Source organism: Pseudonaja textilis, chromosome Z, assembly GCF_049901715.1.
Source record: "Pseudonaja textilis isolate UNSWEBS1 chromosome Z, rPseTex1.2, whole genome shotgun sequence".
Taxonomy (NCBI): domain Eukaryota; kingdom Metazoa; phylum Chordata; class Lepidosauria; order Squamata; family Elapidae; genus Pseudonaja; species Pseudonaja textilis.
In genome coordinates this window covers 78,305,213-78,432,757 of record NC_142008.1, presented here as the reverse complement: position 1 = coordinate 78,432,757, position 127,545 = coordinate 78,305,213, and the positions used below count along the sequence as shown (strand labels likewise).

The 127,545-nt window shown below is 38.4% G+C and overlaps 1 protein-coding gene across 4 annotated transcripts; it reads left to right on the top strand.

Moving 5' to 3' along the window:
* Positions 1-9,735: 9,735 nt before the first annotated feature.
* Positions 9,736-113,876, top strand: DDC (dopa decarboxylase). Of its 4 annotated transcripts, none has more exons than XM_026702337.2 (14): positions 9,736-9,852; positions 58,426-58,644; positions 65,301-65,414; positions 66,950-67,069; positions 69,188-69,322; positions 75,149-75,292; positions 79,000-79,066; positions 82,981-83,075; positions 90,389-90,456; positions 91,355-91,431; positions 97,159-97,178; positions 97,494-97,592; positions 106,906-107,007; positions 112,176-113,876. In XM_026702337.2, exons 2-14 carry the CDS (start codon positions 58,444-58,446, stop codon positions 112,383-112,385), a joined length of 1,452 nt encoding a protein of 483 aa, XP_026558122.1. In that variant the 5' UTR covers positions 9,736-9,852; positions 58,426-58,443; the 3' UTR covers positions 112,386-113,876. The 4 variants fall into 4 exon arrangements, with proteins under 4 accessions (XP_026558122.1, XP_087772209.1, XP_087772206.1 ...); XM_087916083.1 differs by lacking the exon at positions 9,736-9,852 and adding an exon at positions 19,394-19,412; XM_087916080.1 differs by lacking the exon at positions 9,736-9,852 and adding an exon at positions 20,235-20,329.
* The last annotated feature ends 13,669 nt before the right edge of the window (positions 113,877-127,545 follow it).

Genomic DNA, 127,545 nt, shown 5'->3' with positions numbered 1-127,545 from the left:
TTTGCTTGTTGTGACAAGGCTCATCAAAATGTGACACTGCTTTCTCCAGCATGCCCTTAAAAAAAATCTGAAGAGAGTCCTGCTGAATCAGAGACACTGCATAATAGCCTCATCTGACTTTTGACCAAAAACTGGAAGACCAGGAGAAGCTTCAAGGCAACGTAAAAGGTTTTCTTCAAATATATTGTAGGTCCTATTTGGTTTTTATAAATTGCCATGCAAATTATATTCCCATCTTTCCCTAATATTACCAAATTATATGTTCAGGATAGCACACACAAGAATGCTACTCCAAAACTCAAAAAAGTACTTTCTTCAGTGGGTCTCTCAAATTTTTCCATTTGTTAAAGGGAACATCTTGGCTACTCATGCTTTCCAGTATCTATGTATTGAACTGTGTGTTTATATGCACATTGAAGAAAATTTAGTTTCATGCCAATGTAATTGCACTGAGCAACTCTTGAGCTGTGCCCAGAATTTCTCTATTTGCATTGAGGAGCTCATGTATGTATATTGATATGTGTAATATGAATAAATTTTCTTCAATATTCCTATAATCTATATTGGACTTTCTGTTTTAGCTGAAGTATTGTAAAATAAGTGAAACAATTTATTGGCATTATTCTTAACATGTTTTGAAATGGAAGAAATATAACTGGTTTCTCAATATCTATTTTAGGGCAGGAGGTTACATATGAAACATCCAAACTCTGAATTCATTATAGTGTTCCCAAGGGAAGAGTCTATGTGAAATGATGTAGTAATCTTTCAATTTTATTGCTATCAGTGCCATAATTTAGCAGTGGAGATTACATTGTTCTACATGTGCATGTTGGAAAAAATCTGACATGAATAGCATGCACATACATGGGGGTGCGTGCGCGCGCGCACACACACACACACACTCACACACACACACACACACACACACCTCTGCCTAGCATTGCTGAGGAATGAGTAAAGAATGTTAGGAGTGTATGCCAAGAATATAGGATCATTCAAGGATAAAATCATCATAGTTGTCCAGTTAAAAACAAACAGATACCTAAGAAATATATATTTTGAGGAAAGACAAAACTATTTGCATGCCTGGAAAAGGCAGAGGAAAATGATCTTAGAATAGCGCCCTCTTAATGAGCAGACAGAATGACAAATAGAAGCAGCCAGGGAATTCTTAATTTTACCTGTACCATTTTTTTTTGCAGTCTATAGATTATGAGGTGATGAAGGCTGTGTTTGGCCCATTTCCAATCATTCTGGAATTTAGCATCTTTCCCCCTCTCAATAATTGGATAGATGCTGACTTCTGTGCAAATGCTTAATCCTAAATAACACACTCTTTTTATTGACATTTGTTATAACATAAAATACAATAAAATGAAATAAACATTAAGAAGGGGGATTGGAGTGCAGGATTGAAAAAGGAGCAAAAGCTGTTTATTTCCAAATCATTTCTGTAAGTACACATTATTCAATATTTAACTAAATTCTACATTTCATTTCTTTATTTCTAGCATAAAAACGAGAAGCAATTTCCCAATAGAAACAAGACCAAATAAAATCTTTGTTTAAAACAAAGAAATATAAATAAAAAAGAAATAATAGGTTAAACAGGCTAAGAGAGCTCTTTCAGTTTAGCACAGATAACAAATATGGGATTTTAAGAAATGGAAGACCTGATTTAGTGTCTGTTTGGAGGTGGAGGAGAAAACAAAATGGCTGCTTTTTCAACTTGAAAGTGGCTGTATCCCTGCCTCTCAATTGGATGCTTGAGGTTAATTTAGAGTTGCCTACCATTGCAGGTAGGCATTACCTGCCCTGTAAAGGGGTTGAAAGTGTTATGTCTTGGGAACCGGTTGGGGCTCCAACCGGGTCCACTCGTTAAGCAAGTTCAACAGCCGTTCCTATTGGCTGGCGTCGTTTGACAGCTGGCTATAAAAAGCCGGCTGTCAAACCAAGCCATCCGTTGTTCGCAAGCCAGTCTGCCCGTTTGGCTGGCAGACGCGACAACCACTGTTCCTTCAATAAACGTGTTAATTGCATGCCCTGGTCCAAGCCTCTCTTTCCCTTGAAATACAACACTGGCGACGAGGATGGGATTTGAAGGCTAGCCAGGAGCATTTTCTAAAGGAACAGGAGCCTGTCAGCGGAAGCCGCAGCCGCTTGCCGTTTTGCTGCCGAGCCTCGGACTCAGAAGCCTGTCATCGGAAGCCGCAGCCGCTTGCCGTTTGCTTACCGAGCCATCGGACTCAGCAGCCTGTCAGCGCAAAAGTGAAAGCTCAGGTTAGATCAACCGGTTAGAGCACCACAGATAGGGAAAGTCGGGCGCTGAAGCCGCAGCGCTCGCGCGCCGAAAAAAAAAGGCGCGAAAATTCTAACGGCTGTCACTGAGCTGCAGCCCCGAGCAAGCTACGGCGCTGAGAGCCTCAGCCGCCTCGATCACAATTGGGCACTAATTACAGAAGCCGTCTCTAAGTGAAGACTCCCCAGTGAAATTGCGAGCGCCTCAGCCGCCTTGCCAAAAAAAAATAATAATAATAATAAGAAGAAAAAAGGCTCGAATTTTAAAGCGCTGTCAGTACAGCACCACAGCCACAGCCGCCTAACGCTCGCAAAAGAGCACTAAAATCCAAACACCTCAGAAAAGCCGAAGTCCTTGAGTGAGAATAGGGCACTGTAGCCACAGCCGCCCACGCCCCCAAGCAGCATCAATCCAAGACAACGAGCTCCCTGTGAGGCAGACCAGTCTACCAAGAGACTGAGGGACCCAAAATGAATGTCAATTCAGTATTTCCCCCTTTTAAACCCGATGAGGAAAAGTGGGACTCATATAAAAATCGCTTCAACCACTTTATTGATGCTATTGGACTGGCTGAAGCTTCAGAGCAGAGGAAGAAATCCTACTTCCTCAGCTACTGTGGGGCTGTAGTATATGACACTGCCACAGCACTCCTGGCCCCACGAGAAATAGGGAATGTCCCATGGGCAGAGCTGGTGGAAACACTATCCAACCACTACTCCCCAAAACCGTCTCAGATTGCTAGGGCGCTTCGCTTTTAGGATGAGGAAGCAAGCTGAGGGGGAATCCATAAACCAATATATGGCAGCCCTGAGGACAGCAGCTCTACAATGTGAGTTCAAGAACTATTTGGACGACATGCTACTAGACCAACTCGTCTGTGGGGTGAGGGATCTAAAACTCCAGAGGCGTTTGCTGGCTAGAAGAGACCTAAACCTCCCCAGGCAGTTGAGGAAGCCTTAGCTGCAGAACTTGCAGCACAGTCCGCAGCTGAGATCCAGGGCACCACTCCCAGACCTAGCACTTCCTCTGTACACTCTGAAGAAGCGGTAAGTGAGGATGACCCGCAGAATACTCCGATGTGCATCGCCTCAAACCAACGAGACAGCCGCAGGTAGGAGCGAGGCCAAGAAACAACAGTGGTCCAAAACAAACTCTGTTATGCCTGACCTGTGGAGGTTCCCATTCCCGGACATCTTGCAGGTTCCGAAACGCCACCTGCCACAACTGCCACAAGAAAGGTCACCTCGCAAGAGTCTGCCAGGCAGCGCGCACATCTCCACAAAGATATCCTTCCTCTCCTGTTCCCCCGAAGGCAAGTAGAAAAATGCCATACTTGCTACCAAGCCAACCACACACTCTATACCCCCAATAAAATTACACTTTCTGTTTTACTAGAAGGTAATCCCTGCCGCATGGAAGTAGACACGGGGTCAGCGCTCTCAATCATATCTTGGGACACGCTTAAGAAGATCCAGCCCAGACTGACAAAGAAACAGCTTCAAAAGTGCCATCTCACCTTGAGAGACTACCAAGGAAAGAACATCCCCATCCTCGGAAAGGCAAGTTTCTCGTGAAATTCCAAACCTTTAAAGGCCATTTGCCTTTAGTGGTTGTTAATGGTGCCCTCCTAGTCTTTTGGGGTTGGATTGGTTCCCCTCTCTCGGCCTTAGTATAAAAGGAGTCCATGCTGTCTCAACTTCTGATGTTGACTCCTTATTTACAGACTACTCTGACGTTTTCAGTAGTGAGTTAGGCTGCTATAAGGGCACTCCCATCTCCTTCTCAGTAGACCCACAGGCAGTCCCCGTTCGTTTAAAACCACGTAGAGTACCCTTCGCCATCCGCCCCAAATTGGACGCGGAACTAGACAAACTACTAAAACAAGGGGTGATAGAACCCACAGATTTCGCCAAGTGGGAGACCCCATAGTCACCCCGCTAAAAAAAGATGGTAATCTAAGAATTTGTGCTGACTACAAGACGTCAATCAACCGTTATCTACAGGTTAGCGCATATCCAGTCCCAGTCATCCAGCACCTGTTACACACATTCGAACCTGGCACCATTTTCGCCAAACTGGACATGTCACAGGCATACCAACAGTTCCCCGTGGATACCAAACAGCTGACTTACAGACCATAGTTACACACAGAGGGGCATTCAGATGTAAGCGCCTCCAGTTTGGCGAAGTGTAGCCCCAGGTATTTTCCAATCACTGATGGAGCGAATCCTCAAGGTCTCCCGCGTAGTGCCTTATTCGATGACATCTTAGTCACAGCCAGGGACAGACCCCAACTCATCCAGAGAGTCAGGGCAGTATTAGAGAAGTTCAGGCAGCATGGCCTCAAACTAAAACGGGAGAAGTGCACCATCGCCACTAGACAGGTGGACTTTCTAGGCTACAGGCTGGACGCCTCAGGCATCCACCCGGTGGAATCGAAAGTCAAGGCCATCCACGAGGCGCCCACGCCTACCAACAAAACCGAGTTACAAGCCTTCCTGGGGTTATTGAACTTCTACGCTTCATTTCTCCCACACAAGGCGTCAGTTGCTGAACCATTGCACAGACTCTTAGACAGAAACACACCATGGCACTGGGGACCCAAAGAAAACCAAGCATTTGTGGCAGTCAAATCTCTACTCACCTCTGAGGCTGTCTTAATACAATTTGACCAACGCCTTCCTTGGTCCTAGCCGCAGACGCATCCCCTTTTGGGATAGGAGCTGTCTTAAGTCACAGGCTTCCCAATGGCTCCGAGGCACCAATTGCCTTCTTTTCAAGAACCCTTTCAACGACTGAGCGTAATTACAGCCAGGTTGATAAGGAGGCCTTGGCTGCAGTAGCAGCAGTAAAAAAATTCCACGAATTTCTATTCGGACACCAATTTGAACTTATTACTGATCACAAGCCGCTTTTAGGATTATTATCAGGGGAAAAGCAAACCCCACAGATATTGTCACCTAGAATGACCAGATGGACCTTATTCCTGGCGGCGTACTCATACAAACTGGTCTATCGTCCCGGAAAAAATCTAAACAACGCTGATGCCCTCAGCCGCTGCCCCTTGCCAGCCCCAGTCGAGGACCCAGCTCCTGTGCATACTATTTTTGATGTAAACGAACTAAACCTACCGGTGACTGCAGACGACATAGCATCACATTCCAAGAAGGACAGAACAATCGCCCAGGTTCTGGACTGGGTAAGGAGGGGGTGGCCGGAAACTAACTATTCAGTTGATTTCGCCCCATTTAAAACTCGCCAGCTAGAGCTCTCCAAGTTGCAGGGATGCCTATTGTGGGGTACCAGAGTGGTCATACCAACCACCCTTCGCATACCCGTCCTGAAGATGCTGCACGAGGGCCATCCAGGAATCGTGCGGATGAAGGCGTTAGCTCGAAGCTACGTCTGGTGGCCCGGGATGGACGATCAGATCGCCAAGTGGGTAAGCTCGTGTCGACCCTGTCAAGAATCTAGGGCAGCCCCGCCAACCGCCACACCCACAAAGTGGGAAAGTGCCAATGCCCCGTGGTCACGGCTTCACATCGACCTGGCCGGGCCAATGCACGGCAAGACCTTCTTGGTGGTCGTGGACGCCTATTCAAAATGGATAGATGTGGCCTTACTTCACACGACCACCACACAGGCAGTTGTTAAAGCCTTGACTCACCTTTTTGTAACTCACGGACTCCCTGACACACTGGTATCCGATAATGGCCCCCAGTTCACCTCGAACGAATTTAGTAGGTATGTCACAAATCTAGGCATCAGACACGTCCTCACGGCCCCCTTTCACCCCGCCAGCAACGGTTTGGCTGAACGGGCCGTCAGATCAGCCAAGGAGGCGTTAGCCAGATTCGGCCCAGTGGGTTGGCATTCTAAACTGTCTCAATTCCTCCTAAGCCAGCATACCACACCGTGCACAGTTACGAACAAATCCCCGGCTGAGCTGCTGATGGGGAGACGCCTGAGGACTGCCTTAGACAGGCTGCACCCCCACTACTGCCCAGACACCCCTTTGGGGTCTGACAGTCTGGCCAGGAATTTCGCAGTTCAGGACCTAGTGTTTGCTAGGAACTACGCGGGGGACCCACTGTGGGTGGCCGGAAAAGTCGTGGCTGTCACGGGTCCGAGATCTTATCGGGTCCAACTTGAAGATGGTCGTATGTGGAGAAGACACCTGGACCAGCTGCGGAGGCGACGGAGCAGCCTGACCAGCCCAGACCCGTCTCCACCAGAAGAGCCGCGGGCGCCACTCCAAGGTCCAGCTAGGGGTTCCCAGAGTGACCAACCTTCACCAACGGAGCAGACAGAGCAGGCAGTAGACCGGGACTGCCAGCCGGGAGCACCACCGTTTAACCCCAGTGAAGGCAGAGACTTTTCACTGGCTCCAGTTCCTGCACCGAGCCCTGGTTGCCACACTACGTACCCTGACCTGGAGTCCGCGAACTCATCTTCGCCAAATGAATCTCCTGAGTTACGTCGCTCAGGTCGCCAACACAGACCACCGGCGTATCTCAAAGATTATGTGTGTTCTCATCTGGGGGGAAGGGGTGTTATGTCTTGGGAACCGGTTGGGGCTCCAACCGGGTCCACTCGTTAAGCAAGTTCAACAGCCGTTCCTATTGGCTGGCGTCGTTTGACAGCCGGCTATAAAAAGCCGGCTGTCAAACCAAGCCATCCGTTGTTCGCAAGCCAGTCTGCCCGTTTGGCTGGCAGACGCGACAACCACTGTTCCTTCAATAAACGTGTTAATTGCATGCCCTGGTCTAAGCCTCTCTTTCCCTTGAAATACAACAGAAAGGTAAATGTAGTTTACAGACTGATGAGCATACCTCCCAAATTCCAACAGCAGATTGAAGGGAGGTATGTGTCGTGCATGGTGATTGGTTGATCTGATTTCCTGCTCTGCGTGTTGCTGTTCGAATGCCCCCTATGTTAACATTTGCAGAAATATAAATGGAACATCTATCTGTCCTTGAATAACAAGGTGCTTATGTTCCCTGACATGTGAGGCCAGAAAAGTCTGCTTAACCCATCACCCAGCAATATCAGGGAACTATTCCAGAGTCACCTTGTGAACTGCCACTGTCTGGAGGATCTTGTGGGGTGATTTCTATGATTCTAATCTAGGAGAGTCATACACACTTAGGTAATCTGTTTCCTGTTCACAAATTGGAAATGCTTCTAGCTGGAAGAAACATCTTGGACTGATCAGTTGGTCATATTCTGTCGGAAGCCCCCTAAATAACACTAAAAGTCATAATTTAGCATACTACATCCACCAACATTGGATTAAATAGCAATAGACTTACATAGTGCTTTACAGCCCTCTCCATTTTAGTTTAGTTTAGTTACTTTATTGTCATTGCACCTCGTACAACGGAATTAAATGCCATATTCAGTGTGCATTATAAAAATAAAATACACATCCTTCACATTCTATACAATTGAATTGAAAACTTAAATGATTTGATATGGGACAAGTGTAAACCTCTTAAGTCAGCATATTGCCCCCAACAATTTGGGTCCTCATTTTACCCACTTTGGAAGGATGGAAGGCTCAGACAATCTTGAGCTTGGTGAGATTTGAACTGCCAAATTACAGGCAGTCAGCAGTACTGCATTCCAATCACTGCACCATTGTGGCTCAATAAATTTTCCTTATATGTTTTAAATATATTTTATTTGTAATTGTACTCATTTGTAAATGTAAACTTAAGAGTAGATCAGCTTCTTAAGCGCAGACCAGCAACAGATTCATAAAAATATTTTACATTGGGGCAAAATACCTTTAAGAGCAAGTTAAACATTTTAAGATTAACAAAGAGTGCAAGATAAGAGTTCAGTGAGCTTTCACTTTTAGCAGGATGGTTGTGATCAATATTAGAAACTATTGTTGAAAGAGGATGCAAATCTGCATAGACTAGACTGAGAAAGGTCTGGATATGCTGCCTATAGGATGGAGAATTGGAAGTTATTAAGAAAGGAGGGAAATCCTGAAATGTTCCCGAGAATCAATACTAGCCCTAAATTTTGTAGGCTGTTCCATGGGTGGGGAGAAGGGAATGGATGTTCTTATATTATTTTCTAGCCTTACAAGCAAATCACACTGATAAGTAGAGTAAAATAAATTTTGGAAATTTTTCACACAATTGACAACATTGAATGCAGCTTTTTTGCTTTTTCTGTTCCTGTTGAGTAAATAAATCTGCTTTCAATAGGTTTCCCAGATTAGTTCTAAGATAGACTCCTTATGCTTTCAAGCATGCCATTAATTTCCATCTCTAGACCCAGCAATGACATAAGCAGCTTCAATACCTCTTTGTTTGTTGCCCTTCCCTTAGAGCAGGGGTGTCAAACTTGATTCCAATGAGGGCCGCATCAGGTTTGAGTTTGATTTCAGGGGGCAGGGTTGGGCAGGGTGGGCATGGACAGCTTGACATCACTCACGTGGCCTGAGCGCTCTGCCAGTGAAAATGGGCTCCTGAACTCCATTTTCAGCTGTGACAGCTTCCTGCAACCCTCTGCCAATGAAAACAGAGCTTGAGAGGGCCACCCGCAGTCCTCCCGAGCTCTGCTTTTGGTTGTGACGGTGTCCTGCAACTCTCTGTTGGCAAAAATGGAGCTTGGGAGCTCAATTTTTGCTGGCAGAGGCACTATGGGCTGGTCCTTTGCTGTTTCCAGGGTGATCCCATAGGCCAGATCTAAGCACCCCATGGGCCAGATCTGGCCCCTGGGCCATGAGTTTGACACCCCTGCCTTAGAGCATAAATACACTTCTGTTTGACTTGCTTAATTTTCATCTCTAGACTCAGCAATGACATAAGCAGCTTCAGTACCTTTTAATTTGCTTAAAAGTTGCTTAATTATACAACTTTTAACATCTATATAATGTTCTCTAGCAAAGGAGGACACTATAAATTAAGCTGAGTTGAATAACAACACGAATATTTACAAATTGAGAATAACATCCCATGTCCCATATCAAATCATTTTGCATATTGTGATTGAAAGGCAGGATAAAAAAGAGAAATTGGTTGGTAGGATAGCAAAACTGAAGTAGGGTTCAAGTTAACCGGATGATTAAGAATTTTGAAGATGACATTTATGGACAGTAATTCTGCATCTTCATCATCTTATTAATTGTAAATTACTATAACTATTTTTCTAATATTTTATTGCCTTTCAATGTTAGCTGACCTCCAGGCAGGATGGTCGGCAAACAAGTCTAAAAAATAAATAAAATCAATCAATCATGCAATGGAATCTTATTTTCAAACCTATTTTTATTTAATTCCATTGTAGTTTGCACAAGAGAACTGATATTCAGTTATCCAAAGCTGACAATTCCGGATAATTTTAAAAAATGCATACAAAGAAAAACTGTTACAGAAAGTTAATGATTATTACGTTCAAATATGATTAGATGTTATAAAACAGAGTGGCCTTCCTCCTGATTGGTCCTCTTGGAGTCTTCAAGTTTGTTACTGAAAAAAAATTATTTAGTTCCATCCACTTGAGCAAGAACACTTGAACATTATAGGAAAACAGTAAGTAAAAATTAAGTTTATTGCTGTACTGAGATCTGAGTGTTATCAATTAACCTTTGTAGTATTTTTTTCTGAAAGTGTTAATACTATATTGAAACAGATATTGAATGTTGTACTCTGTTTTCAAAACTCATGGATGAAGTTTTATTATTTTTTCTTCACCATATGTTGTTTTTAAAATTGTGACTTTGCTTTATAATAATTATGAGTACCCATATTAATCGGTATTGCAGCTGCAACTATTATATAAAAACAGATTGTGTTTTACACAAGAGGGAGACATTCCAAATACCTTTGTTTCTGGAAGAGCATTTTACATTACTTTCATACATTTTTTATGTATTTTATTTATTTATTAGATTTTTGCACTGCCTATTTCACCTAAGAAGTTTATAATAAAAATATAAAAAGAGGTATAAAAGCATAAATACAACAAAGATAATACAGTTAAGAACAAAATTAAAATTGAGAAATTGTAAGTTAAAACAGGCAAAGGGAGCACCCTTGTATCAGCACTCACCTAATACACTTCTACCTATGCCAATTGGTAAAGTGAGGTTTTAACACTCTTTCAGAAAGCTAGAAAAGTGTGGTTTCACCTCCTCTCTAGGAATAAGGTGTTCTGAAGAGCAAGAGAGGTGGCAGAAAAGTATATATATGGCATTCAGCTTTGTTTGGGTATTTTCCCATGTCATTGTAGTTGTGCTTTTAAAGTTGTAACATGAAGCCTGATGATGGCAGATGAGATTCTGCCAAAATGTTGCTACAACTTTAAAAGCATAACTACAATGATGTGGGAAAATACCCGAAGAAAGCTGAATGCCATACATGTAAGTACCCGCGAAAACGTAAGAATATATATATATATATATATATATATATAATATAATATAATATAATAAAAATAAAAATATATAGTACATATTGTAATTATATATAAAGATATATATAGAGAAGTAGAATATAGGTTGTCTTTCTTTTTTGATTATTATTCAGAACTCTGCATATTAGCCAAGGGAGCAAAATACTAGATTCATGTTTGAAATCTTCCAGGGCAATGTACGATGTTTGCTTATCTGCAAATGAATAACCAAGAATTAACATGGACAGCGGAGAGAAGCAGCCACCTCAGGAAATGTGCAGAAACACATTTTTTAAAAAGTTTTGATAAACGGTAGGGGGGAGAAAATGCGGAAAAAGGTTGACCAACCTGTTATCTGAGAAAGATACTGCACTGTCAGATTGCAGATGGTGAAAATTGAAGATACTAGGACCTGCTTCAGTATTTGACTTTCTAAATGAGAATTTTTATTTTTCCAATCTAATGGAATGTTGGGAAGAAATTATGCAAGGGACTTGGAACTCTGTCCCTCTGTTCATCAGCAGGACAACACTACAAAAGCAGCACAGCACAGTACGAAATGTGATATGGCAGGAAAGCTTGTAATATAAAGTTTGAGTTCTAAAAGGAACTGGGAGTGGTATATGATTCACATCCACTCACATCCACCCACAGAGAGACAAACACAAGGAGGGGGAGCAATTGCCCACATATCCCTACGTGTGAAGCAGTTAGCAGTTGGAATGCTGGCAACTCTTGAATTCTTAAGTCTCTCTTCTGTCACAGGACCCACCAGAGCTGAACTGCTATTATGAAGTTGGAATGAATTCCAGAACTGCATGCTTCTCTATATTCTTGTGGCACCAGAACCAATACTCTAAGTTGCCAAGGCATTATAAAGTGTTACTAAAATGTCATGTGATCTGATCCTATGTTAATGCAGTCTAGGATTGCATTGGCCTTTTTGATGGCTGCTGGCTCATATTTAACTGATTGTCCTCTAGGAGTCCCAAAATCCCTCTTTACTTAATTTGTTCTCAGGTTTTCATCCTATCTTTCCCTAGCTCTCCTTTAAGTTAGTTGAAATCCACTTTTTTAAAGTTTAGGCTGTCAACCACCTCCATGTATTTTTCTTGTAGTCCTATAGCCAAATCATCATTGTATCCAATTTTGCATTCTTTTGTTGCTGGCTGATATCTAATATGTATAAGTTGAATATTGTAGGTGCCATTACAGAGCCTTGTGAGAAGCCATTGTTTAATTGCCTAACCTTACTTACGTTGTTCCTTCATTATTATCTGAAAGGACCTATCACTCAGCACATTATTAATTTTAGCCGATAAGACATTTTTTGCAGGGGATAATATGGCACAATTTGTATAACAACTCTTCTTTCCAAACTTTGTCATATGCCAAAGTTAGGTCTACCAACATGGCTGTGATTTTGAGGCATTGTTGGAAACGTACTTGGCCTACACCACAGATATCAAACTTGCAGTGTAACATTGCCATCAAGTGATGTATCACAATGTTTTTTCTTTTTGCCAAGCTGGGGTGGGTGTAGTCTCTATGTGATGCATTTGGCCTACTGGCCACCAGTTTAATATAGTTCTGGTCTTGCAGGAAGCCTGCTTGTTCTACAGGCAGATGTTCATCTATTGTCCTGTTCTTAATCTTTCCAACAATTCATAGCAGAAGCTCAAAATTGGGTAATAGCTTTCATCTCTGTCTTATGGTTTGCAAGATTTTAGAAGTGATATTATATTTTAGGTTTTTTTGAATTCTGGCAGGAGGCAGCTGTTGGAAACTACATCTAAGAGGTATTTACCAATCCAATTCCATGTCACCTCCCAGAACTTATCAGGAATTCTGAATGAATGCCAGTGCTTACATTTCAGACAATGTGAATTTCCTTTATAGAGAAGCATTTGGCCTGATAGCCAAAAAGCTGAAAAGGCTTTCTTGAAGAGAGTTGAGTGTCTTTTTGTACTTGGAGCTTCGGAGACAGATACAACTTGAGAGGTTATTTGGTCAAGATAACCTAGTTATTTGTCGGGCGGGTTGTCTAGGTCCACCCAGTTTCCTTCAGGGGTTCCAAACTTTCCTGCTGGATTGCTGAAATTTAGTGATTCTGTATATTGTTCCCACTTTTTCCATCAAGCTGAGTAAGAGATTGATTGAATGTGATTTCTGGATCACCACTCTGTGGGAAAGTTTGGTAGAGTCCCCCAATCTCTTCATTCCATTCTGGTATGTATTCTCTGCTAAATCCTTGAGGTATATGTTTTTTATCTGCAGAAATTATTGCTTTATGAATTTATGATAATGCTGGCTACTTGGTGGAACCACTCCATAGTTTTATGAATATAGTCAGAAAAGTTGGGTTTTTGAAAGTTCCATGAGGGTAGAGCAAATTTGGATTCCAATTTCTAGCAAAATAGAACAGTATTGGCTATGCAGGTATTTATCATGATGTATTTGTGATGGCTATTGAAGTCACCTTTGTGGATTGTTGGGTGCAGTTTGCTGTTTGGGATATGCTGTGGGGCCATGCTGTCAGAGATAGTTCACTCTGTTAGATTGCCTAGTATGGAAACTACTTCATGTATATTGTTTGTAGATGCAGACAATAAGGATACATTCTCTACATTCTTTCTAATCTATGTAGCTTAGACATGTCAAACTCAAGGCCCATGGAGATGGTGAGGGACCAGCCCAGAGGTGGTATTCGGCAGATTCTCACCAGTTCTGGAGAACTGGTAGCGGATATTTTGAGTAGTTTGGAGAACTAGCAAATACCACCTCTGCCTGGAGATTTTACAGTATCCTTCCTCTGCGACACCCACCAACCCACGCCCACAGAACTGGTAGTAAAAATATTTGAATCCCACCACTGGACCAGCCCTTGTCACTTGGCCTGGGCCTTCCCCACCCCAGATTGGCACTCCCTTTGGGTGTGCGCAAAGGAAGTGATGAGTGTGTGGGGGCTGGCAGTGCCCAGCAGTAGCTGCAGTTCTTTGGCTCCTCAGCCCAGTGTGCAGTTGTCCTCCTCCAAAGGTGGCTGTCATGGTGCCTGGCACCTTACTATTCCAGGCCACAGCTCTGCATCTGGCATGAGTGCCACATTTCCCTCTCTGACTCTGTCACACAATGGAGAGGGTGACCAGGAGCCAGACCCCACTGATGCTTGGCTTGTGGGGTTGAAAATGCTTTGTTGGAAAAGCCTAGTTCAGGGGTCTGCAACCTTAGACACCCAAAGAGCCATTTGGACCCATTTCCCATGAAAAAGAAAACACCAGGAGCCACAAAATCTGGGTGGATGTGGCCAACTTGACATCACTCACTCCCACCCAATCACATGACCCCTTAGCTAGATTGGTCATTAAGTCAGAGAACCAGTTGTTAAAAAAACACCAGGAACCACAAAACCCTTTTGACATCTCTCTCTCTCCCCCCTCTCTCTCCCCCTGTTATGTATTTCTCTTTCTGTGTCTCTTTATGCCCCCCCACCCCCTTCTCTATCTCTCCCCCTTCTCTCTGTCTCTCTCTGCCTCTCTCTCCTCCTCCCTCCCTCTCTATCTCCCCCTTTCTGTGTATCTCTGTCCATCGGTGTCTCTCTATCTCTCTCTCTATTTCCCCTAACTCTGGGAACTTTTGGGAAATCTGGGCTGGTTGAGGAATGAGCGCAAGCTGTGGTGCAGGCTTCCCCAAAGACAACCCTACTCCTCCCCCTCCTTCCCCTCTCTTGATCCCTTGATTGGCTCTAATGGGGCTGGGAGGGTGCACATGAGTCCAGATACCCTCAAATAAAATGGCTTGGCTTGGCCAAAGTGCAGCAAAGGTGCACGAGGCAGATAGGCAGGTTGACCAGCTGATGAGTGAGCATCTTTGGTGAGGGCACTCAAGCTTTCTCTGAGCCTGACTCTCAAGGTGGCCAGGTGAGGTTTGGCATAGCCAGTCCCCTTTTCCCATGCTGTGAGCTTCTTACTCCTCCAGCAGAGCAGAGCAGTGCTGCTGCTGGCTTTGATTGAAAAGCATCTTCCAGGTGGCAAAAGTCCTACATGCAAGATTTAAAACTGCAGCTGGGCACTGCAGGCCATCCCGCTTTCTGTCATCCCATCCTCCCGGATCCCATTCCCAACCCGCCAGCCCTCGTGTTAGCGAGATCGCAGCTAGGTGGGCCAGAATAAATTACCTTAAACAATATAAACAATATTTTGCACTAGATATTATAAGCACCATCAAATCTTATACATTGGTAGTGCTTATTCGATCACCAAAAGCAGCATAGACAATAAGAAATTACATTCATTGCCTGATTTGTCCTACAAAGAAGTCTGTGCAGAGCTTAAAGAACATTTGGGCAAAAGTGAAACATATCTATACATTGACTACTGTGCTGACTATATTAAATGTAAGAACCTTGGCTCATGTCCTAATATTCATGCTTCTGTTCACCAATGTTAGGTATGCACGCCCCCCATTTCCCTAAGGTCCACTTCTACAGATTTAATGTGTAAATTATGTAATGCAAGAAGCCTTGCAAACAAAACGCCTGAATTCCTCTTGCTTTTGAATATGCCGCCTTTTGACCTTATTTGGTTGAATGTATCTTTCCTAGACACTTCTGTTACCACAAGTGATTATCATTTTTCGGCCTGGCCATGAAAATTGCAGAGGTGGTGGTGTTGCAGTTTTTTAGAAAAAGTCCCTAGGATTGAAAAAGATTACCGTAACTTCTGAGCTCACTTTCTCAGTCCATTGTTTGTGATCTGACTTTAAATACTATAGTAATTTTTTGTTATGCTACAGAGCCCCCGATTGTGATTTTGGCCACATAAGTTAATTGAACTATTAACTTGGATCAGAACACCATTACAAAACCTTATGTTGTCAAATTAAAGATGAATGCACTAATTAATTTTGCAAATAGGAGGAAAAGCTGTTAAATTCTAACTCAGCATGAGCCTTTTACTATTTTATTAACTCAAAACTCAAAGACTCACATGGGATTCCACTCTTAAAAGGGCAAAACAGGGTTGACTATAATGATAACATTGGACAGGCCAATCTTTTCAATACATTTTAATTCAGTTTTTGTTGACAGCAATGATTGCAGTCCTTCATTTGCAAGTTGTACCACAAATAATTGTAGCAAATTGCTAATATTACATTTACAGTAGATAATGTTGAACTAGCATATAATCTAAAGCCATCATTATCCACAGGCCCAGATGGTTTATGTGGTTTTTTTTCCTTTAAAATCCTATCTGAATCTTTGTGTACAATTTTTGAAGTATCAATTTGAATTAGTTCTCTGGCTGATTTGTGATTATTAGCTAGTTATACCAATTTTTAAAAAGGATGATACTAGTTCAGTTAAAAATTATAGACCAATTTCTTTGTGTTATGTTACATGCAAAGTAATGGAATCAATCATAAACCAACCCATCATTTATTACTTAGAGACAAATAGCTTGTTATACGATAAACAGTTTGGTTTAGGAAAAACTCATCCTGTAACTTACAGCTTTTGCACTATAAAAATATTTGTACTACATGTCTCAATCAAGGTAAAGCTGTAAGTGCAATTTACATAGAATTCTTGTAAGGCTTTTGACACAGTAGTACATGATAAACTGCTGTTAAAATTAAATTTTTATAGCATTTCTGGTCTTTTGCAAAGTGGATTGCTGCTTTCTTGTCTAATAGACTGCATACAGTTAAAATAGGGAATTTGCTGTCTAATTCTGCATCAGTTAACAGTGGAGTTCCACAAGGCATCGTTTTAGGACCCACACCATTCTTGCTCTATATCAATGATCTATGTGATCAGCTTAAAAGTAATTGTGTCCTTTTTCCCGATGATGTAAAATTATTTAATACTACATGTAATTCTATTGTTTTGCAAAGGAATCTCGACTATGTGTCTAAATCATCATCCACTTGGCAACTTCAAATTTTATTTAATAAATGCTCTGTCTTACATATTGGTAAATGTAATCAAAATATCAAGTATGTTAGGTGGTATTGATCTAGCAGACGATCTTCACTTTGTTAAGGACCTAGGTGTATTTATCGCTGACAATCTATGCTCCAAAGCTTCAGTGTAACAGCATTGCTAAAAAAGCACCAAGTTTTTTTTTCCTGGAAATATTGTATTGCTAACTAGAGCTTATAAAACTTATGTCAGACCAATTTTAGAGTATGGTTCAACTGTTTGGAATCCCGACCATATGTAACTGATATTAGTACAATCGAGCGGGTTCAGAAGTACTTTGTAAGAAAAGTTTTTCACTCTTCTGTACATAATAGAATTCCCTATGCTACTAGACTAGAAATCCTTGGTTTGGATAATTTGGAACTGTGTCGCTTGAGGTCAGACCTAGGTATTGTATACAAAATTGTACATAGAAATGTTTTACATGTAGGTAACTTTTTTGTTTTAATCGCAATAATGTGTGTACGAACAGTCATTTTAAACTCAGTGTGAATCCTTCTAAACTTGATTGCAAAAAGTATGATTTTTATAATAGAGTTGTCAAAGTTTGAAATTCTCAACTCAATTGTTTCAGCTCTAAATTTTCAGTTTTAGCCACAAATTGCATTCCATGGACCTCACTTCTTATTTGAGAAGTCATAAGTGCACTGAAAACCTGCCTAGTGTCCCTGTCATCGTTTTTTAAAAATATTATTTCTGTTTTCGTTTCTGCTTGACAAATTATAATAACATAAAATAATTAAAAATAACGTGTTTTTTTAAAAAAAATTTGAGGCTCCCCATTTAGTTATAGAATTAGGTTGTCTTGATGGCTCCAAAAATCAATTCCCTGTTGCTGTACCTTGGAATATGGTAAAGAATCTCATTTTGTTTAGCTCCCGCCTCCCAGTACCTCATTAAAATGAAGCAAGAAAATTTCACTAGCAGACTGAGCAACACTTCTAGTACAGTTGTTTGTTTTACCTTGAGCTGAACCAACTGTATCAAATCTCTCCAGTTTTTATAACCCCTTTGCCTTTGCTTTTCTACTTTACTACCCCATACTAACACTAACATATTAATATTTGTTAGGCTATCCTTATTTTGACAAATCTAAAAGTATTAAAATGAACAAAGTACACTGTTTCTCGTGAAATTATTTCTAATATAGGAAATGAAGTACCAAATAAAGCAGATTAGAGAAAGATGCAGAAATAGAGCAGATATTGTATACAGTAGCTGTATGAACTACATTGACATTTACAATTTTTGATGGACTCTGCAGGTATCTCAATCACGCATGTCCCCACATATTTTAATGGATAGAATTTACTGCAGCAGTTTTATCAATGAAAACATGAGGATTTGCCATTCGTAGCTTGAAGCCAAGGGAGGTGGGGATAAAGTGTTTCAAAACAGAAATAATAGTGAAGTGCATTTGTGAAAAGGTACATGAAATTTTCCATTATGTTTTGAACAATCTCTCATCTCTTCTTTTTTATTAATAATTGTATTAATTTTATCAAGAGATAAAATACAAACAAAAATGCAAACAGACAATAAGAGTGGTAAAAGCAAAAAAAAAAAAAAAAAGAAGAAGCGTAAAGGAGGGAAGCATTGACATTCTACTTTTTTCATAACAGTGGAATAAAATACTACAGCCTTAACTTTTTTACTTTTACATATTTAATATACACTAGCCATTTCTATAACAAAAAGCGTATATAATTAACAAATCCCAAAGTCAAAGTTTCATTTTTTTACTATCTCAAGCACAAAATCCAGAAGAGATTTTCAAATAGAAACAAAGTTAGATGTATTCTTTTCTTTGATTAAAGCAGTTAATTTACCCATGTCTGCTGGTTCTATCTGTTTTTCCAGCAATTTTTCCATTGTGGGAATCAAAGTACCTTTCCAGTTTTATGCATAAAGCATTTTTGCTGCCACCAACATATATAACAACAGGATTTTATTTCAAGTTCTTTCTCCATTAAGCCTAAAAGAAAAGTCTCTGCCTGCTTTGATTTTTAGATTCACTTTGAGAATCTTGCACCAGCAATTTCTTTATCACAAGTGCACCAAAGGTGGTAAAAAGTTCCTTCTTTATATTTACATTTCCAACATAAATCTGAAATCCCTCTGCATAATTTTGACAATTATCAGGTGTTAAATACCAAAGGTACATCATTTTGTAAAAAATGTCTTTTAAATTACAATTTAATGTAAATTTTAAGCCCCTTCTAATATAAAAATACCATTTCCCATCTGTCATCTTTTTGATACATTAGAATTGACCAAGATCATTATGATAGAATTATTTTAACACTGAACAAACTAACAAAAAGTTCATTATCCTTTAATATGAAGAATATTATGATTATTGAACTATGAACACACAGTAGCTATAGAAACTATTCTTAAACCACAAAAACTGTTACAATGTTTGGAATTTTGTTTAGCACTCCAGTCATAAAACAGAATAGTAGGATTGGAAGGAACCTTGGAGGTCTTCTAGTCAAAACTCTCGGCCCATGTCCTATACCAGGAGTGTCAAACTCATGACAACACATCATCACATGATGTATCACAACTTTTTCTACTTCACTAAATGGAGGGTGGGTGGGCTTCTCCAATGCATCACGCACCTGGGCTGCAAGTTTGACACCCTGTCCTTTACCATTCCAGACAAATGGGTCTTCTTGAAAATCTCCAGTATTAGAGCACCTAAAACTTCTAGAGGTAAGCTGTTCCACTGATTAGTTTTCTCACTGCCAGAAAATTTCTCCATAGTTCTAGGCTGAATTTCTGTTTAATGAGATTTACCCATTATTTTTAAGTCCTGCCCTCAGGTGCTTTAGAGAATAAGTTGACTTCCTCTTTTATTTGACAGCCCTTCAAGTACTGGAATAGAACTATCACCAGTAGTGGGATTCAGTCAGTTTGCATAGGTTCGGCAGATCCAATACCTGATTTTTTGTTGAGTTTGGTGAACCAGTTATGATAAATCTGTGTGAAGAATGTGGATCAAAGAAATATTATTTTGAATTCTTTTAAATAATTTATATTATGTATAACAAGGGCGGGGGGTTGGATTGGATGACCAGGAGAGTTCCTTCTTTGCTAAAATGCTTGCTCATAACAGTTATGTTTAAATACTTGTTTAAGCTGAAAAATATGTAACCACAAATATTTCCTACCCGGCTGCTGGCTGTAAGGTTTCCTGTTTCGATAGAATACTTGAGTTCAAAAGTTCAAAAGGACATTCACTATAAATTGTATTGAAAAAGGAAGTGCCTTGCTCTTCTGACTCCAGCTCACCAAAGAGGGATTCAGAATTGCCTGCTTTTGCAAAAGTATAATAAAATTCTTGTTTGTTGACTTTATCTCGTTGTCCTGAAAATTTGTTAAGAATTTGGGGTCACCTAAATCTGACAAACTTGGCGCCCAATGTGGGGCTCGAGAGTTCCCTTTTCCAGCTTTTCCTGGAATGGGAAGCATGCCAGCCACCTCATTGTTGACTGCCTGTTCTGTTAAGTTGTGATTAGGCGGACTCCGAGCCTTAAGGGACATGAGTGAACTCACAAACAGGAAGATAATTTTTTTGTAGTATATGTGTGTGTCAAGAACTGCCAATCAAAGAGGAAGGTGCCAGCCACGTAAGTCAATGCATTGACCCAGGTGAGTAAGTCGGGGACTTACAGAATCACTTGGATGGTCAGGGATTTGGTCAACCAGGTAGGGCCCTTTAGTCTGAGAAATGGTGTGTGAATGTGAGAGACTGTGGTCAGGGACCACTAGTCCACGAGTGTGGACTTGATGACTGCGGTTCCTCTTTCTCAAGAGAGGTGAGGCCAGTCTGAAAGGAAGTGCAAAGAGATATAAGTGACCTTTAAACAGACAAAGAGGAGGGACAGTTACACAGGTTGGAGGATCTTGACAAGAATGGGTAATTCTTATAGTTGTTGCAGCCAACTTTCTTGCTGCAGGAGGTAGAGCAAACCCTTAGGGGTGACTCTAACATGTAAGGGCATGAAAATACCCTTTAGAGCAGTTATTGAGCCAGTGGAGTGAGGAAAACCTACTCCCCTGGACTAAAAGTTTAAGTAAGAACAGAATGATAAATTTGTGCATTGAAAAATGGCAAAATACATAATTGAGGAACTACAATACAGGTGGGAATCATCTGGGGGAAACAAGCAAATGTTGGTTGGGTAAACAATACTTAATCAAGAGACCTACCTTAAAAATTGAAATACTGTATCTTAAACCCTGGTATTTCGTAAATTGGGAAAAACCTGAGCCCCCAGCAGATAATAAAATGCTTTTGGCTAAAGAAGAAGAAACATGAAACTCCTTAAGGACTGGGAAATAGATAAAGTTGGTGTTATATTTGCAAACAGGCATAGGAGTGTCGATCTGGAACTGGTAAGATTAGGGCCATGTTCTTCATGGAGCCCACGGAAACACGTTAAAGAGTAAAAGTTGTCTTTAAAAAGAAAAGTGGAGTTCAAACTTGCTCATGAGGGCCCTGGCCAGGTGCAAACGAGGTTTGAAAGAAAGGTCTTTATAGATCTTTAAAAATAAGCCAGCGCTGGTTGCGAGATCCAAACTAGAAAGATAAGGGACAGAACACCCAGGGCAGAGACAGGTAGTAAAAATCTAGTGCTTAACAATGAGTGTAACTTCAAGTAAAAGTGACAAGTTCACTAAAGCAATAAGAAAAAGCCGAATTAGTGAAACCCCAAGTTAAATACTTAGGTTATACTATAAGTCAAGGTCACAGAGCTATAGGACATGAGAAAAAGGACATGAGAAAAGTTGCAGAACCAACTGAGAGGAGTATTTTTAAGCAGCAGGCTATTGTAGAAATTTTGCCCTGCTAGCCAAACCACTCTTATGAGTCCACAAAGGGGGAAGAAAGGTAACCGTTTGTTTGAACATGTAAACAAAAACAGGCTTGATATTTTTTTTTAAAAAATATAGCATCTCAAGCTGCTGTTATGGGACCTCCCAATCTTGAGAAATCTTTCAATTTGTATGTGGACTCAAAGAATAATATGGCTCTTGGAGTCCTGACTCAAGAAAAAGGAAAGTGGCAACAACCCATTGCTAAAGAAAGAAAAAGTGGAGATTTAAAGGGACAAAACCTCCCCTGGTCTGGAAATGTTGTGTGTGTGAATGTGTCTGTGTATAATCATTTCCAAACCTGGAGGATGAGACCCTCTTAACAGTAAAAAAAAAAAATGGAGTTCATTGGCTTGTGAGAAAAAGCTCTCAGAAAAGAATTGTAAGTAATGATTGATTTGCTTGGAGAAAGAATGAAAGAATGAAATGAAATTTTTGTGTGAGAAATTGGTTATGCAAGCAGTCTGTGTAGTGTTCGCAATGGACTAACCTGCAGTCTTCACTCCAGTCTGTGTTTCTAGCGGGAACATGGACCATTCCTATTGGTTGTTGCCGTTTGACAGCCGGCTATAAAAGAAGCTGTCAAATGGCATCAGCTGTTGCTGCTGGCTGACTGCCTTGTTAGCAGGGCAGCCGCGGCAACCCTTTATTGTGGCAATAAAGTTACAGTTGAAGTTCGCTCTGAGTTTTGCCTCAGGTTATTACCGCCACTCTACAACACTGGCAACGAGGGTGGGATACCAATAAGAGGCAGCCAGGCAAAGAATCGCTGAGCGAAGTCACTACAAAAAAGAGCCTAAGTCACTACAAGCTGATTGTCATTTAAAGAGCTACTATCACTATTCGCGATTGTGAAATTCAACTTTCCTGCAGAAAAGATGGCACTGCCAAAGCAAGATGACTTCGAACCCTGCATTCCCACCTTTCAGACTGACAGCTGAGACCTGGGAGTCCTACAGAAACCGATTTGACTGTTTTCTAGATGCCATAGACCTTGCTGACGCTACCGACCATAGGAAAAAGTTCTACTTTTTAAGTTTTTGCGGAGCCACAGTGTTTGACACTGCTACGGCATTATTGGCTCCATGTTCAGTCAAGACTGTTCCTTGGGAAGAATTGCAGGAAATTCTTTCCAACCACTATTCCCCTAAGCCATCCCAAATTGCCAGAAGGCATGCTTTTAGGAGACGGATTCAAGCTGAGGGAGAAACTATTAGTGAATACATGGCTGCCCTAAGGACAGCTGCTTTGCATTGTGGGTTTAGAGACTATCTAGAGGACATGCTATTACACCAAATAGTTTGTGGAGTCAGGGATTTAAGGCTACAAAGGTGTCTATTGGCTAAACGAGATTTAACCCTAAAAATAGCTATTGAAGAGTCTCAAGCTGCTGAACTATCTGCACTTTCAGCAGCGGAAATTCAGGGAAATCCAATTAGCCAGAGTAGCTCAGCCATCCATTACGATGAGGCATCCTTAGAAGAAGGCTCTGATGGGGCTAACGATGTAAATTACCTCAGGCAGCAAAAAACCAGTCAAGGGGAAATCAGGCCAAACCCCATTCTACCCCCCGACATCAGCCCATTTGTCTAAGCTGTGGGTGAAACCACCCCAGGGCATCTTGCAAGTTCAGGAATGCCATTTGTCTTAAATGCCAAAGGAAGGGTCACTTAGCCAGGGTCTGTCAAGCAGGAAAGACTTTTGCCCAAAAGCCTCAGACAACCCAATATTTCCAAAGACAAATTGAAGACTTTTTTACCTGCTATCATGCCAAGCAGACGAACAAAGGCTCTAACAAAATTAGTGTTTTTGTTTCCATAGAAGGTAAACCTTGCAGGATGGAAGTTGACACAGGCTCAGCACTGTCCATCATCTCCTGGGGCACCCTAAAAAAGCTACTTCCCAGAATGACCAAGAAGAAGCTTCTCGACTGCCAGTTGACCCCACACGACTACCAAGGAAGAACCATCCCAGTTCTCAGAAAAGGCAAGTTTTTTATACAATTCAAACATTTTAAAGGTCACTTGCCTTTAGTGGTAGTGGATGGTGCCCTCCCTAGCCTGTTGGGATTAGACTAGTTCCCTGCCCTTGGCCTCCACGTAACTGGAATCCACTCTATTTCAAATGCTGAAATGGATACCTTGTTTAAGGACTATGCTGATGTGTTCAGCGAGGGGCTGGGTTGTTATTCAGGAACCCCAATTTCATTCAACTTGGACCCTCAGGCAGTACCAATCCATTTAAAGCCTCGAAGGGTACCTTTTGCAATCTTCCCCAAATTAGACATTGAGCTGGACAAATTAATCAAACAAAGTGTATTGGAGCCTGTGGACTTCGCAAAATGGGAGACCCCAATAGTTACACCCCTAAAGAAAGACGGTAGTGTGAGAATCTGCGCTAATTACAAGACATCATTGAACAGGTATTTACAAATCAGAGCCTATCCAGTCCCTGTTATCCAGCACCTCCTACATTCTTTTGAGCCAGGAACCATTTTTGCTAAATTAGACATGTCACAGGCCTATCAACAGTTCCCTGTTGATGACACAGCCACTGAACTGCAGACTATAATAATGCACAGGGGTGCTTTCAAATGCAGGCGCCTCCAATTTGGCGTAAGTGTAGCCCCTGGGATTTTCCAATCCTTAATGGAAAGACTTTTCCAAGGACTACCAGGCGTAGTTCCCTACTTTGATGACATTTTAATATCTGCAATTGACAAGCCTCAGTTACTGCAAAGAGTCAGAGCAGTCCTCGATCATTTCAGACACCATGGCTTTAAGTTAAAAAAAGACAAGTGCACTATTGCCACCACACAAGTAGAATTTTTGGGATACAGAATTGACGCCTCTGGTATACACCCAATTGAGTCCAAAGTGAGGGCTATCCACGAGGCACCCACGCCTACTAACAAGACTGAGCTCCAGGCCTCCTTAGGACTTCTTAACTTTTATGCTTCATTCTTGCCTCACAAAGCTTCCGTTGCAGAGCCTCTTCACAGAGTTTTGGACAAGCAATCCCCCTGGCACTGGGGACCTAGGGAAGCCCATGCCTTCCACGCTGTCAAATCATTACTTACATCCAATGCTGTCCTGATACAATTTAATGAACAATTGCCTTTAGTTCTAGCTGCAGACGCTTCTCCTTTTGGCATAGGGGCTGTTTTAAGTCATAGACTGCCGAACGGTTCTGAGGCACCCATTGCCTTTTTCTCCAGGACCTTTTCCTCAGCTGAGCGCAATTACAGCCAAATTGACAAGGAGGCTTTGGCTGCAGTTGCTTCTGTCAAAAAATTCCATGAGTTTCTATATGGACACCATTTTGAATTGATCACGATCACAAGCCTCAGTTAGGCCTCTTGTCTGGTGAAAAACAAACCCCCCAGATTTTGTCTCCAAGAATGACCAGGTGGACTTTATTTCTGGCTGCCTATTCCTATACGCTGGTTCATCGTCCTGGCAAAACCCTATGCCACGGTGATGCTCTTAGTCGCTGCCCTCTGCCTGTTCCTGTAGAAGATCCTGCACCAACTAATGCTGTTTTCCAGATCAACGATCTCAAACTCCCCATCACTGCCCTTGACATCGCTGCCCACTCTTCTAGGGGCAAGGTAATCGCCCAAGCTCTGGACTGGGTGGGAAGGGGGTGGCTAGCAATTTCTTATGCCCCCAAATTCCTGCCTTTCAAAATCCGCCAGCAAGAACTATCTTCTTTGCAAGGCTGTTTACTTTGGGGAACTAGGATAGTTATCCCTTCCAAGTTGCAAGACTCAGTTTTAGAGGTCCTGCATGAAGGCCATCCTGGCACTGTCAGAATGAAAGGCCTAGCTCACAGTTATGTATGGTGGCCGGGCATGGATGCTCAAATTACAAGTTGGGTAAACGCTTGTTAGCCATGCCAGGCTACCAGACCTGTTCCACCCACAACCACTCCAGGCAAGTAGGAAGATTCTGGAGCTCCTTGGTCCCGGTTGCATATTGATCTGGCTCGCCCCGTTCATGGGCGTACATTCCTGGTAATGGTGGATTCCTTTTCAAAATGGATAGACCGGGCCTTAATGACCACCACAACTTTACAACTGTCACTAAGGCTCTAACAAGGATATTCGCTACCCATGGCCTCCCTGATACCATTGTGTCTGATAACGGCCCCCAGTTTATTTCCTGTGAGTTTGAGGTTTTCCTAGCCAACCTAGGGATAAGGCACGCCCTTACAGCTCCTTTTCATCCTGCCAGTAATGGCCTGGCTGAAAGGGTAGTCAGGTCAGTTATGGAGGTCCTGGAAAGGTTTGGCCCTATAGAGTGGCACTCTAAGCTTGCTAGGTACCTCTTGACCCAACACACAACCCCCTGTGCCACCACTAATAAGTCTCCAGCTGAGCTCCTCATGGGCAGACGTCTGAGAACCACCCTAGACAGGCTCCATCCTCATTATGCCCCAGTCACCCCCCTAGGGTCAGAAAACCAGACAAGGGAGTTCGCTCAACATGACCGGGTCTATTCCAGGAACTATGCGGGTCACCCCTTGTGGATGCCAGGGCGAATTGTGGCAGTAATTGGTCCTAAGTCTTACAGGGTCCTGCTGCAAGATGGATGCATCTGGCACCAGCACATCGACCAACTTAGAAGACGTTAGAAGAGTGCAGTTACAGATGGCCCTCATTATGTCCTGATAGAAAAAGAACTGCCAGCGCACACAGAAACTTCCCTGAGACCCGACAAGCATGCAAGCCTACTGGAATTGCCATCGGCCTCTCGCCCAGAGTCGCCTGGATCCAAGATACCAGTATCTTCGGCTCCAGAAGTTGCCCAGCAAGTGGAGGACTTCCTTCCCGCAGCAGCTTTACCAGAATTGAGATGATCCGGCTTGCTGCGCAAGCGCCTGACCTACCTTAAAGACTACACATGCTCCGTTCTGGGGGAAAGGAGTGTAGTGTTCGCAATGGAGTAACCCGCAGTCTTCACTCTGGTCCATGTTTCTAGTGGGATCACGGACCGTTCCTATTGGCTGTTGCCGTTTGACAGCCGGCTATAAAAGGAGCTGTCAAACGGCATCAGCTGTTGCCGCCAGCTGACTGCCTTGTTAGCACAGCAGCCGCGGCAACCCTTTATTGTGGCAATAAAGTTACAGTTGAAGTTCACTCCGAATTTTGCCTCAGGTTATTACCGCCGCTCTACAACAGTCTGATTACAGTATAAATGTGTGAGTATGTTGATGATGAAGGAAAAAAAACATTGGTGTAAATGTCTGTGTGTTGACCCCCATCCCAGATTAAAAGGAGAGTACTTTCATATAAAGAAATTGCATGTACGAGGAAATGAGAAAGCTCTCATGGAGAAATGTGTGTGATTTACTAAAGCTAGAGAGAGGGAAAAACAAAAAAATTAGATGATAGAAGAATAGGGATGTCAGGAGTCATTGCATCTGACGTTCCACCAAGAACACTGGATGAAATTACAGGTGAGACCAAGAAATTGCGAAATTAAATTTTTAGTGGCTACCGGGGCATCCTGGACATCTTGAAGCATAATCCCTCTGGGATGCCACATTAGCCAGAATTCGAATTTCAAAATCAAGAAATAAAAATCAACCCATGCCACATCAAATTTAAAATTATAGTATGTAGAGAGAGAGATCAGATATCTTGGACACTTGATTAGTGAAGGGAGTAGAAAAAAAACTCCTGCTAGAATTGAGGAACTAAGAGAGACTTGAGAAAGTTTTAGGGACTGTTAGGCAATTGTCGAAAAATTGAAAACAGCACTTAAAACAGCTCCAGTTCTCTCACTACCTGATAGGGGAAAAAAACACCTTTCCACTTATTTGTAACAGTCTATGATGGAATTACAAAAAGGGTTCTTAGCTCAAAAAATATGGGGAAGTCTCTTAAAACCAGTAGCCTTCCTATCCAAATTAATGGACCCTGTAATACTGGGGTGGCCAGTAGGTACTCAAACTATTGCCACCACAGCTCTCTTAGTACCAGAAAAAAAAAAGAAACCTCACATTTAGGGAGGGGGCTTTGGTGATTACAACCCAACATCAGATCAGGAACATCCTGCCTCAATGAGCTCAGAGATAGTTAACCAATTCTCGTATCCTAAAGTATGAGGGAAGACCTTAATTTGGTACTCACCATAAGCAATCATGTGAACCTTGCTCAATTCTTGATGAGAGACGGTCTAAGTGAAGGAGACCAACATGATTGTGTAGCACTACTGTACAGGCGGAAGTGCCAAAGTAGTGGAAGGAGAGATGAGATGTTGGGGATCCCATACTATGGGAAGGAGGGTTTGACTAGAACTGAGTTAACAGACAAAATTGTGAGAAAATATATTCTTGAATTGTCCCAATCTCTCTTTAAAGACAGAAAGGGGTCCTTGCACAAACACCACCTTGGACTTTGTTGTACATAAATTTAAGGCAGGACAGCGGGTTTTGATAAAATCCTGGAAGGAAGAAACTGCACATTCCTTTTCTATTTAGGACTGAGTGGTTGCCGATGTTATTTCCCCAACATAAAATAACAACCACAGAACAAATCCCACTGCTAAATTTACCTGATGTGCTGATCTTATAATTGTCTTGAGACTGGTGTAAATACTGAATGTTTGGATGGTGGGAGTTGGGAAATTACATTTATTGAGGACTTTCAATAGAAAGGAAGGAGAGAAACTTTGTATCGAACTTTTATGGGACCAAAGTGGCCTAAGAACATGTGAACAATTTAGGAACCTTAAAAAAGCAACACGACCAAAACCAAGACCAACTGTGTGATTGCAACTAGCCCCTAATAAACTCCAGCATCAGTAGCCAGAGTTGGGAGATGAATATTAATTTGTAAAGCAAAATATATATATATATATATGTTGTGATTGGAAGGATCGGCCTGGCTCGGAACTTTGAATCTAATGATTGTTAGAGCGTGGATTGACGTCAGAACCAGGAAACGTAATCTGATTGGCAAGCCAGCTAATTAGCACGTTGCCTTGATGAGTATAAAAGGACACAGCTGAGCTTGCGCCTCTCGCCAGGAACAAAATGATTAATGATTACTTGGGATGAAGACGTTTCAGTTTGAGAGCCTTCGGTTTCTTTGAGTTTAAAAAAGAAAAAAGAGCTCTGTCTGTTTGACTTTTGAAGAGGAGCCCTAACAGTTCCTGTCAGCAGTTATAGTTTGATTTGATTGTGAAATGGCTGCTTTCCGTTTGTTCGTTTGAATTTCCAAGAGGGGACATAACATTATTGTTCCTGGCCCCAAACAAACCATCTTTCAGGTAAGATGAACTTATAAATCATCTTCTGCGTGTGACCAGTGGAGAGGAATACGTTGGCAGCGTCTTTGTGAGACCAGAAAAATTTGTTGCCTGACAGAGTCCGGAAGTCTGCCAAAAAATTGATTAATTTCCATTTAGCCTGATAAGAGTCCGGGAAGTCTGCCAAAAGACGGGACAACTGTGTTAATTTATTCCTTTGAATTCGCTGTTGTTGTTGGTTTGAATATTTTGAGTTTTGAAACTTCGTCTGCTCATCTGAGCTTATAAGTGAGACATTACATTTTTTGTTTTCAAGCCTAAAAACAAACTCATCAAACCAAGATGGATACAAAACAATTGCAGAACCTGGTGAGTCAGCAGCAGCAACAGATAAAGCAGCTGTTAGAAAGTAACCAGACTCTTCAAAACCAGGTTACCCAGTTGCTGAGTCATATTACAAGCTTGCAAACTGCTGCTGCTCCTTCAGCCCCTCCCTTGAGGAAAAGCCCGGTATCCATGCCAGAGAAGTTTTCAGGACAAATGGACATGTTTCCGGCATTTCTGGGGCAGTGTCAATTATTTATGTCCTTGAGGCCTGAAGACTTTCCAAATGACCGGGCCAGGACGGGATTCATTCTCAGCCTTTTATCTGGGCAGGCTGCTAAATGGGCTACTCCCTTGTTAATTCAAGATAGCCCATTACTAGATAACTTTCAAGGTTTTCTGCAACAAATAAGGGTTATGTTTGAAAACCCAATTAAAAGTCAAACTGTGACCAGACGTTTATGGGATATTAGTCAGGGGAAACGTTCCCTTCAGGAATATGTTGCAGAATTTCGGTTGCTGTGTTTGGACTCTAATTGGAACGAACCGGCTCATATGGCTGCATTCCAGGAAGGTTTGTCTGATGCCATCAAAGATGAGCTGGTCCATGCAGAGCGGGCTTTAACCCTGGATGCATTAGTAATTCAGTGCCTACGTATTGAAGCTCGTTTACAACAGCGCGGAAGCAGACGGCCCGTTGTGGAACCACCTTCTCTCTTTCGTTCACAAGCTACAGTTAAGATGGAGGAGCCGATGGAGTTGGGAGCACTCTGCCCTCGCTTAACGGCGCGAGAACGTTCGAGAAGGTTTCAGGAAGGCTTGTGTCTTTATTGCGGGGGTCTGGGACATTTTGTTAATTCCTGCAAACGGAGAGGGACCCGCAGACCCGTACCCGAAACCACTCTCGGCTCGTCAGGGAAACGGGGTAGGCCCAACCCCAGGGAAACCCTAGGTCGGGCACATCTTCCGTCCCCACCTCAAGTTGCCGAAGCAGATCCTGGCCCTCCTCGGCATTTACTTTTGGACACTCGAATCTTTCTACAGTCTCAGAAGGAGGGAATTTCCGCTGTTGCGTTGGTGGACTCGGGGGCTACAACCAGCTTTATGGACCAAGCTTTTGCTACGCACTATGAGATCCCATTGGTGGCTGTGGATCCACCCATTGAGGTGGAAACTGTGGATGGGCGTGAGCTCAAGTCTGGGCCCATTCGTTTCGCCACCCAGCCAGTGCGTATGATCATTGGGGATCATGAGGAGGCAATAAGTTTTTATATCACCTCGAACCTCCATCTTCCTTTGGTGCTCGGAATATCCTGGTTGCGGTTGCACAATCCATTGGTGGCTTGGTCACAGAACGGTATTTCCTTTCCAAGTCTCCAATGTGTAGACCACCTGAGACAATTGGAACGAGAGACGCCTCCATTGGCTGTGGGAGACAGAGTGGGGTTGTCAACGAAACATCGTCAAGTTAAGCATCAGACTCGGGGGAAGGGCCCTGAGGTGGGGGATAGTGTTGTGATTGGAAGGATCGGCCTGGCTCGGAACTTTGAATCTAATGACTGTTAGAGCGTGGATTGACGTCAGAACCAGGAAACGTAATCTGATTGGCAAGCCAGCTAATTAGCACGTTGCCTTGATGAGTATAAAAGGACACAGCTGAGCTTGTGCCTCTCGCCAGGAACAAAATGATTAATGATTACTTGGGATGAAGACGTTTCAGTTTGAGAGCCTTCGGTTTCTTTGAGTTTAAAAAAGAGCTCTGTCTGTTTGACTTTTGAAGAGGAGCCCTAACAGTTCCTGTCAGCAGTTATAGTTTGATTTGATTGTGAAATGGCTGCTTTCCGTTTGTTCGTTTGAATTTCCAAGAGGGGACATAACACACACACACACACATATATATATATATATATATGTTTTCTGAGGTTCTCGCGGGTATTTGTATGTGGATCTTTGGTTGTTCGGGTTTTCTCCCGCGTAAGATTCGAAGTATCTAGGCAACGTTTCGATGAAGTCTCATTCATCATCTTCAGGCTTCTGTCTCCGGCTCTGTGCTTCTCAGAGTAATGTGAGATTGCAGCTGCTTCCTCCTTTTAACTGCCAGTGGGGGTGGGACTTGATTGGATGGGGGCTTGGCTGTGTTCTGATTGGGTGTGGGTGTGTTCTCATTGGTAGGGGGTTTGGCTGTGTTCTGATTGGTTGGGGGGTTAGCCGTGTTCTGATTGGTTGGAGGCGTGTTCTGTTCAGGTGGGGGCTTGGTTGTGCTCAGGTTAGTCTTAGTTGCTGGGGGATTTGAGCTGGTGAGTATTGATCTTGCTGTTTGGCTTCGAGTTCTTGGTCGTGCTGCATTTTCATAGTGGGTGTCGGTTTGCTTCATGTATGGCTCGGAGGGGTTTGAAGTGGGTAGTGATGCAGCTGCAGTGCAGCTTCTGGTCCATGGTCATGTCTCATCTTCTGAGTGGGTGGGAGTCTGTTTTCTACATGGAAGTGTGGTGGTGGCATCTTGTGTGGCTCTCATGGGTGTGGGTCTGGTGTCCTTCTTCATGTTAGGTACTCGTCTGTTCATGAGGGCGGGTTTCCAAATGGCTGGAAGGCGGGAGGTGTCATCTCGTTTGTTCATGCTGTGTGGGCGTTTTTCTATCTCTATGGCTTCTCTGATTATTCTGCTGTTGAAGTGTTCGGTTTTGGCGATAGTTCTGGTATTTTTAAAATCAATTTCATGTCCTGTGGCTTTGAGGTGTTGGACCAGGGAAGAGGTCATTTCTTTTTTGATTGAGTTCTTATGTTCTTCAATGCGTGCACTTATTCTTCTGTTAGTTTGTCCAATGTATGTGGTAGGGCAGGCAGTGCAGGGGATTTCGTATACTCCTTGGTTTTCTAATTCGATTTTGTCTTTGGGGTTTCTTAGGATGGTGGATATTTTTCTGTTTGTGCAGAATGCTGTTTTGATGTTGTGTTTTTGGAGGATCTTGCTAATTTTGTCTGTAGTGCCTTTTATATATGGGAGGAGGGCTTTGCCGTTTTCTTGTTCTCTGTCTTGGATTTTGGTTGGGGTTTCTTTTTGGATTAGGTGGGTAATCTTCTTTCTTTGGAATCCATTGGCTGTAAGTACGTTGGTGAGAGTGTGTAGTTCGTTTTTTTGGTGTTGTTCATCGGCTAAGCATTTTGTTCTGGAGATGAGTGTCTTGGCTACGGAATTGATCTGTGCTGGGTGGTGGTGTGAGAGTGTATGTAGATAGCGGTTAGTATGTGTTTTCTTCTGGTAGATGGTGTGTCCTAGGGAGCCATTGGATCTTTTGTATACCAAGACATCTAGGAAGGAAGTTGATTGTTGGCTTCTGTTTCCATGGTGAATTGTATTTTGGGGTGTAGGCTGTTGAGGTGTGTGAGGAAGTTGTTCAGTTTTTCTTTCCCGTGTGGCCAGATTATGAAGGTGTCATCTACGTATCTGAGCCAGAGTTTGGGTTTGTGGTCGTATTTTTCTAGAGCTTGTGTTTCAAAGTGTTCCATGTAGAGGTTTGCGATGACAGGTGAGAGGGGTGATCCCATGGGTGCTCCTTCTATTTGTTTGTATTTTTGTCCATTGTAGATGAAGTATGTATTGGATAGGCAGTGGTTGGTCAGATCTAGGATGTGCTTGGGGGTTGTATTTGTTTTGGATGGCTGTCAAGGCTTCTTTTATTGGCACTTGGGTGAAGAGGGATATGACATCGAAGCTTACTAGTAGGTCGCTAGGTTGTAAGTTTTGTTTCTTTATGATCTCGATGAACTGGAATGAGTTTCTTACATGTGAGTTGATGGATTCTGCATAGGGTTGTAGTTGTTTGGCGAGAAATTTGGCCAGGTTTTGTAGAGGTGAGCCTATGGAGCTGACTATTGGTCTGAGTGGGGTTCCTTCTTTGTGTATTTTGGGGAGACCATAAAGCTTGGGGCATCTGGATGATTTCTCTCTGGGTATGATTCCTTGCTGGATTTCTTCACTGATGGGGAGGCTTTTATTTTGGATTTGGTAGTTTTTCTAGGTAGGTGGTGGGGTCTGTCTTTAGGGGTTTGTATGTGGGGTCTTGGAGTAGGTTGGTTAACTTGGTTTGGTAGTCAGATGTGTTCATTACCACTGTCGCATTGCCCTTGTCTGCTGGTAAGATTATTATGCTGGTGTCTTCTTTCAGGTTAAGTAGTGCGGTTTGTTCTTCTTTGGATAAGTTGCTTTTGGGTGGTTTGCTAGTGCAGAGGATGTTTATATGTTTTCTGAGGTTCTCGCGGGTATTTGTATGTGGATCTTTGGTTGTTCGGGTTTTCTCCGCGTAAGATTCAAAGTATCTAGGCAACGTTTCGATGAAGTCTCATTCATCATCTTCAGGCTTCTGTCTTCGGCTCTTGCTTCTCAGAGTGATGTGAGATTGCAGCTGCTTCTTCCTTTTAACTGCTAGTGGGGGTGGGACTTGATTGGGTGGGGTCTTGGCTGTGTTCTGATTGGGTGTGGGTGTGTTCTCATTGGTAGGGGGTTTGGCTGTGTTCTGATTGGTTGGGGGGTTGGCCATGTTCTGATTGGTTGGAGGCGTGTTCTGTTCAGGTGGAGGCTTGATTGTGCTCAGGTTAGTCTTAGTTGCTGGGGGATTTGAGTTGGTGAGCTGTGATCTTGCTGTTTGGCTTCGAGTTCGTGGTCGTGCTGCATCTTCATAGTGGGTGTCAGTTTGCTTCATGTATGGCTCGGAGGGGTTTGAAGTGGGTAGTGATGCAGCTGCAGTGCAGCTTCTGGTCCATGGTCGTGTCTCATCTTCTGAGTGGGTGTGAGTCTGTTTTCTACATGGAAGTGTGGTAGTGGCATCTTGTGTGGCTCTCATGTGTGTGGGTCTGGTGTCATTCTTCATGTTAGGTACTCGTCTGTTCATGAGGGCAGGTTTCCAAATGGCTGGAAGGCGGGAGGTGTCATCTCGTTTGTTCACGAAATGTTGCCTAGATACTTCGAATCTTACGTGGGAGAAAACCCGAACAACCAAAGATCCACATATATATATATATATGTGTGTGTGTGTGTGTGTGTGTGTGTGTGCGCGCGCTTAAGTTTTCACGAGTATTTATATGTATGGTAGTCAGCTTTGTTCGGGTATTTTCCCACGTCATTATAGTTGTGCTTTTAAAGTTGTAGTGACGTTTCAGCAGAATCTCATCTGCCGTCATCCACAAGCCACTCGCCATCTTCAGGGTGGTAGTTTCGGCTTCGTGCTTGTGCAAGCAAAGTGTGATCTGAGCTGCCATCTCTCTTAAATACTAGTGGGGAGGTTGGCTGTGTTGTCATTTCTTGATTGGTTAATGGAGTTGATGTTTGCAGATTGGCTGGCTTTTTCGTAAGAACATGTGTGGGTCTATCAGCCTGCTGTGTTGTAACGACCTGGGTCATGGGCTGTGTGATGACCTTCTGAGTTCTATTATATCCTGGGTCTTGGGCTGTAATCTCCTGGGTTGTTGGCTGTGTTGTAACAACCTGAGGTTTTGTAGTGTAACCTTCTGAGTTCCATGATGTGATATACTGAGCAGGTGGCTGTGATGTGACTTCCGGGTTTTGGTTTGGCTCCGAGTTTGAGGCCTGGCTATGTGTTCATGGCATGTGACCGTTTGCTTGGTTTGGGGGTTGGGGTGTGTGGCAGCTGGTGATGCAGCCGTGGTCTGATTTCTGGACGGTTGTTGCCTTTCATGTATGGGGTGGGTTTGGATTTCATCTTTGGGGTGAAAACTGACATGTGTTTTTCTGGAACATGTCAATTTTTGTTCAACTTCCTTCCAGGTGGAGGAAAAAAACCCTTCCTGGTCAGAACTGGAATGCCACCATGTTTAAGTGCCAGTAGATACTGCCTTTCTCTCCAGCTATCCTGAACAGCTGCTGGAGAGAGACAAGCCCATTTCAGCACCTGGTGGCCAGATGACTTTGCTTCATCCAAGCATTTTTTTCCCTCAGATTTCCAACTCCATCGTGTTTCTCCATCACATTTCTTGCCATCATGTGCAGGGAAACAAAATTTTGTGGGACAAAAAAAAGTTCAATCAACCAATTCTTTTCTTTCCCCAAGAAGTTGGAATTGATTGATTGAACTTTTTGTTTTTGTTGGGCCCACAAACTCACAAACTTCTGTTTCCTGTGAGAAACATACGGAGAGAAACACAATGGGAAAATGCAACAGAGCTGAAAATCAGGCTAGCAAAGAAATGCTTGGGGGAAGCAAGGACATCTGGGTGGTGGTGGGTGGAGCAAGCTCCACAAAGTGGCACCGCGGTGCAATGGAGGAACAGGAAATTGAGTGGCTGGCATGAGGGAAAGAGGAGGAGCGGGGAGAAGAAAGAGGGAAAGCGGCCTTCTTCCTTCACACAGTCCATTCCGTTTCCCATTTCTCCATTGCAGTGCAGCACTCGAGCTGAAAGTCGAGGTTTTCTCTTTGAATGAGAGGAATCCTTTTTAACCAGAGCTTCCTGAATACATTGTAATAAAATGATCTTCCTGTCTCAGCCTATTTAATTGGAAAATATGTATGGGGAGGCATGAGCCTAGGAAGCCATATTTTGGGCCTCAGCTACAACCTATTCTATATCTGCATTTGTGTTTTCTTGCCTATGTATAAGACCTTTCTTTTCTCACCACTGAATTGCAATTTGTTGGAGAGGGCCCAGTGTCAAAAGTTCATTAGAATGGTGAAAACACATCATCTAAATATTTAGATCTGATGAACTGCATCACGTTTTTCTCTCTGTAATATTGCACTGGAAGGGTGAGTGCCCTGGGGAAGAGCAGGCCAAGCCTCTCCAATAAGGAAGAGGAGGGCGTCTTCAGAGGGGCCCCTGAAGACTCCTGGGAGGAAGTCAGGGAGGTCAAGGCTACAGGAAAGGCCTTGGGAGAACCCCTCTAATAGGCCTGGCTGAGCTGGAGGAATGGAACTGAGGCCGACCGGGTTCAGATTGCCTCCCAGAACCTATGGTCCGGCTAAATGTAGGAGGTAAACCTGTTACCTTCCTGGTGGACACTGGAGCCACACAGTTGGTCTTAACCCAGCCCCTAGCCCAGGCCTCCCCCCACACCATTAGTATCCAAGGAGCAACAGGAAGTGTATTACAGCGCCCCTTTTCAGAGCCTCTCCTATGCACGGCAAAAGGACACACTATAACACATCAATTTGTATACATGCCAGACTGCCCTATCCCACTATTGGGGAGAGATCTACTGTGCAAACTTCGAGCACACATCTCATTTGAGGAGGATGGTAAGATGACATTAGGGTATGGAAAAGTAAATTTGACAGTACCCGAGAAGAGGAATGGAGGCTTATGGTGGCCAGGGATATGGAACAGGGGAATGAGGATAAGTGGAAATAGTTCAATGTTCCCCAGTTGTGGGCCGAAGATAACCCCCCAGGTTTTGCTAGCCACCACCCTCTTATCATATGGAAGAATTACCAATGAAGGTGCCTGTGAGAATTCGACAACGTGCTTACCCCAGACACATTATACAGGTGATCCAGGAAATCATTGATATATATTTGAAACACCATATTTTGGTGCCCACCGAGTCACAATGGAATACCCCAATATTACCCATCCCAAAGGGGGAAGGCCAGTTTAGGCCAGTGCAAGACCTGAGGGTCGTCAATTTGGCCACTGTGACTATCCATCCGGTGGTCCCAAATCTGTATGTCATTCTAGGCCTAATCCCCCAAGCTGCCAAATGGTTCTCGGTTATAGACTTAAAGGATGCCTTCTTTACAATACCGATACATGAGAATAGTCAATACCTGTTTGCTTTCAAGTGGGAGAGCCCTCTCACTGGCTGAAAGCAACAATATACCTGGACCGGACTGCCCCAAGGGTTCAAGAATTCACCCATTCTCTTTGGGGCTGCCCTAGCTAAGAACTTAGAAGCATTGACTATACCACCCCCTGATGTGGTATTACAGTATGTGGATGACCTCTTGGTCACAGGACACACAGAGGACTCTTGTTGGAACAACACACATGAGTTGTTTCTCTTACAGGATTTGGGATATAAGGCTTCTAGGAAAAAGGCACAGTTAGTCAAGGAAAAGGTCTGATACCTGGGTTATGATATAGAGCAAGGAAAACGTACCCTGGGCTATGAGCGCAAAGAAGCCATATGTCAGCTTCCAACGCCTAACAACAGGAGAGATTTGAGAGGGTTTTTGAGAGCTGCTGGTTTTTGTCGAATATGGATCCCTAACTTTAGCCTTATAGCAAAACCCCTTTATGAAGCTACTAAAGGACAGGATAAGGAGCCATTACAGTGGGGAAAACAGGAAGCATCTAGTTTCCGATTGCTCAAGCAGGCATTGTTGCAAGCCCCCAGTTTAGGCCTCCCGGATTTGGATAATTAATTTCAATTATTTGTAGATACTAAACAGAATGTGGCAATAGGTGTCCTCACCCAGACAATGGGGAAGTGGCATCACCCAGTAGCATATCTAAACAGCTTGATAATGCTGCAAAGGGATGGCCTGCTTGCTTCAAGGTGGTGGCAGGGACAGCCATCTTAACACAGGAGGCAAGTAAGCTGACTTTTGGACAACAGTTGGACATTTATACACCTCATGCCCTTAAAACAGTTTTGGAGACAAAAGGTCACCTATGGTTAACTAATCCCCGAATGTTGAAGTATCAAGGCCTGATCACTCATAACCCTATGATTAATATTATACAATCGACTGCACTGAACCCTGCTATGCTATTACCCGAACCCAACTCAGAAGCCATTCATGATTGTATCCAAACAATAGAAGAAACATATTCTAGCCTCCCTGACATGACTGATGTACCCCTCCCTTCCCCAGATTACACCCTATTTACAGATGGCACAAGCTTTATACAGGAAGGCATTAGAAGGGCAGGTTATGCAGTAGTAACTTTGGAGGATGTTTGGGAAGCAAAGTGTCAGCCTTCAAGATCTTCTACTATTGCTTTGCATCTTTTGGCTGCCATAAGTAACAGTGGGAGGAGGGGGTAAAGTCTGGGAAGCAAGCTGGAGGTGTTACATTCTAGTGTTGTATAAAATGAGGAGGGGGGAGTATAAATTCTTGCTTAGGTTTCTATTTCTCGCTTAGCTTTCTTTCTTCTGCGCAGCTGCAAACCTTTATCAAAATATGCCAAGGTCAATGGACAGAGGCCTCATCACCACCTGAAGATGTCCACATGATCCACACAAGATGTCCACACAACTTTCAAATGGAAGAATCATTTGAACTATTGGGGGTGGGAACAATTCCATCACTTTGTATATGTGATTTGCGCGCCTAATTCCTCAGATTCAGAATTCTATGGTTGCTACCACTTCATTTTCAATAAAAGATATCTTTTCTCTAATCCAAGGAGTCTAAGTATTTCTTTCTTGAATTTTGAATGGAGCACCACTTGATACAAAGCCTGGCATGACAAATTCTGAAGCCCCAGTTCTTCCTGAGGCATCACTTTTATACCTTGCATGACCTCAGCCTTATATTAAGTTATACCATAAAAGGAGAATAACATGTATAAAAATAAAAGAAGTATATTTTGATTACTCAGTTAACTTACACCATCTGGTACTTTTCCATACCCACCCTTGTTCACAGTAACATAGCTAGTTCCTTAGTTCAGCAACTTTGTGGTTTTGCACAATATTATGTTAAGCAAAGCTTAGGGGAATTGGGGTCTTTTACTAAATATAAAAGTACTTTATGTTTATATTTTCAACTGCTTCAATATAAAAAATATGTTGAGACTTTGGAAAGAGTCAGAAAAGAGCAAAAAGGATGATTAGAGGGCTGGAGATTAGGACATATGAAGAACGGTTGCAGAAATTGGGTATGACTAGTATTAGGAGAGATATGATAGTGGTGTTCCAATGTTTGAGAAGCTGTCACAAAGATGAGGGGGCAAAGTATTTTCCAAAGCACCAGAAGGCAAGACAAGAATCAATGGATGGAAACTAATCAAGGAGAGAAGCAATCTAGAATTAAGGAGAAATTTCTTATCAGTGAGAACAATCAACCAGCTTTGCCTTCAGAAGTTGTGGGTGCCCCATCACTGGAGGAGTTTGCCTGAAATGGTATAAACTCTCCTGCTTGTGCAGGGAATTGGACTAGATGACTGCTAAGGTCCCTTCCAATTGTGTTCTAGAAGAGCATTAACGAGAGCATGGTAAGCATATGGGATGATATATGTTACACGGGAAACCAGTGGGCAGGTATAAAAATGTCGGCGATGTGTTAAACTATTGTAATGAATGAATAAATTTATTTTCTCAAGTAAAAACATAAAAATCCTGATGCCTGAAAGCAGAAAATTGCTCCTTTGTGCTGCAATTTCTTTTTACTTGTAGAATATAAATAAAGAACCATTTTTAATGTCACCTTTCTGACTCAGTCTATTTGGGTGAATGCACACTGAGTGCAACAAACCACCAGCTCTTCTGGTTAACAAAATGTAATGCTTGATTTCAAAATAGTTCATTATTTTGACTTTGAAGGCTTATCATTTGAAAAGGTCACATTAATTAACTTACAAAGTAGATTTTATTGTTGCTTAAAGAATTTAAGCCCTCCTAATCTGATTTCTAAAGAAATGTTAAAATGTTATTTCTGGTTTTAAAAAAGAAAGGGGAAAAAATCTTGATCAAATGTATGTTTTTATAATGCAAAATACTTCCCATATGCTGTGCTCAGAAATGTAGTTTATGCAATGTTTGCAGTTAACAGAATGGCCTACAGGAGGAGCAGCTGTTCTGCCATATCAAGGTAGTATAAGTCATAAATATTTTCAAGGGCTTGAGTGTTTATCAACTCTCTGATTTCTTCTCATAGCCATGTAAATAGTGCTATATTGCTTGTTTATTTTATTTTTAAAACAAAACTGTTTATATAATGGCAGAAAGCACAGTAGCCACATAGATAATGATTATGAGATTGTTTTAATCCAAATATAATGGCTCAATGAATATTGGGACATAATTAGATAGTAGAATGACTAGCTAGCCTTTCAAGTTTTTAGTCCTTTAAAACCTATGATGTTTAATTGTAAATCATAAAGCAAATGCCAATAGGTTGCAGATCAACAAAAGTTTAGTAGAAGTTTATTCTAGGTCTCTTTTTTTCCCTAAAGGAAGTAACAGAAAGAAAGCAGAACTACTTAACTCATTCTTTGTACTGGTCTTTGTGCAAAAAGAAACTATAGTTCAACCTACCAAAAACATAACTGTAAAAGACAGACTAAAAATAAAATTTAAAATAAACAAGAAAATGGTAAGAGAACAACTGATCTTTAAGAATATAAATCACTGGGAGCTGACAGATTACATCCCAGAGTTCTGAAGGAGCTGGCAGATATTATCCCAGAACCATTGTACTATATCTTTAATAAATCCCAGAGTATTGGGGAACTACCAGAGGATTGGAAATGAGCTGATTTTGTTCCCATCTTTTTATTAAAAAAAGGTGGTGATGGTGGAACAGACCTTGGAAACTACAGAACAATCAGCCTAACATCAATACCTGTAAAGATACTGAAAAACAATCACATCTGTGAACAGCTGAAAATGAATGAAGTTATGACTGGAAATCAGCATATTATTTAACAGGTCATATTACAATTATACAAAACAATTTCTTTTGGCCAAATTCTTAAAATTGGGTTCAGTTCTGCTGTAAAGTATTCTGAGAGAGAACTAGCTGGAAAATAATCAGGTTGTTTAAAAGAGCATATCTGAAACATATTTAATCATCAGTTAAAATGAGACATGGTCACTCTCAACCAAGGTTTCTGTAATTTCAACTCCCTCTATTGTTTCTTCTCTGTTAGTAAGAATTAAGTCCAGTATGACCATCCCACTAGTTCCCTCTTCTACCTTTTGGATAACAAAGTTGTCAGCTAAGTTGGTTAGAAACCTGTTCAAACTCTGACTTGATGTGGAATTAGTCTGTTAGAGTAATAAATAAAGGAAAGAAATAAAAAATATTATACAAAGAGAGTAGAGAGTTACTCTACAGGCATGTCTTATCTTGATATTAGGCAGTTGTTTTCCTATGTATATAGAAGTATTTATCTCTGTAGGCATTTCTTATCTTGCTGTTGTGGAAAATATTTCTTTAACCTTTGTGTTGTAAAACTAGCCTGCAATTAGTTACTTCTCTTTCATATGAAGACACATGATTATCCCATTTAAATCAATCTGAATGGAATGTACTCCCTGGGAACGTAACTCCCTACACCAGGAGAAATATACACCTTTTGAAGTATGCTGTTAATAGCCCTCTTAAATGGTCAATTGTGATCGATTAACAGACATTAGGAGAAAGGATACTGAAAGATAAACAAGTGCCAGGAGGACATTTGTCTTTTTGCAGGAAAGATGTAAATCTAACTTAGAGTGTTTTACAATGCAATTACTCTACTTCTAAAAGAATCTTAAGGTATAAGAAGAGTTACTTTCGCCTATTTGTAACTTTCCTCACATATCTATGTGTATGCAAGGAGGGTTTTACCCTTTTATTGATCAATAAAAGTTAGATTTTGTTCTTCTAAGCCTCTGCTTAAGTTTATTTTTGGCACAGCATGATCTTAAGTAATAGCTGAACTTTACAGTCTTAATTATTAAGAATTAGCTAATGTTCCCATATTCAAAAAAAGGGTGGTGGAGGGGAACAGGCTCAGGAAACTACAGATCAATCAGCCCAACATGTTCACAGATTTGTATAACTATAAACAAATAAAGTTATAACTAGAAGCCAGCACAGGTTTGTTAAAAACAGACCATGCCAAACCAATCTTATTTCATTCTTTGATAAAGTGACTAAATTAGTATACCAGCAAAATACTGTGGACACAGTATATTTAGATTTCAGCAAGGCATTTGACAAAGTAGAACAGAATCTACTTCTTGGCAAGCTAGAAAAATGTGGGATAGAGGAGCTTCCAGTTTGGGCTTCTTCAGCAATGGACCGAAATTGCGATCGTTCACAGTTTTGATCCATGCTTGCTGCTGGAGTGCCTCGAGCCACCTGGATTCAGGGCTGAAGCTACCCCATAGAGGTGGTGAAGAAGGGGAGCCATCGGGAGATGGGAGGAGCTTGCGCCGTGGCGATACGGTCTGCAATCGAGCTCCTCGATCGCAGCCGATATCTCCGCCACTGGCCGGTCCAACGGACCTACGCTGTCCCGTAGGGACAGCCATCGTGAAGAGCATATCCTGAGGATTCCGGGATACCGTAAAATCCCTGGAGAGCCCGGGTGAAGCTCTTCTTGCCAGCGGCGGAGAGGCAGCCCCCATGCTGCTGAGGCCGGGCGACTCCAGACGGAAAGAGTTTGAGAAAGAGTTTGTCGGTTGGGTGAGAACTTCTTTTTTTTATTTAATTTTTGAATTTGGAAAGTTTACTCTAATTATCTGAAGAAACCTGTGTGATTTTTGTTTTGTTTTTTGACAAAATTGATTTAGCGGCGTTTTTAGGAAACGTCAAAGAGAGAATCCATTTTTTTTTCTTTTCTTTGCTTCCGGACTCTATTGTTACTTATTGGATAACTGGACTGTTTTCTTTTTCTATATATTCATATGTTTTATTCTTCTTCTGGACTTTTTATTTTTATTTTTCTGGGCTAGAGGCTTCTCTTGATTTTGTTTGATTTTTCGGTTTTTGTTTTGTGTATTGCAAGTCGGCTTTCCCTTAAGAGAGGAGGGGGAAAGTGAGAACTATGATACTTTGTAACACTGCCACCTAGAGGCTCGGAAATATTTTAAAAAGAAAAATAGACTCTTCTTCTCAAGGACATCCCCTGATAAGATAGAGGAAAGCACTTTGTGGAATATTATTACAGGTGTCTTTCTGGATATACATGGCTCAGCTTTGAAGCTTGTGGGAAAGAGAAGGAGTTATAATTAGAGCCTTGGATAATTAAATAGAGTGCAGTGTTGTTGTTTTTTTGAGTTCTGCCAACCCCTTCACTAACATCAAGGTCCTGACTTTTAAGCTTGATTTATTTGCAAAGGAAGCCTCTGAATTTCTTTTTTCTACTTATATTTTATTTTGATTTAACTGATTTTATTTTTTTCTTTTGCCTATTTGGATCCTGTTTTCTCTTTTTTTTTTTTTTTTTTTTTTTAATGTACATTAGCGGACTATTTCTTTTTCTTTTTTTTTAATTGAGGTTTTTTCTTTTCTTTTTTTTTTTTTTCTGGCTGGACTAAGGTGTGGAATCTGAAGAAACTTATTTTTCTTGGTTTTTGTCTTGTTTTTTGTTTTTCTCTTTTTCTTCTCCCCTTCTTCCTTTTTTGGCTTTGTCTTGTTTATTATTATTATTGGGTTTCTATTTTTACTGTTACTTTTTTTTATATTTTTTTTTTCTTTTTTATTGGACTAAGGTCAGGAAGAATTTGAAGAATTTTTTTTCTTTTTTTTTCTTTTTCTCTCACTTTTGGCTTTTTTATTGTTGGCCTTTTTACCTTGGATTAAAATTTCATATTTTTTTCTCTCTTTTTTTTTGTGGATTAAAATTTGAAAAAACTTGAAGAGTTGGAACCACTTAAAATGAGTAAGAAATTTATATCTTCGGGTGCCTCTATGTCTGCTTCTGCCTCCCCACCATCTGGACAGCGTTCAATTCAGACATTGTTAAAGCAAGATAAAGAGAAAGAAAAAGAACAAGAAAGAGTATCCTTCCAGATGATTATGCAAGGAATTCAAGATCTTAAGGTAAAAATGGATACTATTGAACAAAGAACAGGTAGGATGGAACAGATGATGGAAAAATATGAAGAGAGACTCCAAAATGTTGAAGAGGGAGGCAAACAAAGAGAGGAGAAAATTGGAAATATCGACAATAGATTAACAGCGATTGAACAAGAAAAAAAATGAGATGTTGAAGTGGGAGTTGGATAGATCAGAATTTTATCTTAGATTCCAAAATATAGAAGAAGAAAAAGGACAAGATTTGGTTGCGATAATGGTAGGAATCTTGGCGGAGGCGCTCGAGATAACAGAAGAGAAGATGATGGATGGAATTGATGAGATATATCGAGTTTTTACAAGATATGCGATGAGAAATAACCTACCCAGAGAAGTTCATATTAGATTTATTAAAAATCTTTGAAGACACAAATATTGCAAGTAGCAAGAGAGAAGCCACTGAAATACAAAAGTAAAGAAATTTTGGTTTTAAAACAAATACCTAGAAGAGTGAGAGAGATGAGAAGAGAATACCGATTCCTGACTAAAAGGTTATTGGAAAAGAGGTGTCTTACAGGTGGTTGATTCCAGAAGGATTGATGTTTACGTGGCAGGAACAGAGACATAGAATTGATTCAATTGAGAAAGCAGAACTGTTTTGCGCAGAGGTTTTTGGAGGCAGAGAAGGAGGAGCAGGAAAGGAGGTCCCATCAATTGAATCTCAAGAGGAACAAATGGAGGTTGGAAAAGAAGAAGGTGCAGTAGGTGGACAAGTGGATATTAAAGATCAACGTGAGGCAAGACCCACGAGAGTGGTTAAATCTAAATATAAAACATAATTATGGAAGAAAAAAATTGATTACAATGAATATAAATGGACTGAACTCAGCTGCTAAGAGAAGGAAGATTTTCCATAAATTAATGAAATTAAGGTTCGACATAATTTGTTTACAAGAAGTTCATATTAAAAAGCAACATGAACAATTGTTATTACAACCAAAATTAGGGAAATTGTTTACCTCTTTGACACAATCCAAGAAAAGAGGGGTGGTTTTATATATTAAAGAGGCCATTCCAGCAAAAATGATTTATACAGATGATGATGGGAGAATATTAATGGTAGAAATAATGGACAATAATAGAAAGATACTTTTGATTGCAATTTATGCAACGAATGATAAACAGGAAGAATTCTATAGAAAATTACATACTAAGACTGCCGAACTTGACTATGCTAATGTAATTATGATGGGAGACTTTAATGGAATTGTGGATAATAGACTTGACTATATTGCAACAACAGTAAAGCATAACAGGAAAACTCTTCCTAAATCCTTTTTAAAATGATAGATGAATTAACTTTAAAAGACATATGGAGAGAAAGAAATGATAAATCTAAGCAATTTACGTTCTATTCAAATAGGCATCTATCATGGTCCAGACTGGATATGATTTGGATCTCAACAGATTTAATGTCTAGTATTCAAGAAGTAAATATTGAAACAAGTACTTGGGCTGACCATAACCCATTGACAATTGAATGGAAGGACAAAGGAAAAGATCGAGATGGACATTAAATAATTCTATTTTAAAGGATAAGGAATTTATACAATGGATGGAGAAAGAATTGGCCTTCTTCTTTAAAGAGAACAGAAAAGAAGACACCTCAATACAGAATGTTTGGGACACAATGAAGGCCTATGTTAGAGGCTTGATAATAGACTATACAAGAAAAAAAGAACAACAGGAAAAGGCGAACTCTTAAAGCCTTGGATGATGAATATAAGGGACTTGAAAAAGAATTACAGAAAATGCCACACAGAAAAGATGTTAAAATGAAACTGGATATAACTAAACATAAAATGGATTTAATAGAGAAAGAAGAACTGGCACAGAAAATTAGGAATGCTAAACAGAATTATTTTGAGGATGCAAATAAGCCAGGTAGATGGCTAGCATATAAATTGAGAAAGGAGAAAGAGTCGAGGAAAATACCGCAGTTAATAGACGACCAAGGTAAAATTTGTTATGGCAGCAAAAAAAAAAAAGAGATTATTTATGATTTTTATAAGCATTTGTATAAGAAAGAAGACATTGATGAGGAGAAAGTTAAACAATACCTACAGAATGCAAATCTACCTAAGATACCTAAAGAGATTGAAGAAATGCTAGAAAGTAATATAACAATGATGGAGTTAAGTCAAGCACTTAAGAAACAAAATAATGGAAAGGCACCAGGTCCAGACGGGTTTCCTGTAGAATTTTATAAAATCTTTCAAGAATCACTGTGTATTCCACTGTTAGAAGTTATGAATGAAGTTATGTTAAAAAAGATGATACCTAAAACATGGTCAGAGGCTTACATTACACTTATTCCAAAAGAGGAGGCGGACCTACTGCAAATCAAGAATTATAGACCGATTTCTTTACTAAATGCAGATTATAAAATTTTTGCTTCAATATTAGCAGAAAGACTTAAAAAGTACTTGAATAACTTTATCCACCCAGACCAAAATGGGTTTTTGCCAAAGCGACAAATCAGAGACAATATGAGAGTAATTCTGGACACCCTGGAATACTATGAGGCACATCCTGAAAAGCAAATGGCTTTGATATTTTTAGATGCTCAAAAGGCATTTGATAACGTGAATTGGAGATTTATGTTACTTTTAATGGAACAGATGGGCTTTGCTAGAAGATTTATTCAGGCAATAGAAGCAATTTATAATGAACAAACAGCTAAGGTAATGATGGAGGGAGAATTTACAGATCCTATTAATATAAGAAAAGGCACAAGACAAGGTTGTCCTCTTTCTCCTTGATATTTGTATTGACTTTGGAAGTGTTGAATAGAAATATCAGAGAAGATAAAACTATAAAAGGAATGAAAATTAAAAAGGAAGAATTTAAACTACAAGCCTTTGCAGATGACCTAGTCTTTATCTTGGAAGATCCTATAGAAACAGCCTCAAACTGTTGGAAAAGATAGAGGTCTATGGGGAGGTGGCTGGTTTGAAAATAAATAGAGATAAAACAAAGATTTTGTCAAAGAATATGTTGTTGAAACAAAGGGAAGAGTTGGCAGAACTGTTAAAAATTCAAGTTACAAACAAGGTTAAGTATCTGGGGATATATTTGACATCAAGATGTAGTACATTGAAGGAGAATAATTATATTAAACTTAAACAACAGATAGCTCAAGACTTGAAAAATGGGAGAACTTACAATTGTCATTAATAGGAAGGATTTCAACAATTAAGATGAACATTTTACCCAGAGTCTTATTTTTGTTTCAAACAATACCAATTAGGCTTGGAAAAGAATATTTTGAGGATTTAAATAAAATTGTTTTGAAGTATATATGGCAAGGTAAGAAAGCAAGAATAAAGTTAAAGCTTTTACAGGATGCTAGATTTAGAGGAGGGTTTGGACTGCCTAATTGGGAGTTGTACTACCAAGCTGCAAACTTGACGTGGTTAAAGAATGGATAACATTAAGGAAAACCAGATTGTTGACATTAGAAGGTCATGATTTGTTGTTGGGCTGGCATGCTTTTTATGGTACAAGGAACTAAAACACAGGGGTATTTTAGAAGGCATTATATACGGAGTCTCTGTGGTTGAATTGGGAGAAGATAAAAACAGTGTTATTTGAAAATTCCAGTTTGGTTATCGACGATTATAGAAGCGTTTTCTTATCCTATAATCTATAAAAAGGAACAAACAGTTAACTATGGGGAATTATTAGATGAAAAGGGTGAACTTAAATCGATGCAAAAATTGGAAGAACAAGGTATACGGATGAATTGGTTTTCATATTTGCAAATATATTCAAAGTACTATGAGGATTCCAAAGCAGAGGGATTTTATGATAAGCAAACTGACTTGGATAAGATTTTGATGGGTACTGATGAAAGGTGATTTAAAATTGTATGGTTATTTATTGCAAATTAAGCTTGGAGGAAGAACAAGTTAAAGAAACTATGATTGCGTGGGGGAGGAATTTTGGATATGGGATTGATTTAGAGAAATGGCAGAAATTATGGTCGCAAAATTATAAAATGACAATGTCTACAGCCTATAAAGAAAACTTGTATAAGATGTTTTACAGGTGGCATTTTCCCCCGACAAGGATAGCAAGAATGTTTAAGAACAAATCCGAAAAATGCTGGAAATGTCATCAGAAACCTGGTTCATACTATCACATGTGGTGGACTTGTGAGGATGCTAGAAAATATTGGACTAAAATCCACATGTGGCTGGAAAAATGACAAAGAAGCATATAGACTTGAAACCGGAGTTTTTCTATTGGGAATACTACCAGATACTTATAGTAAAGAGTTGAAATATTTGATTGTAAATGTATTGACTGCTGCTAGGATTGTATTTGCAAAAAATTGGAAAAATGAGAAAATTCCATTGCAAGAAGAAGTTGTAAAGAAAATTTTGGAATGTGCTGAGATGAGTAGATTGACTTTTGAAATTAGAGAGCAAGAAGATAAACAATTTTATTTAGTTTGGGATCTTTTCTATCAATGGTTGAATGATGTAATATTAAAATATAAAAGTTAGATAATAAGGAATAATAATGACTTTATTTTCCTTTCCTTTATTGGTTTTTGATACTATATTTATATAATAGTTTTCTTTGTTTCTTTCTTTTTCATATTTGGGATAGAATTGGTATGATTATAAGATTTGTTTTAGAATAAAATATTTAAAATATAGTTATCTCATAAAGGCATGACCGAATAAAAGTTTAGTCAAATTTTTTTTTTTTTTTTAATAGAGATACTAGGATTTATAAATTTGTATTGATAAGAGTATTATATAAAGTAACTGTAATTGTGACTATGAGGTGAATGCACAAAACCGATGGACCAACCGACTTACGGTGTGTACAAAAATATGGGGGAGCTGATACTTTTATGTTTTGTTGTTGTGTTTTTTATGTTAAAAAAATAATAAAAATTTATATAAAAAAAAAAAAAAGAAGGGGGAGCCATCAGTGGGGTTGAGGAGAGACGCATTTCTCTTCCTCGGCTGGCCATTGCTCCCTTTCCCAAAGGCGGTTGCAGCGGTGGTCAGAAATGACCACCTCAAAGAAAAACCCGACCAGACAAGATTGTGCAGGAGGAAGTTTAAAGGAGAAAGTTTGACTGACTGGGTTGAATGGAGAACATCTATTTAAGATACCTGGAATCTGAATTTTAAAGACTAATACTATTCCTAAAAAAGATTTTAAGCTGAGAAAGAAAAAGGGAAAGGAAATGGAATTGGGATTTTTTTTCCTCTAACATTGGCAGTTTTAACTGACTTGGAACTTTAAGAAGAGATTCAAATAAAAAATTGATACTAATCCACTTTGACATTAATAGGCTATTTCTAGCTGAAAATAAAGTGTCAAAGGGATAAAGATTCTTGGATAATTTAAAAACTTTACTAGATATAGAGATACAGGAAAAACGTACAAGAATTAAAGGTATAAACCTATTTAAAAGACACAGAGATAATGGTTAAAATTTAACTTAAGGAGAGGATTCTGCAAGGGTGCATGGGATAGCATTGTTATATTAGAAATAGTTAGAAAATATATTAGATGATTAAAGTGATAGAAAAAATTTCTATTGATGCGTAGTGGAATATTTGTTTGTAAAGAGAAAAAGGCTCTCAATGATTTGAAAAGAACGTTTAAAAAAACTGAAAAGAAACATGGAAGATTTTTATCAGTTGACAAGATGAACTTGAATAAGAATAATAACTTTATTGACTACTGTTAATAACTATTGTTTGGTTTTTTATTTAAAGACAGTAATAAGTAAAATATGAAATATGGATGATTAAAGTGAAAGATAACTGATTACTAGGTAATGTTTATTAAAAGAAATAGAAATATAAAAGATTGTTATTAATATTAATGGCAGAACTGTACTTGAATAGAATAATTATTCCATTTACTATTGTTATATACACAGATATATATACATATATACTTTTTTCTTTTAAGAATTTAGTGTGTATTTTAAGGGAATGTACCAAGCAGAATTCGATTGAAAATAGGTATGTGTTATAAAATAGAGGTTAGAAAATGAATGTTATAACTGTAAAGATGTAGCTTAAATTTTTAAATAAGATTTGAAAAAAGATACAAAGGTGTTACACTCCAGTCTAGTAATTACAGGGGAAAATTTGTTTTATGTGAAAAGATAATATGAATTTGTAAACAGGACAGACGAAAGTATAAAAATTGATTAGAAAGATTTTTAAAATTAGAAAAAGATATGTAATTGAATTAAGAAAGGAATGAGATAATTTAAAATAAGGCTATAGGAAATAAAGAAAGGGAAAAGCTATTGAAAAAATTGCGAAAATAGTTATAAGATATGGATTAGAATGTATAAGATAAATATGTATTAAGTTTACGTTTGCATGGAGAAGTGATAACCCGGGGCCACGCTGTTCTCAAAAAAAGATATTTTATTTGTATTTGTATGTTTTGTGAAAACTTAAATAAAACTTTTATTTAAAAAAAAGTGGGATAGACAGCATCACTACCAGGAGGATTTGTAACTGGCTGACAAACTGTATTGAAGGAATAGTTCTTAACAGTAGTACATCTACATGGAGGGAAGTAAGAAGTGCAGTACCACAAGTTTCTGTCTTAGGCACAGTAGTCTTCAAAATTTTCATAAATGACTGAAGGAATAGAAGGGAAACTCATCAAATTTGCAGATGACACTAAGCTGGCAGAAATAGGCAACACTGAAGAAGACAAGCTCAGGATCCAAAAAGATCTTGACAGACTTGAACAATAAGCCCTGTCCAACAAAATTAAATTTAATGTGGAGAAAAGCAAGGTTGGCCTCTCCTCTCCTCTGAGTTTAGTGTTTGGTGTGTTATTGGAAGCCAGCCAGTATGTGATTTTTTTTTTTTTTAGGATTGCCCTAAGATCAGAAAGGAAGCATTTGGTTCAGCAAACACATACAGTATATAGAGTAAAGTAGAGCAAAGAAGACAACAGATAAAATTGAGCTTTCTACAGTAAAATAAGAAGCACAGTATATTTTAAAGAAATACCTACATATTGGATGAAGCTCCTGGTCTTTTTAATAATAATACAGTGTGGGAAGAAAAAATAGGCTATTAATCTATCAGATTCAACAAGGCCTTTGGATGATAGCAGACCCCAGAATAAAAGAGACATGAACCAAAGTTTTAGATAGGATGATTTCAAAATGTACCAGAACTACTTGTAATCCTGCTGAGCTGTTTTTGTGGAATATGATTTTGCAAAGTACATAATTTTGAAAACCATGAGAAACAGGGAACAGAAAGTAGCCAATGGATAGAAGTTTGAGATGTACACAGGTATATGTGGAGACTGTCTATCAGTAAAAATGAACAGAGAAGTAAGTTGTGAAATTCATGCAGAAAAGTATAAAAAGAATGTCTTGGGATGTGTTCAGGGCTACTGGTCATGGCTACTCCTTGCCAGACTTCGCCATGTCGGTGGACCTCATTGCAATGAGTTATTGATATAAAATTGTGTTATGATGGCTGTTCATGTTCCAAATTGCTCATGAAATAAACCTCTGATCTCAAAGTAGGATTTATTGCTTGTGGTTTTTCTGTGTTCCTCTTTTAGTGAATTATTTTTACAACAGTAAACTACATAGTCTGGCTAATGGCTTATCTCCAAATTAGTTTGCTTAATGTCATGATTATTTTCACTGGAATAATGATCTAAGTGAAAATACGTCAGTAGTGATGAATGAAAACTCATAAGCCTCCTTAAACATAAGATTTTTCTTCTAAGACTGTTTCTCAGAGATAACTGGAATGCAAAATCGCATAATAAGAAAAAATAATAATCTTGCAATGCACATCTGCAATGTTTAAAGAAAAATTGCATGATCTAACATCTGTTTTGGGGTTTGCTTCTGTTTTGCTTCCTTTTCATTTACAGTTTTTCCATGTGTGTTTGATAGATTTATAAATGAAAAACAGTTTTCGGAAAAGCTTTCAATAGAGTCTATATTAATCCTGTGTCTACAGATAGGCCTTTGATTGATGTGTGCCCAGCATGATGCTTAGAAAGCTATTCTCCACACGCTCAAATATAACAGTGTGGGACACTAATTGTGCTCATATATTTTCTCAAATGAATGTCTGTGTGCCCATTTAAAACATTACATTTAGAACCTTCTGCAATAATGAAAGACAATTGATCAACCATAAATGAATACTGTGTTGAATTTCCCAGCAAATATGAAGGTATATTTGTTTGCTTTGGGTTTGGCATAGTGTTTGTGTTGAGTACAAATGAATGGATGAAGAACAGGAGAGAAAGTGTGATGCTCAGAATATTAAACTGCAAAGCACTCTCTGATTGGTTCGTGGAAACTACTTACTCTCAATATAAATGGACAAGAGCATCTTCTTTTTATAACTCACAAAGAAAGCAGCTGAGGAAACAGAGAAAACAAAATCTCTCAAACAGTAAGTAAAAGTCGTTACCATTTAAACTTAGTTATTGATATCATCTTAATGTAATCATCCCTGGGTTGGATCTTGATAAAAAAAAAAATCTCCCTGCTAGTAGTATTCCAGTGAGGATTTAGTTAGTCAGTATATGAATGTTAGCATTTATTGTTTTGCTTGGGCTTTGTGATATCTTGTAAGATATTTGTATTTGAGGAAGAAATATGTTAGTATTTCAAAATATACTGCTTTTCTGTATATTACAAAAAAAATGGTATAGTAACTGTATAGTATAGAAAAAATAAGCTTTGCTATAGTAAAATACATATAGTGCACCAACTTTACACATAATAATAACAAATATACTTTTAATCATGCGTTAGCTATACTGGAAATTTATATAAAGGTAAAATAACTACTTAATTATTTGCTTTATGCTCACAATAATTAAAGCAGATCTTAAGCTTAACCTAAATATTTCAACCTAAAGGAACATAAGCAGAAAACATTCTCAGATAAATTAAAAACTTTAAAATGAAAGAAAAAAAATTAAAATTTACTAGTATTAGTAGCACTACTAGCATTATTTAAGGCACACACAAGCGTGTAAACTGTTTTCTTAAATGAATGTAAATATTTTAATTACAAAAATGGGAGTAATATTCATTATTTTGACATTTCTATTAAAATCAATTTTAATATGTTCTTTCTCTTGTTCTATCCTAATATAACAGTTGAATCTGTTTTATTCCTGTTGAGGCTGGTTTAATTACTGAATTATTAAATGTGATTATGCTGTAGATTTCCAATTTTTTAAAAAACCTTTCTTCCCCTCCCTTCTTCTGCAAGTAAGGAGGTTATTAATGTTTTAAGTACTACAGTAATAGTAATAATAGTAATATTGGAAAGCCATATTATCTCACTCTTTTAATTATTTTTATAAGACATTTTTCAAAATATCTTATTAAAATAATTAAAAGAATGAGATAATATGGCTTTCCAATATTACTATTGTTGTAAATATCCAATGCATATTTAGATGCATATGAAAAATGTGTTAGATATTTATAAGATTGGAAACATATCAGAAAGTGGTTGATGAGATCCCCCAACAGGGGCTGTACTGTTGTATTCACTGTAGAATAATGAAACAATGAAATTGAAATTTGTTTAATATGAACATCAATCAGTTTACTAGTCATAATTTCATTAGCATCTGCTCTTTCAAAACATTTAATTTATAAGAGTTGATTGCTTTAATCAATTAGAATGCTAGTCTATTTACTTCAGTTATGCCTATGGATAATCCTCTGTCTATCTAATTTCAGTAGAAATGCTATTTTTCTAAGAAGAACTTTCAGTCTGTAAGTCAAGTTAGTTACTTTAAATTGTTTTGATGGAAGTATTTAGATATCTCTCCTATTAACTAATTAATTCAGTGATTTGTATAATTCTTAAAATAATGAAAATAATTCAGCAAATAATGCTACACAGAAAAAACTATTTTAGACATCTTCACAAAAAGTGAGGAAGATATCAGTAATTATAATATTTTTTGGATAGTTAGCCTATCCATATCTATGAAACCTGCATATCTTGGGTATGTCGGGTGGTGGTGGTGGTGGTGAGATGGAACAAAACTTCTGGCCATTTCAGTGCACCATTGACTTCGTTACTTGTTGACTGAGTCTTATGTCCATAATCAAAATAAATTATTTTACATATTATATAATAAGAAAAAGTCTTGGCTTGAGTTTTAGCCTAAATAACAATTGTCCATGTAATTTTCTTGGTAACAGTGTAGAAGTAGTTTATCTGTTTCTAAGATGGCTTTTTTTTGTACCCTATTTTAATCTACAGCAGGGACTTTTTGTGTTATAGTCCTTTCATCCATGATAATCCATTACAGAATAGAGAAATTTTTAATTTCAGAGTTCTGCATTGTTATTACACGTGCCGAGGACCATGGTGGCTCACGTGATAAGACACCAGGCATGTGCACCTTTGAAGCACCTTTGACAAAATCATACATTGCAATGTCCTATCTGTCAATAAATACTTCAGTTTCAACCATCTCCAATACAAGAGCACACAATAGATACAAACTCATGGTTAACCACACCAAACTTGATTGCAAGAAATACGACTTCAGCAACAGAGTGGTTAATGTCTGGAATACTCTACCTGACTCTGTGGTTTCTTCCCCAAACCCCAAAAACTTTAACCTTAGACTGTCTACTATTGACCTTACCCCTTTCCTAAGTGGTCTGTAGGGGGTGTGCATAAGCGCACCAACATGCCTACCATCCCTGTCCTATTGTTTCTTTTTATTTTTCTCATATGTATCCATTTCATATATTCATAACCAGGGCTAGGATTCTACCAGTTTGGACCAGTTCTATAGAACCGGTTGTTATGATTCTGGACAGTTTGGAGAACCGGCAAATCGCACCACTGAGCTGAGCAGAGCTGAACCTTCCTTAGGACTGAAGCTTCTATTTTTCAATGCAGAGTCAGGTAGCAGATGGCAGAAAGATAGATCTTTAAGTGAATCTGTGATTCTGTGAGCAACTCAATCTGCCTGCCTGCTTTGCCTCATTTGGGGTAAAAGTTGCTCTTTCTTTAAATAAAAAATTCAATACTTACATACAAACCATGCCCACCCAGTCACATGACCACCAAGCCACACCCACAAATTAGGGCATGCCCACAGAACTGGTTGTCAAGAAATTTGAATCCCACCCAAGTTCATAATTATGTTTATACTTGTACCTATTATCTTGTAAGCGATTGACAAATCAAATAAATAAATAAAATAAAATAAAAGTTGGCAGCTTAGTGGCTCAATTCCCGTGAGTGAATAAGCCACAAAGGGACAAGAAAGGAGCCTCCCCTGATTGCCTTCCAACATTCAAGAGTCCTGCAGGTAAAAATAACACTGCCTGAAAAAATTCCTTTCACAGAACCACCTTGGTGACTCCTGGTTAGCACGTGTCATACACTAAGTAAATACATAATTACACGTGCCTTATGAGTGTATTTATATACATATACATTAGAAGCTCTTATCACGAATGCTTCTGACCATGATCAAATCAGGTTCCAACCAAAAAATTCACACTTTTTTTCTGCAGACAGTTTCCCATTCTGTGCCATTCTTTTTGCCACACACAGACACGAATAGCATCACATAATGGAGTGAGCTCCCATTACTTGTCCCAGCCAACCTAACAGTTTGAAAGCATGTAAAAATGCAAGTAGAAAAATAGGGAGGTATCTGTGCACCTTCGGCATTTAATCATACCAGTGCATGACCACAGAGACGTCTTCAGACAGTGCTGGCTCTTTGGCTTTGTAATGGAGATGAGCACCACCCGTTAGAAACGGAAACAACTAGCATGTATGTGTGAGGGGAACCTTTACTTTCTATAAATATAGATATTCATATAGCTCTGAATACAGATCATTTGTTAATTGCAGTTATTTTGGTTTTTTTTTTTAAAGCCTGGTTCACTATGTTTGTGAGGAATTAATTCACTGGAAAAAACTAAGGTTCATAAGCCTTTGTGTGTCTTAAGGAACTGAAGGAACCCAACTATACCCCAGGCCTATATTGTGTCACACTTTACAGTAAATACATTGTTTCTAGAGGTGCTTATCTTGTAGGAAAATAAGAACGGCAAGAAATAGATATATAGCAACACCAGAATTCTTTAAAGGCAAATATCTATCTTTTTCATTTACGCAACATCAATATTACACTACTTGAACTGCCACAATGTCTCCCCGAAATATCTGAGAATTTGTAGAATGCTGTGGTGCTGATGATTTTTATCCTTATTTTAAGAGAACTATCTGTATCAGGAACAATTATACACTAAATGACGATTATGATAGTATTCTAAATAATACCTCCAGCTCTTATTAACACTGCTGTTCTCTGTAGTCATTACGTATTTAGTGCAGTGAACATGCAGTGCTTGAAGAGAGAAAAATAAATGCAATTTGCATTATCATGATCTTAACTTATATGGAAGCCTAATAATGTACACTTTATTGTGTGCATTTAAGTTTCCACCATGCAAATTTGCTAAATGCCCCCAGGAGGGCATTGTCACCTGAGTGACATTAAGAGTCAAAATGTAATCTGCATTTTTGCTATACTGTAATTACTTTTAATTTTTTCAATTATTGCATTTTATTTTAAGGAACTTTTCATCCATCATAGTTAAAAAGTATAGATAAATAAAGCTTATATGGCTATTGTAGGAGATGACCAGGCTGAGTTCAAAGATAGGGTCAAATCAGAGGTGGTATTCAGCAGGTTCTGACTAGTTCTGGAGAACCAGTATTGGAAATTTTGAGTAGTTTGGAGAACTGGCAAATACCACCACTGACTGGCCCTGCCCGCATCTATTCTCTGCCTCCCGAGTCCCAGCTGATTGGCTGGGTCTTTTTTTGTTGCCTTCACAGGAGAACAGAGTTGGGGTGGGAAAATAATGGGGATTTTGCATTAACCTTTCCCCAGGAATTGAGTGGGAATGGAAATTTTACAGTATCCTTCTCCTGAAATGCCCACCAAGCCATGCTCACCAAGCCATGCCCACAGAACCAGTAGTAAAAATTTTTGAATTCCACCATGGGGTCAAATGCATCTTCAGTTTGCAGTCATTTACTCCCACAAGAGACCTAAGCCCAGATCCCCTATGAATTCCATCGACTCTTATCTAGCACCAATTTCCCTTGACCATTAAGCAAACCAGATTTTGTGTATAGGTAGCATGTAATAAAACTTTTGGTGCTTTGAACTGAACTCCAGTTCCTGGCTGGTTGTGTCTAATATTTATATTGCATTAAATTTCCTTAATTTCCTTTTCTTTCTTTCCCATTGTTTTCCTATGATGTAGTGGTGGGATTTCTATATTGGCGAGAAAGAGATTTGTATTGCTATGGCTCTTTCCATAGATTAATAAAATTCTATATTTTCATATAATATTTGGAAAATGAAATATATTTGACTGTTTAGCAGGCTCAGTCAATTGACTTGTCTAGCCCTCAATATGAATCACTTAGGTAGGTAAGTATGTCCCTTCCATCTTTGGCTAGAGCCACCTGGGATAAACTCTTTGTTCTTTGCCTGGCCTTGTCTTAGAGTAGATAAGCAAAGCCTATTAAGGTTAAGATATTATGAACTTCTTGCTCTTTGTAAGAGCAAGCAGATATATAGAGGTCAGAGGCGGTATTCAGCAGGTTCTGACCACTTCTGGAGAACTGGTAGCAGAAATGTTGAGTAGTTTGGAGAACTAGCAAATATCACCTCTAATTGGCCCAGCCTCCATCTATTCTTTGCCTCCCAAGTCCCAGCTGATTAGCTGGCTCTTCTTTTGTTGCCCTGCACAGGAGAACGGAGCTGGAAAGCAGGTTGGTGGGATGGGGAGGGAATGGGATTTTGCAGTAATCTTCCCCCAAGAATCGGGAGGGAATGGAGATTTTACATATCTTTCCTCTGCCATACCCACCAAGCCATGCCCAGGCCATGCCCACCAAGCCCCACCCACAGAACTGGTGGTAAATTTTTTGAATCCTACCACTGATACATGTGTGCATATTGTACATGATCAGGATGAGTCAGCAACTCTGGTAGAATAAACCTCAACGCAGCCCTAACCTGGGAAGTGCTATATGTTGCTGGCTTAGAAAAAAGATCTGCTTGTTAACATTTTCAGATTTCCTGAGCAAAAAGTTTATTTGATATTATAAGAGTTGCAAAGGCACAGTGATTAGAATGTAGTACTGCAGGCTACTTCTGCTGATCACTGGCTGCCAGCAGTTGGGATCTCACCTGCTCAAGGTTGACTCAGCCTTCCATCTTCTAAGGTTGGTAAAATGAGGGCCCAGATTATTGGGGGGCAATATGCTGACTCTATCTGACTCTATGCTTAGAGAGGGCTGTAAAGCACCATGAAGCAGTATATAACTCTAAGTGCTATTTCTATTTCTATACTTTCTATTTCTATAAACTGTATTGTGCAGTTTTCCTTGCTTCTCATGCCTAGAGATTTTTGGAGTTCAATGTCTATAACAAATCATGTGCTTCTTTTAGGTTGCTTGAAATACTGAAATGGATGCCACAGAATTTCGGAAAAGAGGAAAAGAGATGGTGGATTACATTGCAGATTACATCGAGAAGATAGAGGAGCGACAGGTCTATCCTGATGTAGAGCCAGGTTATTTAAGAGCCCTTATTCCAGAGTTTCCTCCTGAAACACCTGAGAGATTTGAAGACATCCTTAAAGATGTTGAAAGGATAATTATGCCTGGGGTAAAATTAATTAAGCAGTTTTTTTTAAATATAAAATTCCATCTTCAATTGAACAATATGTTGTCTGGGTACAAATATGTTAAACAATAATCAAAATTGCAACATCATTCATTATATTAATATTAATTCTATGATATTTAAAATAGTAATATTGCACATATTAATTCTACAATATTAAAATAATAATATTCAAAATACTAGTCATAATATTTACTTATCCCTTTAACACATCTTCTTTATTTTGTTTCCCTGTTTCTAATTTCCATTTTTATTATTTAACCATTGATAAAATAAATCCCAAACCATATAGTATTCAGTTCCCCTTTTCTCCTTAATTGCTAACATTAACCTATTCATTTCTGCACATTCTAATATTTTCATAATCACATTCTCACCTATAAGTATCTCTTTACTCTTCCAATTTTGTGCAAATATGATTCTAGCAGCAGTTAATATATGAATAATTAAATATGTATTTTCCTTACTGTATTTATCCAATAGAATCCCCAATAGAAATATTTATGGTTTTAAATCAATATGCTGTTTTATCATTTTTTCCAACCACGTATGTATTTTTGTCCAGTAATTTTTTGCTTTTGGGCAAGTCCACCACATATGATAATATGACTGGGTATTTGGTGGCACTTCCAGCATTTAGCCGATTTGTCTTTAAACATCCTTGCCAACCACACTGGTGTAAAATGGCATCTGTAAAACATCTTATACAAGTTTTCGTTATATGCAGTTGACATTGTTAATTTATAGTTCCTGTCCCCAATTTTTGCCATTTATCTAATTCAATTGTATAATCAATATTTTTCCCATGCTATCATTGTTTCCTTTACTTGTTTATCCTCCAATTTAATGTATAGTAAGTAACTATATTTTTAAATCAATTTTTCTTCTGCCCTTGTTAATATCTTGTCTAATTCTGTTGGTTCCTTATAAAAACCATATAGTTTTGCATTTTTCTGGTATCTGCACTTGTGAATACTGTGTCATATCAATCCCTTGATCACTCAGTACTTGTTTAGTTTTGAGTTCCCCTTTCTCATTCAAAATATATTTATATCTAACAATATTTTCTATATTAGACATATTTGGATGAACAAGTGCTTCCATTGTCGAAAGCCAAACTGGTATCCTCAAATAGGTTGTTCTCTGACTTCCTCCCATACTAGCAATAATGCATTCCTAATATAATGCCTTTGAAAGTAACTATGTATTTTATTTTTTCTATACCACACGAAGGTGTGCCAGCCCAATTGCAAATTATGTCCCTCCAAAGTCAATAACCTTTTGTTCCTCAATACAACCCATTCTTTCACCCAAGTGAGTACCGCAGTCTGGTAATATAATTCCCAATTTGGTAACTGAAAGCCTTCTCTATTTCTCAAATCTTGTAATATTTTTAGACTTATTCTTGCTTTTTTCCCTTGCCAAATAAATCTTAACATTACTCTATTGAGTTCCCCAAAGTATTTTTTTCCAGTTTTATTGGAATTGTTTGAAATAGATATAATAATCTTGGCAATATATTCATTTTTATAGTAGCTATCCTACCTATCAGTGATAATTGCAGGTTTTTCCATTTCTCTAGATCTGTTTTAATTTGTTGCATCAATTTATAGTAATTATCTTCCTTAATAGTTACACATCTTGCAGTTAAATTAATCCCTAAGTATTTTACTTTCTTTGTAATCTGAATACCTATTTTCTTCATTAACTTTTTTTTCTGCATTTCTATGAGATTTTTAACTATCTTAGTTTTCTCTTTATTTTCAATCCTGCCATTTCACCATATTCCTCTTTTTTTAAATTAATTTAGGCCCTGTTTTTTGTGGCTCTTCCAAAATAAAAACTAAATCATCCGCAAATGGCTGTAATTGATACTTTTCTTTTTTATTTCCATACATTTTATCTCTATATTTTGTCTAATATTTAATACTTCCAATGTCAATATGAATAATATGGGGGACAAGGAACATCCTTGTCTTGTACTTATTTTAATAACAACCTTCTCTGTCATATCTTCATTTACCATCACTTTTACTGTTCGCTTATAATATATTACCTTAATCATATTAATAAATCTCTCCCCCAAATCTGCACCTTTCAACTGTGCTAACATAATTTGCCAGTTCAAATTATCAGATACTTTCTATGCGTCTAGGAAGATCAATGCCATTTGCTTCCCTGGATGTGCTTTGTAGTACTCCAATGTATTTAAAATTATTCTCATATTATTTTTAATTTGTCTATTAGGTAGGAATCCATTTTGGTCTGGATGTACAAATTGATTTTAAAATCTTTTCTGCTCACTTTCCTGTTTTTTTTTAAAAAAAAATTTTTTATTAACTTTACAGAACATACAGACAATCAAGGCACAATAACATAAAAGATCTTTCTGGAAGAACCAGTAGAACATGCCAAATGTAATATGTATATTTACATTATCTGCTCAACTTCATATCTTATCCCAATTTCTCCTTTTCATTCTATTGTCCAGATTATATTTCTTACTAATCAATTTTTTTGCCTTTTAAGAAACAATACACAAACATACATGACATGGAACATAAAAAACATCATTTCTGAAAGCTGCTTAATCCCGGGTTAAAACTCTTCGCACAGACACAAATTCAAAAATCATATTTACTTTATATATCATTCCATATCTTATTACCATTTTCAATTTTCTATATAGCTTCTTCCCTCTTTTATCTTTCTTAGTTTTATTTTGTTTATCTTATCTCAATACAATTCATAATACTTATCATTCTTTGTCTGTTCTTTTCCAGTTATCCATTCATCTTTTCTCTTTAAGTATACTTCTCCTGTACACTAATTGGAATAACGCCTTTGACTCTTTTCCCTAACTTAATAATGCTTAATATAACACTTAAATTATATTGAGATTCTGGTTAGTACATTCTAAAATTACACAATAGACTTTATAAGAAAAGCAAGTAGACTACGATTACAAAATGAAAGCATATAACCCACCATAGATACCATAAAAAAGCTGATCATATATACTAATAGACATTTTACTCTAAATACACATATAGAAACACACTTTTATGTACCTTCCAGGATCCCTTTTTCAATTAAATTTACCCATTGTCTCTAAATAGATTTTGTTTCTTTAAGTCTTGCTTCCCACCATTAAGGTTTTTCATCCTCTCCTTTCTCTCTTGTTTATTTTCTCCTTGCCTTTTTACCCCATTGTCTCTCCTCCTCCCTTTTCTTCTTCTTGCTTTACCCCCCTTTCTGTTGTTTTCTAACCTTGTATCCACCTTTCATCTCATTTTTCTCTTTTTGGATTGTTTTCTCAGACCTTAAAATCCCCTTTTTCTTTTCCTCTTCCTCCTCCCCCCCAAAGAAAACCCATTGCTCATCCAAGATGGCTTTTTCTTGTTGTTTATTCCAGTCATCCTGCTGCGTAGTCAATTTTTCATAAGTGCATACCGCCATTTCTAAAAATTGAAAAAGGGTGCCCAAAGTATCTTTTCCATCTTGCTCTTCTTTCTTATATTTTTGATATTGAGTTTTTAGTTCATCCAAAAGCAATGCCATCATGAAGAGAAAAACTTCTTCAAAAACAACCACCCAAGTATTTTTAATCAAGAGTAATTCCAAGAGTTCCAAAGTCACTAAATGATCCAAATAAACTATTTCTTTCAATACTTTTTTTTTCCTTCTTCAATTTCTCTTTCTGGGGTTACTGATTAATCAAAAAGTTCCCATTAAAATGTATCTTTCTTTAAAGTTCTAGGGAGTCTCCTCCTTTTTCAAGCTCTGCTCCAAAAATTTTTTTTTTCCTCTCCCCCCACTTACAACAGCAGTTTCCCTTTAAATGCTCAGAAATCCATACCTCAAATACGGGTTTTCCAATTTCTGAAGCTGTTAAGTCCAAAGTCCAAAGTCCTTTCTCTCGGAATTTTCAAGTTAAAATACCTTCAGTGCCCAAATATATTTTCCAGTTCTGCATTTACTATTTCTATGGGGTGGGAGAGTAAATAGAAAAAAAGCTTTCCTTTGACAGCTTTCTCCGCTGCTTTTCTCTTCTTAGGGATACAATGTATCTTTCAGGCAATAAACAATTCCATTCCAGGGTTTTAGAGGTTGTTATTTTCCCAGCTCAGCCAGCACTTTCACTTCTGAATCTTCTTTCTCCTTCTTCCTCCAGCACAATCTTTTCCAGCTGCCGGCTTCTTTGTGGCGGCCATCGCTGACCGCTGCTCCACCGCCTTGAGAAAAGGAGGCTAAGCTGGGTGAGGAGGGGGTCTGAGACACCCCCAAGCCCCTTCCCAGATCCTCCCTATCTTCGGCTGCCTCTACAGGGCAGCCTTATCCTCCAGATCCGTCAGGATTGGAGGCACCAAGACCGCGAGCACAGCAGGGATCGTGGAGAGATGCGAATCCCTGCTGTCGCCGAAGCCTGGCAACCCGGAAGTTCCTCACTTTCCTGGTTTTATAGTCTAGTTCCTCATCTACAATTGCATTGAAATCTCCCACTAGACAAATATTTTTGTGCTCCAATTCTACAATTTTCTTACAAAGTTTACTACGTATAAAAGTCCTTATTTATTATTTGGTGCATAAATTGCTACCAGGAGTATCTGTTTCCAATTCATTGTTATCTCCACCATCAAAATCCTCCCTTCTTCATCCATAAATATTTGCTTAGCATTTATTGTTTCTTTTATATAAAGCAGTGGTCCCCAACCTTTTTTGTGCCACGGCCCGGTACCAGCATCACAAAATCATCCGTTGCCCAGTACTGGCATCAGCATGCATGGCAAGGTGAGCCAAGTGACCGGCCAGCCAGCTGTCCCCCACTTCTCCCCACCACCTTCAATTCCTCCTTTGTACCTGTGTCGATGGGCTTCGGGACGGCTTCGGGACGGTCGCTCAGCTCTCCTTGCCACGCCTGCTGAAAGAATCCTCGCACCTTAGTTTTGTTCGAAGCCACCACCCCCCTTGATGAAACTAAGGTGCGAGGATTCTTTCAGCACCCAAACGCCACTTTCTACCTGGAAAAGCTCACCGGAAGCACTTTTTCATCAAAACAAGATGGCGGCACCCAGCAAACCAGCGGCCCTGTAGAAATTGTTCCACGGACCGGTACCGGTCTGGGGACCGGTGGTTGGGGACCCCTGATATAAAGAACTACTACTTTCTTCTTATGTTGTGATAAGAAGATATATAGTTTCCAATTTGGGGGTATTCCAATAATTTATTGTGTTGGTTTTTTTTACTGTAATATGAATCTCTTGTAAACAAATTATGTCCAACTTTAAGTTTTCTAAGTTTAATATAAAACCTTTTCCTTTTTATATCCGAATTCAGTCTAGTTATATTAATTGACAACAATTTTATTTCTTCTTCCATAATTTTACTTATAAATAGTTTTTGTTGTTCCAGTCACTCTTATCTCTCTCTGTTCTTTTGCTCTTGCCCATTCTCTCTTTGCTATTTCCTCTGATTCTCTTTTATCTCCCCCCTCCCGGTATATCTCTCTCTCCTGTAGCTTCCTCTTGTTGTCTATTCTCTTTTCCCCCACTTATTACCATTCCCTCTTGTGGTCCAAAACAGTGATTGTAAAATTGTTCTGCTTTTTCTATGGAGTCTAATCTATGTCTTTGCTCCATCAAGTCACCAATATTCCCTCCGGTATCAGCCATCTGAAGTTTACTCCATTCTGAATAAGCTGTTTAGTAAAACAAAAAACTGATATTCCCTTCTTATCTCTCTTACTCTTCTAGGAATCTTTTTTATAACTACTATTTTTTTCTCTTTATATTTTATAGGTTCATCCCTTGCTCTTTGTAATATCTCTGTTTTTATTGCTTTTTTGGTGAACCTTACATGTACCTATCTGGGAAGTCTATTTCTTGTCACAACTCTAAATATTTCATCCATTTTGGCAAATACCTTTTCTTTGGCTATCACTAAAGCATTTGCTAGCAGCTCTGCTATTATTCCTGCCAAATTTTCTCCCTTTTCTTCTTCAGTGTTCTGAAAATGTAAGTAATAATTGGCCCGCTCTATCTCTAATAATATTATTGTTCTCTCTTGATTTTTATCTGCCAATATAAGATTGTGATCGACCTCTTCCACTCTTTTCTCTGTTCAGCTTTCTCTTCCATTTTCTGGATGAGTTGTTCATTTTTAGCCATTGTTGTTGAAAGTCTTCTGTTTTGTCCTATACTTTCCCTATCCTTTCCTTGAGGTCTTCATGCATAACTTGGAGAACTTTCATCTCTGTCTTCATTGTGTTCATCTTTACTTGCTGCAACATCACATCCAACTATCTTTGACTTGCTGAACTAGATGTTGCTGCTGCTGAGGATGGCACAGAAGTTCTTCATTTTGTGGTCCATTAATTGTAATTGTGGTTTAGTTGTAATCCCAGAGACATGTGATTATAATCCACAAAGACAAGGTGATGAAACTATTATTTATTATCCAAGGGGAAGATGAAAGTGAAAGTAAAATTGTAATTCAAGAGTTATTAAGTTGGGCAATATCAGCACTTTTGTTTTACATGCTTGTTAAAGCAAGGCCTTGTCTAACACATGACCTTTTGATGCTATCATAATCAAAAGGCTTTCATTTTGATAAATCTTTGTTTGTATTCTTTTTCACAGGTGACTCATTGGCACAGTCCTTACTTCTTTGCCTATTTTCCTACTGCCAACTCTTTCCCAGCTCTTTTGGGTGATATGTTATCTGGGGGCATAGGATGCATTGGATTTTCATGGGTAAGTTACATGTAGGCATGAAAGAACTAATTCCTAGCAGGTACAATTACTACATGTGCCTTTATATTTCAAAAGTATTAGATATTATGGATTTTTGAAGATATTTTCTTCACTCAGAAGCCACAACTTCTACATAGTAGCTACATGGCTTTCAACGGTTTAGTTTTCACTGAAATTATTAGATTATGAGAAAGCTCTACAAGTTCAATACAGCACTTCAACTTATGAACACAACTAAGTTCAACATTTATACTGCTAAGTGAAATATTTGTTAGCTGAGTTTTGCTCCATTTTATGACTTTTCTTTCCCATTTGTCACTGTAATTCTAAAATTAGTAGTACAGTTGATAGATGAAGCTAGTTTCTCCAATGACTTTGCTTGTCAGAAGGTTGCAAAAAATGATTACATGATCTTGGGACACTGCAACCTTTATAAATGTGAGTCAGTTATCAAACATACAAATGTAAATCATGTGACCATGGGGATGCAGCAATCATCATAAGTGTGAAAAATGGTCATAAGTCACTTTTTTCAGTGCCATTGTAACTCCGAACAATCACTAAATGAACTGTTGCAAATTGATGATTACTTGTATAAAGATAGGGTTTAACATAAAGATAGGGTTTAACATAAAGATATAAAGATTACCAGTAGAGAAGTTGTGGCATACTCAGAAGCAGGGGTGGGATTCTACCAGTTCACACCTATTCGCTAGAACCGGTTGTTAACATTCTAAGCAGTTCAGAGAACTGGTTGTTAGAAGAAATTACTGGCCTAATCCTATAAGGAAGGCAGGAAGGAAACATTCTGGTGTTGCTTATAGAAACTGCCTCTCCGCTAACCCTTATTACATTCTTGGCAGGACTAGACTTCCTGACTCAGGACTTCCTGACTCAGGCTGGTACTTTGCTTGTGTGAAGTGAACATTCAAAGTTACAATGGCACTGAAAAAAGTGAATTATGACCATTTTTCATACTTAGGCCTGTTGCAGCATCCCCACAGTCATGAGAGACCAGGCAAGGAGATTTGTGCCTTGATGTGAGTGATATTGAGTTGGCCACACCCAACCAATAATATGACCACCAAGCTATGTCCACCCAGTCACATGACCACCAAGCCACGCTCACCACCTAAGCCACAGCCACAGAACCGGTTGTTAAAAATTTGAATCCTACCCCTGCTCAGAAGGACATATTTCCCTCTCTCCACTCACTCGCCCTTTCTCTCTCTGTGTGTGTTTGTGTGAACATATACATAGGTACTAAGGGATGATTCAAATTTTGGCCCGCTTTTATCTACAGTTTAAAATTTTATGAGGAGAATGAGTTAATATACCTGTCATACATAGTAGTTACTCAAATGGATCATTAATTATCTCTTTTTTCACTCACAAATTATGCAACATTCTGAATTACACTTGCAGCTCCCATGCTATATTGCTTTTCTATTCTGTGCACTCTTCTGAAATGTGTAAATATCTAAAGAAACCACTAGAGACTTTTCTTTCCTTTTTACCATGTTTTCCCATTCTAGGCATCAAGCCCAGCTTGCACCGAATTGGAAACAGTCATGCTGGATTGGCTAGGAAAGATGATCAATTTGCCTCCACAATTTCTGGCTGAGAAGGATGGAGAAGGAGGAGGGGTAATCCAGGTAATTTAGAATATTTGCTACTGAATTTGATCTATATTGTATCTAAAGTGGATAAAATACTACGGTACTGTCATATTATTTCTTTTTGAAGATAATAGTGTCATTTTTTTTTCTATTTCTAATTCAATTCCCCGAATATTTCAGAAAACAAAATGATTACACAAAGTGAAAAAAAAAGATCTAAAGATATTTGGGGTAAATCCAAATTTTGCAGTGATGGAGAAAAAATTATCCAGAAAAAATATATTAAAGGGAATGTCAGAAGTCCAGTGGCTATTTGGGAGGAAATGAAATCCAAGTCAGATAGAAAATGGAATAAAGAATGTAGAAAAGGAAAATAAAAGACATATCTGGGACCACAAATAGGAATATTTTAAGGATAAGTCTACATCAACATTATTTCAGATATCAACTTTATTTCATATAGTTCTCTGGATTGCAGGTATACCTGAGTATGTGTAAATTAGGAATGGGGAAACAATGGCTGAGCCATGGTTTTTAAGTTCCTTCATCAGTTGTTATTCTGGATTGATTGACAAGAGGTGTAATTTGTCAACATATGGAGGGTCTTAAGTTCCATACTACTAATTCAGTGTTAAATGCACTTCGGTTTATTGAAATCTGTGGGATAAAATTCTGTGTTAGATTATGACTTAAATTCTTAAATCCTTCTAAATTTAGCAATTCAGTTCAACAGTCTGCTAAATTATCATGAAGGAAGTAGTTTGGTATCCACTGTTTAAAATGAATTTGTGGAAGTTTGCATTATGATTTTTTTCTTCTGTTTAATCCTGTCTGGTTATTGGAGTTTGCCTGGAGGAGTTGTAATCTTGGCAATATTTTTCAAAAACGGTTTGTCATTGCTTCCTTCCTAGTGCCCAATAGAAAAATAGCAACCCCACACTGGAGCCACTTATAGATTCCTACACTGTGAATTTGATAAATAAGTGTGTGCATCTTTATATTTTTTTCATGCCAGCTGAAGTTTTAGAATGTTGTATTTTAAAAAAGTTATAAATGAGCCTTACCAGACCTTGTATCTTCTATCGAAATATTCAGAAATATTTCCTTTAGCTTTACATTATAGTGCCATGTATTCATACGTTATATTTATAAAATCTTGCAAAAGTGTGTTTTGTGCTGATGACATGGGACATTTATATCTGTTTATTAACTCATTTTTAGTGACAACACATGATTGCCAGTGATTGTGGATGCTGTTTTCATTGATTATCTTTAGGACAGAAGGAAAATTGTTTAAGGCCTCTCCTGCTATTACCAGGGAGGAAGCAATTTGTGCAGATGGTTTTCTTTTTGCACAGTGATAATAACAGTGATAGAAACAGGAAAGGACATGTGAAACATAGGTTTTATATTAAAACTGCCAATCTTTCCTATATTTAAAACCAAATGATTATTTGCAGTATCTGCTTATGAAAATTGGTGCTTAATTACAGCTGAAAGGACAAATCAATATGAAATCATTGTGTGCTACTTCAAATGCGCCGCTCGAAACAATTAAAGATGAAAGAAACTGTCTTATTCGGCAATATATATATGTCGGCTTTTGAGTCTGTTCACCATAGTAACCTCTATTTGTACAGAAAAATGAAATCAACTGTGCTGTTAGCATTTATGTCATTTTAAAAAGCAGTTTCTCATCAGAGCCTTCCACTGATTATTTTTGTTCTGTCATTTTATTAGGGGTACATCCATCCATATTTAGAATGCAAACCCTGTTCATTTTAGTTAGAATGATTTAGAAAGGTGAAATCAGATGGATTCTGCCATTAATTTAAACAAGATTACTCTAAACTATTGCTTCTGCCTCTTTGCTGTTGTTTTTTTCTGGACTGTCTAGGAGCACTTTCACATAAATGCATTTACAGCCTGTTGAAATCTAAAGCAAGCATGGATGACACACTGTATTGTATACATTTGTGTAAGAAAAAGGGAATTCTTACCCTGATTAGACCAGCAAGATTGTCTGGCATTGTGTCATTCTCAGTACCATCAATTATATTGTATAAGCAATATCAATGCAGTGGATGCTCCTTATTAATTTAGGATAATTGTTACTGGATTCTCTTGTCCAACATGTCCAATTTTCCATCACAGGGAACTGCCAGTGAAGCTACCTTGGTTGCCATGCTGGCAGCTCGAACCAAAGCGATTCATCGTATTCAGTTAGACAATGAAAATTTGACTCAAGGAGAAATCATTAGTCGACTGGTAGCTTATACTTCTGATCAAGTGAGTACATTATTCCCTGCATTACTGTAGGTATGGAAATAAAATTATATGTAGTACTCATGCAGCATAGATTAAAATTTCATAAAGATGTTATGTCTTTTATTTTCAGGTTGATTTTTGATCCTTCTCAATAATGCAGGTAGCTGACAGACTAGCAATAAATTTTGACAAGCAATAAATTTTGACAAGCAATAAATTTTGATAAAAATACATTTTGATAAAAATACATTTTGATAAATATACATTTTGATAAAAGAAAGAAGCAGCAGCAGCACAAACTGAATCATGTCCTGAATCAATACTGGAGAACTGTGGCATTTACAGTTGATCCTTGGTGAGCTTTGGAGGCCAAAAGCAGCAAGAAACAAACATCTTTCTGCTTTGAAAACACTTTTTTTGGTCTGATTTGGATTCTGGAGCTGTTTCTGTCTTTTCCGTCCCACAAATACTACTTTTCTTTAATGTCACAGACTATCTGTGTCATACCATCTACGACATTTTTATAAGACGACTAACTTGCTTAAATAATCCTCCTGCTCCTGCTCTTCCTCCTCCTGAACTTGAACTTGAGAGTGTAGATATATATTTTACATTTAACTGTAATTTTGGATTTGACATAATAAATTGACATTGCAGAAGTAGTATTCATGCAATTTTTTTCTTCGCGACAGTTCTAACACCTGGTGAGTACAACCATAAATCCACACTAGATCTAATTCTGTTAACCAAATATAGCTTTCTTCCACCCGAGACACTGCAATTATCAGAATACCTCAGCTATCAGGTCTCAGTTAAGCAATCTTATTTCTCTTCTGACATTTTATTGGGACTGATTCATCTATATAGGTGCTAGGACTTGTGAACTCCAATAAGAATAGTTTCAGTAAGTGAAATCAGTGTAAATGATGTGAACTAAAGTTCACTTTAGCTGGATTGTGTCTTCAATTCTTTAAAAGATTTATGGACTGAAATGGCATCAATTCCTCTGGGGATGACCACTGAGACCTGAATTAAGGAAATGCAGCTGTCTTGGGCATTATCAACCATGATATGCTGAGTAGCTTGCAATGGTGGACAGAGAAAGCACCATTTTACTTTCCATTACTTCCTGATAGGGAACTTTCAATAACTAGTTATGGATAGCAATCAAACTTATGTCCAGAATTACATGGGGTACTTTAAAGTTCACTTTTCTGCCCCATATTATTTAATATCTTCATAAAAGATTATGTTTGAGTTCATGGAAAAGTAGCATATGTTTATGTTAACCATCTGTGCATACAATAAAGATGCATTGAATATCTTCACTCAGGGTCTCAGAGCTGTTAAAGAGTTGATGGGATGGAACAAGTTCAGACTGAATCTCAGCAGGACAAACGTACCCACTCATTCAGAAATTATTTGGTTCATTGCTTGCTCTAATATGTGCTCTAGACAAGGTCACCTTCTCTTTGAGGAACAGATTCACTTATGATCTGGGGCTTCATTTGCTTATTCAACATATGGATTCAGTGACTATGGCAATCTTTCCCCATCTTTGGCTAATGCAGCCACAATGAATAGACAGCGCTGACCATGATTATTCTGCTTAATTCTAGATTGGATTATCATGATGTGCTGTACTTGGATGTGCCTTTGAAGATAATCTAATTCAGCATGACTATTGATGGGGAAAACTACAACTGCCATCAATTATACCTGTGCTTTGAATGCTGGATTGGCTTGCCTTCAGAAGCTGTGGGTGCTTCATCACTGGAGGGTTTTAAAAAGAGACTGGACAGCCATTTGTCTGAAATGGTGTAGGATCTCCTGTTGGAGCAGGGAGTTGGGCTAGAAGGCCCCTTCCAACTCTGTTATTATACTAAAATGCAAACAGATTATGTAAAATAAAATCTGAAATTTCAGAGGGAGAAAACATTTTGCACACGCTTATTAAAATCCAATAGTCACTAATAATAAAATATCTGTTGGAAGGGACCTTGATGGTCTTCTAGTCCAACTAGAGCAGGAGGCCCTCTATCATATGCCCATATTCAGGATAGGTTGAAGATTCAACTTCAGATGAAAAGCATTTGAGTCTAGCTAATACTGTGGTATTGCTGGCACAATAATGGGATTTCAAATCTATAGAGTTGCTCTTTATCGAGAATACATGGCCGACCATGTTTTAAATGAAGAAGGAATGCTTTACCCTCCTGCCCCTTGGAAGTTCGAGGAGAAAGCATGAGAAAGGCCTTTTCTAGGGCTGCCCTGTTCTAAAGAACAATGTGCCAGACAAGATTTTGGATTGCTTTTTTCTACTTTGCTTATGGGAGTGGAACCATTTTCATCATTTTGCTTACTCTTTTCTTCCCTCTTTCCAGAGTTGCAACATCTTTTTTATATTGTGATGAGCAAAACTGGAGGCAGTATTCTATTTGTGGTCTTACCAAGGCCTTATAAACAGAGGTGGTATTCAACCGGTTCGCACCTATTCGGGTGAACCGGAAGTGGTTATTTGGTGTGGGTCACCAAAGCGGTGGCAATCCCTGGCTGGCTAGGCACCCAACCCAGTCGCCCGGTCAATCACTTGCCCCAATTGCTCTCTTAGCTTTCCCCATGTCCTCTTTCTCCCTGGGGGAGGGGAAGGAAGAAAGGCATGGACACTGCAAGTATCGCTTTCCCCTTGTGAGTTAAAGTGCCTGGAGTGAGAAGGAGTGCGGTCTGACAAAGGGGGTGGGGGAATCCACTCCAGCCTTGGAGAAATTTAAAGGAGCTGCTTCAAAATGCATGTCTATTAAGCTACAAAAGTGCTCCATGTGTCTCTGTGTGTGTATGAGAGAGAGAGAGAGAGAGAGAGAGAGAGAAGAGAGGAAGGGAGAGAGAGAGAGAGAAAACTCTGTGCTATTATTTTTAATTGTTCCATTATTTATCATGTGTTAATATTTTACACTGTCCCTACACCTAGAGTGATTTTTCTGCCTTTCTTTTGCCCAGGGCTACCACATATTTTTCAGGGTTTACATGCATTCAATGTCAATAGTCCAGAGCATAAAATACACATGTGTTTAACAAAAATTTAAAGGGACTTTGGAGGTCTTCTAGTCCAACCCCCAGCTCAGGCAAGAAAACTGAGGATGCCAAACTCTGAGTAGAGATCCTGGGAAAGGTGTCAGAATTACAGAATAACACCTAGAAGGGACCTTGGGGTGAACCCTATACCGTTTCAGAGAAATGGCTGTCCAGTCTTTTGTTAAAAACTTCCAGTGATTGACCACCCAGAACTTCTGGAGACAGGCAGTTCCATTGGTTAATTGTTCTCACTCACAGGAAGTTTCTCCTTAGTTTTAGGTTGCTTCTCTCTTTGTTCAGTTTCCCTCCATTGCTTCTTGTTTGCATTCTGCTTCTTTGGAAAATACATTGTCCCCCTTTCTTTGTGGCAGACCCTTAAAAGCCTGTTGCCTATCACACTCTTGAGTAAAGCATGTGATCCATTTCCTCCTTTCAGTGGTCCATGAAAGATAATCAAGTCAAAAAAGGTGTACAACATTTTTACAGAACTATAGATAAGTTGAGGCTGGGTGACAAGGAATGGCTGGGAGAGGAGGGGCCAGGTGAGACACCCCTTGATGTAAGTGACATTGAGTTGGCCATGCCCACCGAGTCACATGACCACCAAGCACACCCACACAGTCACATGACCATCAAGCCATGCCCACCCAGTCACATGACCACCAAACCATGCCCACAGAAGCGGTAGTAAAAATTTTTTGAATCCCACCACTGCTTATAAAGCAGTAATTACATTTACATGATCTTGATTCTATCCTTCTGTTAATGCAGCCTAGGGTTTGATTGGCATTTTGGGCTGCTGCCAAAGACTCATATTTCAGTGATTATCCACTTGGACTCCAAGATCCCTTTCACAGATTTTGCTGCAGAGCAGAATCTAATCTGTACATGTTCATGTGTTTTTATTGCCTAAGTACAAAACTTTACTTTTCTTTACATTGAATTTCATTTTGTTAGATAGGGCCCAGGGTTCAAGTTAAATGAATTTTATTTTATTACAGTCCCTAAATTCAAATGAAGGTCACTTGCAAAGTACTGAACATTAAAGATGAAGACATCTCAGAAATATTACAAAAATTATAGCAAAAAATTGAGTGTAATATCTTTATTTATATATTGCTGAAACTTTCACGTTGCTCTGTTTGCAACCTTCAGCTAGGTGAAATGGTGCACAATAGGACAATTTTTGCATCAACTTTCCTCAAATGAGTTAATTTTAAAAATGCCCCCAAAATCGTGGGCATTTAATCCTGTAGTGTGAGTGACATGCTGCAAGGGTCAGGGAGGATGTGTGCGGATGAATGAATAATAGGTAAGTAAATATTTCTGAAAGTAATTATAATAAATAAAATAATTACTCTTTCTAATGTATATATTTTTGCATGAAAATCTCAACTATGATAGCTTCAAAAAAAATAAGCTCTAATGCTCAAAGTTACAAAAAAAGGTGTATTTATGCCAGCTTTTTTCTTATTTTTTAGCATCCTTGAACTTTCCAAGTATATAAAAAAAATAGTTTGCATTGTGTTTGCATTGTGAATTCAGTTTAATTAAAATTGTAATTTCTGAACATAAAAGAGAACTGCATCATAGTTATGCACTTACAGTTTTCTTCAAAAAAACGAATGGGGAAAATCACCTGCAAAAGTGCATCTATTAGGAAAATACATATTTGCTACGCAACTTGAATGTCAGGGGTTTTTGTTTTTTTTTGTCTGCACAAGGATTTGCTGTAAGATATCTTTGACCTTTTAAAGTAGTCTGTGAAGCAAGAATCAAACAAAGGGTGGGGTGGGGTGGTGAGTGAGAAGGCAACCTAAGGAGAAAAATGAGGTCTGACAAGGAAGCAGCTTCCTGGAACAAATGTCAAATAATTCAAGCATATGTTTCATCCTCTTTCACTCCAAAGTTTTTTTTAGGACAACAACAATGATAATTTATTTTTTGGTAGGGTCATTAAGAAATATAAATATCTAAGTTCACATACTTGTTTTTGAACTAATTGTATACATTATATTTCATTTACTTTAATGTTTTTATATATAGTGCTTTACTCTTGCATTTGGAAAGCAGTTTTTGGATCAAGATCATGCTACTATAATCCAGAGAAGATTTTAGTACTCAGGTTTATCCGTCAGATTCTACTTTCCAATTCTTATTTTACAATAATGCCATGAGGAATTGAATTTTAAAACTATATTTTAAGTTAACCCTGAATTTCTTAACATCTTGTTTCCTTCTCATTAAGTGACATGTCTTCACATGAATTATGTTTAACTGAAGTAGTATATTTCTGTTCTAAAAAGAAATATACCTAGAAAAGAACATAGATTCAGTATTGTATAGCAATAGATGAGTATTCTTGAAAAGATAACACATTACATTATTTGAAGAAATTATACTCAATAATTAAGAGTAACACTTTTTTTCTCATATAGAAACATTCTTACAAATTCTGATATTTGAAACATAGAGTATGATTTACTAGAACTTGTAGTTCATCAATTGTACTGTGCTTTCTATTATTCAATTATTTATTGAATGGTATAATAGAGTAAATTTTATTTTATGTTACAATTGATAAAGATTTGCATAAGTAACATTATAATTACCAAATAACAAAAGTATAGGACTGGGCATATTTGTTGCTGTTTATTACTTTGCATTTACACCAGCAAGATTTGATTATATTGTCTAGTAATTGTAAAATATTTTTGAGTACATAATTGATATGCAATTTAAATTTTAGAATAAACTATATTCTACTTCATGCAGGCTCATTCATCAGTTGAAAAGGATGTCTTGATTGCTGGAGTGAAAATTAAACAAGTTCCCACAGATGATTCATTTTCTGTCCGTGGATCAACTCTAAGAAAAGTGATAGATGAAGACAAAGCTGCTGGTCTTATCCCATTCTTTGTGAGTACTAATATCCCAATTTTTGTTAATATCTTTGGAGTAAGCATACAAATAAGATTACCAGTTGTTAATTAATCTGCTGGTCTATGTTTTAAATTATAGTTACTATGTTCAGCCATAATATCTATAGTAAACACTTTTTGGTAATTTCATGGACATGGATATTTTTGGCAATATGAAGTTAGTTTACTACTGCCTTCTTTTAGGATATTTTTCAACCTCCCAGTCTACCCAAAACTTCTATATTTTTCAGATTTCTCATCCATTTAAGTGTGAAGCTATTTGCAATAATTGCTGGAGATAATTATTCCCAAAGGAAAAAGAAGGTAGCTAGTTCAAAACTGGCAGTCCAATATGTATTTATTTTTTTGTTAGTTGAGTTGATCTTTTAATTACAACTGATACAAAATGGGATGGGACGGCCAGTGATCAGAGGTGGTATTCAGCAGGTTCTGACCAGTTCTGGAGAGTCGGTAGTGGAAATTTTGAGTAGTTCAGAGAACCAGCAAATATAATCTCTGACTGAAGATTTTACAGTATCCTTCTCCTGCCATGCTCACCAAGCCACACCCACAGAACCAGTAGTAAAAAAAATTGAATCCCACCACTGCGATATTTGGGTGAACATACTGCTTTGGAAGCTACATTGGTTACTTCCAGATACAATTCAAGGTGCTTGTTGCCATTTTTAAGGCCTAATAGGGCTCCAGATCTAGTTAGTTTTGAGACTACTTTCTCCTATATTAATATATCTATCTCCCTCTAAATCCTGTCTAACTGAGGATGACAGCAGGAGCTAAGAAATGGTTGTTTCCCCAATGCTTCCATCTTGCTTTAGAACTTAGTCTAATCTATGGATATTTCCCTTTTGATGTCTTCCCTCCTGAATTTCAAAAGAGTACTGAAGACTTGACTTTTTCCGTCTAGCTTAAGCATTTCTTCTTAAGGAGAAAGAAACATGGTCTGGCTGTCTTCTAACTAGTAGTTTAGAAATAGGTAAACTGATAGTTGGTATTTTGACATCTTCATTATAACACATCAAATAAATTAAAGCTGGAACCCTATTTATAATTATTTACAACATGCCTTGTTAACCACAGTGTCATCTTGTTAATCTACCATATATTCTGAGAAACAATTTTAATAGAACTTGCTTCTTCGGATAGGGTTAAAGGCTGCCCTAGGAAAGTGATTATGGTTGCAAGGCTTATAGACAGAGGTACCTTCAAGGTATGGTCAGAAAGCCAAGTTGGCTGCCATTTGATCATCAAACATAAAAATGATTGGAACTTTGATTTCACTGGCTACTATATTGACTTTTTTAAAACCTTGTCTGAAAATACCCTATACTGCTTTCCCAAACTGCTAATATTTCTTAATGTTTTAATGGCTCGAAATTATTTTTCAAAGCACTGAACTAACCTTATTAACTCATTACTGGGTTTTGGGAGCCATAAAAGGTTTCAAGGGTGGTATTGAATGTGATTACATGTCCCTGCCTTGGTGTATGAGCTTCCTAGCATTTTAAATATAAATAAATAATTGAACATTTTTATGATCTGTTTTCTTGCTTTCCTGCAATTGCCTGTTCACTTAATGGCCACAAAAATACGTGTCTGGTAGGGCTTTGTTATATTAATCATCCTCATCTTTCCATTCTTTTTTCTTTTACAGCAATTTAAGAAGTTTCTCTGTGGTTTTTAGAGTTGTGATACTACAACATTTCTTCTGAATATATCTGATCCTGTTCTTAGCTAAATACTAAACTTACCTGATTGATTATGGTCATAGTGTTATACAAGTGACTGCTTTGTTTACAAAATAAGAGCAACACTGCTGTATTTAAAGATGGAAAGTCTGGAGTGGCCTGTAAGCTGTCTGAACAATTTTCAAGGGAGACAATATGTCCCTGCTCCAAATGTGATTATACTGTTGTAATGGAGATTTCAAATTGGGTTAAATGCAGTATTAGATCTCCTTCACAAACACACCAGCTGCTGTTGCCATCTTTTGAGACTTGAAATAAGGAGATTTCAGATTGCTTATGAGAGGCATTCATAACAATGATACAGCAGAGTTATATCACAGGATGACATCTCCTTCTATAATAGCAAAACGCCTGAATGGATTACTGGGATTTATAAATCTCTGCGCGTAAATGATACTAGGACACAGAGAATGAGATGCTATATCTTTAATCTAACCATCAGTTCTACAATGAGTATTTGCTATGGCTTTTATTATCCAGAGATACATATCCTGGTAACAACTAATATGCTTAGTCATTATGCTGCCATGCAGAGATGGCAAAATATGCACAGTCTTAATTATGAAGCTTCTTATCTGTAAAGTTACTATGGGAGGAGAAAAGCAATAACTGTGGGCCATTGAAGTTAGTTAGTAAGCTGCTATTTATAGCTTTTATACTTACACTGAATAAAAAATGTTATGAGAAGAAGTCGTGATAAGTGAACCCTTTTTCTTTAACTGGATTGACTTTGTAGCTTTATTTTAATAATTGGATCAGTTGTACATGCCTGAGGCAACCTAGGAAAATACATTTGAACTTGGATCCTTTACAGAAACAGTAAAACTGTTTTCAACATTTCCAGAAGCCAAAATTAATGAAGCTGTTGAGCATTCTGTATTCTGTGCACTGTGCTTTTGGCTGGTGACAATATTTATCATAAAATTTTAAGTCCCACGGTCATTCCAAACTACTGCTTTTGGTAACTTTGCATCAAAAGGAGAGAACCAACCCAGAACTAAGGATAAATTTCCTGTCAGTGAGAACAATTAACCAGTGGAACAGCTTGCCTCAGGAAATTGTGGGTGCTCCATAACTGGAAATTTTAAAGAAAAGACTTTATAGCCATTTGTGCTAAAAAAATGATACAGGGTCTCTTGTTTGAGCAGAGTGTTAGATTAGAAGACCTTCCAATTCTGTTATTCTGGTATGTTATTATTTACAAAGAGACTTCCTGAAGGACCTCATATGTATGCAGATCTCCTTTACCAGGAAAAAAATGATAGAAAATATATTATATAAAACTAAAAATACAAGTTGATATCAAGAAATAAAAGTACAAAGTTAAAATTATCTATAATCAAACTTACCATGTACTAGTCATCTAAAAATAAAGGTCTCTCCTATCCAGTCGTGTCTGACTCTCGTGGGTGATGCTCATTCTCTTTTCTTAGCCAAGGGAGCCAGCATTATCCAAATACATTTTTGTGGTCATGTGGCCAGCAGGACTATAGGCCAAAGGACAGAATACTGTAACCTTCTCACCAACATGGTACATATTTATCTACAAGGATCTTCAAACTTGGCAAGTTTAAGACTTGTGGACTTCAACTCCCAGAATTCCTGAGTTAATATGCTTGGAGGAGAAATTCTGGGAGTTAAAGTCCACAAGTCTTAAATCTGTCAAGTTTGAAGACCCCTGATCTACAAGCTTTTGCATGCTTTTGAACTTTTAGGTGGGCAGAAGGTACTATATTTAAACATTTTTGAAACTGTTTTGTGTCTTTGATAAAGTATGCCTGCATAATCATAGAACACTCTAAAAATGGCTGCATGAAATTAGATTACCTACTTTGTGCCAATTGTGAATATACTGAAAGTTATGTTTGTGGGTTGTGTATTATCATCACGTTAAATGCTATTTTTAAAATGTCTATTTTTGGTTTTTTTGGATTTGCAGTTGTGTGCAACTCTTGGAACAACAACATGCTGCTCCTTTGACAATCTGCTAGAACTGGGTCCTATTTGTAAGTTGACAAGTGATTGTTTTATCTGAACACTGAAAATCTGCTTTTAGTGTGTCTGTCATTTTGCATTAAGCCATTTAGTGGATTTTGAGTAAGAGACCTCCTCAGCAGAAAAACCTGCACAATTTCATTAGACAAATATTTTTTGGCATCATTTCTAAAGTTAGTTGAATTTTTTAGCTAGGAAAAATGTAATTTACTCATTTATACACCACCTAATCTCAAATCAATTTCAATATTTTAGTACTTACATATAAACATTAAAAAGCATATATGAAAATCAGAAGTGTAAAATTGTTAGAACTCTAGATGTCCAGACAAAAAAGATCAGTACTCCTCTCCCTCCTAAACTGGGAGGACAATGGCCTCACATCTTAACAGCAGTTTGTTCCATGAACAAATGTTCCATTAAGAAAAAAAATGCCATTGATGTAACATGTATCTATGATGAAGCCGGCAAAAGACTACAGAAAATCTGTAGGAAACTGTGCAGGCGCAGGCCATGCCAGGGGTGGGATTCTACCGGTTTGGACCAGTTCTATAGAACCGGTTGTTATGATTCTGCACAGTTCGGAGAACTGGCAAATTGCACCACTGGGCTGAGAGCAGAGCTGAAACTTCCTTAGGACTATTTTTCAGTGCAGACTCAGGTAGCAGAGGGCAGAAAGATAAGTGAATCTGTGATTCTGTGAACAACTCAATCTGCCTGCCTGCTTTACCTCATTTGGGGTAAAAGTTGCTCTTTCTTTAAGTAAAAAATTCAATATTTACATAAATATTTACAATATTTACATACAAGCCACGCTCAGTCAGCAAGCCATGCCTACCCAGTCACGTGACCACCAAGCCATACCCACAAATTAGGGCGTGCCTACCGAACCGGTTGTTAAGAAATTTGAATCCCACCCCTGGGCCACGTTGTAGATATCCTGAGTCTTATACCCCAAAGAGAGAATTTTGAATTGAACATGGAAAGTAAGAGACAAATAGAGGAGCTGTTTCAACACAAGTGTGATGTAAACCCTCCAAGCTGTCACATTCTTGGTTAGTTACAATTCTTCTTCAAGGGATGTCCTATAATGAAGTCTTGGGTAGTTTGTGTCAGGTTTCTTTCTTTATCTGTTCTCTCTCAGCTGATTTGTTAACCGAAGCTAATAAAAAATTCTCTTTATCCAAGCAATGCTTGATCCAGGAAGATTATGACCAGAAATCAGACTGGCAGGGCAAGCCACTAGAATACAAACTGAGAACAAATTACTCTTTACTAGCACTGGTGTTGTTACCTAGTTTGAATAATGAAACATCTGCAAGAAAACAGTTAAACTCAGAGAACATCAAGGACTCCTTTCAACCCTGAGCTACAAATATTCTTCTTTATTGATTATTTGGACATCAGTATGATTCTCTCCAGGTATTGCCTGAATGCCCCTATATCTACCTGCATAATGATATTTTATAGAAATGACCAGTGGTCAAGGAAAAGGGGATAATACACAGTGATGCACAAGAATGAATGCACATTGAAAGATGAAAGATGCACAAGAAACTAACAAAAACATTAAAAAAAACAATTGAAGAATGAGGATTCCTATCTAGAACAGCAGCATCAGAAGATGAGGTGTGATTTAATGCCTTTCTTTTTGGTCATTCGCTGAATATTACGTATGATGTGCAAAGTATTGAACACAATGGACCCTCATCATGTATATTTCTTTCATATAATCTTTTCTCTAAGTGGTAAATTACAGCTACTGTTTATCATTCTATTCTTGTTAGGCAGTCTTGGAACACTATATAGTTTTTACAATTGTAATTTAAACTTTCACATTCTTCTTTTTCATCACATTAGGAAACTGTGTTTTGAAATTTTATCAAAGTCTGTATATACCTATAGCATTTATTGAACTTACTTTTATTACAAATATTTAGCAAGTTCATACACTTAATACACAATAAGGAAAACAATATAAAATTAAAACATGAATACTGGTGATGCTTGACTTATGATCACAACTGAGCCTAAATTTTCTGTTGCTAAGCAAGACAGTTGTTAAGTGAATTTTGCCCCATTTTATGTTCTTTCTTGACATAATTGTTAACTGAACCACTGCAGTTATTAAGTTAGTAACATAGCTGTTAAATAATCTGGTTTCCTCGTTGACTTTGCTTGTCAGAAAGCTGCATGATCATGTGACTCTGGAACACTGTAATTATCTATAAATATGAGCCATTTTGCCAAGTATCCAAATTTTAATCACATGATCCTGGGGATGCTACAAAGGATCTTAAGCATGAAAAATGATCACAGGTTACTTTTTCAGTGCCGTTATAACTTTGAACAGTCACTAAATGAATAGTTGTAAGTTGAGAATAACAACAAAATATAAAATGCCTACTTTCTTCCTATTGGTTAAGGTTGTGATTATCTCCTGCCTGAGAAGGTTTTGGTTTAACTGTGCTTTAGAACTAAGTCTTCTAGAGTTGGATTCTTATCACTCTTCTTATACCATTTCTGCTCTTCCGGTTGCTCACTGTTTAGCACCAGGCTTCTATTTTTAAGATAGAAAATAAATTATTTCTCTTTCCTTCCCTCCCTCTCTCTTATAATGTGACATTGGGTCAATATAGAGGGACCCAAAAGGACCCTCAAAGGATAGCGCAAACTAATAAATATTGCAATGGCTTTTTAGATAGTATTTATTTCATTTAACATATTTAAACAGAGGCAGGCATATATTGTGGAATAATATTCCACTCTGACCATTATCCAGAGTCCGAATCTTGGAATCTAAATGATGTTTCTTGCAACTGAAAAACAGAGATATATCTGTCTTTGGATTTAACTTCAAAGCTTTGATTTGATTCCAGAAAGTTGGTTCAATTTCTATGAGGAACCAAATACAGCATAGCACCTAGTATGTAAATGTGCATTTTGATATATGTTAAAACACACGCACATAGCAAAATCTATGGGATCCAAGTTAATAATGACTGATCAGAAAATGAATCTTGAAATCATACTTGAATGAAAGTGTTCATAGGGTGCATATATGTATTATAAATTTATAATTTTAAACAAAATTTCTAAATCACCTAATCTTTAAAATTATAAAACACCTCAAAATCCTGTATCACAGCACAATACAATTAAATCTAGGAGATTTAATAGGATTATATTTCCTGAAAAATATTTTATCTGGAAATTAAAATCTGGGAAACTTCCATAGGGATGGAGAATGGGTCCAGATAACCATCTTTTTAAAAAACTTCAGACATTATACGGAACTGTTATTATTTGGCACTTTCCCAAAAAGGGACATTATTGAGTGGCCAATAGTTGTTAAGAATTAACAGTATAGAGTACATTTCAGGACAATTGACAAAACTTTCTTGATTTATTATACTGCCTTTCTTAGACAGTTGTTTTTATAATTCATGGATATAATTCAGATTAAGTTGATTATAATTAACTTTCTTGAAATTAATGGGAAACAAATTAAATAAATGATATCTGATTGCCTCATGGAATTGAAAGGTTCACTTTATGAGTATTAGAGTTCTCCCTACTTTGTACCTATCCTTGTATCTATCCAGATGTTTGACTGGCAGAAAATTTACTTTTCCCCCTGTTCATCCTAATCATGCTCCTATAACCTTCAATCAGGCTTGCCACTGGGTGGTGGTGTCCTAATTTTGGATCTGATTTTGGATTTATATTCAGCAAGACCATGGATTTAACCCTCCCTCTTTGATTGTCACCATCCACTAGGGCACCATTTGCCAAATGCATTAAGAAATGGCTATTTCTGTGCCTCTGTTTTATTTGGGGCAACTGTTAACTGATCATTTCCTACACCTTTGCAATACTCTAATTAGGTAAAAGTGTATTGCATCTAAGATATTTTTTTTCCTAGGTAATGAGGAGAATATTTGGATGCATATCGATGCAGCCTATGCTGGGAGTGCTTTCATCTGCCCTGAATTTCGTTATCTTCTCAATGGAGTAGAGGCAAGTCAGAGTCCTATGATTCAGAATGTAATACAATGGGACTATTTAGCTGATGCTTTTACAGTCTTGTAAGACATTGTTTGATATTAATATCAGTGTTCCTAACATACCATCAGTGATTCTTAGCAACTTGACCCACAAATGAAGTTAATTGTTCACAGAAAAACAACAGATTGCTTGGACTTCCACATACCAGAATGCTAGGAAAATAAATCCTACAGTACATGGTATAGGTGCTATACTATCTCTTTGATGCAGATAGAATAATGACAGAGAAGTGCTCTATCTAGGCTACTAATATATCATTCAGCTATAACCAAGATTTAATATGATTTATCCCTAGTTCTTTTCCCATAAGCTCCAGCTATTGTCTTACCAATTAATTGCCTTTAGATTTCTGTTGAATCAGCAAACTGATTGGGGTCTTGGGGCAAGAAAGAGGGTCAACTATACAGGTTATGCACTAATCAGAATTTTGAATTTAAGTCACTTTCAAATAAACAGCCTTAGTATAAATAGGTAATTTTCTAGAACAAGAATACGGGAATGGTCTCCACCAATCCTTGTATTACTTTGGCTGTTTAAGAAGGAATTAACAAGTACTAGGGTAGATGATATATCAATTGTCATCTTACACTGACCCAATCACTCAACCATAACAATATATATTCAATTCTAACAGACACTTGAATGGGCTGTGTAATAAGTGAGGTTGGATTTCCATAGCCCTGAATTCCAGACCCAATCTGCATTCCTTATTGTAGGGTAACATTTGTGAAGCATCCCTCCCTTCTTTTCTCTAACCTTTTTATAAGTGGCTTTGTTTGTGTGTATGTGCATGCGTGTATGTGTGTTTAAGAGCACGGCTATGTGTATGTCTATATATCTGCCATTCTCCATATGCATTATTTTGGTTCATATATTTACATCAGCATAGCCTCTACCAATTACCTAGAATTGTAGCAGTTACAAGAATAATGGCTTTCAAATTTGGCAGGAATGGTATTTCTATTGGTTCTGCTCAAAGACCAGTTAACTGCACTCTATATTTTTTAGTGTTGAAACAAAGAGATTCAGGCTTCATGAGTATCTTTCACACCTGTTTCTTGATCAGGATATACAAGATCTGATAAAAGTGGTACTTTGGTACTCATGATTAATTGGTTCTGGGAGGTGGGATAAGTACCAAAAATGATGAGTACCAAGCAAATTATTGCCATAAGGAATAATGTAATGAATCACAAGGCAATCGACACAGACAAGTTCCAGCTTCTGCGTTGAGTACCAAACTTAGTACTGGCACAAATTTTTGTGCAAAATGTGTTGAGTACAAAATATGATTAATTTCAAAGCAGTTGAATACCAACGTACCACTGTATCCAGAGAATGAAAATGTGGTCTTCTTGTAAAAAAAAAAAAAAAAGACAACTGAAGTATGACTGATAGAGAACAGATAATGAGGGAAATGTGCTCCTTTTCCCTTGACTATTTTTTTGCTAGGACACTTCATCAATAAAGTATTTAACAATTGTTAGAGATTAGCATGCCTATTCCTTTCCAGTGTCCAGGCATTGGTTTCCTGGCAGTGGGAAAATCTTATCCTTTCACACTGTGCTCTCTCCCATACTGGCGAGATATGGCTAAGAGACCTCAGAACAACTGCTGGCTTGTGGAGCCAGGAGGAAGGAGGGTCAGGGGAATCTGTCTCAGTATTACATGTAAACCTTAATATGCATTATTAATATTTAGGTGCCAGGGAACCAGTAGGTTGTTGGGAGATTTATAAAGAAATGCTGAGAAATATGTTTCTCCAGTGGTTTATAATAAAATCCCTCAACTGATTTCTCAGCTAAAACAGGGAGCCAAGATTTAAAGTACTAGATCTTTGTTTGAAAAGAAGCCTGAAAAAGAGACACATGGGAGACAGCTTGCATATGGCGGAGAGAGAAAGAATGATCACACTGTACCCACACTGTACCTTCCTTGCTGTCAGCTAGGCTACTTTAAACATGGATTCACTGCTTTTTTCAAAGAGCCCTACATCCATATTTTTAAACAGTGAAAATGATTCCCTGTCAGAAGAATGGTAAATATATGTTTAAAAGTAGCTCCTCATATAGTATACTTTGGGGTTGACACGGTGAAATAGAATTTCTCCTGTTTTTACATGTTTTTCTAGAGCATCTGTTGGTTATTTTGGGGGCTGGTTAACAAGGACTACTCTCCAATTCTTTTGGGATGCTGCTCAATTCTGGCAGCTTGCTGCCATATCTGGTAGGAGCAATTAATAAGAGGGCCTGGGGGGTGGGTGGACCTGCTCTTTGCCCATTACCCATCTTTCCACAAAACTCTCCTGCCAGATTGGAGAAGGGCCTCTCCTTCATTGTCTTGGTACTAGGCTGTCTCCGAATGCATTGGAGAAGGGCCTCTCCTTCATTGCCTTGGTACTAGGCTGTCTCCGAATGCATGGGCATAGCTTTCTATTAAAACTTGCTGTTTCCCCTATCTCATGTTAGGGAAGAGATTGGTGATTGATATCCTTACTGGTGAGTAACCTTTCCCTTTCCCTACCTATTCCTCATCCTCTCCAGCTCCAGGGCGCAGCAGAAGAGTTGTTTGAAAAGTTATGTGTGTGCCTGACTGAGAGATTATCTAATGAGAGCTATGCTACATTGAAATGCCCCTTTTAGCTAATAGACAAAAGAATCCTTTGTGAGTAGCAGTACAGAACCCTTAAATGTTTCTGTCTTTTTTGCCAGCCCTGTTGGACTAGCCCTGATCCTAAAGGAACCATAAATAATCAAGCACACCTTTGGGCCTTTTGCTTGAATAAAGTAAAATAGAAATGAAACCAACCAATAAAGTTCCTTTGATGTTCCCTCTATTCAAAAGAAACCGCAAAAATGACTTCCAGTTTGGGTCTCTTCAGAGACAGACTGAAATCCACGATCGTGCGTGGTTTCGATCTGTGCTCACCACTGGAGCTCCCCGATCCTTTGGATTCGGGGCTGAAGCCACCCCCTAGAGGTGGTGAAGAGGGGGGAGATTGCTAGCCGAGTGGAGGGGAGCTGCATCTCTCCTCCTTTGCTGGTCTAAACTCCCTTCCCCGAAGGCGGTTGCAGCAGTGGGTTAGAAATGGCCACCTCAAAGAAGAACCTGACTAGATAAGATTGTGCAGGAGGAAGACAAAGAGAAAAGCGGGACAGACCAGGCTAAACAACAGAGAACATCTAAGCAAGGTACCCTGAATCTAAAAGTGCCTAGAGGGTTACTTCTAGGTACAATAAGATTTAAAAGTGTTGCACTTCGATTGGCAATCATAGGGGGAATTTTGCTTCTTAAGAACGTTGGAAGAAAACATGAAATTGTAAACAAGACAGACGAAAGTATAAATACAATGAATAAAAAGATATAGAAATTTAGCTAAAAGAAATACAATTGAATAAGAAGAAAATGAGATAACCATAAAAGAAAATTAAGATAAGTAAAGGAAGAAATAGTGAGAAGTTGGAAAAAGAGTAATAAGATATGAAGTTGAATACATAAGATGATTATGCATATGAAATTGTGTTGGTATGAAAATGTGGAACCATGTTTATTTGTTTTGTTAAAACTCAATAAAACTTTATTAAAAAAGAAAGAAACAGCAAAAATGAAGCGATGGGCAAGGCTGGCTTTCCTTTTTGAATAGCCCTACAGCTGTAGATTGAACTGTCAATTTATTTAAAATAAATAATTCCATTTAATTATCACCTTTCTTACCTGCATTTATTTGAAAATCGAGGCAGAAAAGTTCTTGCTTTGTTTCTTCAGTTCACAACAGAGCATGGGTGGGAAGAATTTATTTAACAGTCTGTGTATAATATTTTTCTTTTATATTCTTCCCCCTTTTCAATAATGCCTAGCTACTTTCCCTGTGTTTCCTTAGATAAGGGCAATGCAATTTCCTGGGCCTCTCTTCAGCTGTCAGATAAATTCTATGTCAACAGAAGAAAAAACAATCTTTGGAGAAGGTCAGTGCCTACTGGCTACGGACTAATAAAAAAAAGGAGGGGGAAAGCTACACTGTAAAGCATCTCCTCTTTTCATTTTATCAGCAAACAAAGCCCACTGTAATTTCCTGGGTAGGTTTTATTGGTTTTGGAAGGAAATGAATCATCACTTGCAGGGCAATATAGCATTTTTCAGGGTAGCAACCATTCAATAAGTGTGAATAAATTTCCTTCTTCTACTAATTTGCTCAATGTTTCTATCAGATAAGTTAAAGCATTTGTTCTACATAAAAGAGCAGTAACCGGATGGAAAAACTGTTAAGATGCAGAGAAAGTCTAGTATTCCCAAACTTTTCTTTTCAACTGGGTCATTTCATGAGGTCTTTTGCCACTTCATTGGGATGAAATGGGGATAGTGTTTAGAATATGACAATTCACATATCATTAGCAGGCGTTTAAATTTGGACAATAAAATTAAGTAATTTTGTCAAATTAATCCAAGAATAATAATCTTTATTAATTGTGTGGAAAAAAGCCAATTAGGTATAGCAATTAGGATACCCAGCTAACCAGGAGATCTAATCCTTCTTTGGGTATTTGGGTGATCTTGGGCTTGTCATTCTCTTTCAGCCCTAGGAAGCAGGCACTGGCAAACCATTTCCGAAAATATTGCTAAGAAAAATGCAGGGAATCATTCAGGCAGCTGGTATAACACTGACACAAAGACACCCAAAAAAAGAAGAAAAGGAAATAAACTTTGATATTCTTAGCATCCCTTTACAAGCAGTGCTTGTTCAACATACATGAGGGTGGGGTAGACATATAGTCACATGAAAAAATACATCCTCATTGAGTTTTATCACTTAACAGAATAACAAAGATGTAAGGGACCTTGGAGGTCTAATCCAACCCCCTGCTCAAGCATGAGATCCCATAACACTTCAGACAAGTGGCTGTCCATTCTCTTCTTAAAAGTCTCCAGTGATGGAGCATCCACCACTTCTGAAGGCAAGTTGTTCCATTGGTTGATTGATTTCAACGTTAGGAAATTTTCTTTAGTTCTAGGGATGCTTCTCTTCTTGATTATTTTTTGACATTTGTTACCAGTCTTACTTCATTCTGAACTGTAGCTTTTCTGACTTCATCTTTACATATTCAAGCTACTTGTTGGTATACTATGTTAATTATGTGCCTTTCCTTTTTTTATATACTTATACTTTTTGTCTTTTGGTTTGTCACAGAGTTCTTTGGGTAACTATGCTGGTTTCTTCTGGATTTCTTATTTTTCGTGGGTTAAGCTGGACTGGGCTTTTATAAAATTATACGTTTATAATTTTCAGAGTTTCCCAAGCTTTTTGAATTGTTTTCCCTTTTAAAAATTTCATCCATGGAATCCTCCCCAAACTCTAAGTTTGTTAAAATCAGATCTTTTAAAGTCTAAGATATTGGTTTTTATTATGTTTTATTGTTTGTACTTGCATTATATTAAATTTCAATATGACATGGTCATCTCTCCCAAAATTCTGGCAAACTCCCCTCCTCCCCAATCACTTCTTCTCTGTTACTAACAATTAAATCCAGTATATCTGGTCCTCTAGAACTTTTTCCACCTTTTGGATGACAAAAGTGTCAGCTAGGTTGGTCGAGAACCTGTTAAAACTCCTATTTGATGCAGCTTTTGTCTCCCAGTTGATGTCAGGGTAGTTAAAGTCCTCCATTGTTACTATGGTGTTCAGCCATATTTTTGTTCACTCATTAGAAAAAAGTTTATCTATTGTATTGCTTCTGCTTGATTGGGTTGCTTGTAGTATAAATGTATGGCCACATCATTCTTTATATTGAACCATGTGCATTCTAGGAGGCTTTGATTCTAGTTTTTCTGCATTTCTGTAGAGATATAGTGCTTTTTTTGCATATAATGTAACTCTACCTCCTCTTTTGTTAGGTCTGGGGTTTGTATCCTTCCATCAGTACATTTAAGTCATGAGTTTCAGTAATGGTAACTATATCATACTTGCCCATATTTATTAATACTTGATGTTCAACTTATTTGTTCCCCAAACTTTGACCATTTTGACTCCTTTAAAGCTGACTTGGGTATGTTTCCTATATCTCCTCCTTTTTATCTGAGTTTTTCTTCCTTCCCATCACTCCTTATCCCATTGTTTGATTGGTTGTCTTGAGGTTTATGTTTGGGAATCCTAAGGATTGGTCACCTTCCTCCCTCAGTTTTAGTTTAAAGCCCTTCTAATAAGTTGTGTCAGCCATTTTAGTTTACTTTATTGTCATTGCACCTCATACAACAAAATCAAACACCATCTTCAGTGCACATTGAAAATAAAACACAAACACACATCCTTCACCCTCCACACATTGAACTGAAATCTCCTGACACTGAATCAACACTGCACTATACAGTAGAATTCAAAAGAGCTACTGCCCTGGAATAGAAACTGTTTTTCAGCCTATTTGTCCTTGTTTTTATTATTCTGTAATGTCTGCCAGATGGTAATAGTTCAAAAAAAAAAAAGGGTGGCCAGGATGAGATGGATCTTTAAGAATGTTTTGAACTTTCTTAAGGCAGCGCGAGCTATAAAGCTCTTCCAAAGAAGGGAGAGGGCAACTAATGATCTTCTGAACAATGATGTTAACCCTCTGGAGTGCTTTCCTATCTGCCACTGTGCAATTGGCAAACCATACAGAGGTGCAGTAAGTTAAGATACTCTATATGGTGCAACAGTAGAAAGTCACCAGCAGTTTTTCATTCAGTTGTTGTTTTCTGAGAAGTCTCAGGTAGCATAATCTCTGCTGGGCCCTTTTGACCAGTGCTGCAATGTGAACACCCCAGATCAGGTGTTCTTTTATGGTAACACCCAGAAACTTAAAACTGGCCACTTGCTCCACTAGGTCTCCCTTGATAAGCAAGGGCTGGATGTCTGTTCTGTTCTTCCTATAGACAACTATAAGCTCCTTGGTCCTATTGGTGTTGAGGACCAAGTTATTGTCTCAATACATTTTCTCTGATTCTTAAGAGGTGCAGCCTATCCTTTGCCTAAAGTCCTTCATGTAGGTAATTCACGTACCTGTACATAGGTAATGCAGACCATTATTACAGTCTTCATTATTTTTATGCGTAACTCAAGATGGTGAACATATTTACTAATCCTTCCTTCACCTATTTTCCCCACAACAGTGGGTGATTTGAGTTGGAAATTCAAAGAGGTCTTTAAACATACCAATATTTGTCACATTTTAAAGAATGACATTCTGGAAATTATTTCAGGACATCTTATAATAGTTGGTCTGCTTTCTTTTTTGTAGTATGCAGATTCATTCAACTTCAACCCTCATAAGTGGCTCCTAATCAACTTTGATTGTTCTACTATGTGGTAAGAAGGAAATATAAGAATTATTAACAGTGTTATCACATGACATTTCTCTATAAAGGAATATGGCAGGAGGCAGACTTAACTGGAGTATCTGTGTACCATTACTCTAATTTACTCTACTGATCCTACCAATTGATTGCTCCTTCTTAGTTCCTTAAGTTAAAAGTGACTCAACAAAGTTTAAAATAAGCTGAATATCATTCAGTGCAGTCCAAGATCCCTTAGTTGCCTCTTCTTAAGAAGGAATTACATGAATTCAAACTCTTTCTTCCTAGAAAAGCAAGCCAGATTATTATGATGAAAAAAAAACCCACAGAAAGAATTTCCACAATTTGTTGATATCTTCCTTTGACATAAGGAATCAAGCAAACATAAGATGGTATGCATTCCATTCTGGCTCATTCATGATAAACAATGCCTTGTGCAGAAAGAATTACAGTTTTTGGCAGAAATCCCCCACTCACTGTGTTAAACCAGATTTTATATGATGTCTTACTCTATCCCCAGAATGTACTAGAAATTTGAAAGGAAAACATGCAAAATTTATGTTACAGAGTATTTGTTAGTGGCTAGGATGTAATGTCATATTTAGATTTATTAAATTAAATATTTATCAGAGAAGGAGTTTGTACACTTACTTGACTTCAACACTGATTAATTCATTAATCTTTGTAGTCAATTCTTTTTATTTTATAGAATTGTAGACTTGGAAAGGATCCTAGAAATTACCTAATGCAACCCTAATTAATTAAAGAGAGATTAAAATTTAATCTCCAGTTAACACTTCTCCATTTATTAATCTGAATTTATTTAAATTTATATCTCTATTTCTAGCTTTCATAGAAATAGATAAACTTTTAAGTAAAGCAATGACTGTCTATATTCAATATCTGTGCAGGGTGAAGAAGAGATTGGATTTAACATGTGCCTTTAAAATAGATCCTGTTTACTTGAAGCATGATCATGATGAATCTGGTAAACTGCCATTAAATAATAATAATTTATTTTTTCTTAATGTAAATAATCTTGTCCAGTTTCTGCATGATGAAGTTAAGTAAGAGAATAAGAGTTAACAAGATTCACAATATCTCCCTATTCTTTGTTTGATTTCTCTCACTTGAACATCATTTTTGAGAGAGGTACTGAATTGCATTGTCACTGAATTTTGAAGTTTGCGCTCAATTTCCTTTTTGAATAATCAAAGGAATGGGCATATTGTGGAATGTAGCATATTGTCAAGATATTTGAAAAGCATGCTAGACTATGGTGGAAACACAAAATGGTGTTTTAGGCTCAGCTTATCTGCAGTTATATAAAAACAAGATTAAAATCTGAACAAAAAACTGAGCTAAAGAGCCATACAAATATTTGTTCAGATTTTTCTAATGTAGTTAGTAAAGATTATTTTCTAAGCTTTGAACTTTCTGAAAGATGTTTATTCAGAAAAATAACAGAGTTGGAAGGGATTTTGGAGTCTTCTAGTTCAACCCTGCTCAAGCAGGAAACTCTATACTATGTCAGACAAATTGCTGTTAAAAACTTCCAGTGATGCAGCTTCTGAAGTCAAGCCATTCCATTCCAAGGAGAACTTCCTGATACTGAGAACAATTAATCAATGGATTAATGGAGCAATGGATTAATTGTTTCCACTGTCAGGAATTTTCTCCTTAATTCTAGATTGAATTTCTCTTTGATAAGTTTCCACCCATTGTCCCTTGTCCTGCCTTCAGGTGTTTTGGAGAATAAGCTAGCACCCTCTTCTTTGTGGCAGCCCCTCAAATATTGGAACACTGCTATTATGTTACCTCTAATCCTTCTTTTCATTAAATTAGACATACTCATATATTGAATTCCAATATGATATTTCCTAAATTTCCTGCAACTTCAGCCCCCTCTATCATTTCCTCTCTATTTGTAAGAATTAAATCCAGTACAGTTGACCTTCCGATTTCCTCCTCTACCTTTTGGACAACAAACTTATTTGTCAGGAACTTGTTTAATATCCCTAAGGTCTTTCATGCACACCTTAGCTAACTGATTAGCAAAAAGTCCATCTATTTCCTCTACTTGGTTGATAGCATATACCTGTTAAGCATATACCTGTTAAGCATATACCTTGCTTATAGCATATACCTGTGACAATGTCAATCCTTTTTCCTTTTATCTTAACTCAAGTGTATTCAAGATTTTTATCCTTTGTTGTTGTTGTTTTGCATTTCTAGAAGTGTAGTTATTTCTTAAATATAATGCAACTCACCCTCCTCTTTTGTTAGATCTGTTTCTTTTGAACAATTTAAATTCTTCTAACAGTAGGTTCTAGTCATCGGTTGCATCCCACCATATCTCAGTAATAACTACTGTCATGTACTAGGACTTCAAGTTTCCCCTGTTTGTTCCTCATACTTTTAGCATTAGTGTATAGGAATCTGAACCTTTTTGACTCACCTTGCGTATGCTTTCTACATTTCCTTCTTATATTTCTGTTTCTTTTCTTCCCCAGAACTCTTTATCTCATTCTTTACAATATCTTGAGGTTTACACTTGAGTCCTAAAAATTAGTTTTCCTTCTTTTCCAATTTTAATTTAAAGTGCTTCAAATAAGCCAAGCTAGTTATTTCCCAAGCACATTTTTCCTGATCCGTGTGAGGTGTACCTTATATTCTGCCAGAAGCCTTTATAGGTAATGCAGACCATGGTCTAGGGAGCCAAAGTTCTCTCAGTGGCACCACCCATTAAGGCAGAGGTTTACTTCTAAAATTCTCCATTCCCTTATTGATGTTGACCTTCCATTTGAAGAACAGATGGACATTTGTGCTCCTTACTCTTTGGATTTCATGCCTAGCTGCTCATAATAGATTGATATTGTTTTCAGGCTCTTTGTTGTATCTTTCATCCCCACATAAAAGACGAAGAAGGAATAATCATTGTGGGATTAATTATTTTAGTAAACCACTCATCACATCTTTAATCTTTGCTTCATTGTCCGATTTACAAGTTGCTGATTCCATTCCTCAGAGAAGTGAGTCTTCTATCAGCTACATGTGCCTATTTTTTCTTGGGGAAGTCTGGTCTCTACTTTTCTTCTTATCATCAGTACACTTGATGATGTCCCTTCTCCAGATGTTTGCACCAGAGGTAGTATTCAGCACGGTCTAACCAGTTCTGGAGAACCAGTAGCGGAAATTTTGAGTAGTTTTAGTTTACTTTATTGTCATTGCACCTCGTACAACGAAATCAAACACTATCTTCGGTGCACATAATGACCACGACCATAAAAATAAACACAAACACACATCCTTTACACTTCACACATTGAACCGGAAACCCCTGACACCACACCAACACTGCATTATACAGCAGATTTAAAAAGAGCTACTGCCCTGGGATAGAAATTGTTTTTTCAGCCTATTTGTCCTTGTTTTTATTATTCCGTACCATCTGCCAGATGGTAATAGTTCAAAAAAGGGGTGCCCAGGATGAGATGGATCTTTAAGAATGTTTTGAACTTTCTTAAGGCAGCGTGAGCTATAAAGCTCTTCCAAAGAGGGGAGAGGGCAACCAATGATCTTCTGGGCAATGACATTAACCCTCTGGAGTGCTTTCCTATCTACCACTGTGTAATTGGCAAACCATACAGAGGTGCAGTATATTAAAATGCCCTCTATGGTGCAGTGGTAGAAAGTCACCAGCAGTTTTTCATTCAGTTAGAGTAGTTCAGAGAACTGGCAAATATCACCTCTGACTGGAGATTTTACAGTATCCTTCCCCTGCCACATCCACCAAGCCATGCTCATGGAACTAGTAGTAAAATTTTTTGAATCCCAACACTGGTCTGCACACTTTCTTCCAGGGAGAGGGTGGGAAATCAATTGCTCAACTCCAGTGGGATTGGATTGGACTGGACTGAGCAGATCTTGTTTTCAGCTTTTCCAACCCCTACATGTAATATGTTAACCATTGGTCTATCTCTAAAAGTTCATTTTTTTCTGGTATGCATTTGTTCTTAACTGTGTTGAGTTTGGATACAATCTTCTTCCTTTAGTTTCTCACTTTGTTGTTTGAGTTTCAGATTTGCCTCTTATCTTTCACTTTTACTTTGACCATTAACATGCAGAATATAGTGAGTCTTTGAAAGGCAATCTGTTTATACTATGTAGTTTCACAATGGCCAAGCAATTAATTGTGTTCCAGAAGCAGAAAAAATACTCCTTATTTTATGTTAATTGATATTCTAACATTCAAGTTTTTATTTACTACCTAGCCATTACCATATGGCTTTTAGCATCGAAAAGATACTCTTTTATATCCTATATACAGCATGTGCAACTTTAATTAAGTTCATATGGACTAAAGAGAAATAAGACTGAAGTTTATAATTATAGTGACTAAGAGTAGACTACATTATGCTGATCAGCTTCTTTTCAAGAGGTTACTAGTGTATCATTAGCCACATGGTGTGTTACAAAACATGCAATTAGTTATCCATCAGCAATTCCCTCCAGCTTTGCTCTTGCCCTGCAACTATTAAATCAATACTTAGTGAGATAGACTAGTAAGCTTTTCAGCTGCTTATCTGGTGTTGTGGTTCAATTCTTTCTGAAATCTACTTGGTTCATTGAGATGAAATATGTACTCTCAATTCTGTATATCTGATGATATTCTGAGGAAATTGGTGTTTTATAAATACATAAATAGGAATATTAACCACACTATTTGAATCTTGATATTAATTTGTAAAAATGTATTCCAATCGCACATTTGCTATATTAACGGGAACAAAAAGGCTGGAACATATGGTAAATAAATAGGACAGACAGAATTTTCCCACTAGCATACTCTTCCCTGCTGTAGCCCCTAAATTCAGTTTAATCCAAGGGTCTTCAAACTTGGTAAGTTAAAGACTTGTGAACTTCAACTCCCAGAATTCCTGAACTAACATGACTGGAGGAGGAATTCTGGGAGTTAAGTTTTAAAGCTGCAACATTTGAAGACTCCTGGTTTAATAGGTCAATGCCTAGTATTATTAGGAACAATGTTATCTTTCCTACATTGGACTGGAAAACTGTTTTTAGAAAGCTATTGGGAACTATAAGTAAATATAGTATTATTGGCAGCTTTTAAAAAACATAAAAATATTTTTGAATTATGTACTGGAAATGATATAGATTCATTGGGAATAAATTTATTTTCGGATATGTTATGTAGTTTGGCTTGTGTCAAATCAAAACTAGTAGAAGAAAATATATTTGAAAAGGTTGGATGAAATTGAGTGTACCATTTCCATCCCTCTGAAATTTTAGAATTTTATACCGACTTTATTTACTAACCACTAATTTGGCACTTAGAGTACTTGCTGGAAATCAGTTTGAGATAGCTTTTAAAAAGTGAAGAGAGTCATTCTCATAAATACATTAGTTCATTGGATTACTAGAAATTAATTCATTGGATTATATCTAGCTGTACAATATCCATCTACCATAGAATGGCATCCAATAACAGTTGTTTTTTTTCCTGTCTTTCCCTCATATCCCCATATACAGTTTGAAGAAGTGAAAGTCAGACACAAGTGACTATGAAGAAAGAGGTGGTGGTGGGAAATTGTATAGGTGTAAAAACAAAGATCCATTCATCCTACATTCAGTGTAACCCATTGTATATATTTCTACCTTTACAATGCACCTTGAAAGGAATTAATTCTCAAGTGGCTGCTTGGGAGTAAGAGATTTCTGTTAGAAGGATGTTGCTGTCTGTACACCTGAGAAACACACCGTAACTTACTTGCTCCCGTGTTTTGAGTCTAAAGGATTCAATATTTTCAGAATTATTTTCCAATATCTATCAGAGAAGAGAGGGTTGACTTACTATCCGAAACATCTGAAGACAGGACAAGAAGTAATGGATGGAAGATTATGAAAGAGGGATGCAACCTAGAATTAAGGAAACATTTCCCAACAGTGAGAATAATTGATCAGTGGAATGGCTTGCCTCCAGATATCATGGGTGCTACATAGCTAGAAGTTTTCAAGAAGAGATTTTTGAAAACTTTTGATATAGGCTCTCCTACTCAAGCAGTGGGTTGGACTAGAAGACCCTCAATTCTAACTCTATTATTTCCAACTCTATTATTCTGTATTCTAAATATATTGCATGTGATTGCAATAGGCCAATAGGCCTACTAATAGAACTGAGCTTCTATTGAGTGAGGGATTATACAAATTGTCTAGAGAAATATAATGCTGGAATTATATTGAATATCAAATAAAATAAAGTATATAACTGGATAATTCCTTAATTTGCTTGTTGAAATATTTTAAATACTTAAAATATTTAAGTATTTTAAATTTTGGATAGCTCTGTTCAGTTGTAGTAGAAGGAAATTTTCTGAAATATTCACAATAGCTTCAATTATGCAGAAAATTTGGCATGGCAGCTTATTTATTTGTGTGTAGTATTTCTGGATTTTCTATGCATGTATACATTTCTACGCATGCATACAGTCTGATTTGCACTTTGTACCAAATATATACTCAGTCAAATTACAACTGTATTATACAGGTGCATTTTTCATTGAAGCTCAGGTATATTTGCCATATTTGGAATATATAGATTAGGCTACCTGAGGTATCATAAGGCAAAATTATGAATTCTTACTTACAATAATATTGAATTCTTTTTCTTTCACCCATCCCCAACTCTTTACAGGATGCATTACAGATTACAGGGTAAGTACTCTATGGATTGTATGGATGGATACAATCAAAACTTTGCTCTTCAGGTATTGGAAAGACTAGAGAAAAGATGCCTGAGACAAGAACACAGTTGTTGAAGGATACATTTTGCCTGGGTTCTCTATATCCTGCCTGTTGTTTTGTGTCCTACACAATTTCAGCTTGACAGAGCATCTGCTTTTTCAGATTCTTCATCCTCCCTTATTATTCTAATTTTATTTATTAAGAAGTCTGACAATGTTTAATCTATAGTTCATCTTGATGACAATTCTATTCTGAATAAGAAATACTTTGTGTTTTATTCTACAGCACTGGCAGATTCCTTTAGGTAGAAGATTCCGTTCTCTGAAAATGTGGTTTGTGTTCCGAATGTATGGTGTGAGTGGATTACAAGAATACATCCGCAAGGTGAAGATATTTTGTTTTACTAATAAAAGAAATGGGGCAGGAAGAAAAATGTATTTAGTTCACAGATTATCTAAAATTAATTTAATACAGACTCCAAATGTAATATGTTCATCAAAACCAGTTATATGTTGATATTTATAATTTCTGAATTTTGAGATGCAGTTTTATAAACATGCATACAAAGATGCAATTTTTGTGGAAAAATACAGATAGTTTTCAACTTACAATCAGTTGCTTGAAAGTTATGACAGACCCTGGAACGCTATTTATGACTTGGTCCTAAAGTTACAGCTGCTACAGTGTACTCATGTTCATTTGTCCTTATGACTGAAAACAGGGATGCTTCACACCCCCACCCCCACCTATCTTCCCCACTACATTGTATTCTTGCAAGCAGTGGTAGGCTCCTCTTGGTTCACACTGGTTCGCCTAAACCATATGTTAATTTTTTTGACAAGTTTGGAGAACCGGTTGTTGGAAGAAATCTTTTCCCACTTTACAGGACTAATCCTGGAAGGAACACAGGAAGGAAAGATTCTAGTGTGGTTGTATTTCTAGCCTAATCCTTATCTTAATTGCTGCTCCTGCTGTTTTAAGTGTGCCTCTGGATTAAGCTTTGTTATATTGTAACAGCCTTAATAGTTCTTGGCAGTAAGCCCAGACTTTCTGTTTGTAGCTGAGCTTTTCCAGAGCTTCTCTGGAGTCTTCCCCCCTGGAGTTTTTTGTGGTACTTTTATTCCTAGGGCTTGAACAGCTATTTACAGAAGAGTTGGCATAACCATAGAAGAAATGGCTGAGAGGCAGGATGCAAGCTTGGTATTCTCTCTCTCCTTCCAAGGTAGGTAAAATCTGAGCCCAAATTGTTGGGGGCAATATGCTGACTCTGTAAACTGCATTGAGAGGGCTGTAAAGCACTATAAAGTGATATATAAGTCTAAGTGCTATTGCTATTGCTATTAATATCCCACAGCAGATGTCAGCACTTAAGAGATAAAAAGATAGATAGCTATATTCATGGGCAAAAATTCCCTGCAGCAAGGTCTGAACAAAGACAGAATGGGATTAGTCCTCACTCAAGATGTTAATTTGTTAATTTTCTCTTTAGCTTGGCATTTTGTATGCCCACCCACTTTCTGGAGAGCTTAAATGACCTCTCTGCTAAAGGGTTTCATTTTATGAGCAAGAGTTGGCTGTATTTTAACTGTATTAATTCCTCCATGTGCTCTGGCACCCTGCCTGACTTATAACTCTAGGGTTCAGGTATTGCTGAGAAAAAGGAAGGTATTCAGACAGAATGGTTTAGTTTTCCATGATAGCTATGGTTCATTGATCTTCAGTGTGTTTCCCCCCATTTCTAAACTAATTATTGGTAATTACAGCAAGTTTTTGCAAGCAAAGAAGTTTTTTACATTTTTGTACAGGTAATCCTTGACTTACAACATTTCATTTAGTGACCATTCAAAGTTACAATGGCATTGAAAAATGTGACTTATGCCTGTTTTTCACACTTATGACTGTTGCAACATCCCCATGCTCAGGTGAGGCTCAGCGCCCCTCGACCTGAGTGACATCAAGTTGGCCATACTCACTCAGTCACATGACCACCGAGCCACGTCCACTCAGCCAGTCATTAGGGCAGAGAACTGGTTGTTAAAAAAGTTGAAGCCCATCACTGCTTGCAAGCATTCCACCTCCCCTGCCAACAGTTCCACACTGTTCTTAGGACTGATATCCACCACTCAAGCTGCACATTCTCCTCTTTATTTAACTTTTGAAAAGTTTTGAAGCCTTCCACAGTGCTGGAATGGGCCACTTTGTTGTTTAGTGCATGGTACAATTCTGGAATCATATTGTATGGTCCAGGGACAAACCTGGGGCCTGGACATTTCCAAAAGGCTGTGCAGACCATGTTAGCGAAACAGAAAGTATTGCTTTGTCCCTTGACTACATGATGCAATTCTTGAATCAGTCGCCATGTTACCAGTGGCTGAGTTGCTTTTTGGTACTTATAAATATTACTGCCTCTTCCAGAATCATGTCATATAGCTACAGGACAAAGCAGTCCATCCCAGCACCCTGGAAGGTTTTGGAGCTTTTTAGAAAGTAAGGTGGGCATTTAGTTTTGTGGAATGAAAATCTGGCCTAAAGCTTAGGGATATCTAGTGAGATATCCCTAAGGGGGATATTTCCTTAGAGGAGGCCTGTGGAGATCCAAGGGGCAGGAAGTGGAGGTTGTGAGGAGTGGGTGAGGCCTAGGGAAGGTCAGGAAAGAGTTAGGGTTAGATTCGGTTGACCTAACCCTAACTGTCCCCCATCCCTGAGGCATACTGTGCTTCACTTAATGATGTGCATGTTCATTTAACATTGGAGAAAGCAGGGATAGTAGAATCATTAAGTGAGATGCTTATTGACTATCATGACCTTAATGGGCAGACTCCATTGTGGTTGTACCTCTAGGATACTAATATGTACTGTATTCATGAATACAATATACAAATGTGTTGAAATATATTTCATATATATAAAATACATATACAATTATTTATAAAGGTATGGTCATCTTGAGTAAAATTGTTATATCCAGGTTTTATCCAAATGATTTCCCAAGCCCAGATCAAGGTTCTAAGTTTCCAAAGAGATAAAGCCCAATTATAGGCTAGAAGAACTACCATGGAAGTTATTCCAGGAATATACTATAGTCAGGTGAAATTTTAAATGCTGGAAGTCATGTTAGTATGTGCCAGTTTGGAATAGAGAAAGGGACTATGAAAGGAGTATGATGTACTTGCATGTAGCAATAGCAATAGCATTTAGACATATACCGCTTCATAGTGCTTTACAGCCCTCTCTGAATGCTTTAGAATCAGCATATTGACCCCAACAATCTGGGTCTTCATTTTATGGACCTTGGAAGGGTGGAAGGCTGAATCAACCTTGAGTTGATCAGGATCGAATTGCTGGAATTTAGTAGAATTAATCTGTAATACTGCATTCTAGCCACTATGCCACCACAGTTCATGTAGCCAGATTGCTCCAAGGAATCACCATGCAGTTACCATCCAAAACTCTTTGTCCAGTAGTTTTCCAACTCCTAGAGACAGGATTCATGCAGACTGGGCAGTCAAGGCAGCAGCTGAGAATTGGGAGAAGTGGAGTCAGTTTCTCCTTGTCAGATCTGTTTGCTGTTTCTTCTGGTTTCCTTCTGCCTCATTGATTGATGATTTATACGCCAAAAACAGAACAGCATGGTTGAAGTATTGTTTATTCCCATAAGAATTATATAACTATTGCTTACACTTTTAATGAAACATGTTTGTATTCTGTAACAAGTCGAGCTATGATACAGCCACCAAATCTCAGCCACAGAAATAAATCTTCCTGTTCTATGTAATACTTTAGTACCTAGATATAATAGCCCCAAATATACAATATATAAAATGTTGGGCTTCATTGTTTTAAGGTAGGAAAAGTAAATATGCCCTTCTGTAACTCACTGACACCATACCAACTCATCACACCATGATTTTTTGAAAAACTAGGAAGGGACATTTAAAGTCTTGTTTTGTAAAGTTAAATGAATTTAAAAGTTACCTTGATTTGCTACTCCTTCCTTTTGTCAATTGTTCTGAACTGTTTTAACAATTCCCTTTTGGAGAAAAGATGAAGAAAAATTAGAACTGAAACACTCTGTTCTTTCCCTGTCTTCTTCTTCTTGCATCATTTCCACTCCTTATTTTTTCTTTTGTTATTAGAATGCTAATCTACAACTCTTTTTGGTCTTTTAAATATTTTTCATGCAGATGTAACCTACTTTTGGCAAACTTCATTCTTGTTCCATTTTCTACAGTTGTCATTTTAATCTTTTTGGTTAGTTAAAAAGTTCCTGGGCATTTTACAGGTTTCCTAAGCTGCCCCTTCTTTTTCTTTCTCAGTGCAGTGGTATGCAAATATACTTTCAGTATCATATTTTGCAGACATTCTTAACCCTCCTAAAGTTCATATCCACCCAATATTTATATAGTTTATTCATAATTATAAAACACTGGTTGTTTTAAATAGCAGTTATGTGCAGGCATTTATTTCTATATGACCTTTCTATATGCTATATATGACTTTGAATCTTCCTATATCTGTATAGTATTATAGATCTTCAGTTCTTATCCTGTGTTGCGGTCTAAATCTTAAAGGATTTGGCGCCCTCCTCTGACTCTATTAAATACTGCTCATTATAATTGATTATACTAGATTTTAAAAATTCAAATAAAGCAATTACATGGTTTGAAAGAGGGGTCAAAGAGGCCATCTGTGTCAAAATTGAACAGCCCTTTTTCAATGGAGGTGGAGGGAATATGACATCATTTATCTCCAGTCTACAACACAGTCCTTTCAACAGTTCCAACAGTTCCACACCCATTTGCACTACTCAGGTGACCCTGACAACACAGATAATACTGGGCTTAAGACAGAGCCTTGAAATACCCCACTGCATACTTCCTTCCATGTAGAAGTAGTGGATACAATACAATAAAATTTAATTAGCATGATCTATTTTTGATAAACCCATGCTGGCTTCCACCTATCACTTTGTTAATTGCTAAGTGCTAAAAAAAATCCCTGATAGATTATCATTTCCAGAATTGTTCCAGATATTGATGTCAGGATGATTGGTCTGCAGTTTCCTGGATCCCCACCACCACTCCCTCTCTCTCTCTCCCTCTCTCTCTCTCTCTCTCTCTTTGAAGACTGGAACCACATCAGCTCTTTTTCCTAGAGCTCATTATTCCACTCTGAACCAAATCAGCTAATTGGTCTAACGTCCCTCCAGAAAAACTGCTTTGCCTAGTAATTCCACCATAAGGAATAGAAGACTGGGTTACTAGGCATCAGTCAAAAAACAGTGAAGGGTAACTTTTGCTAGTTTGGTATATGTCTTTTCTGACACGGGAAGGCTTATACCTAATATGGGAAGGCTGCTTCTCTTGTTGTGGAAGATGTGTGATGCTTTCTGGATCCTTTTAGTCTGTTCAGCTTAGATTACTGATGGGGGAAAGATGCTAATCAGAATATTCTATGGAAGACAATGGGAGAGTGGGTGATTTTATTTATGATGGTTAGTGAAGGCTCACTGTGTCCTTTGAATAACATCAAAAGAAATAAGTGTTTAACATTTGAGGAATAGGAGATGTCAGAAAGCAAGTTTTAACTCATTAATACATTAAGAGCAACTGCATTCTCTTCGCTGATGATGTAAAGCTGTTCAATACCACAGACAATACTGCTACCCTTCAAAAAGATCTTGACTATGTATCAGAATGGTCAATCAAATGGCAACTTCAAATCTCAACAAATAAATGCTCCGTCTTACATATTGGCAAAAAAAAATCAGAAAATAAAATATAAGCTGAATAGTCAAGATCTTGTTGATGATCCAAGCTCTGTAAAGGACCTTGGAATACTCATCTCTAATGATCTAAGTGCTAGAGCCCACTGTAACTACATAGCCAAAAAGGCATTAAGAGTTGTTAACCTAATCTTAGCTTTTTCTCTGGTAATATCACACTACTAACTAGAGCATACAAAACATTTGCTAGACCAATACTTGAATACAGCTCATCAGTCTGGAACCCACATTACGTATCTGATATTAACACAGTTGAGAAAGTCCAGAAATATTTCACAAGAAGAATTCTCCACTCCTCTACTCGTTGTAGAATACCTATGCCACCAGACTTGAAATTCTAGACCTAGAAAACCTAGAACTACACCGCCTTCGGTCTGATCTAAGGATAGTATATAAAATCATACATTGCAATGTCCTACCTGTCAATGAATACTTCAGCTTCAACCATAACAACACAAGAGCACACAATCGATACAAATTCAAGGTTAATGGCACCAAACTTGATTGCAGGAAATGCGACTTCAGCAACAGAGTGGTCAATGTCTGGAATACTCTACCTGACTCTGTGGTTTCTTCCCCAAACCCCCAAAACTTTAACCTTAGACTGTCTACTATTGACCTCACCCCTTTTCTAAGAGGTCTGTAGGGGGTGTGCATAAACCAACGTGCCTACCGTCCCTGTCCTATTGTTTCTTTTATTTTTCTTATATGTACCCATTTCATGTATTCATAACTATGTATATACTTATACCTATTATCTTGTAAGAGATTGACAAAGCAAAATAAATAAATAAATAATAAATAAATAAACTCACATACCATGCCAAGGGAGGCATCCATTTAGATCTGATCTCTGAATCAATTGAAGGCTGGCTCAGTTGATTTTTTTCAGCAGCATTTTAGGAGTGCTGCCTTTTTTTTAGGTTCAGAAAGAGTGACTGGTCTAAAATTCAAACTGGTGTAAAGCAGGAATAAAATTCAGGTTCCCCCCATTCCTAGTGCCTCTATGTTAGCTACCAGACCAGAGTGTATAATGACAGAAGAACAGTAATGAGGAACGTTTCCTTACAGCACAGATCTCCTATGCCTGGGCTTCTACACATAACTTATGGATACATAAGGGAATCACCTTGTTTATTGATGTAGTGAGATGGAAACGTACTGGTATTTTGCCACTGTATTACCCCCAATGCACACCCCAACTAGGCTCTTATGCAATCTTTGGCCAGATTCACCACTGAACTTCCTCCAATAGTACTCTAAGTGTCTGGTCTTTTGCTTCCTCTCTCCAAGTCTCTCAACAGGCAGTTATCTAAAAAGAATTTATAGTCTATTGGTTTCAGCAGCCAATTAAGTGTTGGATAGAATTGCCAGACAGGATAATTTGAATGTAGCCATTTATATAAAAAATATCAACTAATCATTATTGATTGACAGATTTATTACTTATTAGTGTGGAGAGAAAAAATAGTTTAACTTACAAACAGTGTTGCCTCCAAAGTAGTTGAAAAAGTATGTGAGAAAAGTAAGAAAATACTATTTTCAAACTGGATAATTTGGGTCAGTTTCAGCTTGCTACTCCACAGAGTAGCAAAGCAACAGAAGCTTTGTTTCAGATACAGGTTCCTAATAAATAGTGAGTCATCTTCAAGTTTCAGCAAGGTAGACCAGCCCTAAGAATTACATATGAACATAACCCAGTCAAATTACCTTATCAACGATCCTGGCAGAACATAAACAAACTAATTCAAGAGTCACCATTTTGGAAAACACAATGAGACAGGTAAAGCTTTACTATTTTACTGCTTGTTTTCTTAGTGGTCAGGCAGGAAGCAGCAAGTGTGACATGAGGCTAAGGTAAGATAAGGTAAGGTAAAATAAGATAAGATAAGGTAAGGTAAACTGAAAACTTTCTCAGGGGTGCCTGGTCTTCGAACACTGGCACAAACAGGATCTGGGCCTCTGCCAAACCAGGCAGACCTGACATTCTCTCCCCCTTGACAGAGATGTTAGTCCTGCAAAGGAAAAATAGAAGAGGGGAGGGAGAGAAACATAAAGTTTCTTAATTAGCAAACAGTTTAATGGGTTTATCTGGGCATCAGTCATGGAAATTTAAAGCTATTTGGAGGCCTTAATATGTTGGACCTTTCCCCATTAAAAGGATTTTTAACCCAGTGAGAACTGGAACTGTCAAAAACATTGTATTTCATTGAAACCTGAAATCGCTGCACCCTGAATTGCAATCATCCTCAGACCACATTACAATTGAGGGAGAATAGCACTTTGGAGTCACAGACATTTTGGTCTCTCATATACACCAGGGAAAAACCCAGTATTTGATAGCTGAGAAAGACTTTCATCCCCTGAGAAACTGAATGGGTCCCAAAATATTAAGACCTCCAAACTGTGTAAAAATTCCATGACCGATACCCAGATAAACCCCAATGAACTGTTTGCTAACTAAGAAATTTTGTATGTCTCTGGCTGTATGATTGGGTATGGGGTCTTCAAAGAACTTACAAATTTCTGTCATGAAGTGGTCAAAGTTTCTCAGTACTGGGGGGTCACCATTGTGGAAGGTGTGGAAGGTGACTATCCATTCTGCTGTGATCCCCTCCAATGCCAAGGTCATGCACTGCACCTTAACATCTTTGGTGGTTATTTCTGATTCTATATCTTACATGTTATGTCCAAACTGGCTTCAGGAAGAAGCCCCAATTCTTGGGGGTCTCCATTGAATTTTACTCCCAGGGCTGCTATCTTGCATCCTTTCTGCTATGCTGGTGCTGCCCTGTAGCTGGTGAAGGCTGGGCTGCGGACCAAGTGTTGGGGTATATGCTGCTGCTGGGAGGCTTGCTGCTGCAGCTGTCGTGGCAGCAGAGGTGGTTGCTCCATCACTCACCGTGGCTGGAGTTGGCTGGTTAGTGGGATGTGTCACCTGGATTAGGGTCTGTATACCATGAGGTTTCCAAAAGTCCATTCAGGAACTTTATTGCTTGCTCCAGCATCCAGTCCTCACTCTTGAGTTAGCCTGTACTCAATTCTTCCTCCAATTCCTCCAGCTCCACTTGCATATCTTGCTGGAGGCTACTGGCCCCTGCCCATGGGTGAATGTCACTCCCATGGGTTTCTCTTCCCACTCTTCCATTTTTTTAAATCTTGAGGGGCCATCAGAGCCACTCAAATCCAGCCCTTCAGGAGGGGCTTTTGAGGATGCCCCTCCCCAGGCTCCGATCTCTTTCTGGTTGCTTCCTTGAGCTGACATTGTTTTCATGGTCCCCATGGACCAGGGGTTGACCACAACTGCAGAGCTAACCTAATGTCATACCTGCCCAATCTGATCCCTTAGGAAAGAAAGATCCTCAACTACATTTGATTAAAGTAAAGGCTTCTTTGACTAAAGGTGTTGGCTGCAGTAAAGTCAAGCTCTGAGTTTTCCTGCACTCAAAAGATATGGAAAGGTTTGCCCATCCCTCTCCTGTGAGCAGTCTGTTTCCAGGCAATCGGAGCTCATCAAAATGCTTTGAGAACATCAAGATATTTGGAGGAATCTGCATATTTTCTCAGGGTACCTGGCCTTGGGATGCTGTCATTCCTCCTCCCTATTTTTCATTACATATACACACAGTTTTATTGCCCTTACATCTCCCCCACCCTTTTCTAGCCTTTGATTGCAGGATGGCTATGAGGCACCAAACTGAACCAGGCAGAACTGACAGGTTGATTGAGAACATACATACATACATACATACACACACACACACACACACACACACACATATGTAAAACCTTTGGTGCATGGCAGATAAAAGAGTAGATGGGAAGGATGTTCTTTCCAATTCTGCAATTCTTGTTTATTTTTTGGATGAACACTAATTCCATAAGAGACATAACTTTTCTTTATTGCTTTAGCATGTTAGGATAGCACATGAATTTAAGGACTTGGTGCTACAAGATGATCGATTTGAAATTTGTGCTGATGTCATACTGGGATTGGTATGCTTCCGATTAAAGGTAAATGTGGAGAATTTTTCAGTTCCTACAACCCTTATTTTGTTTTAACACTTTGCTTATACAATAATTTATAGGAAATCAGAGTTTCTTACTGACAGCTAAAAATAAAGCAGATACTTCGATTGTCAGACTTATATTTTGATTTATAGGATAAATGTAACATACAATTTAATTAATCAGTATTTATATTTAATCACTAATTGAATATTTGGCTTTCTCAGATCACTGTAGAATGCTTCTTATCTTACATTTCTAAAAGCTTATTTTACTTCAAAGGCAAATGTATTAGCCTTTATGACACTCCTTTGCTTTTTCTTGAAATACCTTAAATATGCTTGGTGATCAGAGCTTTTCCAGATGGCTGATGCCAACTCTTAACTATGAAAAACTGCAGCATCTTCTTTAGATGAGTGAAATTGTTATCAGTCATTAGTGAGGCTTTTCTATATTTTCAGCACTGATTATGATAGTTTTTATAGAATGTTTCCAGTATTCTTAAAAATATCATCAGCTCTCTTAATACCAATTTTGACAAGGAAGATCAAAAAAATATCCCACAGTGACCCTTAACCACATTTTTTTTTACATTTTGAGAGATAATAGTGTGAGATCATTAGCTTATCGCTTGAGTAGTGACACAATAAGATTTTATATGATTAAACAGGTGAATACAGTTTATAAAAAGCAAAGAAAATTAAGGAAATTAACCTTTCGACTGCCCTCATTATCAAGCAAAGCAGCTCCCCACCCCACCGGCTTGCTAGATGTCCTTCTTTTATGCAGTTTTCTATAAAATTCAAGACAATATACATATGCATGATGACATGTTGTAAAATAAAAAAATTAAAAACTCTATAAAAATATTTTGATGGTAAAGGTGAAATAAAACAATTAGATAGAAGAATGTGGAATAGATAGTAACTCTACTAGAGAAATTTACAGTTGACTAGCCAATAGTACTTAGTGGCTAGCCCTCAATGGAACTGTATTAATACCATAATCCTTTATTGAAAAGACATATATAAAAATGAAAAAAGAAATGCTAAATAAAATACAGGACTTTTTACTGAAAAAAAAACAAACCAAGAGAAAAAGACTAGCATTTACCTATTTGTTGTAACAAAGAATGCTAGAATGGCAGGACTATTTTATATTTTGCCTTTTGACATTGCCTAGAAATGTGTGAGATATTAAGCATTTCTTACTTTGATGTCCAATTTTTGGCATTCTATAAATTTTCTAGGCATTCTATAAAATGCCTAATTTCACACATTGACAATAACATCTATATAAAATTGAGTAAATATGTAATTCATTGAGCAATGAGACTGCAATTGAAAAAAAAATCAAAGACAATTGAAGCTAAAATTTAATATATATTACTATTTGTAGAATATAAAAGTAAGCATGTTGCAGTGGTTTTCATTGCTGATGTTATAATTTAGACTTACCTTTCACATTTCTACTAAGAACCAAGTATGGCTTATATACTATTCTTTCCACCAGTTTTTCACCAGGAGCAATCCTATGAAATGGGATGACATAAAACAGTGCCTTGCCTGTTGGATCTCTTCTTATATCTTAGTTTATTCAGCATTATACCACAGAGTCTTTCTTATTTAGTAGTAGAGATTTAAATTTGTAATTATTGAATAAAACTATACTTATGTGTGCTTGAAAGAAGCAAGTTTCCCTGCAAAATTCAAGGTCTGCTAGTGTGTGTGTGTGTGTGTGTGTGTGTACGTGTGTGTGGTATTCAGCTTTGTTCGGGTATTTTCCCATGTCATTATAGTTTGTGGTTTTTGTAGCAACGTTTTGGCAGAATCTCATCTGCCATCATCAGGCTTCTGTATTGTGTTCGTCTGTGAGTCAGACTTTTACAGTTGTTTCAGTTTTAAATTTGGGGCTAGCCTACTGCTGTGCCAGAATGGTTTTTTCTTCATCCTGATTGGTTGGGAGTCTTGGTCTGTGTTTATTGGTCTTGGAGTTTGCTGTGTTCTGCTTGATTGGTGTTTCTAATATCTTCTGTCTGTTTTGTGGGTTTTTTTGTCTAGATTGGCTGGCAACATTGTGTTCCTGTGTTGGAGGCTTTTAGTGCAGCTTGGCTCTGAGTAAATGGATGGCTATCATTTGTTAGGAAGCTAGGAAGCCTCCGGTACAGGAACACAATGTTGACAGCCAATCAAGACAAAAAACCTACAAAACAGACAGAAGATATTAGAACACCAATCAAGCAGAACACAGCAAACTCCAAGACCAATAAACATAGACCAAGGCTCCCAACCAATCAGGATGAAGGAAAAACCATTCTGGCACAGCAATAGGCTAGCCCCAAATTGAAAACTGAAACAATGTAAAAGTCTGACTCACAGACAAACACAACACAGAAGCTTGATGATGGCAGATGAGATTCTCGCCAAACGCTGCTACAACTTTAAAAGCACAACTACAATGACATGGGAAAATACCCAAACAAAGCTGAATACCATACATGTAAGTACCCACGAAAACTTAAGAATATATATACATACATACATACATACATACATACATACATACACATATATACATATACATACACACACACACATACATGCATACATACATACATACATACATACACGCAGGTCTTTGCATGTTTGGGTCTTTTCCCATGTAAGATTGAGGGTATCTTGGCGACATTTCGATGAGGTCCCAGCCTTGTGCACAAGCACGAAGCTGAAAGCACCAGCCTGAAGATGGCAAGTGGGACCTCATTGAAACATCACCAAGATACTCTCAATCTTACACGGGAAAGGATCCAAACACGCCAAGACCGACATATCTGTACCCATGAAAATCTACAAATATGTATGTATGTATGTATGTATGTATGTATGTATGTATGTATGTGTGGTATTCAGCTTTGTTCGGGTATTTTCCCATGTCATTGTAGTTGTGCTTTTAAAGTTGTAGCAACGTTTTGGCAGAATCTCATCTGCCATCATTAGGCTTCTGTATTATGTTCGTCTGTGAGTCAGACTTTCACAGCCGTTTCAGTTTTAAATTTGGAGCTAGCCTACTGCTGTGCCAGAATGGTTTTTTCTTCATCCTGATTGGTTGGGAGTCTTGGTCTGTGTTTATTGGTCTTGGAGTTTTCTGTGTTCTGCTTGATTGGTGTTCTAATATCTTCTGTCTGTTTTGTGGGTTTTTTTGTCTTGATTGGCTGGCAACATTGTGTTCCTGTACTGGAGGCTTCCTAGCTTCCTAACAAATATACAGCTTCATATACAGAAGCCTGATGATGGCAGATGAGATTCTGCCGAAACGTTGCTACAACTTTAAAAGCACAACTATAATGACATGGGAAAATACCCGAACAAAGCTGAATGCCATACATGTAAGTACCCGTGAAAACTTAAGGAAATATATATATATAAAACATCATACGCTCTTTTAAAATGAATAGACTGAAATTGTGGCATGAATTTGGAGTGTACCAAATTATTTACAGGAGTAAACCACGCAAACTATTTATAGCAGTTAAAATATATAAGTTAGCCAGATATATGGATGTAATTTGAGAATATTTCCTGAGGACAAATTCAACCATAGTTTCAATTGGGTAACTGTGAACATCCTAGACCAAGCTGAATAAAAAAAAAAAAAAATCTACAGATTTCCTGGAAACTTGGCTTTCAGAGAAATCTGCTATCATCAGACACTTAAACCACATTTACATACCATTCAAAAGAGAATAAAACACCTAAGAAGGTATAAAAAGATCACATGACATCATCTCCAGCAGCCTACACCCAGATAAGCAGGGATTATCACTCATTGGCACCATAGACTTTAAATCCTTAACTGCCTCTCATGATGCCCCCTTGTGTCCATTAATTATATGATGCTAAAGAGTCAGTGCTCTTGAATTTAAACTTTCAACAATTTATTTGATGTGCTTATACATTTTATATTAAAGGATCATCAAATAGTTTGCAATCAAAACATCAATGAAATTAAATCAGCATAAAATAACACTTAGAAAAACCTATTCATTAAAAAGTAGGATTGTAAAGAGGCAGAGTCTAGCAGTTGGTATTTCTGGTCTTGAACTCCATTGATAACAATCAGTTTAGGATCATGTCAAATGATGTCCATGTTCTTTCTGAGTGATTATTACCTCTTCTGTGTAGAAGAGGTAAATCTTTTAATATTGAACTCTGAAGCTGTTCATTCAGAAAGTTTCCATCTTACTGGGATTCTGCTTTTGTGTATTTTCTTTCATTCACTCCATTACTCCATTTAAACACATCCTGCATTTAGGATGTGCTCAATTTCTCCTGATCCAATTCTTTAGAAAAGTAGAGCTGAGTGTCATATTTATATTGGAAAATAGAACTTAGAAACATATCGGGGATGATAAATAGTACTGGTGATAGAACAGTGCCCTGGAGTACCCCACAGGATAATATTTGTAAGATTGTCCCTTCAACTAGGAGTAATCCATTATCCCCTCAACTAGGAATAAACCATTGTAACATGTTGCCCCAACCACAACCTCATAGAATATAATCTAGGAAATGTTATTGATCAAATGGGATCAAAAGAATTACATTCCCTCAGTCTCCTTTTTTCAAGATGTCAAGATGACCATGGCTAGTTCTGTTCCAAAATCAGGCAAGTCAAATTGAAAAAAAAAAGAAAAGAATAGTTAGTACTTTACAGATATTATCTTTTATCCAAAGAATGGGTATCTGTGCCTGGGTAATAATCAGAAAAAAATCTGGATTCTGGATTTTTTTTTCCAGAAGTAGGTAAATTTAAAGGTCCCCATTCCAAAGTGCAAAAATGCTTTCACCTCTCTCTGGATCAACCAGTTGTTCCATTGGTTCGCTCAAATGAACCCAAATGGTCAAGGGTCAAGAAACCATGTAGAAAGCTAGATGCTTACAAGTCTATATCCTTTTCTTTAGGCCTCATTGGCTGAAATGAGCTGAACCTAATAGTATTTTGAGTACCTCAATATATATTGTGTGAAAAGCAGTCAACATAATTATGAACAATGTTATCCTTGTCTTATAAATTGTAACGGGTCCACAAGAGCTCAAAAGTTTATCTGATACAACTTCAAGAATGGCATGTATTAACATGAATAACTATTATTTCATATTTTATCATTATTCTAGGGCAGCAATGAACTTAATGAAGTGCTTCTTAAAAACATAAATGATGCTAGGAAAATTCATCTTGTTCCATGTCATCTGAGAGGAAAATTTGTGCTGCGTTTTGCAATTTGTGCCCGCACAGTGGAATCTTCTCATATCCAATTTGCCTGGAAGAACATCACAACAATGGCAAGTGAGCTTCTGAAAACACAAAAACAGAGTACTGACTAAAAGACAAAGGTTGGATTCAACACCAAATGTAAAGGATAATATGAATTCTATCATGTCTGATACTTGTCTGATATTATCAGGAACATACAGTGCTATAATTAGATTGAGTGGGTTTATAGATAAAAGTGTAATACTAATAATCTTCATTTAATGGCCACTTGTTCAGTAAACACTTGAATTTGTGATAGCATGCACTGAATGGTAGTTATGAGTGATTCTTATTTTTATGCCTGTCACAGTTTCTTATGCTCATGTGATTGCTATTTGCAATCTTATTTGCCTGCTTCTGACAATCAAAGTTCATCGAGAAACTGGCAGGAAGTTGCAAATAGTGACATGTGACATCCTGGCTTAACAATCTGTAGTTATTTTCATAACAACCAGAACACCAGAAACGCTATTGCTAAATAGTACAGTTATGTGATATCAAGCTTTATTACAATGCTGCTTAGTAACAAATTCTGGTTCCAATTATTGTTGTTAAGGGAGGATTACCAATAATGGCTATTAGTGTTCAGCGACCGAATTCCAAAAACCTTATCATTGTTCCAATATGTACAAACCTACTGTAAGCCCTGACAGTTATAATCTTCTCCTGTTTGGCCCCAACATTTTCTAGGTCATGGTTATTGGCAGAATATTGCCTGTAATAATCTGTCTTTTTAGGCCAGTGATGATGCCTTGTGGCAGATGATACCAAATCATAAAGATCAGAACTATCGGATAAAAGTTTGCTCAGCTAGAAGACTCTGTTGTCACTTGTTGCATTTCAGCAAATTAAAATATGACATTTGGAGGGATGGTAGACAGTGCTATAACTTCTTTTTTGATAACATTCACCTTACCTCTGATATTGCAATTTTCATGTCAGCCTTTTAATATTTTCATTTTCAGGTTTTTCCTTTCTAGCATTCCTTTTTTCTTTTTGATGAAGAAAAAAGGTTTTCTGAGGAAAAAAACCTGGGTTTTATTGCTACCACTTTTTAACTTCAGTTATTTAAACAAATAGGCTTTTAATGAACTGAAATTATTTGAAGACCATTTATTTGATGAAGAACCTTTTCATCCAACAAATGTGAATGACAATTGGCGTAAAATGATACAAATATTAATAGCTCTCTCAGTCGTGGCATATATAAGTGGCATATAAACATAAATTTAATACATAAATAAACTCAAGTCTAGCACCCTGATTCTAATTGAATTACAATATTATTGCAAGTTAATGTTGCTGTGTAATCTTCTTGAAGTAATTGTGCCTTGCATTATACACATTATGTGACAGATACTGATTTAAGATTTCTACTGTTATATAATCAAATGTACTAGAATGTATTTTTTCTGTAAAAATGCTTATTTATTTAAATTTGTTAACTTTGTGAATACTTGTTTAGTGCCTCTAGAATGTTTCCACTAAATGAGATCTTAGGGCTTGCTTGATTCTCTAGAGCAATGGTGTCAAACTCAAATAAATATTAAGTTTAAAAACCACATTTATCTATTTTTTTAATTAATATATCAACACATTGTAATCAAATAGGGATTAAATATAACTAATACATTAAAAAGAAAAGCATTATTATGAATGTGACTGTTTTTTATATTTTGATATTTATGGCTATATATATCACCTCACTCTGAGCTTTCTCCTATCACCAAATTTTTGCGCAAATCACTTCCTCACCTCTTATTACCACTTATTACCTCATTGCCTCTAACTTCATAGGCAGAAAAGATTATTTTGTGCAGCTTTCCCAACATATTAGAAAAATATCCACCATCCTAAGAAACCCCAAAGACAGAGTCGAATTAGAAAACCAAGGAGTATACGAAATCCCCTGCACTGCCTGCCCTGCCACATACATTGGACAGACTAACAGAAGAATTAGTGCACGCATTGAAGAACATAAGAACTCAATCAAAAAAGAAGAAACGACCTCTTCCCTGGTCCAACACCTCAAAGCCACAGGACATAAAATTAACTTTAAAAATACCAGAACTATTGCCAAAACCGAACACTTCAACAGCAGAATAATCAGAGAAGCCATAGAAATAGAAAAACGCCCACACAGCATGAACAAACGAGATGACACCTCCCGCCTCCCAGCCATTTGGAAACCCGCCCTCATGAACAGACGAATACCTGCAACCTCACCACTGCCCACTCCAAACCCCTCCGAGCCATACATGAAGCAAGCCGACACCAACTATGGAGATGCAGCGCGACCTCGAACTCGGCCGGGCAGCAAGAAATCAGCCAATCAGAACACGGCCAACCCCCAACCAATCAAAACACAGCCAGGCCCCCACCAATGAGAAGACACCCACCCAATCAGAACACAGCCAAGCCCCACCCATTCAAATCCCACCCCCACTGACAGTTAGAAAGAAAAAAGCAGCTGCAACCTCACATCACTCTGAAAGCAAGAGCCAAAGACAGAGGCCTGATGATGATGAATGAGACTTCATCGAAACGTTATAAATTTAAGCCTAGACACTTTGAATCTTACGCTGGAGAAAACCGAACAACAAAGATCCACATACAAATACCATGAGAACCTCAGAAAACAAATATATATATATATATATATATATATATATATATATATATATATATATATATATATATATATATATATATATATATATATATATTTTCTGAGGTTCTCAGTGGTATTTGTATGTGGATCTTTGGTTGTTCGGTTTTCTCCCGCATAAGATTCAAGTATCTAGGCAACGTTTCGATGAAGTCTCATTCATCATCTTCAGGCTTCTGTCTCCGGCTCTGTGCTTCTCAGAGTAATGTGAGATTGCAGCTGCTTCCTCCTTTTAACTGCCAGTGGGGGTGGGACTTGATTGGGTGGGGGCTTGGCTGTGTTCTGATTGGGTGGGGTGTGTTCTCATTGGTAGGGGGTTTGGCTGTGTTCTGATTGGTTGGGGGTTAGCCATGTTCTGATTGGTTGGAGGCGTGTTCTGTTCAGGTGGGGCTTGGTTGTGCTCAGGTTAGTCTTAGTTGCTGGGGGATTTGAGCTGGTGAGTTGTGATCTTGCTGTTTGGCTTCTAGTACGTGGTCCTGCTAGATCTTTGGTTGTTCGGGTTTTCTCCCGCGTAAGATTCGAAGTATCTAGGCAGCGTTTCGATGAAGTCTCATTCATCATCTTCAGGCTTCTGTCTCCGGCTCTGTGCTTCTCAGAGTAATGTGAGATTGCAGCTGCTTCCTCCTTTTAACTGCCAGTGGGGTGGGACTTGATTGGGTGGGGGCTTGGCTGTGTTCTGATTGGGTGGGGGTGTGTTCTCATTGGTAGGGGGTTTGGCTGTGTTCTGATTGGTTGGGGGTTAGCCATGTTCTGATTGGTTGGAGCGTGTTCTGTTCAGGTGGGGGCTTGGTTGTGCTCAGGTTAGTCTTAGTTGCTGGGGATTTGAGCTGGTGAGTTGTGATCTTGCTGTTTGGCTTCTAGTACGTGGTCCTGAAGATGCAGCAGGACCACGTGCTAGAAGCCAAACAGCAAGATCACAACTCACTCAAATCCCCCAGCAACTAAGACTAACCTGAGCACAACCAAGCCCCACCTGAACAGAACACGCCTCCAACCAATCAGAACATGGCTAACCCCCAACCAATCAGAACACAGCCAAACCCCTACCAATGAGAATACCCCTACCCAATCAGAACACAGCCAAGCCCCCACCCAATCAAGTCCCACCCCACTGGCAGTTAAAAGGAGGAAGCAGCTGCAATCTCACATTACTCTGAGAAGCACAGAGCCGAGACAGAAGCCTGAAGATGATGAATGAGACTTCATCGAAACGTTGCCTAGATATCGAATCTTACGCGGAGAAAACCCGAACAACCAAAGATCCATATATATATATATATATATATATATATATATATATATATATATATATATATATGTATGTATGTATGTATGTATGTATGTATATAGGTATATAGGTATATAGGTATATAGGTATATAGGTATATAGGTATAGGTATAGGTATAGGTATAGGTATAGGTATATGTGTACATCAGGCTTCTGTGTTGTGTTCATCTGTGAGTCAGACTTTTATAGTGGTTTCAGATTTAAATTTGGGGTAGCCTATTGCTGTGCTAGAATGGTTTTTTCTTCATCCTGATTGGTGGGAGTCTTGGTCTGTGTTTATTGGTCTTGGAGTTTTCTGTGTTCTGCTTGATTGGTGTTTCTAATATCTTTTGTCTGTTTTGTGGCTTTTTTTGTATCTTGATTGGCTGGCAACATTGTATTCCTTTATTGGAGGCCTTTAGTGCAGGTAAATGGACGACTATCATTTGTTAGGAAGCTAGGTTTCATCTGGGTGCCTGGTTGGGATGTGTTTGAGCTGGAGATATCAGGAGGGATCTGTTTGTGCCCAGGTGCTTGTCTGGCTAGCGGTGTGGAGATTTTTTTGTTTGTGAGTGCAGGCTTCTAAATAATTGACAGTCTGGTGGGATCATCTCTTCTATTCATGCTTTCTGGTCTTTTTTCAATCTCTATGGCTTCTCTGATGATTCTGTGGCTGGGGTTTTCTATAGTGGCTAGGGTTTTGGTGCCATTGAAGTTGATGCTATGACCTGTGGCTTCCATGTGTTGGACTAGTGAGGAAGTGTGTTCCAGCTTTTTGTCTGCATTTTTGTGTTCATCCAGGTGGGTACTTATTCTTCTATTGGTCTGTCCAATGTATGTGCCCGGGCATGATGCACAGAGGACTTTGTATATGCCTTGGTTTTCCAGGTCAGTTTTATCTTTGGGGTTTCTAAGGATGGCTGCTATTTTTCTGTCTGTTTTGAAGGCAGTCTTGATGTGATGTCTATGTAGTATCTTACTGATTTTGTCTGTAGTACTTCTTATGTAGCTGTTCCATAGGTCTGTTCATCTTCTGGGTCTCCATTATGTCTCAGTGTGTTTTTGTGGATCAAGCTGGTGATTATGCTTTTGTGGAAGCCATTGGCTGTCAGTACTTTAGTCAGGCTGCATAGTTCAGTCTTTATGTGTGTCTTGTCTGCCAGGTGTTTGGTTCTAGTAATTAGTGTTTTAGCCACGGAGTTATCTGTGCTGGGTGGTGGTGGGATTGGGCATTGAGGTTGGTGTGTGTTTTCTTCTGGTATACGGTGTGTCCTAGTGTGCCATCTGTTTTTTTGTAGATTAGTACATCTAGGAATGGTAGTTGTTTGTTTGTTTCCGTTTCCATAGTGAACTTGATTTTGGGGTGTGTGCTGTTTAGGTGTGTTAGGAAATTGTTTAGGTTTTCTTTTCCATGGGGACAAATCACGAATGTGTCATTGATGTATCTTAACCATAGTTTGGGTTTGAGGATGGCATTGGCCAGTGTTCTGGATTCGAATTCTTCCATGAACAGGTTTGCATTGACAGGTGACAGTGGTGATCCCATAGGGGCTCCTTCAATTTGTTTGTATCTTTGTCCTTTGTATATGAAATATGTGTTGGTTAAGCAGTGTTCTGTTAGTTCCATGAGGTGTTTAGCTGGTTAGTATTTATTTTTGATGATTTCAAGGATCTCTTTTATCAGGACTTGAGTGAATAGTGAAACCACGTCAAAACTTACAAGCAAATCTTCTTGCTCCACATGTAGATCTTTGATCATTTCCAAGAAGTGGTATGAGTTTTGTACACGTGAAGCTGCTGTTTCAGCATGGGGCTGTAGCTGTTTTGCTAAGTATTTAGCTAGGTTTTGTAGTGGTGCTTCTCTGGAGCTGACTATGGGTCTGAGAGGTATGCCTTTTTGTGTATTTTGGGGAGGCCGTATAGTTTGGGGCATCTGGAAGATTTTTCTCTTGGTATGATCGTCTGTTGGATCTCTTTGTTTATGTGGCTGGTTATAATTTTCTTCTTGTGTTCAATGAACACAATACAGAAGCCTGATGATGGCAGATGAGATTCTGCCGAAACGTTGCTACAACTTTAAAAGCACAACTATAATGATGTGGGAAAATGCCTGAACAAAGCTGAATTATAGATAGATAGATAGATAGATAGATAGATAGATAGATAGATAGATAGATAGATAGATAGATAGATAGATCGATCGATCGATCTTTGGTTATTGGGTTTTCTCCGGCGTAGATTGGCAGTATCTAGAGCAGCGTTTGATGAAGTCTCATTCATCATCTTCAGGCTTCTGTCTTTGGCTCTGTGCTTCTCAGAGTGAGCTCTGAGAAGCACAGGGCCAAGACAGAAGCCTGAAGATGATGAATGAGACTTCATCAACGCTTGCCTAGATACTGCCAATCATGCACGGAGAAAACCGAATAACCAAAGATCCACATACAAATACCTGAGAACCTCAGAAAACAAATACACACACACACACACACACACACACACGATAAAAGTATTTTACGTATTTCTTACAATATAAAAACTAGAATAATACGTTACATACTTGCTTGAAAGCAATCCCTTCAAATCATTTTGACAACTTCGCCCCTTTTTAGAAGTGACATGACAATTTTTTCTTCCTCAAAGTAAAGAGGTGACTGACTCAAGGTCATCTAACTAGCTCCATGCCCTGGGCAAGACTAGAACTCATCTCTTGATCTAACAAATTAACTACAATCTATTATTAAACAAAACTGGATCCATATATTGGGGCTTACAGTCAATGCAATCACTTATCCCTCCCCCCTCTTGGAATGTGATATTGTAATGAAAGGTGTTTTGTTTTAAAAGTAAAAGCATACCAAAAGCATTTGAATTACCCCCTCTCTTTTTACCCCTTTTTTCCCTTCTTCTATTGAGGCATTCCAACATATTTAAACTTCAAATTTAAGTATAAGAAACTTGAGAAAGTTATTAATGATCACATATCTTGTTTGAAACTCAACAAATATTTTGGAGGAAGAAGAGACACAAATGCAATGTGTTTTACAGAAATGCTTTGTAGGAAGAAAAATCAGGTCTGGTTCCAAGCTGGGAGAAAGACACTGGAAATAAAATGGCTGGTTGGGAAAAAAGGTCTCTTGTTTATTGGGTTTCTAGAAACTTCAGTGAAAGCAACATGTAAAATGAGAACCCAGATTTTGGGGGGGGGCAATATGCCTACTCTGTAAACTTCTTAGAGAAGTCTATCTCTTTTAAAAGCCTTAAAACTGGCTGTAGAGCCCAGCTAAGACTTAAAGACAGGGGTGAGACTCTACCAGTTTGCACCTATTCACTTAAACCGGCTGTTAACATTCTAAGCAGTTTGGAGAACCAGTTAGAAGAAATTACTGGCCTAATCCTGTAATGAAGGCAGGAAGGAAACATTCTGGTGTTGCTTACAGAAACTGCCTCTCTGTTAACCCTTATTACATTCTTGGCAGGACTAGACTTCCTGTCTCAGGAACTTCTCTGGAGTTTTTCCTCCCTCCTTTGCTGGTACTCTGCTTGTGTGGAGTGACCATTCAAAGTTACAATGGCACTGAAAAAAGTGACTTATGACCATTTTTCACACTGTTGCAGCATCCCCACAGTCATGAGAGGCCAGGCGAGGAGATGCGTGCCTCGATGTGAGTGATATTGAGTTGGCCACATCCAGCCAATAACATGACCACCAAGCCATGTCCACCCAATCACATGACCACCAAGCCATGCCCACCACCTAAGCCATGCCCACAGAACCAGTTGTTAAAAAATTTGAATCCCACCTCTGCCTAAAGACTAGACTATAGATTGCCTCTGAGGCAGTCAGAAAGACAGCTGAAACAGCTGCAAAGACCCAGTGTCCTCCTGTTTGTTGTACAAGGTTGGCTGAACTTTTAGAGGTGATTTTTTTTTTCTCCAGTTCAAGAGAAAACTTGTAGAAAATTTTGCTTTCCTCGCTTGCTGATATTCCTCTGCTATTCAGCCTCAAGTCAAGGTAAGGTTTTTAAAAGTTGGTGGGTCAGAAAACTCTGAAAGCAGTCACTATTTTTGCAAGGAATTGTCAGGTCGCTGAAAATAGCTGCTTCCAGCAAGTATGGGAAGCATGCCCAAATGCTGAGGGGCCCTCTTGGGGCAGGAAGAAAGGCAGGGGGTTACAGCATCTCTGGGGTTTGTTGTAAGGGTGAATGAGCACAGGGGCACTGCAGCTGTTGTAATTTGGAAACAGGGCCGTGTACAGCGAATATATACAATAGAAGCTTTGAACAGTTATTTAGTGACTTCGTCATATGTTTTAGTCTTTAGCCCCCCAATCATCTTTGTTGCTGTTCTCTGTACTCTTTCTAGAGTTTATATTGTGGTGACCAAAACTGGGTGTAGTATTCCAGATGTGGTCTTACTAAGACATTATAAAGCAGTATAACATAGTCTTGATTCTATCTCTGTTAATGCCGCCTAGGCTTGCATTGACTTTTTTTTTTTGGCACCTGCAGCATATTGCTGGATGATTTTTAAGTGGTTAGGGTTAATTAATAGTTACTGCTATTGAGCCAGGTTCTACCTATTCTAAACCTGTACATTTGGTTTTTCTTGCCTAAGTGCACAATCTTAACTGAATTTTATTTTTTTAGGCCCAATTTTTTCTCTGGCACTTTCCTATTAGGACAGAAAGTTAATGAACATTGTGCATGTACAGCATCTTATGAATTCAATTAGCATGGAGAAATTCAAGGATCTTCCATGTTTGCAATGCCAATCTGTTCAAAATGCACAGAACAAATACTGTGTGGATATTGCCTCTGGTAGATTAGAGCAGTTGTCTTTAATAACTACTTTAAATATGTTGATTTTGGCAGGCTGTCAACAAAGTGACAGTGACAAGTGGCTATCTGCTTTGACAACAGGTAATTTGATGGGAGAAAATTCACTGGTGTAAAAGGTAAGGTTTTATACTTAGGCAAAAAACTCCAAATGCACAGGTACAGAATAGGTGGTACCTAGCTCAACAGCAGTAACTACAAGTGGGATCTTGGAGTTCTAGTGGACAATCTCTTAGATATGAGCCAGCACTGTGCTGCAACCACCAAAAAGCCAATGCAGTCCTAGACTGCATTTAACAGGTGAATAGAATCAAGATCACGTGAAGTGTTAATACATTTTATAATGCCTTAGTAGGACCATACTAATTGCATCCAGTTTTGGTTGCCACAATACAAAAAAGATGAGATTCTAGAAAGGGTGCAGAGAAGAGCAACAAAGATGATAAGGAAGCTGGAAACTAAAACATTAAGAACAGGAATTGGGTATGTGTAATCTAGTGAGGAAAAAGGACTAGGAATGATATGATAGCAGTTTCTAATATATGAGGCAGGGAAAAAGCAATGGATGGAAACTAGTCAAGAGAGAGCCAACTAGAACTAAGGAGAAATTTCCCGACAATTAAAAAAACAATTAATCAGGAAGAAGCCTCAAGAAGTTGTGGAGATTTTTAAAAAGAGATTGGATGGCCATTTAACTGAAATGGTATAGGGTCTCCTGCTTAAGCAGTGGGTTGGACTAGAGGACCTTCAAGATCCCTTCCAACTCTGTTACCCTTTAAAATTGTGTGATGATATACAGTATTTTTGACAGCTCTTGTAGACTGCCAAAATGTTCCAGAACAGTCCCATTACAAAAGCAGCTGTAAACACTAATAAAGAGGCTGTTCCCTTTATTTATAACCTGAATCCTAACTCTTATTTTTCAATGGTAATTTTTTTAAAAATGAAAGGAATCTGCAGTTGGGACTATCCCATTTGCATTATATCAGGGTCTGCTATATTTGGAAAAATCAGCTTTTTAGTGCCATCGAAAATGTATCTTTCTTCAACCAATACTTTTTGGGTTAATGTTTTAAAATCTTTGGCAATAAGTGAAGTGTCCAGTGCTACCAGTCAGACCTAGCCAGAAAGACAAAAAGTAATTAGAATCATAGAATCATAGGGTTGGAAGGAATCTCAGAGGTCTTCTAGTCCAGCCCTCTCCTCAAGGCAGAAAACCATATACCATCTCTGTCAAATGCTTGTCCAGTTTATTTTTGAAAACCTGTTATGGAGCCCCTACCACTCTAGGAGGCAAACCATTCCAGTGATTAATTGCTCTGATTGGATCTCTTTAATACCCATCACTTATCTTGCCTCCGGTGCTTTGGAGAATGTCAATCCCCTCTTCTCTGTAACAGGCCTTCAAATATTGGAAGACAGTTACCATGTCCCCCAAATTATTCTCTTTGATTAAAAAAAAAAGGATTAGGAAGGACATATAGCAGTGTTCCAATATTTGAACATCTGTCACAAAGAAGAGGGAGTAAACTTATTTTCCAAAGCACCAGAAGACAAGACAAGAAGCAAAGGATGGAGACTAATCAAGGAGAGAAACAATCTAGAACTTAGGAGAAATTTCCTGACGGTGAGAACAATTAACCAGTGGAAATTGCGGTTGCTCCATCACTTGTCTGAAATGGTATATGACAAGGATCTTCAAACTTGGCAAATTTAAGAGTTGTGGACCTCAACTCCTAGAATCCCTGAGCTAACATGACTGGAGGAGGAATTCTGGGAGTTGAAGTCCACAAGTCTGAAAGCTGTCAAGTTTGAAGACCCTTGGTATATGTTTCCTGCTTGAGCAGGGGGTTGGACTAGAAGATATCCAAGGTTCCTTCTGTTATTCTATTATTCTGATTTGATTTTGAATTCTCCTTAGTTTTCCAGTATGTTCTGGTATATCAATCATTTATCTTTGTCTATCAATTCTCTTCTGTAAAATGCTACTTGAGTTAAGATCCGTATTTTGAGGTGCAGTCTACATTTATATCTATTTCATAGTTTCAATATACCATACCTTATAAAATGATTTTAAAGTCCATCATTTTATTAGATACATTGAAACCATGGAACAGATATAAATGAGCAGTCTATCACTCACAATCCTGGAAAAACCACTTCTAAAAAATTGTACCAAGAAAACTGCAGGGACTAGTCTAGGCAATCTCCAGGAATCAAAACTGCCTTAAGGGTGTACACAAAAGATTGATAGATGATAAATAGATTACCTAATGATTATTCCTTAGAATAGATATTTTAAGAATTGATCAGAGGATGCCAATTCAACATTTAAACTTAAGTGATACCATAATTTGTAAATGTGACCATATTCCTACTGCTACTGTTGTGCAGTTATTCTTTTAAGATTGTTATCTTTTTACTGAGACCGACAGATTAAATTCTTACTTCTTTTCCTAGATTCATTGAGTTAGCCTTCTGTTGAAAGAATTTTAGAACATAGAATCATAGGGCTGGAATGAACCTTGGATGTCTTCTACTCCAACTCCTTGCCCAAGGCAGGAGATTTTATACACTGCAGATAAATGGTTGCCCCATTTTTTTCTCAAAAATGTCCAGTGATGGAACACCCTCAAGTCCAGGAGGCAAGCTGTTTCACTGATCAATCATTGTCACTATCAGGAAATTTCTCTTTAGTTCTAGGTTAGATGTCTCTTTAACAAGCTTCTACTCATTGCTTCCCATTTTACCATCAGGTGGGAGCAGGGGTTGCCAATCTTTTGGGCCTCAGGGACTACCAAATTCATAATTTTAAATCCCACGGACCACTAATATGAATTTTGACTGACTGTGGCTTGCTGACATTGGTGGGAAAGTCGGTCCCATATTCCAGAGCTGCAGTAATCACAGGACTGGCCCTTTGGTCATCCTGGTGCAGCTTCTCTTCACCGAGTGCACCAGCCTGCCATGGACTGGAGGAACTGCTCCAGGATGACCAAAGGGCCAGTCCTGTGACTACTGCAGCTCTGGAATATGGGACCGACTTTCCCACCATCAGCAAGCCACCTTGGGGCAGATTTACCTCTCCCGCCATTGGTCTTACCTTCCAGTTCCAGCTTGCATGGTTTTACTCAAAGTAAGATTTGCGCTTGGCTGAAGGGTGGGGACCAGCGGGTGGGTAGGCCATGTGGATGGTGCAGCCTTGTGTTCCCGTGCAGCCTGGATTAATTGCTTTGGGAGAAGTGCTTTGGGGGGGACATTTCTCTGTGGACCACCAAAATTTTCTCACGGACTACCAGTGGTCCCTGGCCCATCAGTTGGCGACCACTGTTTTGGAGAATAAGTCACCTGCCTCTTCTTTGTGAATGTTATAATTCAGATGACCCAATATACTGATGCAAACATTTCCCTTATTAGGAGGTATATAAAATGTATTGACAAATGTTCAGAATGTTCACTATTATCCACCACTGAAATAAAAACTTGCTATCCCATGCCTGGGAATTAAGAGAAATAAAAAAGAATACATAAAGCTGTATCAATATATAGTCATCAGTATTTTATTCTTGCCTTTCTTGCTCATAGAATAAACATGAGTTTAGAATAAAGCTGCACCTGTGATGATCTTTCACTAATATGAACATTTTGGTATTGTCTTGTAAGGCATATAATCTGCTAGAGAGGACAGGTGACTACAAAATGTATCTGTATTCTATTATCTCTTATTTAAATGTTACTACAACTGAAAAATAGCATAATTTTGCAAAATATTGACAACTGCCACAAAACAGAACATGATTGCAATTTAAAGGAAATGATGCAGATGAATCTATTTTAATGAATGTGTTCAAGAGATGCACAAATATAATTCTTCTTTATTTTTTTGCCTGATTAAACTTAGAGAATAAGTGCAGAACTGTCTTTTATGTGGTTGAATAACAACCAGCACTATTTTTACCCATACACCATTCCTTGTTCTAAATTGTAATGATTCAGCAGTCTCGGAAAGATGAACTTTCATTAACAATTAAGCTAATTGCTCTATTGGGGTCAGGAGATCTTGAAATCATTTGCATTTTTATTTAAAAAAAACTAAGTACACTAAGATGCAGAATCAGTATGATTGCAATGATCAGGTTCATAAAAAAAATAACTTGTTAAAACTAGAAAACTGTATGGACATACTTTGAAATAGTGAAACTAGCTGCTTCTACAAATATAAATTCATTGCTGATTTATTTACTCAGTGTTGATTTTTCCATGAATTGGATTATTAAATGTCAGCAATGTTTCAGATGCTGTATTGGGGTCAGGAGATCCAGATTCTAATCTATCCTCAATCAGAGAAACTTTCTGAGTGACTTGGGCCAGTCATTCTCTCATTGACAGCATTGTTTTTGGGAATAACATGTAAGATAACTCTCTTGTACACTATCTTGAATTCCTTGAGATAGATCATAAATAAATATGAATAAGTATGGATGCTGTACAGGCTATGCATGTATTTTGTGTTATTAGTAACATTATAATTTTGCCACCTTAATTTAAAAATCTATTTTCTTCTACAAGAGTCAGAAAAAAGTGAGTTAAGGTTTTCAGAATGAGGATCACCAGATGACAAAAGGTAATTTTATTTGATTTGCTGTGTGTCCTCTCAGAATTAAATAAAAAGGAATTGTCCTCAAATTAAATGACTTTAATTATTGAATCCAATTAAGATCTTGAGTAAAATGTGAATCAATTTTGAAATTATCTCATATCAGAAAAATCTGGTAAGCTAAAACATTGCCTCAATGCTTCTCATGATAACTTTGTGTATGCTATCAATGCATCTGTCTCCTAGGTTTGTTCTCCAATCTAATCATGTAACTTGGAAATTATGTGAATTCACGTAGTTCCTGGAATCAAAATATGATTAGATGGCTTTTTCAAGTGACTCTTGATTAAGTCTGATAGTCTGGTAGATCACCCAGAACTTTTTCATCCACAACCATTCCTGTAGGTGCCTTATGGCCATCTATAACTTAGAAAAGAGAGAGAGAGAAAACATGATCACCCTTCTATTCTTCAGCATTTTCTTTCTTTTTAAAAAGTTGGGAAATAATGGTGTTGTAGATTGAGCAATGAGAGGCTAGACCAGGGCATGGATGCAACAATACTTTATTAAGGTAATAAAGGACTGAACGTGTTAGCCCTGCCTGGAGCAGGCTCACAGCGATCAGCGGCTGGCCGGACCCTGCAGCTGGCTTTTATAGCCGGCTGTCGAGGGAGGCCAGCCAATGACGGGCAGCAAACGCCCCCGCAGCATGAACGGACCTGGGTGGGGACTTTGGCAAGTTCCAGGGACATAACACCCCTTCCCTCCAGATGCGAACACGCATAGTCATTTAAATAAGCGGGCGGTCTGTGCTGGCGCCCCGAGCGTCGTAACTCCGGTGAGTTACCGAGTGTCTCAGAGTTCAAGGAAACTGGTAGGGTTGGTGATGGGGTGCAGCCTCGCTCTGAGGTTTGCGCTGGTACCGGTGCAGTGCTTCTGGTCGGCGATGTCGTGGCCCCGTCTGCTGGTTCAGGTGGAGGACCCATCGGGCAGTCCCGGTCTACTGCCTGCTCCCTAGGTCCGGGTGGTGGTGGCGAAGAGCTTCTGGCATGGTCTTCGATGAGAGTTTGGTGAGGCACCTGGGGGTCGACCTGAGCCCACGATCCGGCACTGGCGAAGGTACCTTGTCGCTTCCTTAGCTGGTCCAGGTGTCTTCTCCAGATGCGGCCGTCTTACAGCTGGACTCGGTACGACCTGGGACCGGTGATGGCTGCTATCACTCCTGGAATCCACAGTGGGTCTCCGGCATAGTTCCTTGCAAAAACATGTTCCTGCAAGACAAAATCTCTGACCCGCGTCATTGAAGCGAGAGGGGTGTCAGGGCAATAGTGAGGGTGGAGCCTATCCAACACAGTTCTTAGGCGTCTACCCATCAGAAGTTCAGCTGGGGATTTGTTGGTGACCATGCAAGGGGTTGAGTGTTGGCTTAGCAAGAAGCGGGAGAGTCTGTGATGCCAATCATCTTTGCTGAATCTGGCTAACGCTTCTTTTGTGGATCTAACGGCTCTCTCAGCCAGTCCGTTGCTGGCAGGATGAAAGGGGGCCGTGAAGATGTGTCGGATGCCAAGATTGGTGGCAAAACGGCTAAATTCTGTTGAGGCAAACTGGGGGCCATTATCCGAAACTATGGTATCTGGTAGCCCGTGTGTTACGAATAGGCGGGTCAGAGCCTTGGTAACCGCTTGCGTGGTGGTTGTGGATAGTTGGGCCACATCGATCCATTTAGAGTATGAATCTCGACCACCAAGAAGGTTTTGCCGTGTATTGGACCCGCTAAGTCAATGTGTAGCCTTGACCAAGGCGCGTTGGCGCTCTCCCACTTTGTGGGGGTGGTGACTGGAGGATGGTCTGGATTCCTGACAGG

What these genes read in the sequence shown, in the direction of transcription:
- DDC (XM_026702337.2), top strand. Translation starts at nt 58,444, where the DNA reads ATGGATGCCACAGAATTTCGGAAAAGAGGAAAAGAGATGGTGGATTAC. An exon ending in ATCTTCTCAATGGAGTAGAG is followed by an intron (nt 83,076 to 90,388) that starts GCAAGTCAGAGT and finishes TCTTTTTTGTAG; the next exon opens with TATGCAGATTCATTCAACTT. An exon ending in TGGTATGCTTCCGATTAAAG is followed by an intron (nt 107,008 to 112,175) that starts GTAAATGTGGAG and finishes TCATTATTCTAG; the next exon opens with GGCAGCAATGAACTTAATGA.